The following is a 144,179-nucleotide window of genomic DNA, read 5'->3' as shown; positions in this document are numbered from 1 at the left end:
TGTTTGTCTCATTGTTTATTTTTTTAATAAAACTGTTACTGCCTTCATTGTCTACCACTTTTTTCCCACCCTTGCCTGAAAAAACAGTAATGAGTTTGTACACTGTTCAGACAATTGTGCTCTGTTGAAATTTAACCAAACACAAGTTTACCTGCATAAACAGAAAGCATGATATGTCACCATGCGCGGATCCAGAAGGGGGGGGGGGGGGGGGGGGGGGCGGTCCGGGGGTCCGGAAATTCTTTAAAAAAGGAAAGAAGACAAGAAAGAAAAAATGTTTTTCGAAAAAGGCAACATTAGGACTGCATGTAAAGTATATGCGGCTGCTGCTACATACGACCCCGACATAATTCATATTATTTATCTAAAAGAAACTAAGAATTTTACCTTCAAGAAAGCTTGATTTTATCATTTTCCCAAATTTAACAGGTTAGATCATAAAACTTTCCCAGAATGCAAAAAATGAAGTGCTAAATTTCAAAATTTCCAGGGGGGGGGGGGGGGGGGGGGGGCGCCGAGGGGGATCGGACCCCCTTTGAGAAAATTGGCTGTGTCCGTGCATGGTCACTATACCTGTCCAGTACTGGACATTATGGTAAATGCTTCTTTCCTGCACAAATGACAATTTCGCAACTTCTGTCCGGTTTCTACAAATTTCTGGCCGCGATAAACCATTTGACTTGTTTACTTCCTGGTATACGGCCGTAGATGGCACAAGACCACAGTTATTTGCCCTTGGTTGACCGAAGGCCTTCCAGTCACACAGAAGATCCTGGTTCGGTCACACGAAGGGTCACTTCCTTTGGTATTAGTCACAGGAACAATTAGGAGCACCAGTTGTAGTTTCTCAGGTTGATATTTATTAAGGTTTTTGCTGAAATTAAGCCAGTTTGGAACATTCAGCAGGCAGTGATGTACATTAAAATCATTCTTTATAGAGATAGGGGCTGTTTTGCCAGAATGCTCAGCTGTGATACACAGTGTAAGATTTTGTGCAGTGTAAATGGTCATGGTGTGCATGTTTCATTTACAGAGTGCACTGAATGCCTATAAACTGTAAGATTTGAGTGAAATATTCATTCCAGAAAGACTCATAAGCTTTTTAGTAAGCTCATATATTGGATTTTTCAGAGCTGTTTGGCTCATTTTACCTAGGGTAGCCATAAATGAATGATGACAGAAAAGTATATGACACATATATGTACAAAAGCTATTCATTCTCATATTTGCCACATACTGGGCTGCTTAAAAAGGGCAAATTTGACAGCTACAGGATTTTTCTTAATTCACATTTTACTTTTTCGTGTGAGTAGACTCCGCGTTTTGACGTGCTTTTTGTAATATGAATAGTTTTCCTTAAAATTGGAACAGTGATATTGTAATCAGACTTGAAGTGGCTCTTAATTTGGATAGATGTATATTAAGGAAACATGCTGTTTTTTAGTTTGGGTGAAAATCTCATCAAACAAAAAAGTTATAGAATTTTGCGTTTTTTTCATCTGAAAAGTACGCGAACTTTTTTTTTGCTCAGATTTGACCGATACCATGTGTAACATTGGAAGCTCTCAAATTTTAGTGCATAGTTCAGCAAAGGTGTAACTTTCAGATTTAATTTGCTATACATCTGAGATTATACTGGTAAAATATTTTTTAGTTTGGAGAGAAAAATAGGTCTAAATAGGCACAAGACCACAGTTATTTGCCCTTGGTTGACCACAATACGGAAGTGGTTACGCGGAAAATAGTTCCTCTGTTTGATGGTGAATATTGGTGAATTTTTGACTGAAAGACCTGCAATAAATGGCATGATTTAATAGAGGAGATATGAAATAGTAGGTACATGTACAATTTGACAGAATGAAAATGTCAGAATATGCATAACATGACTTTTTGATAGGGCCTGTTTTGCCTGTTTGCGGCCATCTAGAGAGTATTCTTCATACGCATGTGATTTGGTTGAAAATGGTGGAAAAAAGAGCCGGTCAACCCAATGTTTACTGTGGCTGGAATTTTTTCTCTTGGATAGTTCTGTTGAGTTCAGGTATTTTTATAGGGGTTGGAATGCATGCAAAATTGCTATAGTGTCCAGTGCCTATATAGAACATATAGTAAAAATAACTGTGGTCTTAGGCCAGATAACATACACACTCAATGTAGTGTAAAGTACATGGAAAACGAAACTGCCTGATCGTTAAGGGGATTATTAAACATGGCGGAAGGTTACAAGTCAGTGTTTAATACTTCAGAGGAAATTTACGATTTTTATTGCTCACCCTGTTTAGAAGAAAAGAGAAACAATGAAGCTGAAAAGTATTGCACCAGTTGTAAATTGTATTATTGCAAGAGTTGTCTAAGAGACCACAATAAGTTTCCAGCGCTCAAGTTTCACAAGATCAAGGATGTTTTGTCTATCACGGCAGGAAATGTACCACAGGTTGATAGCCGAGCGACTTCCCTCACTGAGCCATGTGAGCACCATCCTGATGAAATCGTGAAGATGTACTGCGGCAAACATGATGTTGTCTGCTGTACCGTTTGTATTGCACTGGATCACAGGTTTGTTCCTTTCACTGATTTACAGTTACGCTGGTTTACAAAATAAATGATTCAGTGTTCCGGTTTTTGACAAGTAGATCAGGAACAATACTTTAAACTTGCGTAGTGGCGCTTTTCCTTTCGATCATTTCTCTTCGTTAACACAGATGAGAAACAGGGTGCAGGGCATTTCTGTATAGCTCTAGTGGAAAAACTGAAACTCTTGCTAGATTTCAAAATAACCACAGTCTTTTAGATAATTTCATTTTATAAAGAACATTAAAACTCCACTTGTGAGAAAGCTCTTCATGTCAGAATTATAACTATCTACCAAAAGAGTTCAAAAACACATCTTCATTAGAGTGGTATGTCAAATTTTTTGTCAAAATGCCATATTCAACTACATGTTTATCTTCATGATATTTTAACAGAATGTCGTAAAAGTCTAGTTTGATTATGAGCTAGACTACACCAGGTGAATTAGAGTTTTCTGCACTTGTGACACATGTATAAGAAATGATGTATTTCACTATGATAACAAACTGGCATTTTCATTTCTTTATGAGTCCTACTCTTATTAGGATAGAGCTGAAAAAAATCTTCCTCGGGTTTTAATATGAGACAGATAGGACATATTTATATATAGTAATATGCGAATGATTTAAAATGCTTCTTTAATATATTCAAAATTTGCCAATGATATTTTAAAAAGGACAAGGTAACCAACCCTGACGCCATTTTTTCAACCACCTGAAAAGGATTGAGCCCTGCTTGGCTGTGAGGACGCCTGTGTACGCCGGGAATCTCGCTGTTTATCTGTTATTTTTTGCGGATTTTGTCGTATTCTTTGCTAACCTGGGCTCAATCTACTTCCGTTGGTAGAAATTTAATTGAAATCTGTGGGGTATTTGATAACTATAAATGTAAATAATTTCAAATATGAGAAATAACGGTCAAATCACGGCGGGTAATAAACACGACGGCTAATGTATATGTCTTTTTTGTCAATATCATCGGCAAATTCTGAATATTTTAAAGAAGCTGTTAAATCGAAATATGTGGGGTATTTTGTAACTATAAATGTAAACAATTTCAAATACGAGAAACAACCGTCAAATCACGGCGGGTAGTAAACACGCGTGCGACGGCTATATGTCCGGCCGCAGGGTACCTGTGTGAAAACTTACTAAAGTTAAAATTGTTCTAAAGTAGCATAAATTGTGGGTTATGTTGCAGAATTCCACTGTATATAAATGAATCGGTAAAAAGACATAACATTTTATTAAAACATCCTTATATGAGACAGTATACCAACAATACATTTTCTAATAACATCCCTTTTATAAACAGTCAACTAGATATTTAAGCGGATGTACCGCAAGAACATAGGCAAGTTATCTTTTTTCTCCAATTTATAATTATTCTCTGCTAAAAGTACATTAGTAAGTGATCGGAAAAGCATTGTTTAACGTTTTTTTCTTAGATCTTTATAGTGCGTTGGATATAGAACAAGATATGACAAAGATCTTAAAATAAAAAAGCGACATTATCCGTCGCGGAACTAGGAAGTAATTTTAATTGAGGAGGTTATTTAAAACAGCAATGTTGAACAAGATCAAAATTTGGATAACATATCACTAAAATAGACTGACAACCACTTGGTATTGACAGAATACAAATTTAGACATAAATACTCACAATTCTCAATATTCGTACTGAAAAGATATTAATAAGCAGTCAGAATTGTAAACATGCGGAATCAAATCAGCTAGCTTTTATTTATATGAACCACACAAACTCAGTTAAAAAATATATAATTATATATAAAAAAAAATAAAAAATAAAAAACCTGACACTTTAAAATTTATCATATGTTTCTTTTGTTTTTGGATTATATTTGAACCATTATCTCACACACAAATGATTAATCGATACAAAACATGTGTTTAATTTCTGGATTGCATGATATTCGGCTTATCTCAAAGTTACCCTGTTTTCATGTGGATCTCGTGCACAGTGGTGGTGGCCAATAAAAGTTTACCAAAAACGCTATATATTACCTCAGCGACTACACATTTCAATTCACAACTGATATCATAAGGTTTCATAATGCCACGTTTGTCAGATACCGAGAGAAACCGAGCAATCGGGATGTTGCAAACAGGTGTATGTGCCGTTAACGTCAGTACCTGACGTTTAACTTCAGTCGAAACACGTGCATGAACCTTTTAGACGCTTTAGGCTGACAGGTGATGTGCATGATCGTCCTAGGTCAGGTAGACCAAGAGCAACTAGACAACAGGACTATCATGCCGTCGGCGTGACGCACATGCAAAACAGGCCTTAGTTCCACGAAAAACTTAAGCAATTGCTTAGCTAAGTCTGTTCTTTCAAATGCTTTTTTTCCCTTTACGTATCTTCAGTGGTGACTTTTTCATCTATATCAGAACCGTATATTATTTTTTCATAGATCAAAACACAACAATTCTGAATTTTACAGAAAACGAGGTCCGGAAATAAGAAATGTAATTTAAGAAATACTTAAGTTCGCTATATCGTGCTTTTAAACAGAAATATCATATTTGTGTTACTGAAATAGGTACTGCACACAAATGCTAACTAACTTAAGGTATTAATACCTTGTTATAGAAAAAATCAACATAAGTAACAGTAACTTAAGCAATATCACGCTTTTAAAATAACAGACTTAACTAAGTAGTTACTCAATTTTTTGTGAAATTGTTATTCTGACCTCAACGTTGACGGCACCAGCGTATAATGTTTGTTCACAAACTACACAATTAAGTCATAATCCATTGCGTGCACAAAATCGCCCGAATAAAGCGCGTCTTCCATACACCGGTGGCATAATGACTCCACGGCCAGTCACGTTAACGCAAGGCAGGTGCGCACAGTTACTGGCGTCACCGAGACTGGAACAGTTTTGTTTCCAGACGAGTCTAGGTTCTATCTCTGCGACGCCTATGGTTGTCATCGCGTTTACCGTCGTCAAGTTGAACAATTTGCCTCTGTCTGTGTTAGGCCGCATTGTAATTTCGGAGGCGGTGTTGTTATGGGGGTTAAAGAACCAGAATCATTATCTTTCGAGGCAAATTGAATACTCAGTGGTATATCAGCGATGTCTTAAATGCTGCTGCAATTCAATTTATGCTGCAATGTCCGTCCGCATGTTTCCGGGGTCACTCGTGCTTACTTAGCCGCTGCCAACGTTATCGTAATGCAGTGGCCAGCAATGTTCTTGGACATGAATTCACTGGTGCTCATCTGGGACCACCTTGGAATGTACGCGTCCGTCGTCATTATGTTCCGCGTAACATCAATCAGCTGACTAATGTCCATGCGAGGGAATGTAACAACTTGCCCAATCAAAATCAATTTAACACTCACCTTAAAAATTACGTCATTTAACAATGAGAAAGATTAAAATACACATAGGTGTTATGAAAACGTTAGACTTTAGAAACACTAGTATTTTCTACAGAATGTCAGTTTGCTGGTTTATATCTTTAGCTTCATCGGTTATTCAAAAAAAAATTCTGGTGAAACGCAGATTGCAACGTCATAAAAAAATAGCACAAATGAATTGTCCGCACATAAATTAACACCGCTTCAGGTAGAAAGGTCTTTTAACGTTTTTTTTTATACTGCACCTTTCAACTCGTGATAGAGTGCACCGTACCCGCCCATAAGTATACTACTATGAGTATTTAGCGGTACTGATCCATATTGTATGTATAGATGTTTTTTCTCTCCAAAAACGCGAGCAGTTGACACAAAGGGTATGAGCTGTACCTCACCTATAGCCAAGAAAATGAGTTCTTGCCTTATTTTGTGAAATGAAGACAGTTTTGACTTTAAATTAATGTTAGTGACTAGCATAATACTCAACCATTGTTTTAGTTTTTTAAGGATGTCCAATGATATTTCATTTAGAAGAGAAAACATTATTAAAGTTCCACTACAAATGCCCGAACGAGTATAATATGAAAACCATAGTTTGTAGCTGTAAATTCATATTTACTGAAAATCTGACCCACTGCATTGGACCTGTCCAAATAGTTATGGGTATGTTCAAGAATAACCAACAAATAAACAAATACCTTTTGAAAGTATGTCTTCCGATTGCTTACGGACCCGTTGCGCATCTTCGGTTTTTTTTTTGCTCAAATATCACAGTCATTCTAATTTAGAGTGTGGATGTTCTCCATCAAAATTGTAAGTGTTCTCATTTTTATAATGTTTTCAGTTTTGACTGAATATAGTTAGACATCCTTAAAACACCAAACTGTAACAACAGTTGAGTATTATGTTAGTCACTAATATCAGTTTAATGTCAAATCTGTCTACATTTCACGAATATTAGGCAAAAGCTCACTTTCTTTGACAAAAGTGTAGTACAGCTCATGCCCTTTTTGGTCAACTGTTCGCGTTTTCGGGAAAACCTAAGCTATACGTACAAAGTGGAACACTTTCGCTAAAATGTATACTCCTGGGCAAATACGGTGTACTGTATCCTTAGATAAAAGTTGCAGTAATAAAAAAGTTACAAGGTCTTTTTTATCTGAAATGGCGTGTGTGGACACCTCATTTGCGCTGGGTTTTCCCAATGTGAAATGGGAATACATGTAAAAGCAAATGGACACTAAAGCTTTTGTGTAATGTATAATACTAACAATGAAAGTTTATGCAACAATGACTTTTCTGATGTCATATGAAAATAAAAAAAAACAAACCTTCCTATCATTTCAACTCATTTGGGGAAGTTTCCCTTAACAAATAATCATTCTAGACCGTATAATGGCACTGCTGAGTGGTATTCATAACACGTTGTGTGAAAAGCTGCAACATCAGCTAACACTATAACTAGGATATCCTTTCATAATCATTTTATCCATGTGTTGAAACAGTTCCATCAGCTCAACACAGATACAGAGATAAAAACGGAGGAACTATTTCCCACAAGTACAATGCTCTGCACGATCATTTGGAAGCCTATAATAGAATTATAAGATAAGTATTAAGGCTGATTCGAAACTTGAAGATAAAAATACATTGCTTCATTATTTGTACCAAGAGCTTTTGTGTGTAGCTCAGTCCTTTTCAGAAGACTTTAAATTTGTGTAAATCTTACCAAGGGAAGTATAAGTACTGTCAAAACAATTTGCACATGATGAAAATTGTACAGAACATGAATTCAGTTTATTATTGTTAACTTAATGATTTTATAACTACACTATATGAACCTCAAAAGAAAGAGTTTCTAATTAATATCTTGGTATCACTAAATGCCAATATACATTTAAATGAGTTTTGTTTACTTATGTGATATTATATTTATGTTTAAAATAGATTCATCCTGTAAATGATGTTTTTTTTTCCATTTCCCCACTTTTTGTGACAGTCATTTGTCTGTGTGTCCTATATAAATTATGTATAAAGTGTATCTGAATACACGATGAGTCAAAAATAAATACTGATTAAGGTCATAAAGCAATTTTTCAGAATTTTAGATATAAAATGAATAAAACTTAGGTACCCTTTAGCGGCCTCATTTTAGGTTTAGTAAGGTCCCTTTTCTTTGGATTCAGCGTACTTCAAATCTTACATTTTGTACATCTTTCTTCGCAAAAGGGAATATCTTTTCCCTGTAACCTACACACTATGTAGAAATATTGGAATTTCAAATGGGGAAGTTTTACAGTTTGAAAAATACCCAAAATACATTTTTAATACTGAACACGAGCAAGTCAAATGCTAAATTTGGTATAAATCGATTTGAGAATGCCTACTTAATCCTAAATAACTCTGTTACACTCACTTGATGCATATGGTTGCAATAAATGTATGTATCTGTACTGTATTTTGTTTGTTTCGAGGGCGAAACATTTAAAAATTAGTCACACTGGTAAAGTTTTACACAGATTGTAGAGCGGTCTGTACCTGAAATATTGTTACATTTCTTTTATACCAGGAATACCTGATAGAATACTTCGGTAAATATACTTGAGGTAGTGACCAGGTAGAACTTTTGCGAATGTGAATTTAGATACAGATATTTAAGTGTAGTGAAATTAATTGGGTCTATGTGATCTTGACCTTGAACTTGTCCGTAACAGTAATGGTACGCAGACGAGATATAGAAGGCCGTCACGACCGTTTTGTGATACTATTGTCTCTTTGTCTTTGTAATTTCTTCAAATAATTTCAGGGGTCATGTTGTCGATTTGTTTTAAAAAGTACTTTTCGCATATTTAAGTTATAAAATGAATTGTCTTGCAGAAGAAAATTCATCTGTATCAAACTTACGGTTATCAATCAGATTTGATATAACACTTTTTTTTTTACAGAGAATGCAAAGCTGTCGATTACATCCCTAAGCTTGCCAAAGACATAGGAAAAAGCACAGCGTATACAGACTTCATGAAAGACATGAGAAAAGTGAAATTGGAATACGAGAGAACAAAACAAGCTATCGAAGAAGAAATACAAAACATGACTGATGTAAAGGAAGATATAATAAAAGACATAAAACGTTACAAATTAGAAGTAGTAGCAAAACTAGGGGAATTGGAGAGAAAATCAATCGATCGCGTGAATGAGAGATACAAGCTTATTACTGAGAAAATGAATGCGATAGCTACTAAGGTAGCTGAATGTTTGGGTAAAGTAACAACACATTTGCAAGAGTCAGAAAGCAAAAGTGAGGCAGAAAAATTTGTGCGTATGAAAAAAATGAAAGAGCGAAAGATGGCGGAAATGGATATAAGTCTTCAAAACGTCGAAGCTCTTAGCTTTTCTTTAGACAGGCGATTTCAGTCGGTCTTAGACGAAACTGACACACTTGTTAAAGTTGATACACCTGTTGAAGTAACATTAAAGAGAAAATACAATATTTCATTCAAAAATGACACAAGTACATGCAGTGTAAGTGATATTTGTATTTTGAACGATGATACAGTAGTTTTAGCTGACATAGACAGCTTGAAGAGACTTGACCGGTCATTTTCCAAACTGGAGAAACTAGATATTACTGGACAGCCATTTGGCATTTGCCGAACTTCGTACAATGAATTTGCAGTTACCTTGCGTGTGTCACAAAAGGTTCAGTTTGTTTCTTAAACTGATAAGGTCATGATTCTGACAAATGCTTTCCATGCGGGAGCTCCATGCAAAGGCATTTGTCTTGTTGACGGTATTTTTTTCATTTCATGTGGGGGAGGAGATGAAGACGACGTTTCTGGACATATTAGAAAGTTTGATATGTCCGGAAAATTGTTATGCACTATTGACACTGACAGAAGTGGTGAAAAAATGTTAACTTCACCGAGACACATACATTTTAATGTTGACAAGAATAAGATATTTGTAGCAGACAGAGACAACGGACTGATTGTTCTTGACAAAACTGGACAGAGACTTTCCAGGAACAGGCACATAACTCTGAACGGAGCATTTACAGTGATTAGTTCGAAGTATGGCCTTTTCCTGACTGGTTTGGACTCTCACAATATTGTACAGTATGGTGAAAAGGGAAGGTGCATAGGGACTGTGTTAAACGAAGAAAATGCTTTGGCCCTTTATGTCGATGATTTAAAAGGTCAAATGATTCTTAGCATGGACGACAGCGATAAAATATTTCTTTTTAACATTTCCACTTAATCGAAAAATTAACTGGACTAAATTTAAATCTTCAAAGGTACACAAATTAAGAATAAGGCGACAATGGGTTTAAGTGCTGTCTCTGTAGTGTATGAAAGAATAGCTATGAGTTCGTGTGTGCACAATTTTAAACAGTTTAGTTAATGATGTATATTGATGATGAAATTTGTTTTCGCTTGTTTTCAGTACCACAAATTATATACATGTACTATTACATTGTAAGGTACACCATGATGTAAATTTTATTGTATGGCTAGGTTATAACACTTCCCCGCTCTTCACTAATAATTTTCAGCTTTAATCAGACTCTGTTTTTAAATTTCAGTTACACATATATTACTTGTAACCTAATTCCGGGATTAAAAAAAAACAAAAAAAAAAAAAACACGGAGAATACGGTCGATATGAATTTAAGTAATTTTTTTAAACTCCAATATTGTGCAGGCCCGGATCACCCCCACCCCGTTGGCTGAGAAGTGACCTATACTCATCAAAGGTGCTCCCTTCTATTTTGGCAAAGGAATATTTTTTCCTCAAATTTAGACCCAAAAACGCACCAGAGGCCACCTTTCCATACCTGTATTTCAAAGTTTTCCAGTGGGAGAGCCCCCTGACCCCGCCTCCCATCAAGAGGGGAATAACCCCTCCATTACCTCAAAATTTAGTCCTAAAAGTGCAACAGAGGCCACCATTTCATGCCTGTATTTCAAACATTTCTAGGGGAGAGCCCCCTGAACCCCTAATATGAGGGGAGTACCCCCACCAATAAATGCACCAGAGGACACCATTTCATACCTGTATTTCAAACAAATTTTCAGGGGAAGATCCCCCCCCCCCCACAACATGGGCAAAGGCACCCCCTCCAATACCTTGCTATGCACCTCGGCGGTGACATCTTCGTTCTAGACTGGTGCCCCGCCAGTCCCCAGTCAAAAAATTCTGGATTCGGGCCTGATTGTGTAAATATTTACTTATCCACTAATTCGCGCATTGTCATTCATTATCCCTTTAAATTAATCGTCAAATTACTGTTTAGAAGTTTCCTTTCTCCACGAACTTTTATGTTTACAAATGGCGTGTTGATACAAAGGGCGATAAATAATCAGTTATTATCCCCCGCCGATGAAATCGGGAGGGGGTATTGAAATGGCGTTGTCCGTCCGTCAGTCCGTCCGTCCGCAGCCATTTCTCAGAAACTACCTGGTAGAATTTCATGAAACTTGAAATAAACATGAACCAACATACTGCGATGATGCCCGTTAAGTTTGTTTTTGGATTGGTCAATTTCCCTTAGAGTTATTGCCCTTGATTTAATGAAAAATGTCCATCCGCAGCCATTTCTCAGTAACTAGCAGGTAGAATTTCATCAAACTTGAAACAGACATGAACCAAGATACTGCGATGATGCCCTTCAAGTTTGTTTTAGATTGGTCAATTTCCCTTGGAGTTATTGCCCTTGATTTAATGAAAAATGCACAAAAATGTCCGTCCGCAGCCATTTCTCAGTAACAAGCAGGTAGAATTTCATCAAACTTGAAATAAACATGAGCCAACATACTGCAATATGATGTCCGTCAATTTTTTTTTTTTTTTTTTTTTGATTGGTCAATTTCCCTTAAAGTTATTGCCCTTGATTTAATGAAAAATACACGTCTGCAGCCATTTCTCAGTAACAAGTTTATAGAATTTCATGAAACTTGAAATAAATATGAACCAACATACTTTGATGATGCCCGTCATTTTCTTTTATTGGTCAATTTTCCATACAGTTATTGCCCTTTAATTGTTTAAAAAATCCACAGATTTGTACATTACAAACCAACCAACTGGAAGAATTTCATTAAACTTCTTTCATTCTTTTCCATGAACATTTATTATAAACATGTGAAGTTGTTAACCGACACCTGGTCGCCACCTTGCCTTGGTCACATACCTCCCCCTCCCATAACCCCCTCTCCCCACCAAAAAAAAAACTTTTTTTAATTTTCCATCAATATTTATAATCAACATGTAAAGTTTTGTACCCTCCCCCCCCCCCCCCCCCCCCCCCAAAAAAAAATAAAGAAATAAAAAAAAGACATTCATTTTCTGTTAATTTGATTTTGACTAATGAAATTATTTGTTTCTTTGTAACATTCTTAACTTTTTGCTGGATATATTTTTTTGCCTTTCGGCGGGGGATACCAATTAATCGAATTTGCTTGTTTGATAATGAAACGAAATGGCAAAACACGGAAATGTTACAATACATGTTTGATAAATGACGTTTGTCTCTTCATTCATTTATTGTGCCAATACTATAGTATTAATTGACAAAATGTATTAATTGGCGCGAAAACGTGTGACGTAACTTTAATCGAGTTTTTCTCGAATGACGTAACGCCGCATTTGGGCCAAAAATCTCATGGCGCGACACATATTATTAAATAGCAAGAAAGGAAAATATAAGTAGCACAGTATAACAATGTAAAAGTTAAGTCTCAACATATAACGCATTTAAGAAATATGACAGTCAAACGCTAGTTAACCCTGATAAGGCAGTGTCTGGGGAACTTGGAAGGTAATCTCTCAATACTTTGTTGTTGTTTTTTGTTGGGTTTAAAGTGAAGCCGACAAAATTTAGGTCATATGGTGACTTTTCTGCCTTTTGATGGTAGAATACCCCAGGTGCCTCTCTGAAAATTATATAATCACGGGCGAGTACCTGGGTAGAACCACCAACCTCTCAATACTTTGTTGTTGTTTTTTGTTGGGTTTAAAGTGAAGCCGACAAAATTTAGGTCATATGGTGACTTTTCTGCCTTTTGATGGTAGAATACCCCAGGTGCCTCTCCGGAAATTATATAATCACGGGCGAGTACCTGGGTATAACCATCAACCTCTCAATACTTTGTAAAGAGAGTAAAACAGTTGAACCTTATAAACTATGTTGATCCATTGTAAAGAAAAATGTCAGATCGCAAAGATGTGCAAGTTGGTTCCTACGGGTAAGAATTCTTTGAGGACAAGTTGTATATGGGTATCTATTGAACCATGTAGCGTAGAATATAACTATTTCCAAACCTTTAAAAATGTTAAGAGATCCGTGAATACAGGAATAGAATGGTAGTATAACAAATATGCCAAACCTAGAATACTGTTCAAGATTTCAATTGCTGTTTATGTTTAAACCATATATCTGAAATGACTACTTTATTTGTTTAAGAATGTTGTGCCGTTGTTTAGCTATTGCGACCTGAAGATGTATTGTTATAGCTTGGAATAAAAAAACTACCATAATTGTAATGTATATTTAGTCATTTATGAGCATCATTCATGCAATAAATATAAAAACTAGCGTGTAATGTTTTGACCAAATTTGAGAATGTTTGTAGTAATTTGTTTTGAAGTATTAAGCAATTTGTGAGTTTGAATTGTGTGGGGAATATGTATATATATTCGTATGTTCAACAACAGTTTTAATGTTATTGTAGTGTGTTCATCAGCCAAAGGCATGCATATGCTGATTTTGCTAAAAGACTATTTTGCTTTAATTGTATCTATAATAACGGTTTTGCACATATATTATTAAGATATGTAAAGTATTTTGATCCTTATGTACCAGTAATAACATGTCCATATTTTGATCGGATCATTTTTATGTTTTGATTTTACGACATTTAGTAACAACGTTCGAAGTCAAATGATATTGTTCTTATGTCATATAATTTTGGTATTTTAACCAAATGAAAATATACATATCATAAAATTTCGTTCTAAGGGTTTCCTTCAGCTTTTTCAGAATATCAATATGATATCTAATATGATAATCTTTCGTTGGCACATTCATTTTACATGTTTTGGCAATGGCGTATGCAAGATTTGCATTTTCAAAAACAACATCGTCCAACCGGATCGTTGGAAACAATGCAATTTTTCTGCCATCTGTTATCTGCCAAGTTTGTTCACTTTATCCCCCGAGGGTCAAATATTGCTCCGCCCAAGCCTTGGCCACATGGTTTAAAAGACTTGCATAGGAAAAAACTTTAAAAATCTTCTGGCCTGAAACCACAAGACCATGGCTTTTGATGTTTTGTATGTAGCATCGCCTTATAGTCCTCTACCAATATTGTTCAAATTATTACCCTTGGGTGAAAAGAGGCCCTTCCCTGGGGTCCATAGTTTAACATATACTTCTATAGGAAAAACTTTAAAAATCTTCTTGTCTGAAACTAGAAGGCCTCGGCTTTTGATATTTGGCATGTTGCATTGCCTAGTCGTCATCTATACCAAGATTATTCAAATTATGCCCTTAGTTGGAAAGAGGCCCAACCCAGGATGTCCCAAGTTTTACATAGACTTAAAAAGGAAAAAAAATATTGTCTGAAAGTCCAAGGCCTAGCCCTTTGATATTTGGTATGTATCATTGCCTAGTTGGTTTCTAACAAGATTGTTTAAGTTATGCCCCTGGGGTGAAAAGAGGCCCCGCCCCGACCTAATTTATTGTTTTTTAAGATACAGCCTTGAAATTTGGTTTACATGTACAGTTTTGCACATTGATCAAGGTGATCAAGAGCATTTTGACATTGCTCGCTCGCCGAGCGTAAACGGTTTGCAACAGGGCTTTGAAGTAAGATTTTTCTGAAAGAGTATTCACTTGCCCAAAAGACGGCAAACGATTTGTAAAGAAATATCTTTTTGAAAAAAATTACGGACCTGGAAGAAAGGTACATGCCAAAATGCTCTTGATATCACCATTCTAATGGCTCATTGTCACAGGGGCAAAAATAATCAAAATGACTTTTCGGCATTTGTATCCTTAGAAAACATAATGGTTGTAATATATCCAAGTGTATATGGCTCATGGACCCATACTATATCCTAGGTACGCTACTGCCACCTGTGTTCATTTACGGGACTTTGTATGTTTGTGATATTACAAGGAAAAGTGCCCCACTCCTTAAATTTTCATATTTTCTAAGAAGACCATTTCAACAAATGAGTACCATATGACAGTTGCTAATAGCTGGAAACTTTTAAAGCTCATTTTGTTTACTTGTGAGAATTATACTTAATTTCCCTTTACGACACAAGACTTTAGATAAAAAAGATAAAGACACTTCGTATTTTTGCACCTCTCATCTTGATAGTTTATAGATTATATTGCATAGTTTTAAACATTTTGTTTTGTCTGATATGCACCTTAAGTATCTCTTAACTGTTGCAAAAGATCTATTTCTACAATTCCTAATCTATAAACAGGTACCATTTCAATTCGATCCAAATTTATTCAGGCATAATATAATAAAACATTATATGTAATATATACAGTAAAAATACATGCACACAATAATCGATCTGTTTAAAATGTTTTGATTTAATAAAACATTATGATTTTTTTTTTATATAAACATGCATTAATATATGAAAGATTTAGTCAAGTAAATATTTTATGACATAGAAAAATAATATGATCTTAAAGACACATCTAACAGTTTCCTATATGTATATAGGCAAACAATTTCCTACAGACATAATTTCTTTAAACTTTGTGTACTGACTGAGAATCAAGTTTAAAACGGAAATATGTTTTAATGTTTCATTGTCTTGTTAAAACAATACACACTTCTTGTAAACAGGAAGTTGGAATTTGTAACAATATATTGTATACTTGTGAAAATGACACATCTTTAATCTTTCAGTTTTTATAGGATTTTATTGTAAAGAGCAGTATGACACAAACTGATAACTTAAAACTTATAAAAAAACTCGGATTTTCTCTCTAATTTACTTGAGATCATGGTAAAGTCACTTTACGGGCACTGTCAGTGGTAATGAATGCAGTTTTATCAAATGTTAAAAAAAATTAAATTAACGTTTCACTACACATAGGCTAATAAAACAAATATGACACGTCTATAATGGAAAATACAATTCGTGTATTTAATGTGGGGATTTTCTTTTCTCTCTTTTTGAAAATGTAAATAGTAAGTTCACCGCTAAAACACATTTTTGACTGCTTCTGCAGTATTCGTATTCCAGACAATACAATTGACTCATTTTATCAATATCTTCAAAGAATGAAATAAGGAGCTAAATAAATCTTTAGTAATTAACCTTCTGTTGTAATAAATTATGGCTACTGTACAGGGTTTCCCTTGATACACAAGATGTTAGTACTAAACTAGAATTATACACAATATACCAAAAGTGTATGTATTGTTTTCTGTTTCTCTAATGCCTCCGTATAACTCCTATTTTCGCTCCACACCTGCCCGTATTTTCACGTGTATCTCATTTTCAGCACATTGTTTCAGGTTTCAGTTACATGTCATGAAACAATGTATCTTCATTACGATAGCTTTAAATAAAGCACAGCACCATATATCACGAATAAACTGAAGAGGAGCGTGTCTATGGAACGTCTGAGCGGACTTATAATATGAATACAAGAAATCTTTTTTTAGTTAGAGTAGTATTCTCACAAGATCTGTTATGTCCTGTTAATTAATGTGTTATCATGTTGACTTGAAATGCTTTCATGTCTAGCGTATGTACTATTTTGTAAAAATGACGTATTGCAAAACACAATTTATAAATTGTGATCTGGCTGTTTAGAATATTTGAGCAAACTTACTGTTTGAACGTTCAGATAATTACCCTTTTTCACAAACATTCTACGTACGTTGAAAATTGGAATTTAACTGAAAATGAAAAAAATCTATAAATCGGAATAGTGTATAAAAATAAGCAACAAAATTAAAAGTAACGTAAACAATTCATCTGAAAATGCTTGCCAGAATATTATTATCAAGTTTAAAACTATGCTAAGCATAAAAAACCGACATGAAATTCAAATTATTATGGGCAGGTGTACTTGATTCAGCCGTAATATACATGGTTTCATCTGAATAAAGATGGAAGTCGAAGGAAGAGTTGACTACATTAACCGGTGTAATGTAGAATAATGCACTGATGAGAAAAAGAAGAGCCTCACTCAAATTCATTGTTAAATATTTTGTTAATAGAAAAAGAACAATTCCATTTGCTAATCTGATAAAAAAATGATCGTTAATTATGTAGAAGATTGTACGATGTAATGCTGAAATACAAAGCCTTGACGCTGACGGAAAATAGGGGCAGCCACAGGTCATAATGTAACGCCGGGCTGTGAGATTACTGTGGCACGCGACGACTTGGAACTTACTAGTAATGTGGTTGATGGCAGCCTCCTGTTAATGTACACAATGTACACTTGATCTAATCTTAGGTCCAAAAAGGGCCATAACCCTTGAACAAAAGTAAAACATGACAGTCCTTACAACAAGTGAATATTTTGTTCTTACAAAACTTGCTTGCAGGTGCATCGAACTTTTGACATGTACTTCTTGACAATATTTCAGTTTCATGTTGAATTTGAGCTATATTCCCTTGACATTTTTATTTCAAAAGAATAATGATGAATATATTCATTTGTAAAGAAGAAACCTGAGTCATGCGCTAGAAGCATATAGTCTCAAGAAGCAATGGATTATAAGTTTAGGAAATTCCTGTCAGTGACTAAGAAAGTATGAAACGGACGCAAATTGAGGTATTTGCCCTTTGATTTGCAAATAAGACCTTCGACTTGGAGCCGGTGACCTTGGTCATATGTGATTTTATGATCGTGCAGATTAATGTGTAGTTACAGTGCGACCCTCACTATAGAAATTATAGTTACCTAGGCTGTACATTCTTCAAGTCAACATGTGAAGTAAACAATTGATGTTAATTTACTAGTAAGTAAATTTAATCACTAATAGTAATGTTTACAAAATGGCCTTTGCTTGGTATATTCTGAAAGGTAACCGTGTTTTGCACTATTTTGCAATTTTTAAACAACTTTTACCGTGCCATTTTTTATAAATTTCGTATAACTTATGGTATCTCCTTAAGCTCAAGTAGAGACAAATTCAAAGTGATAGCCAATATCCAAAACTTTTGCAGAGAACTCATTTTACAATTAATTTTAATAAAAGAAACATCAAACTATTGGTAAACAATTATAAAACACAAAATAAAAATGTCAATATCATTTTTTATATGGTGCCTCAAGTAAACGGATTTAATGAGACAGAATTCATACTTCAACATTGGAAAAATAAGGTCGAATGCTGTGTTTCTGTTTTGAATTTGGCTTACTTCATTTAAAGATAACCTTAGGGCAGACGTAAAACCTACCTAAATTTCTTCCACAATATATAATCTAAGACTGAAAGCAAAATCGAGAACTTTCACCGCGGTTAACTCAATATTTTTAAAGATGTGCAACTCTATCCCTTCTGTTTAAGTAGTTAATTCATTTTAAACACCAAGAAATCGCTTATAATTATTCATCTTTTTCCATTTTTGTACAAGAAATCAATAATAAGTCTTAAAAGAAGTAATAACTTACTAGAAAAAAGGAAAATAAGGAAAAAAAATTTGGTCCCAGTAGGGCTTGAACCTACGCCCCCCTAAGAATTGCAGTAAAAGTAGGTTTATGGTAGGAATTGAATACTCTTCAAAAAGGAGGTTCTCTATTATTGATCTAATACCTTGTGGACTTTCTTCAAGCGGTGTAGAAGGTATTGAGTGGACATGAGTTTATGTTATTTGACATTCGACCTTCTAGTGGACGTAATGAGGTGGGTCATGCATCGTTCTCGTTGTATTAAGACGAGGAATCTTTAAGTCAACTCCCTCAGACAAAAAGTACCAACCCCTTCGACAGATACAATATACTGGTTTGGTTTTATACTTTAATAGTGTCCGCCCGAAAGGTTGATTCTTGGTAATCGGACCTAACGTAGACACAAAGAAAAACTCTACTTGTTATTTTGTTTATAAACACAAATTATTTATATATACCTCCAAAGAAATAAATCATAAAGTAAAACAGCAGAGGGTTTTTAAAGATTAATATGAAAAGTCGATTATGGGTAATGATATGATAAAAGTTTTAATACGGAAGTTTCAGCCATTTTCGACTGTATAAAATCAGTGTCTGAAAGTGTGATGATAAAGTGTTTGAACGAGGGATGTACAATAAATACCCAGAAAATTGCTCTCATTTCTTCATGTATCATCAAAAATCAATGAAATTGTTTTATAACGTAGATGAAGGCATACACAGTTGATACGTTAAATGTATATTTCCTTTAGACAACTTATAAGAATATGCTACGTCATGTGACGTCATCCTGTCCAAATTTGTCTCTTTTTCCATTTTGCATTCGCTGAAACATTTCTTGCTTTTTGCCTTATATTCAAGCTACCATTTCTAAAACCGCCAGAACATTAACTGGAAATATAAGCATTGCGCAAGCAACATCAAATTATAAATATGACATCATAAAGATGTCGAGCAGAGATGGAGTATTAATCTTTGCTCGAAAATCGGTGTGGAACGGAAAAATGAGTTAACATTTTGAGTTTTGATTTTAAAAAAATATACAAGAATTAAGCAAGAATTGTTTCAGCGAATGCAAAATGGAAAAAGAGACAAAATTGATATGGGAAAGAGACAATGCGATCCTGCATAAGCTTGAAGGGACAATACACTGAAAACATATTTTATAAGGGGTACGGGGTTAAGATAGGAATCCATTGTACTGAAATCATCATTTACTTTTATTAATACTTCGTTTTGTAGTTTATCAGTGTAGTAAAGCCAATATATTAAATATAACACAAAAATAAACAAATTTTTAAAAATGTCAATGTTTCAATCAATATGATATTTCCAAAATGTTAACCTTTATTCGTTTTTGGAAAAGGTTTTTTGATTAAATTTTTGATAAATAAATAATCTTCTTGCTTCCCTAAGTGTTTGAAATAAGTAACTAATTTTGATCTAGAGTCTCATTGATTTCCGTAGGAAATAACTGATCTTAAGCTTTACATGGTCTTTTTAAATGATATATTCTCATATTTATATCACATCATTTATTAAGCTATTGAATTCAATTGGTTTATTTTTAAGTTATTTTTATGTCTTCTTGCTTCCCTATGCGTTTGAATATCACAGATTTTACTGACTTTGATATTTTTGTCCGTTAGTACACTTGTACTACTGACACCCGGTAATCTCTGTGTCGATCTAATCCCGTGTTTCATATCATTACTTTGTCAGGTTAAATAGAAAAACGTTATTCTAAATGATATGTTTTTTTAAACTTTTTAAACTTTATTAATTTTCTTCTAAAATCATTTATTGCATTAAAACATGACATAACATAAAGTTGATTAACTTATAGAAATACATGTTCATAGTTAAATCTAATTATTTTACATGTATATAACACAAGGACAATGAAAGTAATATTAACATTATAACATACATTTGCAGTTTACCCTTTCATCACATACTTAACACAAAAGTAATGAACATATTATTGGACATCAATTTTTATTATTATTGCATTCCTGTATATGAAAACCACTATCACATTGTCATACAAGATGTTAACTGAATGCGGACATTTCTGTATATTATTGTGGTAATTTATTGCATTAAGTGTCTATATGTTTGACATGCCACGCGGCTAGAGACAACTATTACGATTCTTGCCTAAACACACTCACAGCTATACCCACAATAACAACTTTTAAATTAAAATCTAAATTACGGATTAAAAAGTTATATTTTGATAATTTACATTACCGTTCGAAATAAAAATTTACATTATTATAAAGTAAAATGTTTTTATAGGATCCATAATATTTAAAAAAAGTGTATTTCGAATTTCTACACCAAACTTTTTAAAACAACAAGACTCTTTTTTCATGAAGTGTACTTGACCTAGAGTCATAAAAGATTTCAAGGCCTCGATCTTGGCAGTGGGCCAAGGGGCTTTTGTCTTCACCGGCACTGTTGGGGCCAATGACTATATTACAGTATGGTTCCAATAAACAAAGGTCTTTGTTTACCGGAGAGTCAGTGTTACTGTATCAATTAGTGAGAAGGAGACACTTAAAGTTATATCTATTTTTTGCATTTTATGTAAAGAAAATATTTGTTGATTAAACACTATAATAAATAAGAACCTTATTTTAGGAAAAAAGCAAAGTTTTTATTTTATTCTGTCTGGAGACTAGTGATATTTCAGAAAAAATGTGACTTCCACTCATCTAAAGTTGAATGTACAGAAATAGAAACATGGAGAGTTCTATTTTCATAACCGACGGCGGTAGTATTTACCGTCTTCCATTTCTGTATCTCAAGAACATCAAAGAGTCACAAAAATGCTTCATTCCCCTTGGAAAATTCGCCGTAAAAATGGTAAAATGTCTGTACCCCACCCATCTGATTTATTATATACAAATTTTGTTTCGGTCACCCGTAAAACACGTTCATTTACCGCTTCCGACCCTGCACTTCAAGGAGTGTGAAGCCAGAACAAGTGAAAGAATCGTCATTACATGCCAGTTAGTGTCTAAACGTTAACAGCCTTTATTTTTGAAAGTTGGACACATAAATTTAAAATTAAGAACTTGAATGAAAAAAGTTCAGACATTTCAGAGCCTGTCACGGACGTACAGACACAATATAAATTCAACTTCTGAAGCATACATTTTTCATTTGGTTGTAGAGCATTTTGTTTACAATTACATGAAAGTTTCAACACAGTAACGTTTCTGCTGAGGCGAAAATATAACGCCAATACGTAGCTTTCCATAAGCACACGGTCATTTCCGTAGGAGCATCATGGGAGGCACTTGTAGTTTTTCCGCCAAAATACGAAGAAGCGTCTGCTTTCGGTTCTATCGAGAAATTAATTATGACGTATACGACCGCTCGATATTTATGCATATGTAGCTGGATTTTCATTCTCTTATTATATACGTTTCCATCTTAACAGTTACATCTGTAGGTGTGTTCAACATCTGTCGAACAATGTTCGAAAATGTATATAAATACATGTATATCGATCTAGCAAAGTTGAAATACAGTTTCGGAAGAATCGTGTTGAGTCATTTAAATATGCTAGTATCATTCCCTGACGCCGACAAGGCTTGCCATTTCTTTACACATGATTTGTGGAAATTTAGTCATCCGTTTTCAGAATAATGATATCAAGCAGTACATGTTTTAGTAAATTTGTTTTAAAGGCACTGATCCCCAGATAGAAACACATAAGAATTAGTTGTTTTTGCGATTTTTTCCATTCAAAATACTGAAAATACTGGGATATTGGAGGTAAACTGCTTTAAATCATAAAGCTTTGTATTTATTTAAATATTCCTCCGTGGTGTATTGCTCAAGACCGCAGAGAAATCAGTTTATGTCCGCGGCGGCCCGGGTTTGATTCCAGACAAAACAAAAAACAGACACGCGAAAGGTAAGAAATCGTCTTCAAATTCATTATTCTGCATTACACGGTATGTGTATTTAAGTTTAACAGGTAAGTCTAACATAAATATGTGTATATGGTGATGTAATAGATGAAACTGACAAGTAATGTTTACAAAATGCTGCCAAAATGTTGACTGATCACTCTTATTGCATAAAAATCACTCGACCAAGTTACGAAACTGATGAATAACACGTTAAATTGATTTGTAATCCAATAACCCATGATGTGTTCTGAAATAATTATGCATACTCCATAAATATACGTAAACAAGATGTTTCATATCTGTTGCGTTTTTGAATGAAATTAAGTTTTATCTAGTCGGTGAAAGAACATTCACTGTATTCCGAGTTGCCAATATTGGTATTTGATCTGAACGCGTATTTGCGAGTGACACTGTATTCCATCTTGCGAGTATAGTAGGCGATTTATGTCCTTTAAAGGCGTAAATGTAATAAAAAATGCATACAAAATTGTCGCTTTTGATGAGTCGTCATGTACTAGTATATAATGTCATTTAATATCGAACCCCTCTTGCTATGCTTGTACTAATCCATTGGGTACGGGGGAGGAGTGTCTGTGACTCGCTATCCTACTTAATTATATAATGAATTGAATGCGTCAGCATCGTTTAAATGCAAGTATTCAGTGTTAGTTTTACACACATATACTATCATAAAATTTTATCGGAAGCTGAACATGATTTGTTTCTGTATATAATGTGTTAGTCTGTTTACAGGTAGAATTTTAGCAAAATCAAACTCGATTAAAAACTGATTTTGTCCATAAATTGTACATTGTCGGCGTCAAAGGTACATATTTTCATGCTTGAAGAATGACCTACATTTAAATTCCACTGCTTAATGGATAAAGAAACAATAATAGTCTGGTAAAGTTAAATAATATAATTGATAAATTCTCCAGTTTGTTTATAACCGTCAATGAAAGAAGATTCGGTGTTATTTCCTGACTGTATGCATGCTTGCTAAAGTACTGTACAAGTGCTTGCGAGTTTCGTAAAAAGACTGTATGCCTGTTTGAGAGTGACATATCTACAAAATATCGGCGTTTCTTATGCTCCTATAGTGTTTCTTAATAATTATAACCCGCCAACAAAGTTAAGTCTGGAGGAGGGTCGTATATAGCAGTCACCATGCAGTCTGTCTTTTCGATCTGTTTGTATACGTGCCATCATAATTTTGGTCGTGCAATTTCTTCAATACTATTACATCCACCTCTAAAAGTTTACACACAAACATCGGCAATATGTAGTTAATTCCCATCTTTTTATTTCCTTTCCTTATTAGAGTGGCACTTAAAGGTGAAATATGGTTTGTTTTTCATGTCTGTGCCATAACTTTTTTATTCATCAAGGGATTTTGAAATCATTTGGCAACAATGTTCACCATCATGAGACACAACGAGACGATTTGTCGCACACAAGACTATATTTTCTAGAATTTTAATCCATTGAAACCGATATATCGACGCAACTACATTTAATAAGGTGTGAAAGTATGAACAGTTCATGGGGTGATTTTTAGTGAAACGGCGCCAGACTGAATCCGCTAATCCTTTGTGGATCGCTTTCTTCACAGCGTTGCACAGTAAATAGCTCTTTTTTAGGCTTGTCTTTGTATTTGTCATAAACACATGAAATTTAACATGAAACTTGTTTTACTTTACTTAAAATACAATCTGCGAATGAAATAAGTCCCCATTTTATAATCAGAAGTGTCATAAGAGGAAAAATGAAGGTTTATTAACTCACCTGAGCAAGAGGTGCTCAAGGCGAGCTTTTGTGATCACTCTGTGTCCGTCGCCCGTCGTCATTATTTTGACTGTTAACACTGTAGAGGTCGCACTTTTGGTCCAATCTAAAATGAAACTTGGTCAGAATGCTAATCTCAATTGAATCTTAGACGAGTTCGATATTGGGTCACCTGGGCTTAAAAACTAGGTCACCAGGTCAAGTGAAAGGAAAATGTTGTGAACAGTCTAGAGATCACAATTTGGCCCAATCTTAATGAAACTTGGTTAGAATATTACCCTCAATAAAATCTTGGACAAGTTCGTTATTGGGTCATCTTGGTTCAAAAACTAAGTCACCAGGTCAAATCAAAGGAAAAGCAAGTTAATACTCTAGAGGCCACATTTGCGACAATTTATTAGTGAAATTTTTTTCAGAATGTTACTTTTGATGATATTTAGGTCGAGTTCAAATCTAGGTCAGATGGGTTAAAAACTTGGTCACAATGTCAAGTCAAAGGAAAAGCCAGTTAACACCTGGAGGCCACATCTATGACCACATCTTAATGATTTTTTTTCAGAATATTAATCTTGATAATCTATAGGCGACGTTTAAATCTGGCTGTAGTGGGGTCAAAAACTAGGTCACCAGATAAAAATAAAGGAAAGCCTGTTAACTCTCTAGAGGCCACAATTTGGAAATATCTCTATTGCCTACCCACGACTACCTACCGTGATTTGATAATCATTTCTCCCATATTTATACTTACCAAATAACACACAGCTTTCGATTTAAATGTCGGAATTTGCCAATGATATTAAAACAAAGACGAAGTACAACTCACGCCATTTTTAAAACAACCGATGTGGATTGAGCCAGGCTTAGCAATGAAAACGACTAAATCCGCAAAGACAGATTCCCGGCGTGTGCAAGCGTTATCACTGTCAAATGTAAATTATTTCAAACATGAGAAATAACGGTTAAATTACTACTCGCGTACGGTATTTGTAACGATAACATGTTTATGTTACTATTGAGAAAGGGGGAATCGGGTACTGAAACCATTAGACACTTCGTGACAAAATGGTTGTACTACTTTTGAATCTTGTTGACTGATTTACCATGAAGTAAACCCTGAATGACGGATTATTAAGGCTTAACCGACTTTTCCGATGATGTTTTCGTTATCGTTTTCTATTTATACGTCCATTTGCAGGATACATGCGGGTGCAATTGTTTTATTTTATGAAATCAGAGGATCATTTTGTTGGCAGACGGACAAACAGACGGGAGTCAACCTATAGTACCGTCCTGTCTCATCTCGCCGATATTTTAAAATCGTTAGGTAATATTTCTTCGCGTGATTTCCATAGATGGTTTATTTCTTGTATAACATAGTAAGGACCCTGTATATTCTTTCAGTTTCTAGTTCTGTATTATTAATATACATACCTCCAAAGCAAAACAGTCACTTTAAAATGCTGTTTTTTCAAGTTTCAGCTGTCAATTTATTGTTTTGATCACTCGCAAGAGGAAGAGGGGGAGTACAGTCGTTTATAGGATGTGATTTTTACATCGTATTGTAATGTTCAAAATAAGACCAAACTTTAAGCGAAAATCTGGAGGTCAGTGCCTTTAAATGGCTAAAAGCGAAAGTAACAACTTCTGATCTTTTTGGCCACGTACTGTTTAAAGTTGCACTATGCGCATCTTACTGCACTTATTGTGTTTTGGGTGAATGTTTTATAAAAGCCATTTTCAATTAGCTGTGCATCTGAATGTGTTAATTAACGATAATGCCGCATAAGTATTTGAAGCTGAAGATTTGGAGATTGGAATAATAGAATAATAATTCTTTTCTTCAACCTTCTACGCAGTGATCTGCCTTACATATTGGTAAAGATTTCTGTAGTTGGAGGGAAGCAACTCCTGCGTACAGTTTGACTTTTCTTTAAGAGACTGCCCCAGTCAAAATAAGAAAACTCCCATTTGGAATCTTATCATTTCGTAATTGTAACAGGAAGAGATTGGAATATTGGGTTAAAAGTTATAGTTATCTCCGCCCTTTTTACACACATGTCTATTTCAGCTGAATTTTTACTTTAAAAATGCAGATTTTCCCACTTTTACGTATAACGGAAACAATAAAGACAGGTAATATTTCGGAAAAGATATGAAATATTTCGCACATCATTTTTTTTTACTTCAATGTAAATTAAGTTACGATGCTGGCTTTGTCATTAATACTTGTACTTTAATAAAAGTAAAAAAAGCAGTTATTTATGATTGGTCTATCTAACATTTGCTTTAATCTGGGGACAAAATATGATTTGTAAGTTCAGCTTGCAAATCAAATGAACACGTGGCTTTTGTTTTTATCATGCTCAACATAAATCATGCAAGTATTTTAAAGAAATTAATGTTCACGATTCTTTACAGTTTAACTTTGCACTGATACATAAGCAATTTAACTGAACAATACGACAGAAACATAGACAAACCGCGTGCGCAACAGTTTAAAAAGTTCAAATACATGTTAGGCCACGTATTAGCAAGGAAAACATTTGCATATAGTCCATTTCAATTGACCTGGCGGGGCGTGGTTTCGCGACGGTCCACTGCATTATTGTGCAGGATATGTAGTATATTCGGCAACCTGATTTCTTTTTCAGTGGCCATCTATCTAACACTGTAACCACTGTAGCTCTACCTATTTTGCTCGTTTTTTGAGATTACCGTTATTTGCATAAGCCAGAGATTAACTCCTCCCCGCCAGGTCAAATAAAACGCACTATAATACTGTAGTAAATATGATTGTGTTCGACATAAGTGACTTCCAACAATTAATAATAGACCTTTTTTACAAAAGCTACGGTTATTATGCTATTCCACGAATATTTTGATTTTAACGCGCATGCGCTCTTCACGTGTGGCAAAAGAACTCTCCACAATAAGAAAACCTACGTAAAATTATCATTATGTTACGAATTGTTTTGCCACTATCAAGATGATTTCAGTCAAGTAATTTATTATACAGCATACAGTATGCTTTGATTAAATATCTTACCCGAAAAGCCTGCTTCATCCATATTTTCGTCAGAAAAGAACAAACAGTTCCAGTCTATCCCCACATATCACACACACATAAAAATGTTCCTTACATTTAAAAACGTCATCTTTTTCATTATATCTATTTTTCCCCACAACTTCAAATAGCTGTTGTATATATTTTTCTCCGACTTGAATGACATCTACATACTCTGCGGAAATCATTACTGTGGGTTTGCAAAGATCTACATATTTTTTCCTTTTTCTTTCAGAGGCTATTTACTATAAAACAAACTCATTACTGATCAAATAGATTAAAAACAATATAACTCCAACGTATTTTGTATTGTGTAGTCATGTCTTTTTGCCCTACATAGAGTGCGCATACGCGAAAATTGTTTCCCGTTGCTAAGGAAATAGCTCTGTGTAAAAGGTCATTAAACGAGAATGACTGTTGGGAATACTGATGTGTTTTTTTTTAGCGACTTACATATTTTCTTGTAAAAAAGATCCGAATCGGCTAGTGCTTCACAAATATATTGAAATGCTTGTGTCAGAATTGTCCTTGATATATGTGATGACGACATTATGTTTTTTACGTCGGCATCGGATAATGAAATCGGTACTATTCATTAACGTACGATTTTTTTGTTGAATTGCATGAGGATTATGTACGCCTGTTTTAAGTATTTGTGCGAGCAGAAGCCGATCATCCATGTTTTTTTAAACAGTAATGTTTTCTTAACGGTCTAAACTTTCTTTAAACACAAATTATATCAACGATTTTTTTATCAATGGAAAGGTTATAAAACATGCAATTTATTAATTACTTTTAATTGTTATTTCGAAATAAATTGGATTAATTATGAAAGCCTAACTTGCAGTGTTTTCTAAATATTTTAAACATCACTACGCCGCTTTTAAAAGTATATGTCATTTAAAACTGTTGTTCATTTGAATATAAAAATATGAAAATTGTAAGTATTTCAAATATTTTTGAATTTTGAAAATCCATAAATGAGCAAAAAAAAAAAAAACAATAAAAAAATAAAAATAAAATAAAATAAAAATTAAAAATTCTGATCCCATACGCAAACGAGGTAAAACATTCGTTTTGTCCACCACCAGGTAAACAGATGTTAACGCGTGACGTCATGGCGATCTCTCCTATAAGCATGGTCAAGGGCACTTCAATGTAGATGGAACGAGACAGAAAAACAGAAATATTTAATAAACATAATCGCTGATAACCAGCAGATAAGATGGAAGTTGTCTATTGCATTGGGGGTGAGACACTTGTAATGTAGTGAATCTAGGCCTTTAAAGGCCTAGATTCACTACTATATAAGTGTCCCCCCCCCACCCAAATCCAATATACAACTCCCATTTTATCTGCTGCTTATCAGCGATTATGTAACAGTAACTGATTAGAGGGCAATTAGCACAGCAGGGACCCCAACTAGACCATGAAGATGTGTGCAGTGGAGTTGAAAGAAAGTAATTTTTCTTCGGTGAATGTGGAATGATAATAATAAATTATTATTATTTTGATATTATATAGATTATAAAAACTATTACTTTAATGTTATAATAATAATAATCATCATCATTATTATTATTATTATTATTATATTACATATAGAATGATAAAAGACACAGTAATAATATTGAAATTAATAATGATAATAAAACACAAGTATAGTGAAAACTTCATGAGTTCTTTGTGCTGACAAAAAAATACATGTATAAAGTTATTGTGTTCCATCTATACTCAATTTTCATTTTCAGTATATTGCCAAAAGTGACCTTTTTCATGCTTTGCTTTGTAACTTTGAAATGCACATACTGTTTTCAATTTAAGATAAATGTTATCTACAGTATTCTGTCAGCTTTAGATGAGTGAAAGTCACATTTTCCTGAAATATCACAATTCTCCAGACAGAATTTGAAAAAAATAAAAACTTGCATATTTCTTTAAGAAAGTTTCTCATTATTTTATTATTGTAAAAATAAGTTTCTGATTATTTTATTATAGTGTTTGATCAAAAATATTTTTCTTTACATAGAAATGCAAAAAAACTAGTATAACTTTAAATGTTATTAATTATTCATTAATTTAAAATAAATTACTTTGTTTCCCCTTCTCACTAATTGATACACTTGAATGGTAGACTGACTCTCCAATAAACAATGACCCTTGTTTATTGGAACCATACTGTGATGGTCATTAGCGCCCAACTGTGCTGGTGAAGACAGAAATCCCTTGGCCCACTGCCAAAATCTAGGCCTTTAAGGATCATTACATAGCGGGTGAGATGCGCACCAAGCGGTTCTTTGCAAAGTGAAAAATACACATAAATTACGGAAAAGTTAGTTTGATGTTTCAACTAGAGTCATGAAACCATATAGTCTCAGGAAGCGGATGCGTTTCTGTTCTATGGACACATTTTACTTTAATATGAAAATATATCCAGTGGGGTCACGCGGAGAGGCAATCTACAAAAGTATGTTGAGGTGTGACTTACGCTGTAACGTACCTCTCCTGGAGTTCATTTTACCAATAAAAAAAAAAAAAATGTTATATCAAATATGACTAAAGATATGAATAATTGCTACTGTACAGATACTAGAATTTAATCCGTCTCTTATCATAACATTAAAGTAATCCTGTCATGTCGCTAGAAAATGAGGACAATGTACTCTGGTGATAAATCAGGGTTTAAGGCCCATTTTGTCAACATAAATGATCGTGGGTTATTAGGCTGTGTTTACTAACCGTCAGTGAAAGATTAATTTATAAAAATAAAATGCAATGAAAGTACGAGGGATATTCCAAACCTAAAACAACTCCTTTATAACTTTTTATTGAAGACGATTTCTCAAAAGCTTTAAAGTACTAGATATTTTATAGTCTATGCAAAGTTTCACACACATTTTACTTTAAACACAGTTTCAGACGATCTATCTAAGATTTTATCTCCAAGAGGTACACTATAAAGGCACTGAAAGTAGCTGAACCCTTGGCTTTCTTGGATATATACCTGCGCCCGGACATATTTTACAGTCTAAGAAATAAAATGTAGTGCTAGATTTGGTAAACAGGCTGGATATTCAAACATTACCATTTCTTTTCTTTAGAAATTGATTTACAAGTCTGTCTGATGTAGAGACGAATTCTTATGTAAAAAGTGAATGTATTTTATTCCATTGGAAGACCGGTATTTTTTATGGAAGACCCCCCACCCTTTTTGTCTCATTTCTTTTCCCCTGACTTGAAAAATTTGTCTCCCACGATGTTTTTTATTATTCTCATAAATATTACAGACCTCCTCAAAGGAAGATTTTGTGCTTATCATAATAAGCCAAGTTTATCATCCCTGTGAAATAAGCCATGAGTTCGGTCACGTATTCACGAGTTAAGGCTCGTCTACACTATTCAAGAAAATCTTGTAGGGCCCATAAATCACTAGATAATTTATATCTTGTACAAGCAATTAGTGCTTTGCAATATTTCTTGAACTTGGAAGACACATTAATTTTAAATGGAGGGAAATCATGACAGGTAAATAAAAAAGATGGCCGAAATGATACCGGTACAAAGTGTTTATAAAGATCAAATATTTGTACATTTAAAAAATGAATCATTGGTGAAAACATTGATTGAGAAAAACTCTAGTTGAAGTGATACATATCCAGTTGAAGAACAAAGCTACTTAAAAGATATTATTTCAGGAAATATGATAAAACAGTCATATTTTGTTAATATGTAACCTTGTGAGAAACATCATTGATAATGTAAAAATACTTTTTGAGAACACCGAACTTGCTGATGTTACTCTTCCACTGGAGTACTAGATATAATTTTATTATTGAATTATATAAACTTGGCTTTTGAGCATGTCATTCAATTAAAACATCTTTTTTTTTGCTGTCCACACTGCCATGTTTATTGTTAAAAATATCAAAGCCAAACATTCAGTGATGGTTTTATTAGATCTCAATACACATTTAATGAAAAAATGTAAACAAAATACCATACTGGGCAGGTGCTCCTCATCAAAAACCCTTTATCAGAGCATTTGACAGCACTACCATCCAAGAAAAATAGGATGAGTTCTAAACCCTACAAGATCTTGTAGCCGAAAATTATCTGGAAACTGCCACTCAAAAAGACACTAATGGGGGACACAATGTACTGTCTACACTATACAAGTTGCTATGATTTATATGTTGTGCAAGTTTTCTTGAATAGTGTAGACGAGCCTTTAACGAAGTGCAATGATAACAGGTATCGTCAAGGCGTCTTTAGGCGGAAGTCTGATAATTCAAGTGCGAGATATGGGAGGGCAGTTTTCTTGATCTGAGCTGCACAAACGCTAAGAATGTGCAACCAAGAACATTTAAGATGGGCGCGCCAAACATTTTGCCACAAGAAGCAATAGCAAGACATCAAATGTTAGAAGTTATCTGTAATACTAAAACTGCGGACTGTCCGGTGATTCGTTGTTGGTAACTTGTATTTTGACTTCTATAAACAACTGTACTCCCCGCCCCTTCCCCCCCCCCCCCCCCCCCCCCCCCCTTTGCTGTTGCGACCGATCAAAACAAACAACTAGCAGGCCGAAGTTAAAAAATCGTTGTTGTGACTCACTCTCCCGCAAACTTCGTTAGCGGGCTTTAAATATGAAGAAATATTACAGGAGCAAGGGAAACTCCGATATTTAATGAATAAGTTAACAAATATATGGTTAAGATGAATACATTTTTTTATAAATTAAAAGTCACTATTCCGGACATGCAAAATGTATTTATCAATTTCAAGACTTTCGGTTGATATTTAACCATAAATTACGACGAACATGATAAAAACTCATGTATACTAGGGTACCATTTAATGAGAAATACTTGAAAGAACTTTTAGTTTTTGTAATTTTCTCAAGTTTGACTACAGATTCCAAATTAAACAATCTTGATGTTTGATTACTACAAATATCTCATTTTCAAAAATAATTTCAAACCAAATTTTATGTATGACATATTTGAAAACTTTGGCCCTTAACCTACAGGTCACAATTAGCTAAATAGTCTTCCCTATATATTCTATATAAAACTGACCTTTTATTAAGAGCTACTAAACATAGCTAGACCCATTTCAGAGAACAAATCCTTACCTCATTTTAAAGAGTTATGATAACTCTGATATAAAATGAAGAGATAAGTAGGGGTCATGTTTCTTCTAAGAGAGATTTCTCTGGTCACATTTGCTTACTGTAAACTGACATCAAGATCACACTGCTGTGACCTGGAAATACTACTCTTACTAAAATTGAGCTTCAAACCTTATACAACCTGCTCTCCCAGTTTTCCTACCAACAATGTGAAAACTACATCAACAATGAAATTTAAACAGAAACTAGCTTCAATTTAGACCCCGGTTGCCATGCCAAGTGAAAAAATAGTGTTCAAATACCTGGCTGCCAATACGCGATTAGACCAGATGGCTCCTACGCTGGTTCCTTTAGTTTAGTTAGGCCTATAATACATTGTTATCGCCTCGTTTTCATTCTTATCTCGTATCCAATGACACCATAAGATGCGTATATGTAAAAAAAAACCTATAAGGTAGGCCATATAAACTGCGCATTTCACTTTGGAAAGGAAATGTACCAAGTCTTAAATGTGTTGTTGTAATATAGAGAAAGAAAAAGTGAATGTTAAATGTAGATTATATTTCAAAGCAGGTAAGAAATCTAATGTATTTTTTTTTAAAAAAAATGGCACTTTTTCGTGCAAATCAGTAGGGACACATTTTTATGATGCAGCTATATGTGGCCATTTTTTACAACTAGTAATTCAGCAATTATATATTTCTTATATCTTTCTCAGATATCCTATGTTAGTGTAATCAAGGATATTCCGCAAATCGAAATTACATTTAAAAAAATTTCAACAGCAAGGACACAAAAAATAAATAATTAAAGTAGTAACGATATATCTGTAGGTAAATTTGTGAGCATAAAATCTAAACTGAACCTTATGTCAACAGTACGGTGACAGGAATTGAATGGAAAAAATGGTTGAAGTTTCGGGTACCGAATGCAACTTTAATTGCTACAAACTATTTATTTTCAAATCAAAGAAATACCATATCACGAGGGTTACGTGTTCAAGAAAATCTTATAAAACATCCTAATGCGCAGAACGCATGCACCGTATTTTCTGAAATGTTTCGCCGCCATGTTTCATTGAAAATGACAAATAAGTAATCATTCTTTAACCACAGACATTATTTTATACATTTGTAATTATCAACGTTTAACTATAAACTGTATTACCTCCAAACACATCTAATTTCGAGTATTTGATTGTATTTTTCCTGCAAAGTATTTTCGCTGTGCATAAACATTTTAAGCGAATGTTTAATTTGTAAAAATCAAAATGGGTTACTTTACGATGCCTGCAATGTCTTGTTTTGAACCTAATTGTGTTTCCAGCTTTAATGGCGGAGGAATACCTCTGGTGCCCCTCTGTGCATTATTTCATCTCGAGCGGGTACATAGGTAGAACCAACGACCTTCCGTAAGGCAGCTGAATAGCTTCCTGACCCGAAGAATTCAACGCCCAGAGTGAGGCTCGAGCCCACTTGAGGTGCAAGTGAACTGAAGTCAGCGACCTTAACCTCTACACACTCAATTAATCTATATTTTAGTAAAGTTAAAAATGATGAGTTTCTACTACTTTAAGTAAATATCTAAAGATAAATCTTTAAATGATAGGCTATATACTGTTTAGAAAACAGAAATTAAATATCAAGTTTGTGACAATCGCTGAATGCGGTGACATGGAAATATACCAAAATACTCGTATTAAAGTTGCATGTTAAAAATCCTGCATGACCTTGAAGTTGTGTACTAGTATAAACCCAATCAATGTATCTACTAATATCGTGTGAAGAACATATATGCTTACTACATGTATAGTTTAATATGCTAGACATATAGTGTTAAAAAATAATTTATACATGTTTACAGAATTTATCAATTTTATAAAAATCGGTCGGTTTGGGTTGACAGTATTTCAGTCATACAACGGCGGGCAGTTAACCTAGCCAGTGTTCCTGGGTTCTGTACCAGTAAAAACCTGTTATTAGCAAGTAACTGCCAACTTTCACCACACGAATCAGAGATGGTGGGCGAATGATTGCAGACACAATGTCCTTTATCAAAGCGTCACGGAGAACAGACGTCCCGCCCGGTGATCGAACTAGGGACCCCGCAACCCGTAGGCCAACGCTCTCCCTACTGTGCTAAGTGGGCGGGCAAAAAAAATAAAATCGGTCGATAATGTTACTAAAAGTTGCAATCGGCGGGCTTTAAAGTAGGGCAAAGGTGATAAAGAACTCGAGTGAAATAGGTTATAATAGTTATATTGGGGGACTTCTCATTGTGTAGCTAACGAAATGTGCACATTGTTATAAGTAGGCATGAATTGAAACTATATAAGAAGCATAGCAACAACTCAAAATCATATATTGGGAGACCTTTAAGTCAATGTCATGCATATAGCTGATAGTGCAACCGAGTCTCTTATCATTTTGACTGGTTGTGTTCTATGCTTCCAAAGAATCGTCATAAACATTTTATTGGCTATCACAACAACAGTCTTTAAAAGCCGGTTTACGGCTGTAAAAGTCCCATCGAACATGGTGTTGTTTAAGCTCGTCCGCTCAGCTCAGAAGTGAGTGCGCAAATCTGTGAATCTCGGGGTCGTGAGTTTGATCCCTGGGTGAGGCGCATGTTTTCCGTGATTTGATAAAAAAGACATTGTGTCTGAAATCATTCGTCCTCCACCTCTGATTCATGCGGGGAGGTTGGCCCGTTACTTATGGAGAACACGTTTGTACTGGTACAAAATCTTAGAACACTCTATAAGTTAACTGCCTGTCGGTAAATTACTATTATAATAATACTGTTGAAAAACGGCGTTAAAACTAAAACAGTGTTGCTCCTTTTGGATCGTGGAGTGGGCTACATTCATTTTAACTATCATAGAATTCCCCCTAAGTCGTTGTAAACGATTTGTGGGTATTACACTAGTCACTTCATTACCTTTCAATAAACAGACTCTGTTTAATTATTTTGTTTGGAAATGTTTGGAAATGTTCTGTGTCTCTTCTTTTTGGCGACCTGTAGAGTTTCCTCATTTTTGTTTGTAATTTCATCCCATGTCCATCAGTATATTTAAATATCATGTGAAGAGCATGTATATTTACTAGGGGTACAATTTCAATGGGCCAGATATATAGCGACCTGTCTTTTCATCCTACACATCTAGGTTTTATCAATGCTCCCGTCCCGTATCATATCGGGTGTCCTGCTCGACAAAATAACTATTTAAGTGTTTCATATAAACTGCGCATTTCATTTTGGATAGGAAATTAATCAAATCTTACCAGTGTTATTGAAGTGATAAAAGCAAAGAAAAAAGTGAATGTTAAAAGTAGATTATATTACAGAGCAGGTAAGAAATTTATTATTTAATGTATTTTTTTTCAAACAAACGGCAAAATAGTTTTGTTAATCAGTAAGGTCATATTTTTATGCTGATAATCCAGTTGTTCTCTCGGGGTTTTCTATGGTAGGATAATCATGCGCGTGAGATTTGATTTGATCGGAGTCTGAAACCTATCTTACTTCAAGTCGATTTTCAACTGTAACTGTGACGGTGTTTTTCTATTGCATTTTTAAAACTTGGGGTACACTAGTTTTACCGCTGGCTAAATTGACTCGGAATTGAGATTTACATCTTATACAGAATGGAATGAATGGTAAAAAAGAGGGGGCCTTTGCTTGAAATAGGTGATATGAAATACGATTAGCAGCTGCTGTATCAAAATCAACGAATGTATAATAAAATATTATTTTATATGTTAAATGTATGGCGCATTAGAAATTTTCTCTGTTAGTCAAAACGTATTTAAAAAGTTGGCTACGTTCCTGTTGTAATAACTAGCAATGAACGTTCAATTTGTCTTTTAGTAAATAGCAGATCTCTTAGTAGCTGCACTTTTTATTTTTCCATTAATCTTAGCCAATAATCTTATTTAATTTATATTTTATTCATGCTTACGCATAAACAAAAGTGCCAGAAGAAAAAAAAACATTTATATATCTTCTATCTCAATTCCATCAAGTAGAAAGGATAAAAATGTAATCATGTACATTTACTGCTCTACTTAATTCAAGTACTTTAAAGATATTATATGTACTGCCTGCATAGATAAATAGCTTTTATTTAGTTAGATCGGAGTTTTCGCCGTTTGTCAAAGTTTGACCAAACCAGGTGGCAGGCCTCAAACGCGTTTAAACCCTAAGTTTCCTATATTTAGGTTACTAACTGTTCCAAGGCGGTGTCCCTACTTTCAAGTTTGGTATTATCTATGTATACTGTCTGGTATGGCGGTTGTGTTACTTTTCTTGTTTCCTCACACACTTCTCCTTTTTACTGCAAGCGGGTTAAAGGCATACTGGTTTAAAAATGTGAACAATTACTCCACAAAGTTTATGTTTAACAAAAAATGATAAGTTATGTAAATGAAGAGTACTATGCTTTAGGTACAAAATAGCACACATTGTATATATGTATAAACACTGCATAAATGTGTACTATGTGGTGGACGGATAGCTCAGTGGTTTGCACACTGGCCTTCCAATCCTGAGGTCGGGGGTTCGATCCCCGGCAGCTACTCGGGAATTTTCAGAAACGCTTTTCAGTGTTTCCCACCCAACTAGAGGTGTACTGGTCAGGAACCTAGGCAATTTCGTGTATCAGTGCTATACACTGGGCACGTTAAAGAACCAGGCTGTCTATTCGCAACGAGCTAGGCTAAGTTAGCCGGACAAGCCTGTATCTGATTTCTGATCTCTCTGTCGTGGGGGCTTTGTCTCGCTCTGTCCCTCTGGTCAGATCGCTCGCTCTGTGTCTGTACTAGTAGAGGATAAATTATGCGCCCTGTGTGGCTGCATTTGAACTATGTAAAGCGCCTTTGAACGTGAAATTGATCATGAAAAGGGCGCTATATAAATCTGGTATAATAATAATAATACTATCATTAAGTTAAAAACTGTCTGAATATTTTAACATTCAACTGTTACTACATGTCATTTGATTATGAATGTAAATCTAGTTATATATTCAAACTTATTATGTATATTAAGCAAAGTTTGAGGATTTCCTACACATTTAGAAGTAAATGTCTAAAGATAAAATACTTTAGTGAAAGATGACCATTGGTTATCTTTAAGTATCCAAAATATACTAACTGGAGCTCCTAACTTGCAATTTTGACGCCAGCTGTCTCTGAGCGGTGCCCCGCTGTGTTCTCATTTTTTTCCTTTTTGTCCTACTTGTCTGATTTTGTTTTTGAATGTCATGTGCGTGCATGCATGTGCGCGCATGTGTGTCTGTATGCATTTTTCTTCCTTTTAGGTGTTCATCCTTATTTTTGTCTACTTCGCTCTACACCCCTTTTATAACTAAAATGTACTTGTTGATGTATAATTTTAGAAGCAAACCATCTGCTACATTTTCCGGTACAGTTTCCACTTTGCAGTATAAAGCTGTGGTTGTGTTTTCAGTGATATGTGCTTCCAGGAAATCTACCTTTTTAATAAACGTGCAAAGAGTACCCTCCCTTGGCGTTCCCTGAAACAACTGACCACCTGTCCAAATAAACAATTTAATATCAATCGGAAATGTAACGTAGGACATCTGTATCAATCAATGACAGTTTTTTCGCTTACAAATCGCTTTTCTCATGCTGATTTTTATATTTATTTACATTGTATGAATATAGAGATACGCTGAAGCCGGAAAGAAACTATTGACCATGTATTACCAAAGGTGTCTTTTTATGATGTTTTGCACAAAATATTCGCACATTAAGTTTTGCAAATTCTGTCAGATAAACATTCTACTACACTTAAAAAATTCGACTTGTACATTAAAACAAGGAAGATATTCAAATCTTTCATATAAACAAAATTGATAACAAAATAGATAACCAAACCTTGCATTTATCTGTACACCACTTGTTTGACGAGTCTTAAAAGGAATACGAAATAACTGTAGGGTAAACTACGGTGGCACAGAGGTGACATATGTGTTTTTTTTATTCTTTATAGACCTTAGACCTAGGGACCTGGTTTTTGTGCATGACACTCCGTTTCATGATGACAAACATTGTACCAAGTTACATAAAAATCCCTTCATGCTTGAAGAAGATATTCTCCAGACAAAGTTTGTGGACGCCCCCCCCCCCCGACCTCCGGGGACCTTCCCATAATACGTGCTTTTAGATGGTGAAAACGCGATGGTACGGTGATGAAAACGCGATATTACATCGACATTTCACCATCGTATCATCGCACCATCACGATTTCATCATCGTGCCATCGCGTTTTCACCAGCGTACCATCGTTGTTTCATCATCGTGCCATCGCACCAACGCGTTTTCGTCATCGTACCATCGTGCATCGCGGTTTATCATTAAATAAAATGTCACGATTGTCCAAATGGAACACCGTACTGATAATATAATTTAAGAATAGACGCTTTGCTCCGTTCCGTTTATGTAAATCTCAATACTGAGACATAACAGCCAGCAATGTATCCCACTTTTGAATTAATAATAGAATTAAGGTCTTTGTGTTATCCCGCAATTATAATTGAAAAATTACATGAAAAATGTCTCTGTTTGAGATTGCGGAAAAAAACATAAATTATACAAAATTAAAAAAATACGACACGGTAAAAGTTGTTTAAAAATGCAAAACAGTGCAAAAAAACAATGTTAACTTCAAGATTGTATCAAGTTAATGCAATTATTAAACATTACCATTACGGGTCCACTATCTTAATATAATCAGAAATACAGTTGAAAACGGGCGTTTAAAAAAATTGCTTACATCTACCCTCTCCACCCACTTGAAAAGCACCTTTAGGCCACACCAAATTGATTACTTGGTCAACGGATTTCCCGCTCCATTTTTTTCCAAAATCAAAAACATTTTTTTTTTTTTGAAAATCAGCTTCCGCTCGCTTCAGTTTTTGCAGACCGATTTAAAAATTTCAGAGCAGGCGTTTTTTTACTGTTTAGGGGCTTTATTATCACTGTGAAGCGACAGTAATTCATGAAATTTAATACCCTTATCATAATTGTCCATTAAAACACCAGAAGAACATGTTTGAGGCTCTGTGTTGCCCAAAACTGACAGCCGAAATGACAGTAAGATTGTGTAAATTAATCCTTGAAAGATCATTAGAAAGAGTTTCCGCAAAACATTTTTTTCTCAAGATAAACATCAAATTCTCATCAATTAAAACAGTGTCATTTAATAATGGCTGGTGATTAAAACAATGTTTTGCTGCAATCCTTAAAATTATACACATATATCAGCAGTAATTTGGTAGTACTTAAATGATGGACAGGCGGTATAATTCAGTTTGGACTTCACATACAGTGTTACATCATAAATAATGTATTATTGAAATAACTTTGATTTTAAGGACTGGAACATTGCTTCTATCAGCTATGTAAAATGAACACAATTTTCTTGCGGAGAAGTGGTAAGCACATGGAACTTGATTAGGGCAAAGGAATCCTAAAGAGCTTACAAACTCACATTCAAAGAAAACACGCATTAAAGGCTTACTCTTTTATTTTTCAAGTAGAGTTGAAAAACGAGAATATTATATACAAGAAATACATGTATCTTTAAAAATGATGGTCGGCGAATTGTAATAAGGAAATAAGTTTATGAATTTTTCATCTAACATTCATCTTTCATCTAACATTTTTCAAATTGCAAAACTAAACACCGCACTTTACCAATTTAAATGGTTCTCTTTTAATTTTTCGCAAAGGTTTCGTAGGGTTGCAATTTTGTTTCGTTTATCCTTAGACGACTAATTACAGCAGTAGTTTGATGAAGATTCATGAAGCGGTTCATGAGAAGAGGTCATTAAACGTGTTTATATTTTTAGCTAAATTGGTCCCTATCCCCATTTGTAACAAAATAGCAGGAGACCTTACGATATTGTTACACATCGAGTTTGATAAACATCCATTTCATTTTAGTGGTTAATGCGAAGAAAGGCATATCTACTTTTAGCTATAGTGGTCCCTAATAGGGCCCAAGTTCCTATATAAATAAATTTGGAAGAGGACCTTATAATGATGCTCCAGACCAAATATGACAAAGATCCACCAAACTGTTCATGAGACGCTGTATAAAGGCATTTCTAGTTTTAGCTCAAGCAGCCCCTAAAAGGGGTCAAATGTCCCAGCTGAACAAAGTTGGCTGCGGGCCTAATAAAGATGCTACAAATCAAGTTTGATTAGAATACATGAGAAAAAATCAATTAAAGGATTTTTTTATTTATTATTTTTATTTATTTCTAAAATAGGCCAACTGATCCCGCTTTAACAAATGCATATTCGCTATTCATGAATCTTTGGACAATGACGTCACACCTATAAAAAAGTGAAGGTCAAGTAAAACATACAATTGTAATTATTTCAATATTTCTGTTTCATAAGCAAAGTTTGACCGTAGTCATATCACACAGATAAACTGTATGCAACGTACCTTTATTTCAGTGTAATGAGATCGAGTCATTATATAGCATATACATAATAAAACAGATTTCAACTGAGTTCAATATTTGCATTCCATACTAAAGAAAAATATTCATATATAATAAATCAGTTAAATAATTTATAACAAATATGTCAAAGCAAACAAGTACTCATTTTAATATGCAATCTGAATAAGTCACAAAAGCAAGAAACCTTTTCATATACAGACGACAATTGTAACAAGGAAAATCTTTTAAAAAGCACTTCTCTACATAAAAGACTCTTATCACACCCTTATTCATGTGATACGCAGACCGTATTCAGCTCTTTCTTTAATTTGATATATGTTGGTATTTGAACAGGTTTTTATCATATTTATTAAACTTACTTATCATTTTGAGATATATCAATATTCTTGCTAAATATACTGAGCCAAAGTTAGCTTTAAAACTGTGAACAGCGTCGTTTAGGATAACGTTCATTGGGCAGAAAACCATGATGTCTTAAATGACCGCGGACACGCAATTCAACCAGATGAAAGTGATATCTGTTGGGCTGATAGTCAGCACTCTATTCCATGTGAGATTTCAGTGACCCCAGTGGGGGCCTCAAATGTGACCAGTGACACAAATAACTAGTGTTGATCAATCGTGTATTCAAAACAGTCGGACTAGTGGGCACCCACCTGTGACTTTATCGTATGACTGTACTAGTGTATCTATATTGAATGGATATTACTTTTATTATCACTATAATCTGTACAACTGCCTACTACATAATTAATTCATTCATAAATTATTTCTATGCATTGTACAATGTATATAACGGGATTAACTATAATTGGACTTTACTAAATTGTTTAAATGCTGTGGCGTATTATCACAATTGTATACTTGAACTGTATAGAAATAGTATGGATTGTTCTTCGTTTAATAGCCTAAATACTGATGTTTTTTCACAATGCGTGCTTTCTAGCTATTATGGGATTTCGTTGTGGCACTTTTATTGCAGTAATTTACAATACTGGAATTTTTGTTTGGCCAGACAGTGTGAATGTCCTACTTATTACCCTACGGCATATTATACTTTTTTGAACAGTGACTTACACGTAGTAAATACGGGAAATAACTCTAATGAGCAAAACTCTTTTTCAATGCCAGTACGTAGCGGTCATGACGTTTCAAATGAATCAGAATTCGATTTATTCAATATTCTATCATTAAATGTATGCGGGTTAAAATCTAAATTAAAATGTCCCGAGTTTATTGAACTTAAATACAAATATTGTATTATAGGTTTGCAGGAAACGAAATGTGATGATCTAGATTTTATTGATATTCCAGGTTACGAGATTTTTATGAAAAATAGGAAATCTACAATGAGTCGCCGCAAAAGTGGGGGACTCGCTCTACTTGTTCGAAATGATATTTCTAAGCATATAGTTATCAAGGAAACCGATAGTAAATTGACTTTGTGGTTTATAATATCAAAATCCCTATGTAATACAGACAACGATATAGTCTGTGGAATTGTGTATATTCCCCCAGAGTACTCTGATTTTTCTATAGAAGACCCTTTTTGTGAAATTCAAAATGAATTGAACATGTTTTCAAGAAAATATGATACCATTTGCTTATTTGGAGATTTTAATTCGAGATCCAAAAATTTACAGGATTACATAATACTTGATACTGAATTTTTTGAAAGTCAAGACTTAGATGAACTCTGCTCTGAATATAATCTAGAGATGAGTATGTTCGATAGGTGTTTAAACGTAAATAGAACACGTATAAATAGCGATAAAATTTCTAACAACTAAATTACATGTATATTTTAAATGGAAGAACCACTAGGGATATTCCTGGAAAGGTCACGTGTAAAGGAACGAGTGTTGTTGATTACTATGTTTGTACATCAAGTCTCTTTAAAAATGTGTTGTCTCTTCAAGTATTGGAATTTTGTCCTTTACTCTCTGATGTTCATAACCCAGTCAAACTTAATCTACGATTCAATTTAATTGATACCACTCCTGGTCAATCTGATGAACAGCCGTCAGTTAAATTATGGGATAGAAACAAGGCAAATGAATTTATTAATAAGATTGATAGATGTAAAATACAAAATTTACAGCATACACTTGAAATTTTTGTACACGATACTAATATTAACCAACAGAGCGTAGATACAGTAGTTAACGATATATCGTCCCTATTTATAAATACCGCAAGTGAAGCCTTTGGCTATACTAAAATTAACAATGAAATGGAAACTAACAATAGTAAAACAGCCCCCTGGTTCGGGCCTAAGTGTAAAAAGGCAAGGAAAAATTTTCATTCTGCAAAATATCTTTATAAATTAAGAAAAAGTAACGAAACAAAAGAAAATCTTAAACGAAACGCATCTATTTATAAAATCACAATGAAACAGTTTTACAATAAACATAAGCACTCAAACATTAAGAAATTAAGAGATGTTAAAGGTAAAGACCCGAGAAAGTATTGGAAAATCTTAAACGGAAAAAACACGAATAAAACTGAAGCTGAATTAACGGATCTTTACAATTTTTTCAAAGAAATAAATTACAGTGAGGATAATAATTATAACACTAATAATAATAATAATACTAATGGTAATAATAATAACAATAATAATAATAATGATAATAATAATGATAATAATAATAATAATAATAATAATAATTACATTAACGCGGATATAAACAATTCTATTAGTGAAAATGAGATAGAATGGGCAGTGAAATCGTTAAAAAATAACAAAGCCGGTGGGTACGATAAAATAGTAAATGAACAAATAAAAGCATCTTTGCCTTTGATGAAAACTATATACGTTAAGTTGTTTAACTTGATTTTCGATACTGGAATCATTCCTGAACAGTGGACAATAGGAATCATTAACCCAATATATAAAAATAAGGGCGACATTACAAAACCAGAAAACTATCGACCTATTACATTGTTAAGTTGTTTAGGGAAAGTATTTACGAGTATTTTGAACAAAAGAATAACCGATTATGTTGAATCAAATGATATTTTAAATAACACACAGGCAGGATTCAGAAAAGGTTTTTCAACAACAGATAATCTTTTTATTTTGCAACATATTATTCAATATCTAAATAATAACAGAAAAAAATTGTTTTGTGCATTTATAGATTTAAAACAAGCGTTCGATACAATTTGGAGAAATGGCCTCTGGATTAAATTAATAAATGCTAATATAAATGGAAAATGTCTAAAAGTAATAAGAAATATGTATAATGGAATAAAGTCTTGTATAAAAGTAAATTCAAATTTTACAAAGTTTTTCTCGTGCAACATTGGTGTACGTCAAGGTGAAAATTTGTCACCTTTGCTATTTTCATTATATTTAAACGACCTAAGAGACTTTTTTCAGAATAACAGTAATGTACAAGGAATATTATTGCAAAATGAACAAAATACAAATGAGCTTTATAATTTGCTAAAACTTTTTATTTTGCTTTACGCAGACGATACAGTAATAATGGCAGAAACTGCAAAAGATTTACAAGAAGCATTAAATACCTATGAACAATATTGCGATACATGGAAACTTAAGGTAAATACCACAAAAACTAAAATTGTAGTTTTCTCAAAAGGTAGAAAACCGAACTATAACTTTACTTATAAAAATGAAATAATAGAAGTAGTAAACGAGTATAAATATCTTGGTATCTATTTCAGCAGAAGTGGGTCTTTCTTTAATTGTAAAAAACACATTGCAAATCAAGCAACTAGGGCAATGTACAGCCTAATAAGAAACTCTAACCGTCTAAACCTCCCAATAGATTTACAAAAAGATCTCTTTAACAAAACGATCAAACCGATTCTTCTGTATGGATCCGAAATTTGGGGATTTGGAAATATAGAGATAATAGAAAGGGTCCAACTAAAATTTTTAAAATATATACTGAAATTAAAACGGTCTACCGCAAGTTATTTTATTTATGGTGAAACAGGATGTAAGCCATTATCATTAGATATTGAAGAAAGAATGATCTCATTTTGGTCAAAAATATGTACCATTGAAGAAGGTGATACACCGAAGAAATTGTCGTATTTTGTATATAAAAATATTTTTCAATACTCCCAAAATATACCTGATGGGCTTCTCATGGTAAAATTCCCATGGCTTTATAATGTTAAATCAATTTTGATAAAATGTGGTTTCATAAATATATGGAATGAACATACTTTTCCAAATTCAAAATGGTTAAAATTAGCAGTAAAACAAAAACTAAATGATTTATTTTTGAATAACTGGTATTCTCAAGTAGATAACTCTAGTAACAGTACGTTTTACCGTGTATTCAAAAGATCATTTGGAATCGAACTGTACTTATCAAATTTACAAAACTCTTCACTATATAAAATGATTAAATTTAGAACAAGAAATCATAGGTTACCAATAGAAACGGGAAACTGGACAAGAATACCATTAAATGAACGTTTATGTAATTCATGTAGAAACAAAATCGGGGACGAATTTCACTACCTTTTCGAATGTGATCAATTTACAAATGAAAGAAGACAATATATTAAACCTATTTATTATAGACGACCAAACATGTTTAAATTGGAAAAACTTATTTGTACCAAGAATAACTCAGAATTTCAGAAATTGTGTAAGTTTGTCATAATAATATTGCGGAATATAAGAATGTAGCTAAACATATTCATTTTTTTCTGTATTTTGTATTATTTGATACATTATTTTCTTAAAATGTTGAAAATGTCCGATTTTTTATAAATGAAAACTACATATAAATGTATAAATGTGATTTTGTATTGCAGCCTCGTTTACATGTATTATTATTGTAAATACCTCATATTGCATGTTTTGTACATGTTTGAGAGAATAAAAGAGATGTTCTGTTCTGTTCTGTTCTGATAAAGAGTGAAAGAAATTGACACTCTCGTCCAATCAGGCAGAGTGTTGCATAAATCTTCCATTTTGATAAATTATCTATAATGCGTTATCTAGTAGTTTGATTTGCAAACTGAAGTCACGTGGCATAGGTAACCAATTCGTTCTTAGACGGCGTTTGCCGAATAACTGTTTGTAGATCCTTTTTCAGATTTGTTTAATGGGTACCATCAGATCTATTTATCAATAAGAAACTGTCAATGATAATGCATTTATTGTTAAGACTTGCATCATCAAAAGTAAGTATTTCTTTGTCTGCCAAAGTTAAACGTGAAATAAAAGAACAACAGAAAATGCAAAATTTGTCATTGAATTTACAAGTGAATTTGGCCATCAGCGGATGATGGATTTCCTGGTATCTTGTGAAATTGCATTGAAAGTTGACAGACACTATGATATATAGGTCATGAGTATACCTAATGTACTGGTGAGGTGATTGCAGAATTTTCCATATATAATGATTTCTGTTATACACAACATGAGAGTAACAGCTTTCTTATTCTTGTGTAGTGGCATAGAATCTAAGGCAAAACACATTATGTGGCCAGGGTACTGGCTTGCCTAGGATAAAACTCAGCAAACACATGAGTTCTATACACTAGAAATACGGTCAAATTGCAATATTTTCTTGTATCCGCCTGTTGTCCCTCCAGTTTGTTTAAATGTCTAAATGTTTGGGAACTGTTTGTAATTAAACCTTCAACATTTAAAGATCTGTGGTTCTTTTATGTATTTTCAAGCCATTTTGATATGTTTTTTTCAGTGTTTGTTGACTTTTGTGACAAGGTTTTTCATTTTTTTCTTCAAATCGCTCCTCGCCCGCTCCAAAAGTAGGTGAAATCCAAAAACAAATATTTTTATTTTTATTTCGCTCGCTCGCTCCTAAATTTTTTGGAAAAATTCCGACAAACTTGTTGAGTATAAAAACTGCCAAAATCACACAAACAAACTGCCGTAAAATCAAATAATATCATAGTTTCTATTGTAAATGCAAACGTTATTTCTGTAGCAAAATATAATATGTTCGCTGTTTCGGTATACAAATCGTAGAATGTGGCAGTTTGTTTCTTCTCACGTTACTGTGCCAATCTCACGCAGCGCTTACCTCGTCTAGAACATATAACAACTGATCTAGAAAAAATATTTTTTAAACTTATTTTTATATTTAATTTATGTGCAAAATAATGCCTAGTAAAAGTAATACTTTTATTAAACATATAATTGATAATGCGCATCGACATTATTTTGTTATAAATGAACATCATGATGCTGAGAACTATTGTTTATTTGATGAGCTAATTATAGACCGAGGTCATAAGTTATAACGAAGTAGTCGCTGGAATCCAACAATTACATAAACATTATCTAAGTGTTTCGATAAAAATTTAATTCGATATGTTGTATATTTTTGTTAACAAAGTCTTACATTTCGCATGATTTATTAGCTTTGTCTCAGCATATTACACAGTGTGTGTATTATGCCAATGAGTTTTACCTTAAGTTCCATTAGTACGGATATTTCATTCTAAGGGGCGAATTGACTTACCTTCGTTGTGTAATATTTTCTAATATTATCTGAAGGGATAACATAGAGCTACATGACATAATCATTTACAGAATCACGTAGAAATTATAGTATTCTATGTATTTTTGACAGCTACACATATTCAGATGCCATACATGTTATTACTGTTCTGCGTAAATATTAGGACTATTTTGAGGGCGATTGTTTACTGATTGCTTGGAGGACTATGGTATTAAGATAATCTGAACCGTATTGTTCATTCTAGGGCTCTAAAATCGCCCAAAAAGTTGACGAATAAATAAAATGTGATGTTGTGCAACTGGCGTTTCAAAACGTCAGAGCAGAGTAATGACCTTGCAAGTTTGTGTCGAATATGTAAGTGTTTGGCCTAGGATTACGAAACATCACAGGAATATTATTCAGCATAGGAAATTGTGCACCTGGGTTCTGGTAGAGATTTCACTAACACAAACAAAAATAATCGCCTTTGACTTAGTCAACAATTAGTGTTGCACGTATGTAAAAACAGTCATAAGTCAAAAACGTATTTGACCTAGCGTGCTGAAACAAAACAGGAATATTATTTAGAACGTGACGTTTTGCAAATTGGGTTTTGTTTGGATTTTTTTTTGGTAAGACCCTTTTTATAGCCCTTGATTGTCAAACAAATGCGTAATAGGGATACAAGTTTGTGTCTCATGTATCTAAAAAGACAGTCATATGTCTTTGGATGATTATTGTAAGCATGGTTGCACCCCTGGTGTTTTGTTTCGGATTTCACTCAATCAGACCAAAGTTAATGTCCTTGCTTTAATGAAAAATGCATATAAATGTACACATAAGTGATGCATATTTATTTGTTGCATATACCTTAAAATATTTCACATGGCGTCATGTAACCATGCATGAATACTATTCAACACTTAAATGTTTAGGCACCTGTGTCTTTCAAGATCAGAAATATGGCCCTTGACTTAGTAAAAAATAAACATTATGGCCATAAACGTTTGCTTCCCTTGTTTTTTTTACAATGTACTTGACAGAGAGTCATAAAACATTTGAGGATTATTTTATAGCGGATGAAGACGTGTACCAAGTGGTTCTTGGCTTAGTGAAATATACCGATATAAATTATCTATCTAATGTGTTGCCGTCCAGACTTTAGACTACATTTTACCAACAAAAAATGTTATATCAAAATATCACTAAATATATGAATTACAGTCAAACCTGTGTTAAAGACCACCTCTGAACAAACACCACCTGGCTCCAAAGACCACATGATTTGTTTCCCATTTTAACATTTACAGTGCATTTTAACCTGTGAATAAAGATCATCTCTCAATAAAGACCACATTTTGGCTCTCTCGAGGGTGGTCTTTATATACAACAGGGTTGACTGTATTGCTACTGTACAGATCCGTCTCTTATCGTAACATTAAAGTAATCCTGTCATGCACTAGAAAATGAGAAAAATGTACTCGAACACAATTTTAAGCTGTAAATGTCACAGGTGATAAATCAGTGTTTTGTGGCTATTGTTGTCAATATAAATGATGACAGCGGCTAGAAGACTGTTTACCGTCATTGTAAGATAAATAAAACTAAAATAATATGGATGGCAGTACGATGGTTGTTCCAAAACTCATACAACTTGAAAATATTTTTTTCATTAAAGACGACTTTGCAACAGCTTTAAAGTATTCCCCTTTATACTCTTTACACAATTTCAGACGCTGTATCCACGATTTTATCTTCACAAGGTACACTATTAAAGGTACTGAAAATAGTTAAACCAAGGGCTTTCTTAGATGTATATTTGTTTTCAATACAACATGTCTGTAGAACGTTTACTGACTTAATCCTTTGAAGAGAAATTTAAAAAGTAACACCCTGATTCATTAAAATCATATTTTACATTTTATTTCTCTGAAAGAGTGCGTTTTCCAATTACAGGACGCCTTGAATATCTAGTGATCTAACCACGATTTTTCAGCGTTGTCCTGGGTTTATAACAGTGCACAGAAGTCTCATCACGTGTTTTGAGAATATTTTAGATACATTTCCTTAGTTTTTAAATGCGACTGCATTTATGTTCTTCAGTCAATGTATGTGCTATCCACTGCGCACAAAATTTGTCAACTTTGAGCGTTTCTTTAAGATATAATAAACTCTGAATTAACTCAAACAAAATGAGCTAACTGTCGAGCTGTGGATTCAGCATCCTTTGGAAGTAGTTCTTTAATTTCGGCTACATTTTGTTTGGTTGTTGTTGGTTTTAGATGACCCTTCCCTATGTTTGTTTTCTAACTGCTCTTCTCCTGACTTGAAACATTTGTCTCCACTGAGGAGTGGTATGACATATTTATTATTGCTATAAATATCACAGACCTCCTCCCCTACCAAGTGCTCTTCTCCTAACATAAAACATTTTTGTCTCCAACAAGAAGCGGTATGACACTTTTATTTATTATTCCCATAAATATCCCATACCTCCTCATAGAAAGATTTTGTGCTAAAGCCAAGTTTATTAATCCCTGAGATAAGTCACGTTTTCACGATTTATCTATTTTGTTGGGTTTAACGCCGCGCCGACACAATTAAAGCTCGTACGGCAACTTTCCAGCTTTGATGGTGGTGGAAGACCCAAGGTACCCTCCCATGCATTATCTCATCACGAGCGGGCACCTGGTCAGAACCACCGACCTTCCGTAAGCCAGCTGTATGGCTTCCTCACATGAAGAATTCAACGCCCTGAGTGAGGCTTGAACCCACGGAGGCCTCCTCATGATTTTAAGAAGTGAACTTTGAACAGCTGTGTCAACTAAATGGACCGATTAGAATAAATGAAACAAAATGTACAACACATGTTATTCATATTCATACCAAATATGACAAGCAAGAATAATACAAGAATAATGTGGATGAGGAGATGCTTTAGATCCGGAAAAAAACAACAACAAAAAACACTGCTGTACCGTTTAGATATTAGATCATTGCGATCAATCGGTGAATGCGGTGACATGGAATTATACGATGATACATTACATGTGAAAAACTTAACTACATGAATCATGATTTTGAAATTGTAATTTGATTTTATCCCAGTCAGTGTATCCACTTTTAGCCTGAGAAAAACATGTTTATCACATGTTTGACGTCGCAGGAGTGTAGTAAAGTCATTCATTATATACGTTAGTAAAAAGCCGTATAAAACGGTCATTACGGATTCTATAGACGAATCAATTACGGCGCAGTATGTCATATGCGCCGTAATCATAATGGCCCCGGGTAAACGAAACGTCGACAGCATGCAACAACGTCATTATGGCGGGTGAAAAAGTGCTGAATCATGTTCAGATTGATTGTCAAATATTGATGGCACTGTTGATGAAAAAAATCAATACAAATGATGCTTAGGTCCTATACGTTTGTAGAAAAAAATATGTAAAATGAAAACACCATGATGAATATGAAGCTAAGGTAAGCCTATGTAATAAAGTGGTCAATAAACAGTTGGTCCTGCCTTCTAACCATATTGGTACACCTTGTTTCATATGGGTCCTAGATGTGCCATTATGGCAAGAAACCACAACCAAGCCGTATATTAACCTATTATCCATAAAAATGAAAAAAAAAACACTAGTGCAATAAAGCTTTTATAGTATAGGAGACGTTGGGCAAATTGACTTGTTTATATCGTACAAGAAAGTAGAATGTTTTGGGTTTCGACAGGAAAAACGAATATGTGATAAAAATAATATTGCATTTGTGACTTTCCACACTGAATTTATTAAACTCGTTGAATAAAATTGAAAAATTCAAATAATTTTTTTGCGCACATGATATTTTATACATGCATAAAATATATATCAATTTCATTGAAGTATGGTTTAAAAAGGCTATAATTTAGACGAATCTGATAGAAGACTCAGTTTTACGGCAACTGGTTGATATGTAACTGTTTTATGAGGCTATAAATTAGGGCGAACTTGATAAAAGGACTCAAGTGATCTAGGTTATAATAAGGAACATTTCATTTTTAGCTGGAACGAAATATGCAAAAATGCAGTAACATGAACTTTACATGTGCACCCTGGTTTATTCCCTAGTCAAACAACAAGTATAATTTCTAGGGTGTTGGATAGATTAACTTCACATCCTACACTTCTGTCTGGACTTCGTACCTTGCTATCAAGGTATTACAGACTGGCCTGCGGCCAAATTCAATAGGTACCTTAAACCAAATGTCAAAGAAACATATCCGTAGTGTTGGTAATTAACCATTACAAAAATGTATTTGATAATTGATATAGCAGGTTTATAGTTGGTTCGATCCTCGGGCGGGGCGTATGTTCTCCGTGACTATTTGATGAACGACATTGTGTCTGAAAACATTAGTTCTCCACCTCTGACTCATGTGGGGAAGTTGGCAGTTACTTGCGGAGAACAGGTTTGTACTGATACAGAACCCAGGAACACTGGTTAGGTTAACTGCCTGCCGTTACATGACTGAAATACTGTTGAAAAACGGCGTTAAACCCAAAACAAACAAACAAATAATAGTTAGCTGCATATTCATCTTTCAGAAAATGTGGAATGTCAGAACCTTTTTACAAAGAGCCACATTAATTATGATAATTGTATCGTATTTTTATATCTAAAACGGACATCAAACAAATACTAGTATTTCAATAACTTAAAAACTCTTTTGAATACATATTAGGATATAAGCTTAACATTCTTTTATCATTTTACAATCAAACATCTCTACTTCTCCCTTTAGAAATAAAAAAAAGTTGTCTTTGTTGATAAGTGATCTCACAAGTCAATTTGCAAAATTAAAGTTTAGCATTTATGATTCATCGAGACCTTAATAAAATGTTTTGCAGTAGTTGCATTAAAATGGATCTTAAGCACATATTTCATTGGATACCCCTTATAGAATTTCTTAAACACTTGGACAAGAAATTAAATTTGACCAATACAAGTGTTAGCTTTTCTTTGCATTACACGTGTAAGTATTTGGTGTTTATTTCGGTCTCATCAATGAATCAAATCTTATGTTATTATACACTTAAAACAGTATGATAATCATGAAAACATTGCTATTCAATTTATGAAGAGACTTCCACAACACATACTATGAACAGAGTAGATCGGTTTACCCTAGTAAGGCATTGTCGCGTTTCTTCTCTGATTCATGTAAGGTGATTACCGGCATGCTATGTTGTTAATATTTGCTACGAATGCCTTCGTAAATCTGCTTAATAAATCTTGGTTTAATTTTTTCACAACTGCCATTAAACGTCATTATTTTATGTAGGTAGCCTAGATTCGTATTATTTTATAATCAGACTCAGGGACATGTAGACATGTAACAACTTCTGCATAATTCGTGTCATTTGTACATTTGATACTCTTACTTGGTGCCCTTAGGTAAAGAACTTACACATAATTGGTATTCAACATAAGACACAATTAATCCAATCTTTATTCTGTCGCAAGCGGAATTTTAAAGTCTAAGCGGCCACCAAGTGACGTAAAAAGAACAGCTAAGAAAAACCTAAACACTAATGATTAAAATTGTATTAATTGATGACACTTATTGTACATTTCAACTAGCTGTGCGATATGCATTACATTGATATATAAAACTTGTAGAAATTAGATTACCAATGGAAATTAAACAGTGGTAAAATCGGCTTGACTGAGTCTATTAACGAGAGACTAAAAAGTATCATTTCTTCGACAAGTACATTTTCCTATTTACATGGATACTAGATTCAGTGTCGGGACACTTGTTAAAATAAAATATTGTTGAATAAATTCATATTCCAGTCTACAACAACGTACCACTTACCATATAACTTGCAGACATCTGAATTAATGTCAAAGACGATGGTTAAAGAGATCATTTAACTGTAAACTAAGACGTTATATTGTAGCAAAATATATTTCATATATATATATAGAAGTAATAGATCTGACAAAATACCCATACAATGCGAATTTCTTACTAATATAATACTTACTGGACAGAATTTTTTATTTTTGTTATTTTCTCAACTTTGGCCACCGATTCAAAAATCTAAACATCTTGATTTTCGATCTTTTCAAATATAATTTCATACCAAATGTACCAGGTATGTGTAATGGAACAACCGATTGAAAAATTTTGGCCCTATATCAACAATGTTCTCGTCTCATTTTAATTGTTATCTCGTATCCAATGGCACACGTTAGAGGCGTAATCGTGACAACACTTGATGTCGCAATAAAAGGTGTGCCATATAAACTGCGCATTTCATTTTGGTTAGGAAATGTACCGAGTCTTAAATGTGTTGTTGTGGTCCGGAAAAAGAAATAGTGAATGTTAAATTTAGATTATGTTACTAAGAAGGTAAGAAATTTAATGTATTATTTTTTCAAACAAACGGCATTTTTTATTTTGTTAATCAGTAAGATCACATTTTTTATGATGCAGACATATGTGGTCATTTTAACTAGTAATTCATTGTTATATATTTATAATACCTTCTCATATTAGAGTAATGGTGCGCGCACGATTAAGGCTACTCCACAATCTGAAATTAGAAATTCATGTGGAAAATTAGAATCCTCAAAACAGCCTGGGAAATGCAAGGCCACAAAAAATATTAACGTTTCATGATATATTTATTTTCAAATCAAACTAATAAGTACGACTCGTTACTTCATGAGGTTATAAAATTTCGTTAAATAACGATAAAAATACGTTTTAATTGTTTAAAATACACTTTCCTATACAAATCTATAGTAAAACTGTTTATCGATAAACGTTATCGGGACGGCGGATAGTGTATATTCAAGGGAGACTACTTTTGCCGATACTACTGGTCAATGTATTGGAATGTTGGCCATCGCTTTACTTTTTTAAGAAAATCTTGTATAACATTCTAATGCGCAGAACGCATGCATCGTTTTTATTCAAAAAAGTATCGCCATCAAGTTTGATTCAAAAATATCAAATAAATGATGGCTGTTTTATCTCGAATTTCCTGACTGAAGAATATGTTTCACCTTACAGCATGAAGTATCCGTTAAGTATAGTTTTGCATTGTCCGATCTTCTTGATTTCACATTTAAACAATAAACGCGATGTGTAATCTTAGATTTTCGCTTTACACAAAAAGGTATTTTCACTTGAAATCTGTAAGCATCCACTGTCAAATACCAATGAAAGATTTGAACTTTTTCAAACACAAAATCAAATATCCCACTTTTCCAAAAGCTCGGAACATTGCGAAACGTACTGAATGTATAACTAAAATAAAAAAAACCCCCAAACATTTTAGAGGTGTTCAGGGAACGATAGGTTTCAGTTTCAGCCGAACAAGACATTTCAGAGTATCATGAAACTGACAATGTGTCAGGTTAACCAGAATGAAATTATTATAAATGGAGAAAAGCTAATTTCATTATTTTTGCGTCCTGTAGAAGGCAATTGCTTTGCGTCTTCAAATGTATATTCCATAATTATTTGTATATAAAAAACTGAAAGATAAAACAAAGCAGTTTCAACTATTTTTTAAACACGTAAAATTAAAGACATATACTATCAAGAGACTTTAATGAGGATACGAGGTTAAAAAAATCACGGGAGTCTCAACGGTCTTAAAATTTAACCAAGAATATATGAGCCGCACCATGAGAAAACCAACATAGTGGGTTTGCGACCAGCATGGATCCAGACCAGCCTGCGCATCCGCGCAGTCTGGACAGGATCCATGCTGTTCGCTTTAAAAGCCTATAGCAATTAGAGAAACCGTTAGCGAACAGCATGGATCCTGACCAGACTGCGCATGCGCAGGCTGATCTGGATCCATGCTGGTCGCAAACCCACTATGTTGGTTTCCTCATGATGTGGCTCATATATCATTATATCTTCGTTTTGATGCATTTAATAATGCAATAATATCTCAGTGTGATTTTACGTAACTAGTTGGAACGTAGTTTTCAGCTATTATATATTTTTATTTCTTTACAAACTGAGACTATTTCAAGTATCCAGACGTACAGAATAGCACAGTTGAACATGGAATGGACAAGTAGATTGTTGATAAAGATGTTGTTTGTTTACCAAATAATAATAATATGTTTAGATGTTTTGTTCCCATACTTAAAAGAAGATTTGTATGTATATGTGTAATATTACCGAGCCCACCAGGTCGTGAGTTCAATCCTCGGGCGAGGAGTATATTCTCTATGACAATTTCATATTAGATATTGTGCCTTCCTCACTGGCCTCTAATTTTATAATTGGGGAAGTTGTCGGTTATTTGCGGTGAACAGGTATGTACTGGTACAAAGTCTAAGAACACGGTTAAGTTAACTGCCCGCCTTTACATAACTGAAATACTGTTGAAAAATCGCTTTAAACCAAAACAAACAAGTAACATTACCGAAATGAATATTTCAAAGTCTTCTCTAGATAAATGACAAGAGAGGATAAGTGCGCACTGGTGAATAGCAAGACTATTATTTTAAAAATTCACAAAAATTAGCTTGGCAGTATATTGTTTATGATTATATATGTATATATGTATACAAATCATTCATGTATAAAGTCTTGGATTCTCCTTCACATTCACCGTCTTGATTATGACGTCACATATTTGTTTGCATTAAGACTTAATTGTAAAAAAAAGATTGTTTGTTTCCGGTAACATGCTAAAAATATAAGGTACAGTAGTGAGGTCGGTAAATGTTCTTTTTCAGATTTTTTTATTAGGTTGGATATATTGGGAAATAGCTTTGTGTCACAACTTAATTCGAATAAGGAGGCTTTGCCTTTAGAGCATCGTTAAATTGATTTCAAACATCACTGACCATGTATAAAGCAAGAAAACTAAAGTTTTGCAACTTTTTGTAAAAAGTTGAAAACACCTCATCAAAGCCATAAACACATTTAGTGTCGGGCAAAAAAATAGGATAGGTCGGGATACCAGAAACAAACATGTTTTTACGCCTTATTTACATTTCTGGCTTTCATAAGAAGCAAAAAAGAAATAACTCAAAGATAAATCCAAGCCGCCCAACCCCTCCAGAATTTCAAATGGCTGGCCCCTATAGGGGTAAGGTAGGACAGATAACAACAAACTACGAACCGGATTATAAAAGGAATCAAGTAATAAATACCTATAATTTGATACTGTTCCTGTAAGTTACGTAATGCAAACGTTATCACGAATATTCTATTGAAATAAAGAAATACTACAAAGGATTCGAGCTGTATTCATAATTAGATATTTTAAATCACTTTTCAGGTTTTAATATTGCCATGTGTGTAGGACGTACAAGATAAAGTGTACATGTGTTTGGGTGAAGTTCTCAGAAACTGACAATGTCCAGTCCTAGTAAAATAAAAAGTAAGCCGTATAGAAACTGGGTGAGAGGAGCCCTTGGTTTGTTCTATCTACAAGAAGGTCTCTACCCTTTCACTGACCGTGTTGTTAAAGCAGAACAAGCAAGAATCGTTCAAAATCTGCCGCCATGCACGAATTGTGCTATAGAAAACATTCTCCCAGATCATGCTAGTAGGAAAGACTGTTTTCAGAGGAATAAAACTAAATGTAACTGTAGAAAGAAGAAAACAAACAAGAACTGTGCCACATGTAGCAAGATCTATGATGAAATAGTTCTAAAACACCGTTTTAGGGAGCCGCATTGGGTGACCGATTGTTCTACATGGTACAATAACCATTGGCAGTTTGCAAAATGTTTCTTGACAACCTCAACCAAAGGATCAAACAATACTGCTGCCGAAACTGATGCTTCTGGGTTACTCAGCATTATTATAAATGGCGAGTTCTTTCAGTCAGAACTTCAGTGCATTATTGATCCACCACATGATATATTTAGTCAGGTAGGAACACATAGAATATTATCATTTTCGACTTTTAGATAAAAATTGAGCTTTTACAAACAATTGACCGCAGTATTTTGTCGTCTAAGTGTAGACTGTGAAATAAATTCATTATTTACCACAGTATTGTTGTAGCTGTCAAATGTGGTTGACAAATCCTTAAAATCCTTTCCTTTCGCATGGCCTTCGTATGGCCAAATAGACATTATACAACATTTCTTCTTAATAATCACTTTTATAAGTGCGCTTAAGGTAGTTCTGCACGTTTGGATCAAAATTTTTTCTACAATGTAGAATTTGATTAAACACTGATTTTTCAAAACTTCCGAATATACTTAGAAAAATCAGCAAATAAAAAAGATATGGTCGTGTGCTTGATTTTTTGCTAGACTGATTTGAAAAATTAGGACATCATGCCAGTTTTCAGAATGGAAGTCTATGGACAAATCACAATTTTCATAACATTTTCGCGAATAGAATTTTTTCTACAATGTAGATTCTAATGAAACTTCTCACAGTCGTAAAAAAACATATGGCCTATAATATGGTGAAATAAAATGTATAAGTCCGTATGCTTGCTTTTGAGATATTTGCCAATAATTAAAGTGACCCACACATTTCAAGCTGGTTTTAAGCAATTACTTTGAATTATTTAACGTGTCAGATGTTTTAATATCATATTTTAACTTTAGAAAGATAGTTACGCTGCCATTGTAATGAATTTACTCACGGGTAGCCATTAAGTCATGAAATGATTTTCATTTCCGTACGCCGAATCCAGGCTTTATTCTACGTTTTCCGGATAAATGACGTTACGCCATCACTTCCGGTTTAACAAACGTGCAGAACTACCTTAAAGGAAGTTTTAAGGAGTAAATAGGATACAGCTTATTCTTTACCAATATATTACTTCTTGCACATTCATTAAACAATTGAATGAAATACAGCTGACGGAACTACCTTGTACCTGGCTTCTGTATTATTGTTGTTCTGTTATAACACTCATAATAGCCCGGCTTATAAGTCATTCGAGGTATAGAAAAGTGTTTAATTCGAATTAAGATCTACGTATGAATTGATTATTACATGAATACGAGGTTTAGTTCGTATCCACAAGAAAAAAATACACAACGTTTAGAATAAGCAAAATATGAGGCATCTCTCCCGTATGTGTGAGCAAATTTAAAATGACCCGAAAAGGCATTTATAGTCGGAAGAATTCTAAATCGATATATTCTAATTATGAACACATTCTTCCTCTTTTTATAACTCTATTTTATGGAAAAAATGTCTTTGTTTGAAAACAGGAGTTTACGAAATGTGATACGTCGTTTTAAATAATTTATGCCTGTTCATACAAATTACTCCAAAAGTAACCTTTCTTTGATATTTCTTAAAATAATGTAACTTTGAGGAGCTCTACATAGCCTAATTGTTTTGTCACCAGATTATTAGAAATTTCGAAAAGGGCGAAAAAAATTTATACGTTGTTGAACATGATCAAAATAGTTTTACGTATTTAATAGTCCTAATGATGACGTTATAAAACAGTTTGCCCAAGCTTTCATGGTTGAGGATTTGAGTGTTCCATATCCAGAATTTATCTTCTGATATTGTTCTTTAAGAATTGTATTATCTTAAGTCTCTACTAAAATGTGCAAGGTGCGGCCATATTTTAGGATTTATAAGCCGGGCTATAACCAAACTCAACCATATTTAATCTACAATTTTAACGTGGCTCGAGTATTTTGTCAGTTCAATAAAGATTTTGTGATAAATATGATTGAGGGCACGGACCGGTGATAGACCATTCTGACGTGAAACACGACGTCAAATAGCCATTTGACGTACTTTTCATACTCTCATTACTACGGGCTTGGGTGAAGTTCAGAATAATCTTATCATATAGAATGAATAGCACCATGGCCTTCTCTGATATACCATGTTTCCACGTTCAAACACTACTATCTGTGCCTACTGCGTATCTGAGCGCTGACCTGTTGCAAATAAGACGATTAGCAACGTAGAAGTAATAACCCTGCCTATTTTATAGACAAATTAAAAACGAAACTCTGTTAATATGAATGACCTTTAGTGGGTAATTATTTTGATTGATGAAAATAAAAAAGGTATAGCTATCAGAGTAGCACATATCATATGACAGAAATACAGGACACTTTTCTATCTTTGTACAGGTAAGAGAGATGCGAAACGAAATTCTCCACAACTCTACACTAGATTTGACAGATCATGACGTGACAAGATATCTAGAATCTATGGTATCAGTATTAGAAGACAAGACAACATTAAGCAATGATCCAGCGGCTCAAGCAGCAGTAAAAAAGTTAAAAGAGGTTTGTTGAAAAAAACAAAAAATAGGCTAACGTGATTATTAGTACCCTATCAGTGGAACACCGGAGGGAACTATAGGAATACCCTCCGTCTGTCCGTCTGTCACCCTGATTTTCTAGCCGCAAATCCGAATCCTTTAAATTGCTAAAAAGGTGTTAAAGATAGGTTCATAAAATTTGGTGTGTTTATAGATGGGATTATGTAGATTTTGCACAATCATGATTTATACTTGTATACTATAGGTCAAGATCACTATTGAAGGTCAAGTAAAACTTTCTGCGCCGAAAATTTTATATGCATTTGATGGGTTATCTTATTGCTACACACCTCCGACTCTGATTCGTCTGTAAAAATTGGTTGGTGGTTAGTGCCGGTACGAACGTTTCCCAATGCAGAGATATTATTTCAACACCAAAATTTATGTGTGTAAAGTCAAGTTCAAGTACGGTTAAGTAAAACAGTGTTTCCACTCCATAACGTTTATATACGCATTGACTGATTTCTAATTATTATACAGAAATGCTCATCCATGAATAGACTGTGTGTCGCGCACAAGACCCATGGTTGTCGGCCAAAGGTTAAGGTCAATATTGAAAGTCTCTATGTGCATTGGTAGATCAGTACTGCATACATATGTTCTCCATGATGAGAGCATTTGTCGCGTACATGATCTATGCTTGTAGGTCAAGGTCGCATTTGAAATTTAAGTAAAATAGTTTTCCTGTCCCAAACTCATTGAATCATTTTAGTTCTAACACTTGCCAACAACCAGAAGGGACAATCATTAACAAAGTTTTCAAATTGTAGGGGGCTTCGCCTCTGCAATACTCGGTCACTATCAAAATTCCAAATTAATTCCGAATATTTCAAACATCTTTTTATTCCTTTTAATGTTTAATTGCTAAGTTAAGTGAACGGTTCACTCGTAACCACAAGGCAGAGTCATAAAGATAGGATATTATAAATAACACCTCGCTATATGTATTAAGCATGTTTTATAGGACGCCATCACTGCCTTTTGTAGTCATAAAAATGAAAATCTATAATTATGTCTGTTTTTATTATTTGACGTTTCGCTTTTTTTGCATGTTGTGTAAATATATTTATGTCATATCACGATAAGTTGTGTTTTGGTATTTGTGACATTCTGGTGCTATTGATTCTGTCATTATTTTCAGGATGTAATCACTATAGAAATTAAATCTCGTCTTTATTTTCAGTGAATATTGTGCTACAATATTGAAACTGTTGATCTTTTAGCTTATTTTAAATATTTGAGATTCCGGACGACCGCTTTGAAATTCTGTTCTGGTCTTGTATTGCTTCATTACACATAATATTTTTTATGCATACAGAAACTGTATGATTCACATATTGATATGAAACAGTTAAGTGGACATTTTTGCAAAATTTTATGACCATCTTCTTTGACAAGGTTTAGTAAGCGTTCCAGACCAAATATTTCCTTGATCGATTTTACAGATTCTTCAGGACGACGTAATCGTAGCCTCAGCTGAAGAAGCCAAAGCAATCCAATTTGCAATAGATGCTATCACAGTGGCTAAAGAACAGGCTGAAGAGAGTATAAGCAAACTAGAAAAAGATAGTCTTACAAAAATAAATGCTGCAAAGAAAAGAGCAGTAGAAGAGGTGGCAACTACAGTGTCCGGAGAGATTGAGGAAAAATATGAACCAGCAATAAAAAAACCTAAACTAGGAAATGGAGACCATGAAAATGTAGGTATTTTTGTTTAGTGAAAACTTACGTTTTATCATGTGCATACTGAATCTAAACAATAGACTGTCACTTAGTTATTTGGTATAATTTAGCAAATTTGTTTGAAATTATTAAACCCATCTTATTTATGAGAAAAGGCATCACCTAATGTATATGCTACTGTAAAGGAAGTGTATTAATTAGTTTTGATTGCTATATAAATGTTTATAACTTTCAGAGATTAAAAGCAGTTGAAGCGGAACAACAAAATTTAAAAACAAAACAGCTTGAATTGGAACAAAATGTTGCCAATCTGAAAATTCTTAAGGAAAAGAAGGAATATCTGAAGCAAACAGAAGGTAATTTAAATTGTTTAACAATATATGAAAATATATGAAATTAATATAACTCGTGTACACTTTGTTCTAATGGGGATACATGGTCAATTTAGTGGACAATTTAGAGTCCACTAGATCTTAAAATAGCAAACCTCTTTTTTGATGAATCGCTTCATCAAACTTGGTTATCTGTAGAATCACTGAAAGGACGTCTTTTAAAGGTGGTCAATCACATTTAATCAACATTTAATGACATTTTTTACTTTTTGTATATTCTGGTAGAGAATTATTTAAGGAACAAAAAGACCAATTACATAGAATTAGATTCCTAATTGAAATGTATATTTTATTATTTTTATAAAATTTTGTAATTACTCCCCTTTAATATGAAAGTATATAAAAAGCTGGGTATTTCTTTTTATTTCGATACAATGTCTAGTTTTACATTTGCATTTGATAGACATATCAACTATTGAACAATCTGAACCAAAATGCAAGTTTTAAAGCTGTGTGTAGCTTCTGAATTCATTTACTTCCAATCTATCTTGGTTGCGCAACCAAGATAGGCAAAGGGAGGTAATAATAATTTTTCAAACTTGCGTTTCTAATGAATTCCATCTAAATACATAATTTTTAATGCAAATATTTTACAAATATATTACAATATGTCTAATATTTATACATTTCCTTAGGCAAAGTATGTTTATCAAATTCATACTTATGATAAAATAACTCTATCTTGGTTGGGCAACCAGGATAGGAAAATGAAATTTTAAAAATACCTCCATTGAAAATCTAATTTGTATTAAGTGTTAAGTGAACATAAATGAGTGTAAATGATCAGATGCTAAAGTTTCGAACAAATCCGTTACATGGCCAAAATCTGATTATCCACCTTTAAGTTTCCAAAGTTCAGATGTTGGTGTATATAGAGAAGAAGCTTGTGTATGCAACTCCAACAGTCATGAAAGGTTCTGCTTGAAAGTTTCACAAATGAAAGGCCTTGCTACAAAAATAGCCATTAATAATTTTGCTTTTTAAGATTTCCTGTTGTAATATTAGAATTATGGCTCTTTCTTACATTTACAAAAAATAAGCTATAGTCAAGAAATTTGCATGTCCAACTCCTCAATCCTCATACAAGTTTTGAAGTGGATAAATGAATTCTGAGTCTTATAGGACGGCGTAGTGTGTAGGTAATATCCGTGTTAACGATAATAGACCATTTTCAAATATTTGCAAACAAGATGCAGGAGTGATATACATTGATCAAATGCAATAGAGAGAGAAAAATGATCATGTGTTGGTTCTGTTTGCTAGAAAGGGTTTTTTACTGCCGAAGTGTCTTAGACAATACAAATCTGAGTACTGTTTCCCAGTAGTTTCCGGACCCAAGTAGTTTTTTGGACCTTTATAGACTTTAGGCCGTCGTTAAACATCTGGGTAAAAATGTCAAATCATCTAGACGTATGTTGCCTTACTTCGATGTAATTGTTTAAACAAGAGATTGTCAACTGCAGGGGAATTCCAAGCCACAGTGCGCATTTGCAGAAATTGAGCCCCCCTTGAAGGAAAACATCATTCAAATGATGCTCCTATTTGCAGACGATACAGTATAAACATTCTGGTAGTGATAAAATAAAACAATGAGAGTCAGAAAAAATCGACCTATTCAATACTACGGCATTAAATTATCGATTAAAAATATTTATTTACTTTGTTGAGTTTAACGTCGCACCGAAACCATTGTAGGTCATATGGCGACTTTCCAGCTTTAATGGTTGAGAAAGACCCCAGGTGCCCCTCCTTGCATGTGCAACACGGGCGGGCACCTTGGTAAACCACCTACCTTCCGTAAGCCAGCTGGATGGCTTCCTCACATGGAGAATTCAACGCCCCGAGTGAGGCTCAAACCTACTTCGATGAGGGGCACGTGATTTGAAGTCAGCTACCTTAACCACTCGGCCAAGGAGGGCCCCGGCCACGGCGCCCCCGATTGAAAATAGGAACCAAAATAGACGCAGATTTACCTAAGATACTGTCTGTTAATCAAATGTTAAGCAGCAGTGTCTATGTCCGAGTGGTCAGGACGTGAGACCAAAAATTTTGAGACCTGTCGTGTTCAATTTTTTAAGTTGTTAATTATCTTAAAAGTTCTTAATTTTTTTTTGTAATATTACAAGTCCGCTCAAAACGTCCCGTCATTTTTAGCGTGACGTTGCCAGCGTCATTCAAAAGTAATTTGCCGTAACTTTAATGAGCGTATTATAAATCTAGTATTTATTAAATTCTTGAAATATACTCTTCAAATAATTATCATGCTTTAGACATATGTTTAAATTTTGAATATATATAACAAAATCTTAAGTATTTCCTTTTACAGTAAGGTTATGTAACTGTTAAAATGAAAGGTCCGGAAACTACTTGGACTAAATGAGATAATAATGGAATTAATTGCCCCTTTTGAGGCCTCATCTACGTTTGTGTTATGAACGCATACTTAATATGAAAACTGCAATGTTTAACAGAAGAACCCAGCATTTTTGTCTGTAAAAATATCATGTTTCTACATTTTGTTTGGCTGTAATTGGCAAAAAATAGCGATTTCGGTCTGGAAACTACCGAGAAGCCAAAACAGGAAACAATTATAGTTGGTACAAATTTAATATAAATGTTTTCCAGGCTGACAAAGTATTTTCTGTAAATATGTATATGATCATGCGCTATATTTCGGTAGATTTATAAATTTGCCGACGTGTAGTTTGATGTAGAATTAATAAAATTGTTTTAAAAACTTCTATTTAAGAATTCGATATATTTGATACTTTTTAAGTATTTTTATTGACGTGTAAATTACAGTTTCTGTGGCAAATATTTCAGCGGTAACTTCCAGTTATATTTTTGCCCTTTTTTCAAGAAAACTGTAGCCGCAGCTTTCATTTTGATGGTAAATCAATGGAAAATGTTTTCTGACAGTTTGACTAGGATGGCTTGTTTGATGTAGATTGGAATGTGTAACTCTTTTAATTACACTGATGCATTTTAATGTCTGTTTTGTTCACTATATATACATGTAGAGTACTATTCTGTTCTTCTGTTCTCATAAAGTATCATATTTGAGGAAGCTATAAGTCGCCTGCATAATGTTTACAATACACTTTAAAATCATCACTCACTGTTCATACTATAAGTAGATCGTAAGTTTTGGTTAACATTGTTTTGATGTCAACCATTCATTCTAGACGGGTTGGTTTCACACAGAAATATTATGACTTATTAAATCACCTAATGATATAATGAAATGTGACTTTAAATCACGTATGAAATAAATGAAATGCAACTTCTGTACCCTTTGGAATATACAAAATATTGACTGCTATGTAGAGGTTGATGTTCTGGAAAGGTTTGAAAGTAGATTTCAACTAAAGATAATTTTGATGATGTTGTCATACAAAGTTTTGTTTTCTAAAGAGAGCGCCGCTCTTTAAATTAAGGATTAGTTAACGTAGTATTTAGATTCGTGCAAAACCTTCAAACCAAAGGTTGGGACTTTAATTCTGTATTAATATTAAATAATTTTCAGGTCTGAAACAACACATTGTGCATGAATATCAGAAACATTACGTTAAGACATGGATTTGTCCGCTTTTGACGCAAAAAAATGACGTCAACATCAGTGAAGTTTATGTATCGCCAAGAATGGTGGTCGAAGGAAAAAGAGATTGCAAGATCGGAAACACAACTGAAAAGGAAAAAGGCAAGGCAACAAACAACAGGCCTATAGAAAGATATCGCGATTTATTTTACACAGATGATAAAAGAAATAAGAGAATTTTTGTTGTAGGAGACGTAGGAACTGGAAAAAGCTCATTTTGCAAAATGATGATTCAGAACTGGTGCAGCTCCATGACAAAAAGAAAAAAGATTGATGAACCAGGCATCATTAACGAAGACGACGTTGTTCAAGGAGTAGAATGTAATACGAGCAATATGAATCAGTTTGATTTCTTATTCTATATACCTTTACCTGAAATGCCGAAGGACATCTATGACACTGTCGATATGATAAAAAGTCAGTACAACAATTATAGGACTGTAGTTGACGACATATTTACAAACGATTCGGAGCGTATTCTCATTCTAGCAGACGGCTTGGACGAATGGACACCATTTAAATCAAGCAGACGTTTACTTCTTCACGGGATACCGACATCTAGTTTAGCAGGTGATTCTACAATACTTATAACATCTCGGCCATCATCTCACGGTATCTTAAATCTGAAATCATCGGAATACGATTTGAAAGTAGCTCTCTTGGGTTTGGAGGGTAGCTCTGTCCAACCTATGATAGAAAAATACATGAAGTTGATAAATAAAAAGTCAGATGTCGCAGCCTTTAATCACACACTTTCAAATTTACCATTTGAAGATATATGGAAAGCCCCGATGTTGCTGCAGCAGATTATCTGGCTATACTGCAACAATCATAATATAGGTCAATCAAGAAGTTCTGTTTACTTACACATTGTCAATGCTGTACTTGGGTGGGAACATGAAAGGTCGGGAGTTTATCCGACGCTTCAAAGTAACCATTTTGAGAATCTTCCACTTCCAAATTCTTTTGATAAGTACTCCAGATGTCAAGAAAATCGAGAGCTGTTACTTCTCATAGGCAAAATCGCTAACGATGCATTAATACAAAAAGCAGACAGTGTTTCATCTCTTGTGTTTGGTCGGAACAAGCTGAAACAGTTGGGTTTATCAGCAGATGATATTTCTACAGTTATGCGGACTGGTATTCTAACTGAAATCAACTGTGCCGATCCGACATATGAGAAGTCACAACTTTCATTTATTCATACATCTTACGTGGAGTTTTTTGCTGCTTTATACATTTGTAGCTGTTACCTTTCGAAAACTTCTAATGCTCATTTCTCGGGTACACCTCTCACTATACTCGAGGATCTCATTGCAGTTACTCCAGAAACATCTGTTGACGAAATACTGCGATTAGAAAATGTACTTATTATGATGTGTGGACTAGTTCAAGGCCTTACAGAGCATGTCTGTGAATTGTTATATAAAGTAACACAAAGTGACAATTCTGAAGAAATAGCATTCGTGATACAGGATTTAATTTTTGATTGTTTATCAGAACATAATTCCGTTGATCACAAAAACGCCGTTAAATTTAAACTGCGTCATTTATTCTTTGATGAGCGTTTTCTTCATAATACGTCAAGGTTGATGAAATTGTGCTTAAGTGGTTTAGTTCTTAATAGTATAGAAATGTGTGAATTGTCCCACCTTGAGTTTTCACATAAACAATTTTTGTCATTGTTATTATCCTTGCCACAAGCAATATCATTACGGACGCTTGAATTACGCTTCATCAAATGTACAGAGAACGAATGTGAGGGTCATGCTTTTGATTTCACTCATCATAAAGAGTTGAAGGATATAAAGGTACTTTATAGTAGAATATCAGTCTCAGGAATAAACACTAGTTCCCTTCAATCCTGTGAAATCTCAGACTGTGAGTTGTCACACGAGCAATGTTCGTTGTTATTATCATGCTTGGGACAAGCTCTATCATTAAGGACTCTTAAAATAGAACAAATCAAATGTACTAAGGACAAATGTGAGGGGCATGCTATTGATCTGACTAATCATAAAGAATTGCACACTATAGAGTTATCAAGAATTAAAATATCAGTTTCCGGTATAAATCCTACTTGTCTTCAATCCTTTAAAATCTCAGACTGTGAATTGTCACACGGGGAATGTTCGTTGTTATCATTATGCTTGGCACAATCAGTATCATTGCAAACTCTTGAAATAAAAGACATCAATTGTACTAAAGGCAAATGTGAGGGGCATTCTATTGATCTGACTAATCATAAAGAATTGCAGAGTATAACGTTATCAAAAAGTAAGATATCAGTTTCCGGTATAAATCATACTTGTCTTCAATCCTGTAAAATCTCAGACTGTGGGTTGTCACACGAACAATGCTCGTTGTTATCATCATGCTTGTCACAAGCAGTATCATTACAGAATCTCAAAATACGGCACATCAGATGTACTAATTGTGACTGTGAAAGTCATATTATTGATTTAACTAACAAGAGAGAATTACAGACGATAGCGTTTGATTGTAAAACAATATTAGTTTCCGGTATAAATTTTACTATGATGAGGTCATGTAATGTTACTTGTTTTAACAATCGATCACACGAGCAGTGCGCGTCATTTTGCTCATCCTTATCAAACGCAGACTCTTTACGCGACCTAAAATTAATTGGACTCAGATGTGTTGAAGATAGTTGTGAAGGTCATTATCTTGATCTAAGGAATCACAAACAGCTAAAAAATGTACATGCATCACTCTCTAACACGATGACTATCACCGCTATAAATTCCACTTGTCTCGAGCAGTGTTACATCAACGGTTTCAATTTATTACACGATCAATGCGCGTCGTTATGCTCATCTCTATCTCACGCAGAGTCGTTATTTAGCCTTAGAATACATAAGGTCAATTGCATTGAGAATACATGTGAAGGTCATAGTGTTGATATTAAAAACCATAAACGCCTGCAGTATTTATCTATATCAAACTGTAACACGATATCTATCACCGGTATAAATCCTACCTGTCATGAAAGGTATAACATCAGTGACTGTGATCTATCACACGAGCACTGCACATCATTATGCACATCCCTATCACAAGCAGAGTCTTTACGTGATATTACATTAAGTCAGATAAAATGTATTGAGGACTCATGTGAAGGTCATTATATTGATCTTACGAATCACAAACAGCTAGATCGTTTATCTATAACGCACTGCAACACGATATCTATCATAGGTATAAAACCTACCTGTCCTGGGAGTTGCCACATCAGTAAGTGTAATCTATCTCACGAACAATGTGCGTCATTATGTACATCCCTATCACAAGCAGAGTCTTTACGTGATATTGAATTAAAACAGATCAAATGCATTGAGGAAGCATGTAAATGTCATGATATCGATCTTGCAAATCACAAACAGCTAAAGCGAGTATCTATATCATACTGTAACACGATATCTATCACCGGTATAAACCCTACCTGTCCCGTGAAGTTTGACATCAGTAATTGTAATCTTTCGCACGAACAATACACGTCATTATGCTCATTCCTTTCAGAAACAGAGTCTTTAAGTGCTATTACATTAAGTCAGATCAAATGTATTGAGGATGCATGTGAAGGTCATTTTGTTGACCTTACGAATCACAGACAGCTAAAGATATTATTTATATCAGACTGTAACAAGATATCTATCAACGGTATAAACCCTACTTGTGCTGAGAGGTGTGATATACGTAACTGTAATCTATCGCACGAGCAATGCGCATCATTATGCACGTTCTTGGCACAAGCAGAGTCTTTACGAGATATTACATTAAGTAAGATCAAATGCATTAGGGATGCATGTGAAGGTCATGATATTGATCTTTCGAATCACAAACAGCTAGAGCGTTTATCTATATCAAGCTGTTACATGAAATCTAGCACCGGCATAAATCCTGCTTGTCTCAAAAATTGTGAAATCAGTGATAAGAATCTATCACACGAGCAGTGCAAGTCATTATGCACATCACTATCACAAGCAGAGTCTTTATATGCCATTACATTGAGAGGGATCAAATGCATTGAGGATGCATGTGGAGGTCATTATATTGATCTTACGAACCACAAACAGTTAGAGAGTTTATCTATATCAGACTGTAACAAGATATCTATCATCGGTATAAATCCTGCTTGTCTCAAAAAATGTAAAATCAGTGATTTTAATCTAACGCACGTACAATACGCGTCATTATGCACATCCCTATCACAAGCAGAGTCTTTATGTGATATTACATTAAGTGAGATCAAATGCATTGGGGACTCATGTGAAGGTCATTATATTGATCTTACGGATCACAGGCAGCTAGGGTGTTTATCTATATCACACTGTAACATGATACCTGTCACAGGTATAAATCCTACCTTTTCTGAGAGGTGCGGGACGAATTACTTTTGCACAATACTTTTTGCCTGTCGTGTTAGGTATAACATCAGTGATTGTAATCTATCGCACGATCAATGCGCGTCATTATTCACATTCCTATCACAAGCAGAATTTGTACATAGAATAAGATTAAGTCAGATCAAATGCATTTGGGATGCATGTGAAGGTCATTATATTGATCTTTCGAATCACAAACATCTAAGGGAATTATATATATCAGACTGTAACATGATATCTATCACCGGTAAAACATGTACTTGTCTCAAGGATTGTGACATCAGTGGCTGTAATCTATCACACGAGCAATGCGCGGAGTTATGCACATTCCTTTCAAAAGCCATTAACATAAGAAGTATCAGGCTGTGGAGCATAAATTGCACAAGGGATAGATGTGAAGGTCATTATTTAGACCTCTCTAATCACAAGCAGTTATATTTCAGGAACATATCCTATTGTAATAATATTATATCTGTTCAAGGAAATGTTACCGATTGATCCAGATCAATAGTAATTTTGATGAATTATTAGGTCGTCTCATAAACAATTATTTTCCAGAATGGACATGTTGTTTGACAAATGGGTCTGTGACCACCTGATTTCATCGTGATTACATTCTAATTACATCTTCGTTACATTGTGACATTGCCAGTTATTATAAATGTACTAACATTTATTATACATATAGTGAATGTGTAATAATTCAGTTGCAATTGTAAATGTTTTATTTAAATTGTTTTATTTTAATGAAATGCTATTGTGTTGAGTACAGTACCACATATTTTTTGTATATGATATTGTTATGTTTTAAATATTCTGAAGCCAGTACCATGTCTTTATTAAATGTTCAATAAAACTTAATATACCTCAGGGAATGGTTATATTTAGTAAAATAATATTAGAATGTAACAATAGATTAACTTTAACTGCGTTTGCCCGTGTAACATCCCAAATATTTTTTTTTATTTTGAATAATCATATTAGACATTCCGTCAAAGTAATGAAATAACATAACGGAAACTGCTCCTCGTACAATTTGCTGCTAACCTACTATCGTACAGCTGGACTATGTACTAAATATATATAGTGCAAATTACGAATCACAAAAGAGACTGAAATGCTCAGTTATAAAAAAACACCATCATATTTTAAACCTAATCGCGGTTCGATATATTATGTCTTGAATTGCAAAATAAAAACAATCAGTTTGCAATTCGATTCGCAAAATGGAAAAATGCAAAATACATTACATTTTGTATTTCAAACTACAGAGCACAAATGTGACTAAAATATTCATTGTTTAAGCATAAAATGCCCAAAGAATTCGATCTTTTTGAGAATCTGAATCATTGTTCAATACAATGTATTTCTTGAATCAAGTTTGCAGTTCGATTTACCTTGCTGTTTGCAGAAGTGACTAAAACGTTCAACTCTTAAAGCCTGAAACGCCGAAACATCTTTTTGCGCGTGTGTGTGCGTGCGTGCGTGGTTTATACTCGCCATTCGTGTAACCATGTGGGCGTGATATACATGACAGTAGAATTTCTGCGCAGTTACTAACAAAATAGTTAGGTTTCAACGCAAAAGATTTCGACTTAATTAGATTTATACGTGATTATTCGTTCTTCTTTATGGCGATATTTAGTGCTACGACAGTCTGGTCTAAAGATGCAATTTGTTGTTGTGCCCAGCATCCTGCGTCCCTTCTAGCCACTTTCTTGTCTGGAGCGTGCCCTCTAGGGGTAATACACAGTGGCGAAAATTAGATGTTGATGCGTTGACTCTGGAAAGTGTCACTAAGATGCCCATACTACAGCTTCTTGAGTAAAGCCAGACAACATGAACACCGGCGAGATGTGCCTCCAGATGGCTGTTCCTTTTTAAAGTCACACACCCTGGTTTTAGCCGTGTACCGTTTTAAGGCTTTGATCACAGTAAGCAGGCTGTGTGCGTCCTCCACGACATGCACGTACCAGGGGGATTCAGAGAAATTAAATCGCGGTTCAGTATATGACTTTAATTTCAAAATAACAATTCAGTTTGTGGTTTGCTATTCGAACTGAAAACTGCAAACCAACGTAGAGCCTATACTAGACACTAAATCTTGTTTACAGATTTGTTCTCAACTCATTCTGAAACTTCAATAATCAGCCTTAAAATATCTCGTGCTGTGTTCGTTAAGTCATACTTCTGTCAACAGAAATTTGATACATGTATAGAAAAATGCGTCGTCATGGAATTTATGACATGTAAGACAAGAATGATATTAGGTGTACTTTGTTTTTGATATAATCTGTTCAATGTTTCAATGTAAAACGAATAACATTTTATTGTCAAATAGACGTATCAGTATGCGAAATTCTAACCAGCTTTCGTTTTGACCGACATCCCTAATCGTGATGGTACAAACTAGAAACAAATACTTTGTGATTTCGCTCAGATGAGTTGCATTTCCGATTTGTTTTCTGTACCTCCAATATTTTGTGAAAAGTTCGAAGGAAGTTTATTTTATTTTAAATATACTCAACAAGCAACTCAGTTGTGGCAGTATATCATTTGGTGCCAAATTCAATCATCCTTCTATTAAGAGTTTTCGCACTAAATCATTCTTAGTTTGTAATTCTACGTATATCTTGAACATTATAGCTCCGCCTCCCTCCGCCATTATCGTGAATCGGAAGTTTAATAGCTGAAAGATGGCGGACTGCATTTGTAATACTAAAATCTCCTCCGTAATAACTCACCAGCTACCAGAAAACCTTTCAGAGGAATAAAGTGTGCCTATAAGGCATGAGGTGGGGATATTTGTGTACATGCTGAGAAGGGTGCATCTAGATTATAAGGCACACGTATGTATATGATGAGTTGAGGACATGCAAATACATGGCTAAACACTGGTATATTAATATATTTTGGGTGTGGTACATGCAATCCAATAGTTTGTCGGGTATATTTTTGTCAATAATGGGTGTGAAGTCATGTGTATGTTTGGGCATGGCGGGTATGGTAAAATGTAAATCAAAGTTTTTACTCGGGTGTATGGTTGTAAATGATAAATAGTGTACACATATGTACATTGTCTGTCGAGAACATGTATGCACACGGTAAGTAGACTGTAAATACACGGTTAGTTAGGTATATATTTGGACATGGTTAGTAGGATACTTGTAAATACATTGTTTGTCGGGCATATGTATGTTCATGCAGAATAGAAGCCATTTATGTACATGGTGAGGAGGGTACAAAAATATACATTGTGAGTACGGAATACATAAACACATGGTGAGAAGGGTACATATATATATATATATATATAAATGGTGAGTTGGGTCTACGTATGTACATGGTGGGTAGGGTGTATACCAAGAGTAGGGTACATAATGTGCACATGATTAGTAGGGTGTGTGTATGGACATGGAGGGTAGAAATATGTACATGGCTAGTAGTGTACACATGTGTAGCATTGCCGAACAGCCAAATGACAAGTTAATATTGTCGAATGACAAATGACGAATGACAAATGAGTACAGACGAATGTTAACATAGCATTGCAAAATGACTAGTTAGCACTTTCTAATGGTAGTTTACCACAGCCAAATGGCAAGTTACCGCTGCTAAATGGCAGCATAGCATTGAACCACGCCAGAATCGATATTTTCCATATCATAATGTAAATTGACAACATTAGAATGAAGATAACACTAACGAATGATAAGTAACTACTGCCAAATGACTAGTTACCACTGCTGAATGACCAGTTACCGCTGTCAAATGACAAGTTACAGGCGAGTGGCAAGATACCACAGCCGAATGCCAAGAAAGTATTGCCGATTATAAGTTAGCACTGCCAAATGACAAGTTAGCACTTACGAATGAAAAGTTAACACTACCGAATGACAAGTTAGCACTAACAACTGACTAGTCAGCTATCACTAATGACAAGTTTCTACTGCCGAATGACACACTAGCACTTAAAATGACAAGTAGCTACATCCGAATGGCACGAAACAGCACTCAATCTTTAATTAGAAAATTCCCAATCCAAAGATCATAGGTCTGATTTAAAATTTGATAAACTGTTGTTTTCGAAATTTTTCATGCGAAGAGCAAATCATTATTTTATTTTTAAAAATCGTTAGGGTTCACACATGAATGAACATTAGAAACAAATCTAATCATATAATGTTTAAGCGTTTCGTCAAAATTGATCGTTGCCATCTTTGAATCAATGTGAAAGTTTCATGTCACACAATAGGATTTTAACTTACGGATAATATCACGAGCGTTGAAAAAGAAAATAATGATTTCTTGCTAGAGATATTAAACCACTTTTGAATATGATGTATTATTCAAGAAGTTAAACTAATGGGAAATTTGCATCAGGCATTTATGTAAGGTATAATTAAACAACTTAATTTTAAGTTTCTATTCCAGACACCAACAACATATCTCAATGTCGCTTCCAGCTGATGAAATGATAGTCCATGTTTCTTATGTTCTATTTGCCAGGAGTCGAATTTTCTAGTATCCTGACTATGTGTACCTAAACGCAACAACACTACACTTTGGTAGCCACGTTTTGTGTTGAGGGATAAAATTGATGTGTAATTATGCGCATATTAATACTGCACATAGTGTGTTTTTGGTGAATGTTTTATAAAAGCAATTTTCGGTTGCCGTGCATTTAAATGTGTTCAATTAACGACAATGCCGCATGAAAATATTTAACGTTGATGCTTTAGAAATAAAGAAATCGGACTAATAAAATAATAGTTATTTTCTTCAATTTTCTACGCAGTGATCTTCCTTACCTATAGGTAAGTTGAAGGGAAACAACTCCTGCGAGCAGTTTAACTTTTCTTAAAAAGACTGTCCCAGTCAAAATAAGAAAAGTCATAAGTGGAAAGTTATTATTTCGTACTGTGAACAAGAGGAGTTCGGTATATTGGGTTAAAAGCTATAATTTCCTCCACCCTGTTTACACACACATCCATTTCAGCTGGATTTTACTTAAAAATGCGCATAATTCCACTTTAAGGCTTCTGATTACTGTGAAATCATTAATATTCGCGGGGGACTAATTTTCGTGGATTTCGTGGTTGAGTAAATCCCCGAAATTTAATTCCAACGAACATGTAAAATTCCCATTCATTTTATGTTCAAAAGTTGAAATCCACGAATTCATATCCCCACGAAATTGCCCTTTTGAACAAAACCACGAAAATTCATGCTCACGAAATTAAATGATCTTACACTATATAATATGGATCAGAGTAAACAAGGGCTGCAATGAAGACTGATTGCTTTAATGTCTCTGCGGATGTCTCTAAACTGTACTTGTAACAAATATAAATGTTGAGTTTTGCTCAACCCGGGGCTAGAGGGCGTTGCGGCGGAGTGCATTTACACTACCGTCCGTGAACAGGATCAATCAAACGGAGCCTGTAACACTTTCATTTTTGTCGTGTTGAGCGACCTGCGGAGTTTCCACATTTTCTATTTTATTTAAATAAACTTAGAATAGTAAGGAAGAAGACCATGATTAAGTTGAGACAATCCGGCTCGGTATTGTGTAAGTGTCGTGAAGTTTTGCATCAAAATTGTAATAAAAAGTACAAACAAAATTTAAGTATCTATTTTCATTACTTTTAAAATCTTGATACACTATTGTTCTTGTTATTATCATTTGAATAAATTATTTTGGAAAACGGCTTGAAAAATAGCCTATTTTTTGATATAAGTGTCAATTTGAACAGAAGTACTACGGTGGTATGGTTAGGACATGCATTTATTTCATTTTAAGATTAAATTATCTCGAACTCATGACATCTTATCTCGAGCGCTGGACGTCTTATCTCGAGTGCACGTTATCTTATCTCGAGCGCTCGGCATCTTATCTTGTGCGCTCGACATCTTATCGCGTGCGCACGACCTCTTATCTCGAGCGTACGACATCTTATCTCGAGCGCTGGAGATGAGATGTCGTGCGCACGAAATAAGATGTCGAGCGCTCGAGATAAGATGTCGTGCTCTCGAGATAAGATGTCGTGCGCACGAGATAAAATGTCGAACGCTCGAGATAAGATATAGTGCGCACGAGATAAGATGTCAAGCACTCGAGATAAGATGTCGTGCGCACAAGATAAGATGTTTTGTGCTCGAAATAAGATGTCGTGCGCATGAGATAAGATGTCGTGTGCTCGAAATAAGATGTCGTGCGCACGAGGTAAGATGTTGTGTGCTCGAAATAAGATGCCGTGCGCACGAGATAATTTATTCTTTAAAAAACAAGTGAATGAAGTATTGCCATGCAATACAAAGTCCCCTACTGGAAGGCACCTAATTTTCTCTACTGCAGTATAACATAATGAACTGATATTTGTCAATGATGTATAAACAATATTGTACTATCTATACAATATAATATAACAAAGCACTTGGATTAAAATTTGCATATATAAAAACGTACAATTGTTTTCATTTGGAATTTTTTGGCCGATTATACAAAAAGTTATCATAAAAGTTATTTATAATAACAACAAAGTGAAATTAATCCTAAAAAAAAAAAAAAAAAAAAAATCTATAAAATGTAAGTCCACAAGGAAATCTTTACCAGGTAGAGATAGATCAAAATACACCTAAATATTGGATGTAACATGCATGTTGTACCACAGAAGTGGTCTCGATTTTTCCTTACGGCCAGTAATAAAAAAGTTACAATGTAATCTATTTATAGTAACAACTAAGGGACGTAATTCTAAAAAAGTGTGCCTCATGGTGGTGAACATTTGTGCCAAGTTACATCAAAATCTCTCCATGCATGAAGAAGAAATGCTCCGGACAAAGTCATTCTTGAATTTGACCTTTGACCTCTAAGTACGACCTTGACCTTAGACCTAGCGACCTGGTTCTGGCGCAAGACAATTTGTCTTATGGTGGTGAACATTTGTGCCAAGTTACATTAAAATCCCTCCATGCATAAAGAAGAAATGCTCCAGACAAAGTCCTTCTTGAATTAGACATTTGACCTCTAAGTATGACCTTGACCTTTGAGCAAAGGCTCCGGGATTTGCGCATGACACGTTGTCTCATCATGGAGAACATCTGTGCCAAGTAATATTGAAATCCCTTTATGAATGACAGAGTTATGGACCGGACACGAAACAGACCCTGTTCATGCCATGTTAACATTTGACTACTAAGTGTGACCTTGACATTGAGCTAGGGGTCTGAAAGTTGTGCATGACATATCATCTTATTATGACATACAATTTTGCCAATTGATATTAAAATCCCTTCATGGATGAGAGAGTTATGGACCGGACAGGACAAAAAAAAAAAGCCCTGTTGACCTTTGACCTCCAACTGTGACCTTGACCTTTGAGTTAGGGGTGCAGGTTTTGCGCATGACACGTCGTCACATCATGGGGAACATTTGTGTCAAGTAATATTAAAATCCCTTCATGGATGAAACAGTTATGGACCGGACACGAAACAGACCCTGTTCATGTCATGTTAACATTTGACTACTAAGTGTGACCTTGACCTTTGAGCTAGGGGTCTGAAAGTTGTGCATGACACATCGTCTTATTATGGGGTACAATTGTGCCAAGTGATATTAAAATCCCTTCATGGATGGGAGAGTTATGGACCGGACAGGAAAAAAGCCCCGTTGACCTTTGACCTCCAATTGTGACCTTGACCTTTAAGCTAGGGGTCCGGGTTTTGCACATGACACGTCGTCTCATCATGGGGAACATTTGTGCCAAGTAATAATAAAATCCCTTCATGGATAAAAGAGTTATGGACCGGACACGAAATTGCGGACGGACGGAATGACGGAATGACAGAATGACGGAAAGACGGAATGACGGAAAAGTGCATTCCTATAGTCCCCGAAACTGGTTTTCAACCAGTAGGGGACTAATAAATGCACGTCCTAAACATACCACCGTAATATACTAAACAATATTTGTTTTTGTTTATGTATAATCTTTTTCTGTTCTGTGTGTTTCGACAACAGTACTGGCAAAGAGACCTTACTGTTGTGAGAAGGTTTTGGTTTTATTGTATATTGTAAAAATAATAAGTTTCCAAGTGTGGTTTATCGCAGATTAACCCGTGTTTTGGGTTCTTATGCGTAAGAATATATCACGAAAGCGTAGGCCTGAGTTATATAATGTTTCGCATAAGAACTAAATACTCTGGTTATTTTACGATAAACCACAAATTTGCTGGTCGTGTTAGAATAGAGAGTGAAATATAAAATGAAAACCTGGTTAACAGTATACAAGTTGGTTACAACGAATGGATGTTAGGGGTGAATTTCTGTGAAATAGAAGAAATGTGGCGAATAGAGAGGTTATGTTATATGCTCATTTGCATGAACCGATTTACAGCATAATAAGTATGCCACTCGTCCGTCTTTCCGCCCGTCTTTCAATCCGATTTTGTGTCGTGCATATGTAAAATAATATTTGACTTAGAGTCATCAAACCTCACAAAATTGTTACTCAGCATCTGATTTGTGCACCTGGTGTTTTAATTGGAAATTCACACAGCTAGACCAGAGTTACGGCCTAGCATATAAGTTTTGTGTCGCATGAATCTCAAAAAGGATTTGACCTAGGGTTTTCAAACATTACAAGAATATTAGTTGTGCACCTGGGTTTTGTAAGATATTGCACTCATCCAGACCAGGGTTATGGCCCATGGCTTAGTATAAAGTTTGTATAAAAGTGCATAAAAGATTGTGTCGCATAACAGGAGTATTATTCACAATGTGACGTTGTGCACATGTGGTTTTGTTTGGGTTTTATTCGGTCAGACCGGAGTTATAGCTCTTGATTGTCAAAAATATGCGTTAGGGGCAAACACATGAAACAAGTGTGTGTCGCATATATTCTAAAAAATATTGACTTAGAGTCATCAAGCTTTGGAAGATTATTTTATAGCATTTTGAAGTTGCACACCTGGTGTAATGTTTCGGATTTCTCTTAATCAGACCAAAGTATTAGTTTTTAACTGTGTGAAAAATACACATAAAGTGCTCAAACGATTATGTTGCATATATCTTAAAATATTTCACCTAGAGTCATATAACCATTTTGGGAGCGATAGCCTAGTGGATAAGGTGTCGGCCATCTGTGTGAAGTTAGCAGAATAGCAGAATAACTCCAGCAGAATGGCAGAATAGCGGAATAACTCCAGCAGAATAGCAAGATAACTCCAGCAGAATAACTCCAGCAGAATAGCAGAATAACTCCAGCAGAATGGCAGAATAGCAGAATAACTCCAGCAGAATGGCAGAAAAGCAGAATGGCAGAAAAGCAGAATAGCAGAATAACTCCAGCAGAATGACAGAATAAAAGAGTAACTCCAGCAGAATAGCAGATGACTCCAGCAGAATAGCAGAATAACTCCAGCAGAATGGCAGAATACCTCCAGCAGAATGGCAGAATAGAAGAATAACTCCAGCAGAATAGCAGAATAGCTCCAGCAGAATGGCAGAATATTTAGCAGAACAGCAGAATAACTCCAGCAGAATGGCAGAATAGCAGAATAGCAGAATAACTCCAGCAGAATGGCAGAATAGCAGAATAACTCCAGCAGAATAGTAGAGCAACAGAATAGCAGAATAGCAGAATAACTCCAGCAGAATAGCAGAATAACTCCAGCAGAATAGCAGAATAACACCAGCAGAATAGCAGAATAACTCCAGCAGAATAGCAGAATAGCAGTACAACTCCAGCAGAACTGCAAAATAGCAGAATAACTCCTGGACCAGCAGAACTGCAGAAAAGCAAAATAACTCCAGCGGAACTGCAGAATAGCAGAATAACTCCAGCAGAATAGCAGAATAACTCTAGCAGAATAGCAGAATAACTCCAGCAGAATAGCATAATAGCAGAAGAGCATTAAAAAAGACAAAAAAGCTAAATGATTTTTTTTTCATTTTACCTCGCATCTGTATGACAATTAAAATTAGCCTAAGACTATTTTTGCGGTAAACATGTAACCCTAATTTGTTAAAAACCCATTTTTGTCAGTTAAAAGAACAACTTTAAGACCGACTTTAAACATTATACGTCTCGCATATGTCTCTGTGAAGTTAGCAGAATAGCAGAATAACTCTAGCGGAATAGCAGAATAACAGAATAGCAGAATAACTCCAGCAGAACAGCAGAATAGCAGAATAACTCCAGCAGAATAGCAGAATAACTCCAGCAGAATAGCAGAATGACAGAATAGCAGAATAACTCCAGCAGAACAGCAGAATAGCAGAATAACTCCAGCAGAATAGCAGAAGAGCAGAAGAGCCGGTAAAAATCCTACCTGTCCTCGGTGTCACAAGAGCAGTGTGCATTATCGTATGCAATCCTCTCAGATTATAAAGTCCAGATGTATCTGCAATCTAATGTACTATGTATAGATGTGAAGGTCATTATTTAGACAACTCGAATGACAAACACATAGAGCATAGTAGTCTTTCTAAGTGTGATGATATATAGAAATGTACTGGTTGATCCAGTTATACGCCGGGCGTAATAATTTCACGAGAGCGCAGCCCAAGTGAAATTATTTGTACGACGTGCATACATAATGTTAAAATACGGCTTTTGGAATAAATTACTTCGATTCTAATATGTCGTCAATCTAAAATGTACATCAAATACTAGCGCTTTTTGTTGGTCGCAACAAAACATTGACGTCACTGCACGTTAACGTCACGTCATTCTAGCGTAAGAGTGTTTTAAAAGAGACAAGCATATCAGAATATGTATTCTTTAACATGTGCTTTTCATTGTTTCCGTACTATACTTTTTTGATTTATTAATTAGGTTTTATATTCTAATGCAAGGGGCCGTATTCATAAAGCATCTTAAGTACAAGTTTTGACTTAAGTTGAAGATTCTACTTAAGTTTGTGGTGATTTCAGCTTAAGTCTAAGTAAAAACTTAAGTCCTATTCATAAAACAGCTTAAACTTAAGATACGTAAGAAATAAATTAGTAAAAAACAAGATGGCGACATGAGTACGATTAAAGTGTTGTTTTTCAGATAAAAGCACTTTAAACATAATTGTGCATGTTGTATCTGTCTGAAATTAATGTTGTTGTTTTTTAATGTTTTCATTCACAATAAAATCCAAGAATTACTTATTAAGTTATTTTATGAATAACAGTTGTTCCATATGATCATACAGATCATACGACACAGCTCAGAAAGTCTGCTACCAGTTTTACACGAATTATCTTTCTTGCTTCATAAAATTTCAGGTTAAAGTTTTGTTGCACTTTCACACTATTTCTGCTATAGTAGCAGAATGGATATCATTCAAACTTCAAGTTGTTTTTTCCCAAATCATCACCCATACCATATGACACAAGGGCCATAACTCCTCCAGTGCTCAAGGTGAGCGGTCATTGTCCGGCGTCTGTCGTGCGTCAACATTTGCCTTGTGAACACTCTAGAGGGCACATTTGTGACCCAATCTTCATGAAACTTGCTCAGAATATTAGTTTTGATGATCTCTAGGTCAAGTTTGAAACTGGGTCAGGTGGGGTTAAAAACTAGGTCAGTAGGTCAGATCAAAGGAAAAGCTTGTGAACACTCTAGAGACCACATTTGTAATCTTTATGAAACTAGATCAAGTTATAAACTGGCTCATGTGGGGTCAAAAACTAGATCAGTAGGTCTGATCAAAGGAAAAGCTTGTGAACACTCTAGAGACCACATTTTTGACCCAATCTTTATGAAACTTGTTCAGAATGTTTGTCTTGATTTCTAAGTCAAGTTCGAAACTGGGTTATGTGGGGTCAAAAACTAGATCTGTAGGCCAGATCAAACGAAAATCTTTTCAACACTCTAGAGACCACAATTTAAGTTTGAAACTCATGAAAATTAGTCAGAATGTTTGTTTTGATAATCTATAGGTCAAGTTCGATTCTGGGTCATGTGGGGTCAAAAACTAGGTCACTCGTCAAATCAAGGGAAAAGCTTGTGAATACTCTAGAGGCCACATTTGTAACCAAATCCACCGAGTCTCAACGTAAGCGTTGACCGGTGGTATAATTACGTGCGAGCAGGTCGCTTTTTGCGGTTGTTTTCACCAGTCAAGGTAATATTTTCCTTCGCAGTTTTTTCATTTTTAAAGCTTTGTTATTAAAAATTGGCCGAGGATGACCTACAATGGACGCGCTTTGATGGTGATGTATTGAATTTTTCATGTCATTTGTATTTTTATCCCCCGACGAAAGTCGGAGGGATATAGTTTTGGCGTTGTCCGTCCGTCCTTCCGTCCGTCTTTCCGTCCGTCCGTCTATCCGTCCTTCCGTCCGTCCGGAGCCATATCTAGGAAATGGTTGGGAATATTTATTTAAAACTTCATGTACATGTTCACCACTATGAGTTCTTGCGGCCCGTCAAGTTTCAGTCAGATTGCCCAAGTAACACCACAGTTATGGCCCTTAGAAAGTTCTAGTGTTAACTATATTGGGTACTACAAATATGGCAATTTCTGCATCATAATTTTTTATATATTTGACCTAGAACTATGAAACTTAAACAGAATTTAGATCACCATAATGTGGTTGTGTACACACAATTTCGTTCGGATTTATATGTAAATTAAGAGTTATTGCCCTTTAATTGTATAAAAATCCACATATTTGTAATAACAAACTTACCATTTGGTAGAATTTCATTAAATTTCTTTCATTCTTTTCCATGAAAATTTATTGTAAACATGTGAAGTTGTGTAGCCACACCTGGTCACCCCCTTACCTTGATTACATCCCTCCCTATCCCCCCCCCCCCCCCCCCCCCCCCCCACAAAAAAAAAAATCCTTAAATTTTTTTAAACATACTTCATATACATGTTCACCACTATGAGGTTATGGGGCCCATCAAGTTTCAGACATATTGCCCAAGTAACGCCAGAGTTATGGCCCTTAGAAGTTTCCAGTGTTAACTATATAGGGTACTATAGATCTATAGATATGGCAATTTCTGCATCATAACTTTTGATATATTTGACTTGAACTATGAAACTTTAACAGAATTTAGAGCACTATAATGTGGTTGTGCGCACACAATTTCGAACGGGTTTCTTTTGTAACTAGAGTTATTGCCCTTTAATTTTCTAAAAATCCACATATTTGTACATAACAAATATACCATTTGCCAGAATTTCATTAAATTTCTTTCATTCTTTTCTGTGAACATTTATTATAAACATGTGAAGTTGCGCACCTACACCTGGTCACCCACTTGCCTTGTCACCCCCTCCCCCTCCCAGCCCCCCTCCCCTCCCCCCATCCCCCTCCAAAAAAATAAAAAAAAAAATTCATTTCTTATTTTAGATTTTTTTCAAACCTTCCATGATTATTTATCAACATGCAAGTTGTACCATTCCCCCACCTCACTCCTCCACCCAGTCATGCCCACCACTGATCATGCATCCTCTGCCCCCCCCCCCCCCCCCCAACCACCCTTTTACCCTTTTTTTTTTCATTTTTAATTTTCCATCAATATTTATAATCAACATGTGAAATTTTGTTTCCTCTCCCGTTCCCCCGCACCCCCACCCCCTAAAAAAATAAATATATTAAGTTGTGACTGCACAAACCTTGTCCTCAGCCATGTTCAAGATATCTTACCTGTGTTCTCTTAAGAACATCTGTTCTTTTAAGTTCAAATGTACATGTTAAACAGCAACACCTGGTGCCAAACCACTCAAAGACAATATTTCGTTGCAGTTAAACTTCAAGCTCACATTTCAATTAACTGCATTTAATTTTAAAAGCTAAGCTTACTACAGTAAGCATATCCCATTCAAAATAATTTCTTTAGTCAGGATCAAAGTATCATACATTTATTATCTACTCTTTTATTAAACATTTGTTTTCTGTTAAATTGATTTTGACTAATGAAATTATTTGCTTCTTATTAACATCCTTAACTTTTTGCCGGATATATTTTTTTGCCATTCCTCACCACAAACCCTTTCGGCGGGGGATACCAATTCATCGAATTTACTTGTTTTTCTAAAATTCAGGAAATATTCACTAAAAAACACGTATTTGGATACCATACCGTAGTTTTCTCGCTTTAAATGGATAAATTACTGTTAAAATGTCCTGTAATTTAGTTATACATGTACGATATACCCACTTTAATAGATCGGTCACCGTTATATGCAGTTTAAAAAATCACATAGCCCGGCAAAACCCGATCGTCGGCGAAGGTGCTGTCTTACGTCCGAGTCGGTCGTACACCAAAATAAAAATGCATACGTATGAGCTGGTGGAATTTAAGAAAAACGATATTTTCAAGACTTCAGGATCCGACAGTGGACAAAATGCATTTTTATCGATATATAGACTAGTCTACCATTTCATGTTTCTTCGTTGTGCACAGTCATTTAACGCATCATTGTGCACAGTCATTTAGCGCATTTAGCAGGATTTTGTGACTGAATATTAATGTTTCCTTCGCGATCGCCAGACTATTATTTGCTTAATGTGTCTACGCTTACAGTACAGTTAAACCACAGTTGGCCCTATTAAAAGCGAAGTACATCTTGTTACGCAACGTTTTTTCCCTCGTTTTTCTTTCACACTTTCCTTGTACATGTATAAATATTTTGAAAACTGTTGCGTTTCTAGATGTGCTCAGTATATTAATAGGTGTTAATATTGCAAGTAACGTTTGGGAGAAAAGTAATTGAAGTATAGTGGAAGCAATTTGACCCCGGTGGTTGACCTTTGTATTATAATACATAATAAGACACAACCTATTATTGAAATGGTGTACGTAAAACACGAGCTGCACGAGAAATGGAAATATAATTAATGTATTGGAAGGTTTTAACGATCAAATGTAAGTATACATACTTTGATACAGCACTGTATACAAACTAATTCCATATAAATATACACGGCTACCCTAAGCACCCCTTATTTCTACAATGAAATAATAGATATGAATAATCAACCTAAGTTCAAGCATCGCAGTCAAGTTGCGATTACTATACTATATACAACCCAAAATTAATAAATACACTGAATTCCTAAATGGAGAAATGTGTGCAGTTTAAGTATGCACATATGCAGTCTTATTTACAGACTCTGTGAACCATCCTGACTAATATTTGATTGTGCAATTTAAATTTCAGTTACTGTTTCATGCGGTGCTCATAGAATTATGGTACTTTATCGATTTAAAGAAACCACTTGATTTAAATGACTTTGTTTCGACCAAAACCTTTCAATGAAGATAGTTAAGGTTTAGGAGTATATCACCAAAACACAGAAATATTTTATAAACGAACAACATCGTTACCAATATTTTACCTGGCCATTACATGTTCTGCCGTACTGTCCCGTACTTAAAATATTCTGAAAAAGTTGTCCCCCTTTGAAAATGAATGCAATTTGTAAAGAAATAAAAATAAACAATTGCTGAAAACTGTGTTCCACTGATTTATGTGAAATTTCAACACTCGCACGCTATTGCAAATGCATCAAAACGAACATGTGTACCAGTTCCTTGAAAATGGTGAGTTTTTAAAGGTGTTTGACTGTCTGGAAGTGGGGCCCCTTTAGGCAGTCCTTTTCCGGAATTTAATGTTTATATCAGTATACTGACACTTGTTTTGTAGAGTAATATACACGCTATCATTACAAAAACTACAAAACAAGTGTCGGTATACTGATATGAACATTCAATACCGGAAAAGGACTGCCTAAAGGGGCCCCACTTCCAGACAGTCGTTTTGATGCATTTGCAATAGCGTGCGAGTGTTGAAATTTCACATAAATCGGTGGAACACAGTTTTCAGCGATTGTTTACTTTTATTTCTTTACAAATGGCATTCATTTTCAAAGGGGGACAACTTTTTCAGAATATTTTAAGTACGGGACAGTACGGCAGAACATGTACTGGTCAGGTAAAATATTGGTAACGATGTTGTTCGTTTATTAAAAATTTCTGTGTTTTGGTGATATAATCCTAAACCTTAATAGTTAACTATCAAGCACTGACATTAGTCGAGCGGCAGCTTTTGGTCCCAGTTATACTCACTTGTTTTATATAATATATATAAATGTATACGTTTAGATGTTTTGCGATTCAATGGCACGAAAAAATCTCAAATTTTTTATTAACCAAACGCTTGATTTTGGTGAAATTGGATACAGGTTCATAATTAGGTCATACGGACACTGAAAGTAAATCAATTTTCATTTTCTACAGTTTAGAAAATTTATTTCTTTGTTCTACATAGATTTTACCCAACAGCTATCGAATAAAAACGATTGAGTAACATCAAACATTCCATTGATCATTTACTATTATATATAAGGCAATACCTACCTTTATTGCACGGGAAATTGCCACCAACATTCTATACGATTATAATTGATGATTTATCCATTTCAATTGACCTGCCGGGGTTTCGCGATGTTCCACTGCGTTATTGTGCTGGATATATACTATATTCTGCAACCAGATTTCTTATTCAGTGGCCATATTGCTCTGCGTATTTTGCTCGTTTCATGAATTTACCAGCATTCGCACAAATCAGAGTTTAACTCCGCCCCGCCAGGTCGAATAACATGGACAGTAGTGCCCTATCAAGACGAAGGCCTTTTCTTTTTATGCCCCAGCATCTTATATACCCCTTACTAGAATGACTTGATACTAATGCAGGTGTAACCTGTGACCATTCCTCATCTTCAAACATCACCTGACCTCAGTTTGACCTTGACCTCGTTTTGGACTTAGGTGCAAAATCTATCGACAAGGATGCCACTGGGGGCATCAAGCGTTTATTGAACGCAGCTCCTTGTTCTGAACAATTATTAGGAAGTTTATGTTGAAAAGAATGACTATGTTAAATAAAATGTTTTATGGCACTCTAGCCTGGCCTCAAAAGGGTATAGTACTGTCAGTTGAAGGGTCAAAAACTGGTCATGTGTTTAAAAACTGGCTGTTGTATTGAACGAAGAAAACCTTCATAACTGTGTCACACAGAATGTCAATATATTACATAGAAGTTATGAATAAAACATATTTATTACGCGTCTTTTATAAGTCTTGAATTTTTGTAGCGTTGGTATAAGGTTTTGAAAAATGTTTGCCAGATATGGTAAATTTTGTTACAAAAATCATCCAAAAATGTCATTTCGTCGTGATTTTTTTTAATCGCGAAATATCTATACTATTTTAATGTGACATTTAGTAAATACTTTCTTTTGCTGATATAGTGCTCTCTTTTTACGCATACGATTTATTTATTGCACAGCTACTGTCCCCCGCCCCCCTTTAATTCATTATTATTTAGTACAGGCTTCAAGTATGAAACCGACATATGTTAAAATGACTGTGCACAACGAAGAAACATGAAATGATAGTCTATATATCGATAAAAATGCATTTTGTCCACTGTCGGATCCTGAAAAGTCTTGAAAATATCGTTTTTCTTAAATTCCACCAGCTCGTACGTATGCATTTTTATTTTGGTTGTACCACCGACTCGGACGTAAGACAGCACCTTCGCCGACGGCCGGGTTTTGCCGGGCTATGTGATTTTTTAAACTGCATATAACGGTGACCGATCTATTAAAGTGGGTATATCGTACATGTATAACTAAATTACAGGACATTTTAACAGTAATTTATCCATTTAAAGCGAGAAAACTACGGTATGGTATCCAAATACGTGTTTTTTAGTGAATATTTCCTGAATGTTAGAAAAAAATACAAATGACATGAAAAATTCAATACATCACCATCAAAGCGCGTCCATTGTAGGTCATCCTCGGCCAATTTTTAATAACAAAGCTTTAAAAATGAAAAAACTGCGAAGGAAAATATTACCTTGACTGGTGAAAACAACCGCAAAAAGCGACCTGCTCGCACGTAATTATACCACCGGTCAACGCTTACGTTGAGACTCGGTGAAATCTTTATGAAAATTAGTCAGAATGTTTGTCTTGATGATCTTTAGGTCAAGTTCAACTCTTGGTCATGTGGGGTCAGTAAGCCAGATCAACTCTGGTAAGCGATGTGTAGGGCCATCATGGCCCTCTTGTTATTTGAATTTCTGGCTTATTTTGATGCACTTTCACTACCTCTGTTACTTCTTGATGAATTTCATTCAGACTATAAATAATTTTTCAACTTCATTGCCCCTTTCATCTGTCACAATATCCATAACTCTGGCGACTTACCGTATTTTCCCTTTTTTAATTTGAATTTCAGTATGATTTTGATGCTATTTCACCATATCTCTTCAATTACAAAATGCATAGTAACTAACCTTATTAGCCACATGAAATGACACATGCTCTTGGTGTCTGGAACCCCATTCCCCTCCAGCTCAAGGTACTGCGCACCTGTATATAGTTTTATCATCATCATTGTATATCTAGACCCAGCCACTAATCACACAATCTTAAACTTAATTATTTGAACTAATTTAAAAAATATATAATCTCTCACTAACTTAATCATACACAAGATATAAATGTTCGCCAGAAATATATCGTACACCCACCTTGAAAATCATCTCACGTTTCACTAAGGTACATGTGTGCATCGTGAGTATGGTACACATGTGTAATTGTTGAATGGGGCACACATATGTATATTATGGCGAGTATAGTGTATGCGTGTACATGGTGAGTAGGGAACACATAAGTACTTGGTGCGTACAGTATACAGGTGTACATGGTGGGTACGGTTTACCTGTAAACATGATTAGAAGGAAACAGGTGTATAAATGATGAGTACGGGACACCTCTGTACATGGTATGTACGGTACAGAAAGTACATGTATGTGGATGGTGAGTACGATACACATGTGTAATTGGTGAATGGGGCACATATGAGTATATGGTGAGTTAAGTACACACGTGTGCATGGTGATTAGGAAACACGTGTGTACTTGTTGAGCACTGTACCGTACACTTGTACATTATAAGGAAGGATCATGTATGTACATGGTGAATAGGAAATATGGTGAATAGGAAATATATGTATGATAAGTAGTTGCACATGTGCGCATAATGATTTTTATAGAATATTTACAATGATTTCATCATGAATGGGCACCAAGATAGAACCATTGGCCTTCCATAAGCCAGTTGAATGGTTTCCTCACATTAAAAATTCAACGCCCCGAATTATGCTCTAACCCACATCGATGGGAAATTATTTGATTTCGACGACCTTAACCATTAGGCCACAGAGTCCCCTGGGAGCTGGTACATATGTGTGCATGTTGAGAAGGGTACATATTGGTATGTGTACATGGCGGGTAGGGTACAAAAGTGCACATGGTCCTAAGTGTAAAGACGTGTACTTTGAAATTGTAAGTGTAGGGTATTTTTGGGGTATAGGTTACATGTTAACACATGGTTAAAATACGGTTGTGATGTAATCCTATGTTAGTTGTGTCCATTATAATATAGATTATTGTACTGATGCCGTTCTATACACACGATTATTTTCTATTGCGATTTAGTAGTACATAAAGAGGACTTCGAACAATTGAAGATTTAAACTAACATTCTGTAATTACTTTTGGTACATTGTTTGATTTTCATTTGACTGATAATTTGTCAGGCGATTTTGGTTTCCCCCTCAAGGTGTTTCCCTTTTTCTTTTTTTTTATTGCAGCTACACGTTCTGTAAAACGTTGCAATTTATATTTTGAAACCTTCGAATTTCATAGGTTGAAATACTCACACCTCTCAACGTACGAGGTTGTTACTATACCTGTCCATTTTTAAAGTATCCATTTTGTTAAGAATGGACAGTTACAGGTCAATAATGGACAGGTATAGTAACATATCGCAGATATACACCTGGTATAGCATTATGTTCAGTCGAAAATAAATGGAAAATATAGGGAACGTGATGTAAAAGCAAGAATTCTCGGTGGACAGCAACGCTTGACTATTCAACAGCCTTGTCAACTGAATGAATATTAGAGTCGAAAAGAGGGCATAATTTTGAAAATTGGCAAAGAACGATTATGAAACCTGTACAATGCATACCAGCTCACGACAATGGACAATTGTGCAAGTTTCAATCCATTCCCATTAATGGGTATTGAGATACCATCTTACATACAAACACTTTACCAACAGCTGTTTAGTCGAAAAAACGGCATAACTTTGTAAAATGCAATGTAGAGTTATGGAACCTGAACACTGCATGTCAGATTATCACAGTGAACAAGTGTGTGATGTTTCAATCCATTTCCATCAGTAGGTACTGAAATACCTGCTTACATATAAAACTTTATTTTATGTTTTCCAGTGAATTATAGAGTTTTCTCAGTGAAATAAAAGTGATAATCCGCAGTTTTGAAACAGTAGATTATCATTTTTATTTTGAATGTTTCTCATTGCAGAGCTGGTGCAGCCGTTCTGCGCATGCGCGGAATTATTATCCATTTAAGGGCACGGCAAAATTACTCATTATTTTGCATGTTCGCACGCATTTAGTGTATAAAATGCGTAATAAACTGACTAAAGGTTAGAGTTTAGTATCACCATGGTTACAAAATATATAGATTTAAGATATTTTCGTTCAAATTTAGTTAATCCGGTATATACCGGAGTCTGTAATATATCACAGGCGCACTAACTCTGTATTTAGTTACAGCCTTTTAGTTTTCACTGTTTTCTAAGACTTTTGTTAGTCAGGGCAACAAGAGTTGTAATAACAAAATTAATAAACCATGGTTTGATGATGTCTGTATTTCACATAGGAAGGATTATTTTGCATCAAAGAATAAGTTTCGTAAAAATAGATGTCAAGAAAATTTTAACAATATGTTGGATAAGAGTAAATCATATAAAAAAGAAATAAATAAGAAGATGAATGAATTTCAAAGAACCATTGTTTTGAAATTAAAAAAGCTTAAGAGTAATGATCCTATTGGAAGATGCTTAATAAATATACAGATGAGAAGAGGACTGTTGTTAACAATATTACTAGAGAAACCTTCTTGGAACACTTTAGTAAACTCAATGTAGTGTCTGATCAGGATGATGCACAGTTTTTGCCTACGGTACTGCAAAATGTTAATGATGATAATCATATTATTAATGTTCCTATTTCCGAGCCAGAGTTATGTAAAATTATTAAGTCATTGAAGAATAATAAATCCTCATCTCCTTTTGATAACATTTTGAATGAATATCTCAAGTTCATGCCTGATTGTATGTTACCTATTGTTTGTAAATTATTTAATATCATTCTTGACTCTGGTATTTTTCCAGAACAATGGAGCAAAGGTGTCATATTACCATTATATAAAAATAAGGGTGATGTAAACGATCCTGATAATTACAGAGGTATTACAATACTTAGTTGTTTTGGTAAATTGTTTACTGCCTTACTCAATGCTAGAATTAATACTTTCCTCGAATCTTCAAATATTTTATGCGAAGAACAAGCTGGATTTAGAAAAGGCTGTAGTACAGTTGATCATATATTTTCTTTAAAATGTATAATAGATTTGTATTTGAGTAAAAACAAGAAACTATTCTGTGCTTTTGTGGACTATCGAAAAGCTTTCGACTCTGTAAACAGATTAGCCCTTTGGCAAAAACTTCTTAACTCAAATATTGATGGTAAATGTTTTAAAATAATACACAGTATGTATTCCAATATCAAGTCATGTGTAAGAGTGAATAATAATTTGTCAGACTTTTTTTCAAGCTCTACCGGAGTAAGACAAGGTGAAAACTTATCACCGATTCTTTTTTCTATGTTTTTAAATGACCTTAACAATTTCTTGTCACAAAAATTTAATGGTCTTCAATATTTATGTGATAATGTTAGAGAAATGTTAAGTGATGATGTTGTTGATGTGTATTTAAAATTGTTCATGCTCTTGTATGCTGATGACACAGTAATCTTGGCGGAAAGTACCTCTGATTTACAATTAGCGTTAGATGCGATGTCTCATTATTGTGAAACCTGGTGTTTAAAAGTTAATACGAACAAGACTAAAGTTGTTGTTTTTGCAAAATCCAAAAGAGGTTTCAATAATCTACCTTCTTTTGTTTTTGAAGGTAACGAACTTGAATTTGTAGATTATTTTTCCTATCTTGGTACTAAATTTTCTTATAATGGTAGGTTTGATGTTAATAAAAAAGATATTGTTATCAAGCTCGTAAAGCAATGTTTGCTGTGATTTCAAAAAGTCGCAAGCTCAACTTACCAGTTGACATGCAGCTAAGTTTATTTGATACCATGATTGCCCCTATTCTCATGTATGGGTCTGAAGTTTGGGGCTGTGAAAATATTGATATAATTGACCGTTTTCAATTAAAGTATATAAAATTAATCCTCAATCTTAAACAATCTACTCCTACTTTTATGATTTTTGGGGAGCTGGGTATTTTACCTATATCTCTACAAATAAAAAGTCGTGCATTAAATTTTTGGTGTAAACTGTTGCATTCTAAATCTGATAAAATTTGTTATGTATTGTATTCCACAACTAGAAAATTATACGATGTCCATAACTTGAAATTTCCATGGCTAAAATATATTCATACTACTTTAGATAGTTTGGGTCTTACAAACTTTTGGAATAATTTTCCATTAGATACTGTTTCTGTTAATCAGTTCAGAAATATATGTAAAACAAGAATTAAAGACCAGTTTATGCAAAACTGGAGCTCTTTTGTACATGAATCTAGTAAATGTTTAAATTATCGGCTGTATAAGAATCAGTTTGGATTTGAATGTTATCTTAATATTTTGCCTCAGGATTTAGCTATTTCCTTTCTAAAATTTCGTTGTAACAATCATAAGATGCCTATCGAATCTGGTCGTTTTTATAACTTGCATCGGAATAATAGAATCTGTGAATTATGCGATCTTGAGCAACTAGGCGATGAGTATTATTATCTAATATGTTGTCCCTTTTTTAATAATTTTAGAAATAAATATATTGATAGTGAATATTTTTCATATCCTAATACTTATAAGTTCTCTCAGTTAATGAACATAGATGATAAGGCAAAATTGTTAAATCTGTCAATATTTTGTAAGAAAATTATTTCTTTTTTTAACCAGTAATACAGACTCTCATTCTCCAATATTCATCATTTGTTTTACTGTCATCCATTCAACTTTGTGTATTTTGTCATATTATATCATGCAAATAAGTTTTCTTCTTTTTTTTATATTGATCATTATTGTTTTGTTTTCTTGCCATTTGTATGTGATATTCTGTTTGTTGTTTATTGTCATATCACATGCCCAGTTGGGCCTTGATTTATTCAATAAACTAAAACTAAAACTAAACTGTTTTCGCCGAACTTGTTCCGGTCCTCCCTCACGATTGAAGTCAAATTGTATACCGAGCGTTATGAATACCGGAGACCATAATGACGATGACGTCGTTAAAATGACGTCATTTTTTGTTATGCTTTCTGCTGACCCTTCCCGCGATTTTCGACATTTTATAAATTACGCAACAAAAGTAGAGTTTTACACATGAGATAAAAAGAAAATTTGTTTGCGTCAGTGAAATATCAATTTTATTTCACTCATGGCCACCAAAAAAGTCATTTTCACTAGCCACTCGTGAAAATATCAGTTTTTGATACTCACTTGTGTAATAAAATTGATATTTCACTGAAACAAACAAATATCCTCTATTTAATAAAGTTAATAACAAATTTCTAAGTCGAAAAAGGAGCATAATTTTATACAAAAGCAAAATAGAGTTATAGAATGAACCTGTGCAGTGTAAGTCAATTTATCACAGTGAAAAAGTGTGTAAAGTTTCAGTCCATTCCCACAAGTGGTTCCTGAGACACCAGCTTACATACGAAAACTTAACCAATTCGGGACGCCGACGCGGACGCCGCCGCATGGATGAAATAAAATTAGATTATGTCTGTAGGACACAGGGTGTGCCCCCACTGGTACATTTGTCACAAATAAGTGGCAATAATTCACATGTTTGCAGTCTTAATGGAGTATAGCGTCAACTAACATTTTATGAAAATAATTCATTATAATTCTAAGCCATATACTTTTTAAGCTATGAGAATAAAAAAAACACTATTTTGGCTACTTCAAGGAAAAAAACTCTGTAATAAGCGCTAGGATTCTCAAGAAGAATGCCAAGTGTGCAAGGTCACATCATAATACGGACTCAAGCATGGTTTCATGAATTTACATCAAATACTTTTTGAGCTAAGCACATAATTAGGTGAACATGTGCATTTTTTACTATTTCAGGGGCCATGACTTTAAAAATAGGGGTTGCAGACAGCCAAAAAAAGAGGTGTGCAAGTTTATATCTTGATAAAGACTTTTGCAGTTTTCAACCATTTATATTAAATACTTTTTGAGCTAGATGTGTCACAAGATGAAAATGTGCATTTTTGACTATTTCAGGGGCCATAACTCTGAAAATAGTAGGCGGACCCAAATATGATATAAGAGGCGCTCAAGTTCATATCATGATAAAGACTCGTGCAAGGTTTCATCAATTTATATAAATACTTTTCGAGCTAGGCGCGTTACGAACCTCGGACGCACGCATGCATGCACGCACGGACAAGACCAAATCTATATGCCCCCGCCACTCATGGAGGCACAAAAACGGAAAACCGCAGTTCGCCCAACAAAACATAAACGTAAGTGTTGGAGGCTCAGTTTGGCCTGTTCATGGACGGTAGTTGAAGTGCAAGCTACCGTCCACGCCCTCTAGCCCCGGGTTGGGCAGAACTCAACATTTGCACATGTTTTAAGTAACATAATGTATTTAGAGACATTATTTGTTGTTGTTGTTTTTTTATGGATTGAACGTGGCACCGACACAATTATTGGTCATGGCGACTTTCAAGCTTTGATGGTGGAGCAAGATCCCAGATGCCCCCTCCGTGCATAATTTCATCCCGAGCGGGCACCTGGGTAGAACCAACGACCTTCCGTAAGTAATTTATCAATCTATCTTCCAATTAGTCAAACCCCTGCTGGGGACCTCAGGGCCAGACAATGTGGCAATGCATTCCAGTGAACAACACTTCTGGGAAAAATGAGAATTTATGATAATCTGTTTTGATCTGGATATATTGGAATACTAAGGAATGACATGAATGTGAAGATCTAGAGACAGGGACTAGGTAGTCTGAAACAGGGATGGCAACCTGGTTGTTCTGGATGTTATGGAACATGCGTCTCCACTGAAGGGAAGGTAACATGTCTGTAACACTTGACATTCTTACGTAGTCATGTTTAAACCAGCGGGCAGCTGTGCGTTGTACGGCCTCCAGATGAGAGTTTCAGTGTATGGGGCCCAGACTGAGGAGCAGTACTCCATTCGAGGTCTTACAAGTGTCCTGTATGCTGTTGACTTTAGCCAGTCTGAGTGCACTTTGATGTTTCGTCTTAAGAAATCTAGTGTTTGATCTGCTTTTTGGTGATATTTTCTATGTGATTTTCAATGTTAGATCATTTGAAAGAGTGATGCCAAGATACTTTGCTGATTATACTGTTTCGAGGGTTTGTAACGTCATGACGTACCTAATGTTTACGGACGTAAAGTTCCTACGTTTTGTTAATACGCATCTATAAGAAAATATATGAAAATAGCACTGAAAGATGGGGCGACCATACCTCAGAGGCATATTCAAGCTGGGGTTGGACTAGAGTCTGGTAAGCAATGGTCTTAATGGGTTGGGATTTGACCTTAATGTTTCTTCGTAAGAACCCTAGGGTTTGGTTAGCTTTTTTGGTTGACCTATTTATGTGATTGTCCCATGATAGGTCATTTGAGATATCCACGCCTAGGTATTTAGCTGAGCTGACCGATTCAAGTTGGACTCCATGTAGGTAATACTGGGTAGGTTTAGGATGTTTCCTTCTAGTGGCGTGGATCACTTGACACTTGGAGGGGTTGAACTCCATATCCCACTCCAACTCCCACTTTTCTAGAAGTTTTAAGTCATTTTGGAGAGTGACAGACTGGTCTGCAGATGACAACGTTAGATATATTGCCGTGTCATCTGCAAACAGACGGACTTTGGAACTGATGTTTTGTGGGAGGTCATTTATGTAAGCTAGGAAGAGCAGAGGACCGAGTACAGACCCCTGCGGGACACCTGATGATACAGGGATGGCATCAGAGGTAGTGCCATTTAGGACTACTGATTGGATCCTATTATCTAAGAAGCCTTTGACCCATCTTAGTGTGTTACCTATGACTCCATATTTATGCATTTTTAGTAGGACTTTCTCATGGTTAACCTTGTCGAAAGCCTTACTAAAATCTAGAAGTATAAGATCTACTTGTTTTTTATTGTAGACTGAGGTGACCAGATCATTTACTAACATAACTAACTGAGTAACGCATGACCTTTTTTCCCCTAAAACCATGCTGTAGGTCATACAGAATACCATGGTTGGTGAGGAAACAATGTGTTCAAGAACTTTGCATAGGACACATGTTAATGAAATTGGTCTATAATTTACTGGATTTGACCTATCACCTTTTTTAAAAATGGGGGCAACATATGCGGATTTCCACTGGGATGGAAGTGAACCTTCCTCCAGGAATTTCTGGAATATGACATCAAGGATGGGAAATAATTCTACAGAGTGTGTTTAAAGTATTATAGGCTTGATTTATGTCAGGACCACTGGCCTTATGGGGGTTCAGGTTGCTGAGAAGTTTCTCAATACCATTTGTACCTATCCTAATATCTGGCATATAGTAGGGACTGAATTACCATTTGGGGTTAGTTTCATTTTACTGAGCGAGGCGAGGTTTAGTGGTGATTTGGGGCTTCATCCAGATGAAGTTTATTTTCATACTTAAGGGGAGGGATAGAGGAAGATTCCTGTCTCGAGTGTTTAATGAGCGAGTACAGTTTCTTAGTATTTGGTTTATTTGGGAGTGAGGCATCAGTGTTATTCAGGTTTAGAATGTGTTCAAGATACTGGCTATAAGCCTCTTTGACCTTTTACCGCACTAGATGCTTTAAGTCTAGAAATTTCGTTCGATCAGAAGATGAGCTAGTGTTCTTAACCTTTTTAAAAGCTCTGTTCCTCCTTCTGATTAGTTTCTTAATGTCCTGATTGACCCATGGAAGGTGATCTCTTATACTTGCCTGTTTGGAAGGAATCCATTTTTCTGTAAGGTTGTTTAGGGTATTTGAAAAATTTTCCCATAACTCTTCTGTGTTTAGTGCGGAGTATTTACCTTCATTGGTCATAACCTGGTGGTAGTCAATTAATGACTGTTTGATTTCCTGCCAGTTTGCTTTTTTATACAAGGGAATTGTTCGAGGCTTTTGGTAACATATCCTTGCGGACGTATTGACTTTTGTTTCTACTATATTATGATCACTGATGCCCGGTATGATGTTGACCTGATATACTAGAGTTGGGTTTGTGGTAAGGAATAAGTCTAGAATATTATTTCCTCTAGTTGGTAAGTTGACCATTTGGGTTAGGTTTGAATCATTAAATGTTTCAATAACCTGACAGTAAAAGGTGAGGTGCTTACATTCAGGGGATAGGCTGCTGGTGTCCCAGTCCATTTTTGGGAGGTTGAGGTCCCCAGCCACCCAGACGTTTGAAAACTTTTTATTGACCTTTTCAAAGGACTTAGAAAATTCTGCGAAACTGTCAATGTCTTATTTATGTGGCTTGTAATAAGCCCCAATAACTAGGGACTTATTACCTACCAGGTCTAACTTTACCCAAAGGTCCTCACACTCGGACTGAAGTTCGGGCATTTCTTGGGCTGTTATACAGTTTCTAATTGCAATAAAGACCCCTCCGCCTGCCTGCTTGATACGGTCACGGCGGAAGATAGAGTAATCTAGGTCTGAGTCAAATACCTCACTAGTGCGATGCTTAGGTTTAAGCCAGGACTCTGTACCTATCACAATATCGGGCTTTGCGGAGTTTACTAAATTTTTAAATTTAAGTTTTTTGTCTACAACAGACCTACGATTAATTACTTGGACTTTAAGTGACCTTCTTATATTATTTTTCTTACCTTTTAGGGGCTTGGCTTTTGTTTGTTGGGTAGGGAGGTGACGCTTCGGGGTGGATGTGTGGGCCATTGAGAAAGACATATCGCTCACGTTTGAGTTGTCAAGGTTTTCCAATCTTTAATTCATTTGACGGTATGATTATAGTGTCGTGTATGTCTTTTTAATGTATTTTGTATAGGACGATGAAAATGCAGCAAACAATAGACATTAATTGATATGAAAATAATTTTAAATAGATACAGGCAAATTAAATATAGATCTACGAAACATAGGCTAATGTGGGCTCATCAGTCAATCCCAGAAACACACGCCCTACTAACAAATATTTGCATTTAACAGGCCTAGATATAGGAAAATTCATACTGAAAAATATAAACATTTCTTCCGATTTAATGTGTTATTTAAAAACAAAACAAATCTCATTCGAAAACATTTATTTCACAAATGATATATTTGTAGTAATTGGAATTTACGCGCACTGGCTTTCAGGAAACGCCAACAATTAAAGGCACGAGTAGTATTCATTGTAATAAAAAATTCACTTTCAGCGATAAAAAAACTCATGTATTTTAAGTATAAATTTCATTCTTCTACTACTACTACTACTACTACTACTAATAATAATAATAATAATGATACAGATGAGTAGACTGATGGACGTTATATAAAACAAATGGACAGACGGACAAACATTCAGACAGACAATAAAACGACAACTTCCGACTTGGCAAATAGATCTGCAAAAAATAACGATCAGCACTTTTGCATACATTTGATGTTGTTGTCATATGTACTGTTATAATCCTATAAATATATTGTGTACAATGATACCATTGCTTGAGTTGCCCTTCCGAAAGTTAGGACTGAGTGGGATTTATGAATATGACATTCGAACCCCACTCACACTCCCGCAAGGTCTACTCGAAGCCCACTTGAGTGATACTTACCCAAGTTTGAGTCAAGTGTGAGTTTGAGTGAATACTATGAATATGGCCCTTAATCATACTATTGAGCGTCTATCGTATTCGATATTATCCCGTGCAGACGACACGTGGTCTCCTTGATTTGATCTCTCTAGCCTTAAACTACAACGACGATTTGTATTATTATCCGGAGTTAACTAAAAATAAACGAAACAGACCGAAGCTTTCTAATCCTGCGGATACTTTTTACCTAGCTTTCTGTGAGAGCAATTGCAAATTCATTAACAGGCTGAGAGCAATATATCATAGATTTTTGGCCAGGCAGAAAAATGTTACCAGATTCGGTTTGATTTTGGGACAGTGTTAAAGACGGTGTCGTCAAAATATTCAAATTGCAATGTCAAAGGCATCAGTTTTAGCATTCTACATCCCAAAGAAATGATCAAATTACAGATAGATGCATGTTCTCGTGGCATGAGTTACAAGTGTTTGCAAGACTGTAAGCCCATTACCTTTGCATCCCATACCTTAACCACCAAAGAAAGATACTATGCTCAAACTAGCCATATTTCTGGGCCTAAGACGCTTTAACTATACTGTAAAGCAAGACATACATCTGTAAACCAAGTATCTCTGTGTCAGATACAATGTCTCGTTACTTTGTTAGAGACAGATACCCGAAATTATAAGACGGTCCGGACATACATGTTTATAGGTTGTCAACAGTTATCTTGCCTCCTACAAGATCCTTGCATTTCTATTGGTCAATAGACGTCACGTGGAGACAGGATATATTCCATATCCTGCTAGTATATTTCAGATATGAATTTTGATTAAGAACAAAATGGCTGCCGCATCGCTAGCGCAATTGAATCAAGTCAGATTATAAACTCCAGCTATAGTTATAGTTTCCGAGATAAAAAACATTTTTATTTTTTTTTGCCGTTCTATTTCTTTCCTATCAAAATTGAGTTCATGAAGTTAGTGGCAATAGAAGAACAATTACTCTTTATGGGACGGCCGCGATTGCCAAGTTGAAATGTTGTTTTAGTTAAATCATCGTAAAGCAAAGGAATTAACACATTTGTAAGACAATAGTTTGCTGTAGAATCATTTAATCTTCCTGCAAGATAAAAAATTAACAGGAAGCGGGACGAAAGCCGAAGTTTTAAGACATTTCTGACATCGTGTAATCTGATGATTTTTCGAAAGGATGGAACATAAAAGTTTTTCAAAACCAGTTCACAACCTGTATAAATGAGCTTCTGTGTTTTGTGATTCCTTCAAAATACAGTTCATTTTACATTTCATGGCTTGTGTTAATCAACTCATTCAACTATAATCAAAGCATGGTGGCCTGAGAAGATTGCAGGATTCCAGTCTGCGCTGTAACTGCAAGTAGCTTTATTAATATAAAGATTATGTCAATTACAGCGAGGATGCAAAAAGGTAGTCGGCAAGATACATTCGTTATACTGCTTGTTTGTGACAGGATACGGGATATATGCTATCGAGGAAATCCATATCAGGCTCGAGCTTCCCTTCCCTCTCGCCTGATATGGATTTCCTCGACAGCGTATATAACGTATCCTGTCAACAACAAGCAGTGTCACTAATATTTACCGGTGAATGAAGAAATTTTATATATAACCCGAGGTCAGGGTAGCTACACAGTCAATCTGACTAAAGTACATCTCCTATTACGCTACGCATAGGATCTGAGAACGACCTATTCATAGCCTCGTTCTGACGACCCTTTCGCTAGCCAATCAGAGCTTTACTTACAAAATTTAGCAAATTACCTTAAGCCTTGTCTTTTGATATTTACAATTCTTATGTCGAAATATGTCAGATAGCCGGTTAGCTCAGTCGATAGGCAACTTGCTTAGTAATCGAGGGGTCCTGAGTTCGAGCCCTGGAATAACTTCACATTTTTCTTACTCTTTGACATTCTAACAAGTCGTCTCATTGGTTAAAATAAAAATAGCAATGCTGGAAATCCAAAATATACAGAAGACGTATGTGAATGGGTCGTTCTCAGATCTTCGTTTAGAAGATCAAGTACTTCAGTCAGATTGGCTACACAGTGATACAGTCAGGTTCAAGTGCTGACACAAACTATTTCTGACGACATGCCTGAATCAAGACAAGAGCGTCCAAGTTTAATTGCAGAGTTCTGGAACTCTCGACAGCAAATGGCATTATTTCCGCGGCCACAAATTGGTGCGTGCTAAAATGACCAACGCCGTTCCTGTAGGTCATATTAGCGTTACTATTAAAACGCTCAAAAGAGCCAGAGATATGTTCTGGTCAGGCATGGTCAAACATGTCAATGACGTATTAGCATTACCTTTATGTCTAACACACAGAACATCGAATTTATAGGAACCAATGAATCACACATTTTACCCAAAATACCCTAGAGGCATATTGCCGCTTACCTATTCACGCTTGACGGTCGTGATTATCTTATTACAGCGGACATGTACAACAACTATTTTTAGCAGACGCACTACTAGACAAAAAACACAAAACTATCATTAGGAAACTTACAAATAAACATATGACCCGATAAAGTCAAGCAGAAACGCTTAATTTAAAAGTTGATAATGAGCCACAATTAAGCTCCGAAGAGTTTTAAAAATTTGTAAAAGATTAGACTTCAAACACCTTACATCTCCACCTGGGTAAAGCCAGTCAAATGTTTCATTTAGAAAATGGTTTCCATTGCTAAAAGATCAGTGAAAACACTGTCACGAAAGCAAAACAGGCCCATATTTGGCATTTTTAGATTGTGGGTACTCTCTAACGCAGTTGTTGATGGTCAGACGGTCAAAAATCTATTTTGCATAAAACAGATGAGCAATTAAAACCAGCTTTCATCCATCACAAATCTTTACGAAACTCTTTGCAAGAAAGCAGTGTTGCACAAAAATACTTTTATGATAAAAGTTCCAAGTCATTTCCCACACTTTATGAAGGTGAATCGTATAGGGTACAGTTTGGAAAAAACTTGGAAATCAGCAATAGTTCTACAAAAAGAGTGAGAAAGATCATACAAAAGGTGGACTCTAAATGGCGCAATTACCTCCTCAACCACTGTTACCTTAACAGAATATATGAAAAAAGTCCATTCGGCTCAGACTTCTGCCCAGTATTCTCCATCAAGAACCTTCCGATAATATTCGAGATAAAATTCAACAAAATGATACTGAAAACAAAGCACCATTACAATAGACACAAGGTCAGGCACAGGTTATCAGACGCGCAGTGGTCAAATAGTGAGAGAAAAAATCGCACAAGCATGGCTGAAACTCAAAATCAGAATGCACTGCAGACTGCAGAAACACCTCGCAAGTGTATATCATACTTTAATTTGAAATAAAATAAACAATATTTACTGAAGTTTAAGATTGTTTCATGTTAAAACCTTCATATTAAATCTTCATATTAGATCTCCAGAAGCAAGTACCTAATCAAATAATGGTTCACGGCTTTTTTGTTTAATTTTTTTTAAAGGAAGATATAGCATTATCATACATAATGAACCTTTACTGACCTCTTTATATAAAGATTGACCGCTTCATGTTAGGGCTTTGCAGAATAAATTTGCATCTCGTTCTGAACTCTTGTTGTGTTTTTATTATTTTTTTAAGTTTACAGAAATCTACAAAGAATACAATATAGCAGGGAGTGTTGATACTGTACAGCATTTCATGATCTTATTGCACTTATTAACAGAATAAAACATCTGCCCGAACAATATTAGAATTCTATCGGTTAAGCACAATTAAAACATTAGATTACTTGTATAAGCCAGAGTACCTTCTGTGTACATTATGTTGCTATAAAAAACATTCAGACATAGGTTTGAACTGGTCCTGGTCCGTAACCACACTGGTTAGGCAAAACGACAGTCCTCGCGTTGTTACGTCAGACCGAGCGTATTTGACCGCCAAGGCTCGAGAAAAAATGGCGAATTCAGATAAGGATATTCAGGTGAGGCATATTTCTTCCCTTGTATTTTCCATCGTATGCACAATTTACTTAAATGACCAGTCTTACGGAATATCCAAACCATCTCTCCATTCGCCGAAATATTTTATATTACTAGAAACAGAATAGTTTCGGAGTAAAACGCAACAAAGTTTAGCGAGTGACGTTCTAGTGGCGATGAAACATGTAAAATTGTTCACACTTTGTCCTCTGTTTATCAATATCAACGTAATTCAGCCATCTTCTGGTACCTGAAGACACTATATACATCTGTAATGGGTTGCTACAGAACTTATTTTGACGAATGTATTCTTTATGCCGTTTAAACGCACTTTTTAAAATGCAACGTTAGGGGATACCGATCGCAATACACCGTTGATGTTCGAGAACCACTTTTCGTAAATGATTTTTACCTAAAACAAACGTCAAATATGTACTTATCCTTTAACAATCAATTGTCATGAACATACACTCACCGGGGATCGAACTCACGATCTCGCGATCCGTACATCTTTGCTCTCCCTATTGAGCTAAGCGGGCGAGACTTTGAATTCAGTTGCCCTACGTACTAGTACGTCCTGGTTAATTCCAATAACCTTATATCAAACTGTTTATTATCAAAACACTTAGGTTAAACAACTGCCGTGTACATGAATTTGATATTCTTTTATCATATACTTGAGAAAAACATCATATCTTGAATCCAAAAATTAAATGCTTAACAAGAAAAAGACTTTCACAAATTTGACTACTTATAATTAATCTTAAGCTTAGAAAGTGAAAGTTTTCGGCGTACTGAATGATATACAAGGGTGGATACTTGCATGGAATATAAGTCGGCCATTTAAAGATTCGTGTATGAAATAATACTGAAAATATCACACTGACCCTGACCTTGGGTGAGGCTAAACGTGGAATCATCTTTAGGCTTATTAAATAAAAACTGATGTAAGATCTGGGCTGATGCACATAAATTCACTGTCCAAATTATATCAAATTACAAAGATATTACATTTTTCTAAAGATTTATATTGTAAAATTATAATTATTTATATGGCATAAAACCACAAAATATGTTTTCTTGGTAGGTGCAATTATTTCATAAGAGAAGTGAGCTAGACTAACAATTCTACTCAAATGTGAGGAAACGTGTAAACTATAATATTATATAGTAATCCACTTTTTCTTAAAGTTCACTTTTCTCCGTCAGCGGTTTATTTTCTTTCAGAGTAAGAGGTCCTTTATGCAAGAACTGCTTATCGCATACCATTCTTGTATCCAAGTCGTTCTGCATATGAATGCACACATCTGCAATGATCCCGACACCTATTTTCCATGAAATTGCGACCACAAACTGGGTACGTTTAGGTAATACCTGCATAGAACACCTGCAACACGTTGACTTGAATTGATGTAGTCCTTTCTGCCGTTCAAGTTTGTCTTTTCTTGTGAACATGTTTTCCGATTATTTTGTCAACATGGATCAAGAAATGTCTTTTCTTGTGAACGTGTGTTCCGATTATTTCGTCAACATGTATCATCAAATGTTTAACACTGTCACTAGGCTATAACATAAACGTGTGTTTTATCGTTTGTTTTACGGTAATGTGATTCGTGACACATACAGAACAGGCGATTTCGTTCCCCTGCATGGATCTGCTAAGCAATGACACAAATCTGAAAATATAAAGCAAAGCGTTTGTGACTGTCATTTCACTTTAATGACTTAAGTTTTAATGTTTTACGCCTTAAGTCACGTTCTAGCTTCCAGCTTTTTCTTGCATGAACAATTAATATGCCCATCATGGCATTTTACCTTCTTGTTAGAACTACTGTTGTTCCACTAGCTATACCTTGACAGTAGTAGCTTCCTCGACTTAAAATATCACAACAGCGAGAGCGGATGCAATGGTCAAGAGGTAACAAGAAACTAGGGAAAATGAATTCGAAACTTGGGTCTCAAACTAAAATTACTAAAATTCGGATATGAATGACATGTTGTTTTTTTTTTTTTTGGGGGGGGGGGGGGGGTTGTTGTTTTTTTTGCCCTGGCACGCTAAAGAAAAAGTCAAGCTTTTGGATTTGTGATAGAATTCTGTCAAAAGTCAGTTTTCTTTATTGATGATTAACAAAAGTATTATTTCTTATAATTAGAAGGACGACGTACGTTGTCATGATGACACGTTTTAGTTTACTATAGTTTATTAGTAAAGTATTAATAAAATCTAAAAGAAGATCATTTGCAAACCTAGTAAAATAAAAGACTTCGTTTGACTGGGCTTTTTTGCAATAGACGATGAAATGTGAAACATCTATGCCCTCTAGTACCGATAAATACATACATACAGAAACACCGCAGCAAAAGGACCGAAGTAATAAGAACAAAACTAGTAAGGTTGATGTAAAAAAAAAGAAGTTCTACGTACAGAAATGCAGTATAAGAATAAAGAATTCAGACTTCGGCGTTAAAGAATAAGTATTTGGCGTTTGTTTTAGGTAAAAATCATTTACGAAAGTGGTTCTCGAACAGCAGCGGTGTATTGCGACCGGTATCCCCTAACGTTGCATTTTAAAAAGTGCGTTTAAACGGCATAAGGAATACTTCCGTCAAAAATTATTTCGTTAGCAACATTACTCTTATATATAGAGTGTTTAGGTACCCGAAGATGGCTGGATTACGTTGATATTGATAATGCAATGATAAATTATGTCCAATTTTACATGTCTGTTTGTCATTTGAACATTACACAACAAACTTTGTTGCGTTTTACTACGAAACCATTCGCTTTCTAGCGATATAGAATATTTCGGCGTATGGACAGATGGTGTGGATATTCCGTAAGACTAGTCATTTAACTAGAATGTGCATACAAGTGAAAATAGAAGGAAGAAAATAAGCCTTACCTGACCATTGGTGTCAAAATTCGCCATTTTTTCTCGAGCCTTGGCGATCAAATACGCTCGGTCTGACGTAACAACGCGAGGGCTGTCGTTTTGCCTAACCAGTGTGGTAACTCTAGTTGATTGAAACGAAATGATAATGACAATTACGTCACGAGTTGGACTAGGTCTGAATAATTGGCTATTTTACACAACAATTTCGGAAATAATTACATAAAGAATAGGGGTGACCATTTCGTTTTAAATCATTTTCAAAAAGCAATATTTATTTTATGAAAGAGGTTTAGGGGTTTTTTTAAAAAAAAGCGATTTTAGTGATGTAGAATAAATGTCACCAACAAAACATTTTTTTTTCAACAAAGCGGAAGAGAATTAAAACATGTATCCCCAAATTCTAATAAACATATTACATATGCAAAAATCGTCGAGATACGTCACAAGATATTTTGTAATGTGAAACTGTTCAACTCGAATATGACATTGCATACATTATAAGCAATTTCACTAAAACTTTTCGAATTGATTATAAATGACAGGAGTTTTTTCTCTGTTTAGCAATAGAGTCACTATCCAAATTGTACACGTAAAATTAAAACATTTAATTTTGAAAGAAACTGATACATGTGGACATTTTTAAATGAAACAAACTTTTCAGCAAGAAAACCCTCAGTTAAACGACAGCGTCAGTTCTTATTATAGCGATACTCAAATTACATTTTTAAAACTAAGCACAACGATAACATTAATAACAAGTATGCATTATTCATGCTCACTTTCTTTAAAGTTCAACAAGTAAATTCCATGAATTTATATCCCCCGCCGAATAAATTGTTTCGTGAAAGAGGGGTCTGTATTTTGAAAGATATTTATTTTCCAGATACTCACAAGTTATGTACAGAAGAACCATGCTAAGGTTTGCTGGTTCCATCAATGGATTACTTTGTTCTGAGGATTTTTTTAATTTTAGAACAAAGTGCAATATCTGAAAAATACGCATGCACCACCGCCATTTGTGTAAAGTTCCGCGAAGATCCATCAATAGGTTACTTAGGAGCATCAAAAATCCCTATTATTTACCAAATTAAAGAAAAACTCTGCTTTTACTTGGGCAAGAATGATGATACTACATGTGACCAAAGGCCGTGTGCTAATTAGTCCATTATGCGAGGTTTAGTGTTTCTAATTGAAATCTCTTTTTGAATTATTAGCATTGTTACGTTTTTTTTTTATAAAATCAAGGGGAAAACTCTGCTTTACTTGGTTAAAGGAAATAATGCAATATGTGAGCAATGGTTATGTGCTGATCAATAAGTATGTGAGTTGGTATTGTTGAAATACTTCTTGAATTATAAGCATTTTCATTTTTTTTTCCAACAAATCAAACGGGCAAAACGCTGCTTTTACTCCCGAGCGGACAGCGTCAAAACAATATCTCTCCACCTTCGACGGGAGATGAAAGGTCTTTCATGTATTTTTCGATAAACACAAGATTAGATTAAAATGTGATTTTTTTGTAAGACTATGCATTTTCACGGATTCAAAATCTATTTTTTATTATATGTTTTTCAGTAAACAGTATATTAGAGTACAATATCCCTGGTATTTTCACAGTTAAAATGCCTAATATATTTTTCACTGGTAAGAAACTATAAAATGTTAAAACTTAGCCAAAAAAAAATTAAATAAAAAGTATAATTGTTTTACATGTGAGTTCAAAACATCATTCACTCGTTAACACCATATCTTTCACTTGCCACTTGTGAAACTATTGCATCTGGTGTTTACTCGTGAAAGATGTTTCAATCTTACGCTGATGCAAACAAATATCCCTATATCTTCTTTAGTTTTCGTGTTTGGTTTTTTTTTTTTTTGGTTTTTTTTTTTTTCGTATGAGAGGGTTCACCGTTATCCTGTGGTTATATTAAATGGTTTGTTTAAATAAAATAAACACCATAAATAAGTATATATTCAATAAGATGATCATTTAGAAGCAAAGAATGCAACCAAGCAAAATAGTAGTAGACTCGGTTTCACTAGGTCTGTTCATGAGAGGTAATGAAATATGCAACAACTCTCATGTCACTGTTCATAAAACATCATGCAATCTGTTATCCACATCGCTTTGTTATCACGTAATTTTATACAAGTATATGAAAATGATTACAATAATATTAATGATAATAACTGAGCCGCGCCATGAGAAAACCAACATAGTGGCTTTGCGACCAGCATGGATCCAGACCAGCCTGCGCATCCGCGCAGTTTGGTCAGGATCTATGCTGTTCGCTTTCAAAGCCTATAGCAATTATATAGCAGGCTGGTCTGGATCCATGCTGGTCGCAAAGCCACTATGTTGGTTTTCCCATGGCACAGCTCAATTATAGTTCTTGTTTTGATGATTTTGCAGCAAGAATGAATTCTACCACTAACATTCGTAGCCCGCTAGTATTACTTTTGACAAAGTTATCTTTGGAATCAATACTTTTCAAAATCATGATATGATAAAACTCTAAAAAGTGCTCGAAGTGTCTGAAGTGTTTCCTGAAGCGCAAGGACATCTTCCGTGTCTACACTGCTAAATTTCTATAATGAACTTTTGGACAATACTATTAATTGTTTAAAGGGGTGTTTGTTAAAAAGATATTGACTGAATATCGAACAGTGCAGATGTACGCTGGTCTCATAGGCTGAATCAGTTGTGTCCAGCATGACACGGTTTAATATTTTGCTCTGTCTATTTAGTAAACCACGTTCTGTTTAATCATATCTTGGAGGGTAGAACCTCGTTTTGACGCGTTGATCTATCTTAGAACATTGATCTTTTTTTTCAAGCTATCGCAAATTGAATTATTCAAATTTACGTTATAGTAGAACTATGGCAAACACATTTTCCTTGTATATTTAATTCTCCTGTCACGCTTTAAGTCCATATTTAGAATACAAATTAAATCAACTATTTTTAAAAGTGAACACATAGACATTTGACACCCTGTCAGTATTATGTTAAAGCGCCTCGCGACATTTTTGGCCATGATTGCTATCAAAAAATTTAACTTCCTTGTGCGTTCCTTCACAAAACACAAAAAAAAAATACACAAAGAGGATAGTAAGATGAAACTAGTTGCCAGTAATTTCAAAAGATAAGAAGAACTCTTTGTTTTTCAGTAAAGAAAACAATGATGAAATAGTGTGACTGTGAATCACACAAGATATTGTTACACTGTTTTTCCTTGACAGTCTGGGCTTTCGTTGAATGAAAAGAAATGTATGTTGTTACTTCAAAGGATACGGCATGGTCATAGCTTACGTAACACGTAAAAACAAGTGTACCACGCATTACATAGAAATTAAACAAACTTTTTTTAAACAAAATTTTGGTAGACTAATACGAGTTATTGGTCGGATATCATGAACATAAAACCGGAAAAAAATACGTTAACGTTGCACACAACGCGTGTAGGATACAAAAATATAAGATAGTACGGATAAAGAATGTTATTTGAGAACGATATTAAACTGTAGAATTGTTCCGTGTTGGTATTATATTACCAACTGCAATATTCAGCTTGGTCAAAAACTCAACAGGAAAATTCTACTGAAACTAGATTTTTTTTAGTTATCCTAAATAAATAATAACACGATTAAAGAGGTCAGTTCATTTTTCTCTTGAAACCACAAAATACTTAGCAAACAATAATTATTCTAACACGACCAGAAAATAACCTACATACATGTAGAGCAAAATCTATCTCGGGTTATTCTGCAATATACCACTCGCCTGCAATGACGTCATCCGGTCCAGGTGTGTAGCGCGGTCGTAAAAAGTAGTTACCACTTTTTTCTAACACTGTTGATACTAGTATGTCGTGTTAGAATCGAAATAATAAGTTCCCAAGTGTGATTTTTCATAGAATAACCCGAGTTTTTCGTTCTTATGCGAAACAATATATCACTCAGGCCTACGGCCTTCGTGATATTCTTACGCATAAGAACTCAAAACTCGGGTTATTCTACGATAAACCACGTTTGGGAACTTATTATTTCTTAAATATACAAACATACTACTATCAGACCAGGGATACCTGACAGTGACGTCATATTGTGTTTACTTTCCAATGTTTACCTTATATTGTACTGGATTATCATTATGTTTCTTTACATATTGCCTGCATGGATATGTAGCCCAGAGGATAACGGCGCTGTCGTAGTAACCGAAAGATACCGAGTTCGAATCCGGTCGGCGGAACTTTTTTCCCGCACGGTATTTTCTTATTCAACTATATAGTTATCTTGATTTTCTAGTGCTTCACGAATTATGCGTACAGAACAAATTGTGTAGAAAATGGCTAAAATGGCTATGAACACGTTTTTAACTGTAACGAGCCCTTTTGAGAATAACTAGAAAGCAATATATATTCTAAAACACAATGGACTGACGGTGAGACAGGCATATGTTGCATTAACATTTGGTTTACTTCATATTAAGATAACTGGCTGATAGTTAAAAAAAACTAACAAGATCAAACATATTTATTTCCAAATCAAGGAAAGCAAATGTAACTGGTCTTCCAAATAATATATATTTTGCAACAACAACAAAAATACATAAAATATACCTCGCCTACCACTGGCTTCGAACTCACATCGCCTGCGTGACAAGTAGCCAACACATCCACTGGGCCATACCTTTCGCATATGATAAGGACATATTTCTATCTATTATAAGTATACATCCGTTTGGGGATATACCGTGGTTATTTATAGTTTGTTGACAAAAAGACGTCACTGTCAAAAATTATCGGTGGATTAGTAGGATGTGGTAATAACACCGTCTCCATTGACTAATTGACTTCCTACTAAGAAACTAACCCAGTTTTATGCGGTCTGTTCGTTTCACCGACAATTATTGTTAAACGGGATATTATGAAGAAAAAGATACATTTACAAATTACATCAGAGTTTCTTAAAAGGAAGAGTTTCCGTAGACTATCAAATTTTGTTTATTTGAAAAAAAATATATAAAGAAAATAAAACGACCTAGCTCAATTTATTTTTAAAATAACATAATTTAACACACGGACAATAATATTTATAAGACATTGATATTAACACACATCAAAATTCTAATATATATATGGACCAGAGGAAAAGACTATGTTAACTAGTTGAGTTAAATAAAGACCCCACGGTACAAATGGATTGAAATACATTTTCTTAAATAGAGCAGTATATATGCGCATCCTAGTGACACTATATACTATTATGAGCAAGTAGGTTAGGTCATTTAACAGTCAACAGCAGTATCGTATGTCATGGACTTTCATATTGCAATGTTTTATCTGATTAAAACTTATTATACACCCTATCTTTCTCCTCTCGCAGTTTTTATACATCGACATAAAATAACTTAGCCACCCTTTAAGACCTGAAAAAAATATTTGTTTCCGGTAACATGCTAAAAATTAGGGTAGGTAGGTCGGTATTTTTTTCTGGATTGTTTTCTTATTAAGTAGGACTTTTCGGAAATTATTTTTGTGTTAAAAATAAATACAAATAAGGGGGTTGTGACTTTAAAGTTGAGAAAAAAATCTCCAAGGCCATAAAAACATTTAAGGTCGGATAAAAAAATTAGGGTCGGTCGGGATACCGGAAACAAACATTTTTAGGCCTAATTTATGAAGGTTATTTGGGTAATTTAACATAATTCAGTTGGTTTTAAACGGCTATGACAAGACTGATCGGAAACATAATTTATATAAACTTGTGCTTTATCGCATTTATAAATCATTCCTTTCAGGAAGTAGACTAGTCTTTATCTATACAGAGCGCCGTCTACATTGTTCAGTGGACTATAGTAAATTTAATATTTGTAGAGCGACGTTTGAATAATCAAAAGTTTCAACGCATCATTAAAAGATGTAGCAGCGCTTTTTATACAAGGTAGAAAAAACTGTGCGGATATAGGTCAGAGTTCATTTGAACACTGTGGTAATATGTGATCTTGCTATTGCTCGATGTCATTGTTCCGAAGAAGAAACTCTACATTAACATAGATCAGATAGATGTTCCAAAAATAAAATAACAAAATCTAACTGTTGATCAGATCATCGTCCCAATGGAAGAGGAGATTGTGATCATAGAAAGCCCAACCGTGGAAGGATGTAAGGATCATCTTGATGAAAAACCCACGCTTTGTTGTACAGATCATGGCATTAAATGTTGTAAAGTTTGTTCCGAAGAGGACCAGAGGTTTGTGAAAATCTTTACAGTTTAATGTATACGAAATATAACTACAGTTAAAAGTATTTCAATCTCTAAATTTATTACACTTTCAAATTATTCTCTGTTTCATTTTTACATAATTTAATATGATACATAGGAACTTTGTTTGAAGTAAACAAAATGAATTCAACTTGTCTTTTACATTTCAAATTTATTTCTCTAAAAACGAAATACATGCGAGCAGTGTAGGCTAATTATTCCTTCCAAGAAGACCGACTAACACAATATATATTCTGTGAAGCTTTAACCTTTATTAAAATCTCATTTAATAATGTATTACTTGCATCGTATATACAAATATGGTAAACTTCTGATATATCTTTTAAAAGTTATTGAGGTTCTACAATGTGCTTTTGTTAACAGCCCCCGCCTGTCGTTGAATAATCATGCTTTAAAATGATGAAAAAGACACAGATATATTTATAATTTTGTATGTTTTACCTCTTTATTGACGTGAAACTACTTTAATTGCTCTGCCTTACCATTTATATCTTCCTTGCATGGCTTATTTAATAACAAATCGGTAATAACAGTAAAGTTTACTGGTAATATCATCAAACTTGAATATAAATACCAAAAACATGCGAAAAATAAAACAAAAATCTATCTTTTGCAGTAAGTTGTGGTTAAAATCGAAACAGAAAAAGTTAATTGCTTACATAAAAAAGCAGTAAGAACACAAGCCAGAAAAGTGAAAACATTTCATTTTTACTGAGCTAAACCAATTAGGGTTGTTAGTAAAGAATACGCTTTAGCCGAAGGGTTCTTCTGAAGGGTAATCGTCACAGGTGCACTCGTTTCTTAAATTAAGTTTTGCAGTTTACTTACGTTACTAATAAGTGGATTTACGATGCGTATATGCGTAAAATTCATTATCGTAACCATCAAACTTCCTGATATGATTGAACAAAAGTGGAATGTTTGCACGCACTTTATGAATAATATTAGGTCTGTTTAGATTTTGTCTTTTATCTTTACTGAAACAAGATATTACAGGGACTTGCCTATTGAGTAGTTCATATCTTAATCAGAGAGCACCTGCATATTTCTATGTTTGTTTGATATATATTCAATGTATGTCTTTTGCTTAAAGAAAATAATTCCTGTCCCTGGTTTAAACAAGGGGAAGAAGTTTATAAAATTTCGTAACGAGTTATTGCTATTTTTAATACGGCAACTAATAAATTGTTTGAATCCTTTGCGTACTTTTTCCAAAAAATGAAGATGTACATGTCCTGTATACATTTGGTTAGTTTTAACATATTTTATTGCAAACGCGGAAATACATGTTTATAATACAAATATAAAAAATAAACCAGAAACATGTCGTTAGTAGTAACAATTGCATTCAAATCAGAAGCATTAGCGTTTTTCCAACATTAGTGACGGCTCTCCCTCCCCACCCCACCCAAGACCAGGTTAAAGTAACAGACTGGTAGATAATTTGATATAAACATTATTGTAAGAATAGGACAGTTTTAAGAAGAATAAAATGGACTTCTTTTCAGATAAGCTACATCATTTTTGTTAATCTATATTTTTGTATAGATAGAAATACCGCTGGAACGCATTTTGGTAAACGAAATAAAAATGTTACATATTAGCTATCGATGTAATCTCAATTTTTGATTCACACACCTGTTTTCTTACCTTGTTTTAGTGTACTTCTTCTTCACAGGGCGTACAAGCAGACATCCACCATTTCACAAACTATCAACGAGTCCAGATGCAGTAAAGAATTCGAGACCTTTCAAGAAGATATGAAAACTGTAAGAAGAAAGTATGAAGCTACAAGGATTTCAGTTCAAGAAGAAATAAAAAAAGTTGTAAAAACAAAAAGACACGTGATCAAAGACATTGGGCGTTACAAGAGAGAATTAGTATCCAGACTTGAAGAACTTGAAGAACAGTCTATAGATATGGTGAATGAGAGATGTAAACAAATAACTCGTAAAATGGAGGCAATAGCTGACCAGATTGATCGATATCTTTCTCAAATTGACGAAACTTTGACACAGACTGAATTTGATAGTGAGACAAAGTCAAAAGGGCGAAAGGAAAAGGTTAAGACTTTACGTGACGATCTAAGTAAAATTGTTACTAATGTTGACGGTTTTGAGGGCATCAGTATCTCTTTAAATAAAGATATCAAAACATTTTTTGACAAAACTAAAGGACTGGCAAAGGTTAATCTTCCATGTCAAACAAAACTGAAGGGAAACATTAACATACAATTTGACAGCGACTTTGAGACATGTGGTATCAGTGATATTTGTACACTGCCCGATGGAACAGTTGTTCTGACGGATCTGTCAAATGACTGTATAAAGAGACTTGACGAATCTTACGGCAACAAAGATCTTATGCAGTTAAAGGGAGGTCCATTAGGTATTTGTCCCACTAAGCCTGGTGAAATGGCTGTCACATTGAGAGAAAGCCAGACAGTTCAATTTCTGAACTATACGGAGACCAGTATGATGTTGATGAAATCTTTCCCAACCAACTGTTCATGCAATTATATTTGTTGCATGGATAATGCTTTATTCATAACATGTGAAGGGGGGAATGACGACAATGGACAAGGTCATATCAGAAAATACGATATGACCGGTAACCTACTCTGTGCCATTGAGACTGACGATATGGGCAGAAGACTGTTTACAACTCCTCTCCATATCACAGCTAACGAAGACGAAACAAAGCTTTTCGTCACAGACATGGGCAGTAAAGTTATAATTATAGACAAGACAGGGAAGAAGCTGAATCAGTACAAAAGTACTTCTCTAACAAGTGCTTTTGGGATATCAGCTTTACCAGATCAGAATATCTTGGTGTCCTCTGTTGATTCCCATAATGTACAGCAGATTGACGACAGGTGTAGGTTTGTAGGAACAGTCCTCAGCAAAGTAAATGGCTTAGAAAATCCTGTTTGTATCGCTTACAATGGATCACGTAGCCAGATAATTGTAAGCATGGACGATGCCGACGAGTTGCTCGTATTTGATGTCTCTTTTCCGTAGAGGTACAGACATACTGATTTGTTCAATCATTCCACTCCCATTACACTGCCCTTTTCCACTGACTTTGTCCTTTTTAGATATCTTTTCAAAAGTATAGATCTCCATGGATTCAGTCTGATTTCCATTAACGCTCATAATTAGTCTCAATTTACCTAGAACATAAGTGGCAGTAAATAACTATTACATTCTTGTGACCAAAATGGATTTGACCTGTGGAAGTGACGTCACGCGCGGCATGAAAGAGTTTTGTATACGAGCTGGTACTAATATACATCATTACATTTTACTTTGTTTTAAGCGTGCATATATTAATATCCTGTGTTGTACTGAAACTTTGATGCTCACAGAATGATCACAAAATACTGAGACTGTAAAATAGTGATTCAAACATGCTAAATGTGAATACTATTCTAGAGTCTTTATTTCAATAAATTATGTGAAATGAAGTGCATTTGTAGGACTGCATTATTTATGTTAGTAGAAGCTTTTTGACTACACAGTGACAGGAATTATGTGAATTATCTCAATAGTGTAAGTGTGATTGCTGTAAATAAGACTTTTTTCACAGAACACTTATATGAAACCTCTTTGCTCATTTTGAAAGCACTATATGAAATGTTGTCAGTCAAATCTTAAGCAGCATTTTATGATTGCTTCCACTCTTTGAATATTTTGTCAGCTATCTATTTAAGGAGAAATGGACACTAGACATATATCCCTATTAGAACTATAAGTTTTATTATATTTTTTACAGATTAGTTACTATCCTCTTTAATATGAAAATACTTAACCTAAATTTCAATATAATTTCATATTTTACTTTTGCATTTGAAAAATATTAGGATATCTAAACAATCTGAGCTAAAAGTCAAGTTGTTTTAAAACTATGTATAATTTCCTAATTTATTTCCAGTCTATCTGGTTGCACAGCCAAGGTAGCCGAATGGTGATAATATGTAATAAACATTTCTAATAAGTTCCGGCTATATATATGAATATTGTGCAAACATATGACAGTTTTATAAAAGATACATGGGTCAGATCCCCTCTCACTCGTACCTGCCAACTGTTACTCAGTATTTTTTAGCATTTTAAAAAGAACTTTGCATAGCTGCAGGTGGAGACCACAGACCATGTTTGTTCCCATTTTAGCATATTGAAGAGTGTCTTTAAATTACCAGCTATTCTCTTTATATTACAAGATAGGAAAGTATGGAATTGGCACTTCTTAGTGCTGCATACCCGCTCTGTACCACGGCATGCCTCGGGTACCAAAATTAGTAAACAGAGTGCCATAGTATACCATGGTAAACACTTCTCGGCTAGTTATTACCGGGCTCAATGAAGTTAAAGAAGAATAAATTTTGGTATGCGTTTCTTCCGGCCTAAAGCATATATCAAGTTAGTACCCATTCGCCATAGAAGTGTTCCACAGAAGAAAAATTGTTTGCTGATTTCTTGACGAAACAGTTTTCAGGAGCGGTGTCATTGAATGGAATGCTTACATACCCGTCTATTGATACCAAGGATTGATAGGTTATTATTTCAAAACTTTTTACTAATTTCTATCTTGTAATATAAAGAGGGGAGCGGTGGTCTAGTGGATAAGGTGTCGGCCTCTCAATCCAGGGATCGTGGGTTCGAGCCCTATTGGGGTCATGACCATGACTTCTCATATGACACCAGTACTGGTTTTTCCAGGAAGCGGACTCGAGAGTGGTTCCAATTCACAATCGAGCTAAAATAAATTAGTATAAACTAATATAAAGAGCATTGATTAAAATATGCTGAAATCGTAAAAGAAAGTGTTTTATACACTATACCTATGCTTAGTTTGTTTTAAAATGATAAAAGACACCGGGTAAGATTTTAATGGGAGCAGAGGTCAAAGGATGGGTACTTTCTCCAAGTTTCTGTGTTTTTTATGTTCACGCCATTCCTCAGGCTATATACGTTTACCATATCTTGTTTTGAGCAACCCGGATAGGAAAATCATATTTCAAAGATAAACCCAGTGAAAATCTAACATGTATCGTGCATAAATATATCTAAATGATTAGTGTTGAAGTTTCAAACAAATCATTTACTTGACCAAAGTCTGATAAACAACTTTTAAGCAGGCTACATTTTAAGATAAATATAGATCTTGTTCTGATGAAAAAAGTATGTATATACTTGATAAATATAACATGTTTGTAATAAGAAGCGTGAATAAATTTGACAATTATTTATTGGAACTGATTTTACATTGCTGACTTTGTTTTCTTCAAAAGTGTTTTGATGTTGATATGTGCTTAGAGAGTCATTTGACATATATAACTGTTAGAATTGTTCTGTATATGCCAAATATATGCTGCATATATTCTTGCATTATTTTCAGCAAACTAAGAATAGTATGAACTTTGTTTATCTGTCTATATTGTTAACTCAATATAATGTATGGTGTGTTTCTAAGACGACAAGATTTTTCATGTGAATTCAGTAAAGTTGATGATTCGATATGCTGTTTCTTTTACTTTCATGTATTTGTTTATTTCTTGTTTGTAGATTTTTAATGTATCAGACAGAAATAAATCCTCAAAAATGGCTTTTGTGTAATACCATTGTGATATACGTGCATAGTGAATACAGAACAATATGCAGCCGTGATATCAAAGCAGCGGACCCGTAAAATATGTGAACATTAAACTCTACATTAAAACGAACTTATCCAAAGCCGATCTATGAATGTTTTATGGAAAAGGTTAAAGATGTGCCAGATTTCAAGGTATATGTCTCTCTTGATTGACATCAATAACATGGAGGCCTCCTTATCCTCCCTCTACGACACATTAATTTTAACATGCACTTAAGTTATTTTAAATATGACTGGCGTTGCATGTATTTTAAAGTTATGCTTTCCACTTGGCATTCCTGATAAAAATCATTGCTGTGATAGTTGTATATGTATACAAAGTGTCAAAGATTGCAAAATCATGCCCATGAGCTAAGCGATTGATCTTCTGTACTTGAATATATCGATAGTCAATATTTACTGATAACGTTTGATACCCGGAGTAACGAAAACGTACAAATCTTTATTGTATACAAATAAAATGACTTCATTCTCTTTAAAGTTGAGTAATTTAGTGCACAACTGCACTTCAACATACTTTATTGCCAGTGTGAAGTACTTACATGCAGTTGATAACAGATGATAAAAGACACTTACTGTCATTCAATGAAGTTCTTAAATTTATTTGATTATGTATAATGTATTCGAACTGTTCCATGATTTTTAAAGATGGACAATTTAGACCTACCTTAAACAATATGTTAACGTAATGTTATCACCTACCGATTAATCATTTCATGAATTAATTACACTAATCACATCATGAATCGAACCTCCTGAATGCCAGTGTTTACTACACTAAAATATTTTTACTTATTTATTTCTTCTGCGAACGTAATGAATCATATTTCATTTGTTGTGGATCTTTAAAGCAATTGCCGTATGTGACTTTAATTAACCTGTTAATTTTGTTTCCCATCCTCAAGAAAGGAAAAGGACATTCGTTTTTAAGGGCCATTAGAAGTCTAAAAACCCGACACAGTTCAAAGGGTAAGTTGCTTAAGGATAATCATAATGTCATTGTTTGTTGGGTGTTAAGTCCCATCGGCACAATCTGGGGTCACATGGCAGATATACGTATAAAATTAAGCATCATGAATAATTACAATAAACACCTATATTTTTAAAGGTCGGCGAAAATATAAGCATTGAAAGATGATGCAATTTCAACATTTTGTCGCCAATATGGACAAAAACAAACCTTAAATAAAAGATTTAACAAAGTTAAGAACAAAAACAATTTCTACATTGCTTTATGTCTATGCATATTTTAAGACGTTTTTCCCCGTTCTTTATATGAAGATTTTTTTGCGATATCGTTCTTGCGTGCTTTCGCAGTTGTCGTTTTTCGCCTTCCTTTGTGTCGTTCTGGTGTGTTAGTGCGCCTACACGACAAGTAAAACGTCAATATAACAGGCGAAACGCCAAAACAAAACTGTTACTTAGTCTTGTTGACGCGCTTAGTGGGCGCCACAACAACAGAGCGAAAATAAGTGCGCCGTAAATGGAACGCCTAAACTGCCTCTGCGTGATAATTATTAGTTCGTCATATGCATTTTCCAATATATTCGGTACAAATCATAATTTGATATGTAGATAAAGCAGTTTGTTATGTACATTTACTAGTGTGTTCGGTACATATCTTAGTTTGTGCTATGCATTCATTAGATTGTTTTGTGTAATTAATAGTTCGTCATGTACATTTTTCAATATATTCGGTACAAATCATAATCTGTTATGTAGATAAAGCAGTTTGTTATGTACATAGACTAGTTTATCCTGTATATATCTTATGTTGTGCCGTGCATTCACTAGTTTGTGCTGTACAATTAATAGATCGTCATGTGCATTTTCCAATATATTCGGTACAAATCATGATTTGTTATGTAGATATAAGTGTACCAGACAAACTAGTAAATGTACATAACAAACTGCTTTATCTACATAACAAATTATTATTTGTACCGAATATATTGGAAATGGCACCTAACGATCTAATAATTATCACGCAAAGGCAGTTTAGGCGTTCCAATATATGGCCGTACCTCAACATAAGGTATTTGTTATACTGCTAGGCTAATTTGTCGTTCTGGTTTGTTGGTCGTCTTGAAACGAGCCGATACTTCTAAACGAAATAGCAGAATACAGCCATCATAAGTTTATGATTTTACAATTTTTTTCTTTCATAGAAACCATAGTTTTGGTGAATTTGTTTGTAAAGCTCGTACTATAGCCGTGTCTTTGTTTAGTGCAAAACGGTTAAACAATCCAAGGGGAAAAAGTTCAGTTACAAGTAATTCCTTATCGGTCAGGTCGATAAGTGCTTGATTTGTTATCATAGTCTTAAGGGTTAATCCGCACAGATACACAGTGAATGTGTTTTATTTTAAAACATGCGCTGCATTTCCTTACAAGTTAAAATGTAAATATTGAACGTATCAGTACTTACGCTTAGTTCACACGCGCTGGATTTGTACCTCGAGTGGGAAGGGGGGATGGCGGCACATTTAACACCTGCGCAAAAACCAGATGTTTCGTCATATGAACAAAACTACACCTCTCGAAAATTTTGCATTTTTTGAACATTTAATCAATTTTATTCAACGAGTTTGATAAACTGAATGTAGACAGGGCAGACACAAATGTAGTATTCATTTTTTCGCATGTTTTCCTAAATCATCTTTCTTGACCTATTATAGACCAATTCAATTCAACCAACGTCTCCTGTGCTTAAAACGACGTCAACGTCAAAGCTTTGTTACATTTGTGTACAACCAAAATTACGGAATGGCTTTATTTCACTCCCAAGACGCCAAACATGTAATACTTAATTTTGAACAAAAGGCTGCTTTCTTATTGTTGCATTTTTTTTTGTTCTAGAGAGTAAGAAATTCAGACAAGTTGGTATATAATTTATATTCAGGTGATAGAATATTTAATATTCAACAAAGATCGTCAGCTCAGCGTGCAACAATTGTAACATTGCACAGGTATAATATTTATAAAGGAAGATTTTACAATTTCTCACATACAAAGGACACAATTAAACGGATAATAAATAACATTCAATAGACACTACACTGCAAAACATCAGGTATACAATTTAGAATATAGTGCGGTAATAGATAAATAAATCACACAGAATATCACAATGAATACATTTAAATAATACGAGGCGATAACACTGTTATTACGTATATAGTCGGGATAGCTTATACATTCATTGAATGTAAGCGAAAACACTGCTATAAATTTAACATGATGCTAAAAATAAAATTTCATTGGTCTTTACAAAACTTCCGGTATTAAAATGTGTACATAACTATTAAACGTAACTATCAGCATTTTAAGAAGAATTACTTCCCTGTAATGTTTCAGGAGGCGTAACCGTCAATATTAACTCGAGTTAAAATTAAAAAAAAAACAAAAAAAAAAAAACAATCAACTGTGATTAAATCTACCTAACGGACAATTTTCTCAACATAAAACTAAATATCCACCAAAAGGGTATTTGCATTCTAAAAAGTTACACATTTACCAGACTGCACGATTTAAGGTTCTAGTTGTACATCACCAAAAATAATATTGGATAAACAAAAACATTTTTATAAACAATCTATCTTTCCAGTATATGCTTTACTGTACTGTCTCGTGCGACAGGATACATAAACTGTTCCCCTTTAAAAATGAATGCTATTTGTAAAGAAATAAAAGTAAACAATTGCTGAAAACTACGTTAAACATTGGTTTGTGAAATTTCAGTACTGGTACATTATTGCAAATGCATCAAAATGAAGATGTGTTAACAGTTCTTTGAAAAAGGTGAGTTATTAAGGCGCTGAACTGACTAAAAGCGTGACCCATTTATGCAGTCCATTTCTGGAATTGAATTTATATGCCCGTTTAATAATGTTATATGTATACGTGTTATATATGCTGCTCAATTTTCATATAACTCATTATTTCTTTCTACGATTTGGCGTTGATTAAATTTTTGTTTTCAAAATATGGACCTACCCGTAAACTATAATAATCACAGGACGATAATGAAATAGGTTAACGCTGGACAGATGATATATGAGCGGGAAAATGTAAAACTGATATACAATAGTTATAGATAAATAAAGCACACAAGTATCTCGATAAATGCATTTAAATAACAAGTGGCATAGCACTGCCAGCCACAAAATATGTTGACTGCATACTTAGGTTACGTTCTTTGAATGGACTTGAAAATACTTTCAATTTGTCATGCATTAAAACATGGGTCGAAATGTGAAAGCGAAAGAGGTTTTAGTGCATATACATTATAATAAACAAACCTATTTCGACATTAAATTAATTTTCACAGTTATTGCTTCCTGTTACTGTAGCATGCGGTAATAGAGAGTTTATCAGTGGATAAAAAGGTCTTTATTTTGTATAATAAATAACCAACAATGATAACGATTAAAATTATACATAAATCATGCAACCTTAAATAGATGAGCCGCACCATGAGAAAACCAACATAGTGCATTTGCGACCAGCATGGATCCGGACCAGCCTGCGCATTCGCGTAGTCAGGTCAGGATCAATGCTGTTCGCTAACCATTTCTCTAATTGCAATAGGCTTTGAAAGCGAACAGCATGGATCCTGGCCAAACTGCGCGGATGCGCAGGCTGGTCTGAATCCATGCTGGTCGCAAACGCACTATGTTGGCTTTTTCATGGCGCGGCTCAAATGTGTATTGAAAAAAAAATCATCCTAAGCTTTAAGTTTCCGTTGTCCGTTTGTTTTGAAGTCAGTTCTCTCCAGTCCTCTGTTATGTTTCCTCACTTCCATCACAACATCAGCATAATTGTTCTTGCCCACAGCCTTCAAACTAGTAACCAGAAAGTCAGCCATTGCTGCACGGGCCCTCCTGTAACATCAAGGGAAGAACAATAATACTCGTAAGTCATTCAAACAATGAAACTCTGGTAATTCACAAGCAAGGTAAATTCACGCTATAGTATATGTGCGTTACTTCAATTTGAAAAGGTGAAAGGCGAATGAAATCCTGACTAAATTTACATTCCCTAAGAAAGATAAAAGGTAAGAATAGATTTCTCGGAACCACAGAGAACCAGAGCAGTTTTGATGCATTCAACAACACTAATACCTTAGCACAAGAACATAACAATTACAACCACCGCCTCGGTAGCCTAGTGGTAGAGCGTCCGCTCCGAGTGCGGGAGCTCGTGGGTTCGATCCCCGGCCGCGTCATACCAAAGACGTAAAAAATGGTACTAGTAGCTTCCTCGCTTAGCGCTCAGCATTAAGAGGATAGTGCTAGGTGGGATATCATGCCACGTGTCTACGGCGTGATATTCCAGTAAGGCAGCACTATAAAGCTGGGCATTGTGCTCACTGCTACAAGTAGACACCGTCGTTTATATGACTGAAAAATTGTTGAAAATGACGTTAAACCCGAACACACATAGCAGTTTTGAACAGCTCTGTCAAAACTAGAAACCTTCTAAAATAATTAATACAACCAAAAAGCTTCTAAAATAATCAATAAAAGCAAACATCTTATATAGTTTAACAATATTCTTACGGGCCTCTCCAGTTGCACAGAATCTGAAAATTGCCAAAAACAGGTTGCTTTTCTGTCGATTCTTGAATCTGTTTTATCACTTCTGGCTTCACTCCAAGCTGTTGTCCGAGTTTAGATCCATCCTCAAAAGTCATCTCTCTTGCCAATGACATCAGACTTTCCATTTTCAAAATATGAATTGCCGCTGGAAATGTTAAAACATAAAACTTTGTGGATAAAGGAAGTAAAACTAAAGTGTCAGTCATAGTTAGATGGATGTCATTGATACTTGAAAATCACTTCATATTAGGTAGTGTATTCGCCAATGATGATAATGAAAACAAAAATTCTAAGTCCGTTCACTGAATGTTTGGATAGTTATACATAACAGTGATTCAATGTCACCTCACTCTTCCTTTGTCAATTATAAAATTATCAGTTAAGTTTTTTATGATTACTTTAACGATCTGCGAAAATACATTACCATAGTGATTCAATGAAAATCTCAGCCTCCACAATAAATGTTAACATGTATTTTCAAAATATAACAGGAAGAATCTTACAAAGGTCTAGCTCATAACAAAGAAATCAGTCAGTTGAAAGAGAGGAATGAAACATTTCTTTATTGTTTGAAAAGGTAAGACGAATAATGGTTTCTATCCGAACATTGTTTTCAAAACTTACACTCCTCTACCCGTTTTACTCTGCTGGATTCCGTAAAAGAAGTGTGCATCCCAGTACGTGCTGTGATTTGGTCTGCGATGATTAAAAAGACTTGTAGTTACATGTATTTCATGATTGTCACTAAGACGAAAAAATCATTGATTTTATGAAAGTGATGGTAATAAACTAACTTGCATATGCTGAAGTTGGATGTGTATACATTAAAAGTTAAGAAATCGAATTTCATCCGATTTCACAAAATGCTGTGAAACATTCATATATATTCCAAAATTGTTGACAAGAAATGCTTATAAATCATTATTTTCACTAAAAGACACTTTTTTTGCTTTAAACATATTGAATTTGATGCACTTATATGAGAACTTTGGTATTTTACCTGTTGGCAGTTCGGATAAATCTCTTGTCACAATAGCTACCGAATGTAATGCTGCATCCTTTGGCTTCTGTTTGTAAAATATCATTGCATCTGGCATTTTTTCCGGATCTCTTTTAATCTCGGTCGATATGGAAACCATATTAGAACAACCTTGAAGATAGCACAAAGTTTGTTCTTCTTCTGAAGATGCTTCGGAACACCTAATCTGCCCATCAACATGAAGTAGAATTTGGTCCCCTCTTCTAAGCAAAATTTCTTTGGATCTACTTTTCTTTACTTCGAATAATTTTGCTTGAAGTTTGTCCTCTGCAACTGCGTCTGCTTTGTCTTTCTCTACAACCTCCATTACAAATGTTTGCATTTCATCCGTTCGAGTTAAATCATCAATAAATGTAAGGATATAGCAGGGCTGTTTTATTCCAAATCCAACCTGAAATTCTCTCTTTATGGTCTCTCGCATGTTCAAAAATATTCTCTTTATCCGTAAAATAGCAACACTATAAAATAAGAACAAACATGTTTATGTGTCTATAGTATATACGTTCTTCCCTAGGTAAGTCCAATGTTTTGTTAAAATGTATAATGAGTGAACTTTCTATTTTATACATTTCGGTGAAATAGTAACAATTATCAGCTCGTGTAAAACCGTGTAAAGCAGGATAAAAACTGTGGTCACATATGTTCTTTATAGTTTATTTCTCGTGTCAAAGAGAGTAACTTAATGTAAAATGGAACCTTTATATCTCTGGAACGTCGGACGTCAAATATGTTTTCACGAGTCTGTTCCCGCGCTGATTTAAATTTGTTACAAAGTGAGTATAAAAATAAAATGTGTTTGTTTCGAGTGAATATGGAATATATCCCTCTTTGCGCACTCTTCTTGGCAAGTTATATTCCATATTCCCTCGAAACAAAATATACCCTCTATTTACCTCCAGAAACCTTTTATATCAACACTGTAGACATCCTCTCGGTCAGTGGCTTTAACCGCGATCTGTTTTTTGTCCAGAATCTAAATATAGAAAAAAAGAGCAACATGAACTTATATATCTTAACATTTCCAGCACAACTGTGTGTCATTTACACGAAACTTTTCATGCGCAAAGCTTGATTATTGAGGTAAATTCAAAAGTTTCTTTTTTCAGTTAAACATATACCGTGCACATGGTAACATCATCGTTTTGTATAATTTGGTATGCTACGGCGTAAGTAGGCAGTTTAAAAACATTCTTTATCGTTTCTATGAAACCTAAAGACATAAAAGTCTAGACCTTCCTGCAACAATATACATGAAGATACATGTATGTTACAACCGAATAATAACGAAAACATTATTGCCATGAAAACAAAAATCATACAGAAGCAACTGTTACTAAGTGAATTTAATGACAACTGTACCTGAACTTCAGTCTCATTACATCTAGCTACAACCAGTTCCGTGTCTTTGTCATCCTCATCATCATATAAGGGCAGATTGATGGTGACAGGCTTGCTCATCTCTGGTCCTTTACTCAGGTAGGCGAGATGTACAACATCAGAGGCATTCACAATACCAGCAAGCATATTGTCTTCTTCAGTTCTGTTAAATTGTTCAACCTGAATAATTAACATACAATATTAGCATTTTCGTGTGTGGCTTTATGCAGGTACATGTCCAGAACATAGATTTATTTGAAAATTTAAACCTGTTGATAAAAGATCACTTGTCCTCCTTAGAAATATGAGATGAACAAAGAAGTTGTTAATATTCAATGAGATGCTGAAAGTCAAATTTTGAAAGAAACCTCACTGAAATCATGAAATGGAGTGTCATGACGTCAAGGAAGAATGAGACAATGAAAGTCGTATACTGACTTAAATAAAAGTCTCAAAAATGAAACTTCTTTTCCAAATACTTCTGCTTTAAATATTCTTACCTTGATTGCTATAGTAATATCAGAGTTGAAGCAGTTTTCAGGTATTATAACTTCCAGTTTACCATTGTCTGGACAGACATAGTTAGCTCCCTTGGGAGTTACCGGGATTGAATCGGGTGGGGAGTAAGACATGGCAGTAAATGCTTCACATGACATCGTGTTGAACACGAGAAAATTCTTCTCATCGTCCTGTACCTGTAGAAATGTTTAAAAGTCGTCAAGCATTACACTTCTTTTTGGAAATATTTAAGTAACACAGCGTTTGCCATGTGGCGTGATAGTGTTCGTTTATTCCAGACCAGCACTTGTCCAGTGGTTTTCAGAAAGAAGCTTGAAATATTTTAAATACAGACAATCTAACCAACCTGTGGAATTAATGAACTCCCAACTTCTAGCCTTAAACTGTTATATCTACATAGAGAAAAAAATGATTTAACTTCAGATTTATAGGAAGTAGACAATCCTATGGACAAAAATAAAAGTACACAGATATATAATTGTATATGTGAAGACTGAATTTCCCTACATCTAATACACATGATCTCAGTTTTGGTTAGGATTTTCAGCATTAACCATAAACGGAGAAATGACTGTTTCTGGGATGTTTAGTAAAACATTTTATTATATATGTTACTGTAACAACAAATATGAACTTAGTTTTAATCGTATATCAGAAGCATGAGACCGATGTCACTAACTTATGTAACTTTTCGTGCCAAATATCAATATATGGTAAACATCCGGCGATATTTGGCACGCTTCCGGATACGCAAAAATCCCAGTTTGATGACAATAAGCATCTAGGAACATTAAATACGACTAGTACAAAAACAAATTTACGGCCATATAAAGTATAAGTAACAAATGTTTGGTAGGAAATTACGTCAAAGTCATTTAGATATTGTTGATGTTTCCTTGCGTTGTCTAAATGTTCGATGACACTGAACATCATAGTATTGTATTTTTGGATCCATCAGCCTTTTAGACGTTTTTTCACCTTAACTAACTAGTCGGTGTACACTCAATGTCTGTAACACTCGAAAGGCGAGAATATAGATATCCTATTTACAACAAAACAGTAGATTCGTACTTTTACTATATTGTGGTTATAAAACAGGATAGTCCGAGGGTCAGTTCTAGCCTAGTAGGTCAATATCACCTAAAGGCACACAATCCTGTATAATAACTTCTAATTTGGATGCACAGAATGCAACCAAGGAAAGCTACTGCAGACTAATTTTGATTTAATCTGTATATGTGAGGTAATAAAATGTGCTATACAATTCACAATTCCCAACACATAAATCATACATTAATACTGGAGTTTCGTGAACCATTCATTGAATATAAACATTTATAAATCTAGCAAATACATTTATTACACATCAACAATGATGAGTATTACGAGATTACGAAGGAACAATCAATAAGACATTACTCACAATTTCAGGATTTTTTATTTCTTGCCATTTCCCTTCAGATTTCAAGTTAAGATATATCTCCGCCCCTTCTTCAGGCTTAAAGTCTAACAGTGGCAAGTATACTGTAACTTCCTGGGTACAACCAAGTGCATCAGGACCTGAAATAGAAAATGTTGTCAACGTCTTAAAATTAGTTGAAAGTATCTTTGTTTTCAAATATGTGTTATTATTAAGTGTAAACATGCAAATTGAAATCAAAGTTATGCTCTTTAGTTCTTGAAACTGATATTTTCAAACATTTACTTAATGTTGTTGTTGTTGTTGTTGTTTTTTGTTTTTTGTGTTTTTTTTTTGTTTTTTTCATATACATCTGCACCGTCTAAATTATAACTACATTGACGTGAACCTCGAAAAAAACTGCTAACGACCCATCGGTATATTTTGTAATATCCTTTAATTAAGAATAGTATATTTATAAGAAATTCGCACAAAAACATGCATTCTAAATCATTAATGTGCAGGTCGTTTGAAGCATAAGGATTCCGCTTTTATCAGCGAACAATTCTCTTACTTATAACAAAAATATCCGAATGTAATATATAGTCGTCTGTCAGTTCGAGGCTATCAAGCTGGTCCTTTCTCTGAGTCATTGCGCATGCGTCAACTCGTAATTTCCCGATCTGACTGTAGCATTCTGTTCTATATTTAATTTGAACTCCTCCAGATCCTGTAATACTTGGCAACCTGTTAGAAAGTAATTGTAATACTTACTTAATACTAGCAGACCTCTCAAATAAACACAAGATGGCTCAAAATAAAACTTAAACGTTCACATTATATCATCTCTATTTTGCTTTCATTCCCCACCTACCAGATGGGAAGAGCTTCCGTGACTGAGTGGTTAAGTTCGTCGAATTCGAATAACTTGTCGCTCATTAATTTCGAAGGAAAAAAAAACACATGCTTGGTGCGTTGAATGTTTTATGTGAGAAAACACGCTTGGTGCGTTTTATGTGAGGAAGCCATTCAGCTGGCACACAGAGTATTGTTCGTTCTACTTGGATGATCGCCTGTGTTTGAAATAATACATGAAGGAGCCAGGGGTCTTCCTTCATCGCCAGAAACTGAGAAGTCATCATATGACTCGTGTTGGTGTGACGTTAATCCCAACAACATCAAATAAAGTGAAATACCAGTAACCTTGATGTAAATACCTATTATGAAATATCGAGAACTGCTCAATGAGAAAGAAATGTTACCAATTAACTGTTGGACACAGTTGAAAAATACCTGGTGTTTTGTCATAATTCGGAAAAACATAATCTGAAAGTGTCACTAATGTTGAAAACGTGAGACTGCATTTTAGTATAACACAATATTTAACTTTACCTTTTCGATTTCCAGGCTTCGTCGGCGAACTTGCAATAGGCTTCATTGTATTTGAGGAGAATATCCAGATATTTCTCCTTCGTCTTTTTGTCTTCAGGCGGCTCTTCTATTTTGATATCCTTACTAAGCAATTCAATTAGATAACGACATTTTGCACGGCGGTTATTTTACTCAAACAAGTATTATGTAGTACTAGTAAACGTATATATAACAAAAGTACATATCATTATTAACTTTGCATGTATCTAAATTAAGAATCTACTGGGTTGGTGAAGAAGCGGGTCCAAACAAAATAATTGTATTTTGTAGCATAAATATATATTAAAACCTAAATTTCTATCATATATGGCTCATAACTATAGAATTTAGCACCATCGAGATGGGATTTCAAGCAACGACAGCACAATAGTACTCTTTAAGACATGAGCTATGCTGAACGACTGAATGAATATTCCACAACGATTCGCTGGTTTTAATAAAACACTGACTTTACAAAAATATTGAAAGGATAAAAGAAACGCCGTATACAGCGTGATTAAATTCAACAAAATGATATTATGTATTGAACAACACTAACAAGTATGTATTCTTTCCTGTAACATATCAGCTATCGTTAGTTTATGCCATATATTATACGTTTCTAAATAATGCAGTACTTCAACAATACAATTTTGGTATAACAATACTATTATCTCTTGATTTTATTTAAAAGAACCGTATGACAGTTATGTGGTATCAGTGCCTGCGATCCTTTCAAAAAGCGCCTTTAAATAATAGCATTAAATAATATTAACAGCTTGCTAACAAAAGTAACATGATTATTTATAATAAACTGGATGCATCTATAGAATCTGGTACTATCTACAATATTAAAAGCGACCTAATGCATTACGCTAAATTCTACATGCATTCACCTTGGTGGAACATTTTTCGACCACTTTTTCTTTTTACTGCGAAAAGTAATAAATACAAGTTTCTTAGAAAATATTTCTATGTACTGGTAGAGCAAAGTTTTACAATTAACATGATAATACAACCACATAAGGCATTATATTCTGTAGAAACATGTCACATGATATCTAAACAATATAATTGTATGCACAAGAGTTGACCTCTTCATTATATATGCTAATGCAACATGACCTAGGCTAGCTGTGACAGTCAATAAGAAAAGAAAATTAAAGTGCCTTATTTTGTAAGGGAGAAAAATCTAACTCGCTTGACGCCAAAATACAGATGCGAGAATACAGTCAACAGCTGCATGAATTCTGTGCACGTTTTCCTTGCCTTTTTGTTTTGCTTGTAGCATTCTATGAATGACTTACACGATAAACTGTTCCTTACAAAAATCATATAAATAGAAAAAGAAAATATTTTAAAAAGGTGATATATCGTGACCCGGCAAGTTCAGTTGTTTAAAAAGATACGATAAAGTACATGGCTCATTATAAAATATTATCATACCTTTGCTTCTTTTCCTGCACTTGTTGTGGAGGAGGAGAGGCTTCTTCCTTGCTGTAACGGTGAAAACATGTACTTAGTGTTTGTTCATTTCAAATTTTGGGTTAGCGCTGATTGTCAACACTGTTTCAGTTATGTAAGGGTGCACAATTATCATAACCAGTGTTCCTGGATTCAGTACAAGTACTTACCTACTACCGACATCTCACTTGAATCAGAAATGGAGGGCGACTGATTTCATATCAAATTGTAACGGAGAACATACGCCTTGCCTGGTATTGAACACTGACTCTATCATTACAAGTATTGAGTATGAAATATAATTTGCAAAAGCTGAACGACACAGACACGCGTATACATTTATTTCAATTAATGAGCAAAATTGTAATGTGTTTTTAGAGTCGTGTATTCATTGATCAACAATAATTTATTGCTGCGTAAAACAAGGAGTGAGAAATAGCATAACTGGCACAATAGTGTAACCATGTGAAACGTACATTGTACACATAGCAGAATTTACTCAGCAAATCTGGCTTTAACAAAGAGGTTCCTTCTCCAATGATATTATAAACAGATCAAAACAAAACTTTGTGAAATCTTGATTGTCTATTGTTAATGTTAAACAAGAAACGATAACATAAACAGAACAAATTGAGCAAATGGACTTAATCTAAATGATTGATGAACATGTATACAGCAAACATACGGTGGATCTCCCCATTTGGTTTGTATCTGTTTTGAAAATTCAGCAATACTTCCCATGAGTGCATCATAATCGTCAAAACTACTGTCTGGTGCTCTGTAAAACACAAAACATAAATGCATAACTGTAAGTAATGAAAAGTGTTAATTCTAATTCGCATAATGCTTACAACTCGATCATGGCTTTTAGGGTAAAGAAGAAGGTTGAACAGCCGCAGTTTGTACAACCTGAAAACGTGATAGATTTACAAATCGAAAATTTCAAAAAATTTAACATGTAACAATTTTCAAATATAACATGTAATTCTTGGGATGTGTAAATTTTCAGTAAGCCCATTTAGAGAGAAGATGAAGAATTCACCTGCCTGCGTAAAAAGTTACAATTGTTATGTGGAATCTTGAAATCACAACATTGAGGAGGACACAATAAACTATGAACCTCTGCGACTTTTTATTATCTGATGTTGTAACTGGATACTTCATATAATGAGGTACTGGCCTTGTTCATAATTTGCAACAAACGAAGATAGGAAATGCTTGGGTTTGACGGTGGTATCAGATTTAAGTTTTACCTGGCTTCTACTCCAACCTTGATTACTTTATTTGATATATGATTTATTCCATAAAACATCCAGCCTAACAGCTCAGACAATTTGTCCACAGCCGAGTGTTTATCACTGAAATAAAAAGCAGAAACACTTTAAATGCAGGGAATTTTCTTAACAAAGTACACTTATATGTAGTGAAGATGCAACAAGAAAAAGAATTGTTGTGACTGACAAGAACTAGGAGGAAATCGTTGTTGTTCTTTAGATCGACAAGAATTATCAGGAAATGCACTAGCAGGGTACCCACAAACCGGACAAAGTATTTCAAAATAAAAAAGTTTAAGATCTAATAAAGAACACAAGATACTCTTATTCTGACATTAACAGTCCGACTAACCATTAACTATAAACAATCTTACCCAAGAGCATTAATGTTTGTAAAGAGTTCTTCAGTTTCTTTTGACGCAGCAAGGGTTTCTTGAATTGCTTCCTTTTGTAGATCATCAGTTTCGCTGTGTAAAAGAATGAATATAAATAGTCTAATTTGGCAAATCATTTTTGTAAACTTTTTATTGTTTTCAAATATTTAATTGTAAAATCATTCAAACATGGTTCATAGGACAATGAACCGTGATCACTATTCATTGATAGATCTATTTATAACCACATAGTACTGACTTGGACATGACAAAATACACCTAGACGTACACTGCAATACGGTTATTATAGCAGTTTCTTGATGTGCAATGTTGTATTCGGCCGGAGCTTTAATTCTAAGGGGCGCTTACACCGAGTACGATCCGACCTGTCAAAATCCACGAGAGCCGAATACACCGTTGCAGATCAAGATACTGCATAAATTACCCTTTTATTTTACCCATATACCTATATCTAGACTAATCAGCAAAACATGGTAAATAAGACAGAAAAAACAACTGAAATGATTTTTTACACATAGAACGTCGACACACATCAATATTACATCATTTCTGAAGTCATATTAGACTTCACAACTAAAGCAAGTAATCCAATAATTGTTCAAAATGTTTTTCCGTTTGCGATGAGAGTTGAATATAGATTCGTGAATTACGTGTATTTGAGACAATATCATAATTTTTTAGCATTTTTTATTTCTTGTGATATATGTTTTCTGCAGCGTTGCCACAAATTTTAGTAATAATACAAATGTTAATGACATATATAAATGCATAGGCAAGCTAGATTATTTCATTAAATATTAAAGTTATGCAAATGTAAATATTATATATAGTAAAATAATAAAGGTATAAGTATTCACTCTAGAGTATGATAGTCGTCCATGTTGACGGCCATGATGAGCAGTTTTACACTACTTGTGGCCACTTCTGTTACTGACGACAGCAGATCTCGGTGCTCAGAGGAATTCAACCATCCTCTGAAAGATAAAAGGTATTTGGTATGATTACTCTACGAGTATACGATTTTTTTTCTAACTACAGGCCATTTATCAAATGCATAACGCTAGTCATTTTTCTAGTCGCTGTCAGCAAAAACAAAACATGTAGACTTTAAAATAAATAAAAATACATATATGAGTATATGGTCGTCTTTATCTAAATGTTATAAAGAACTGTGAAGAATTTGAAAATTCTCTAAAAAAAGTCAATTTGTGCAAATATCGATAAGCCTTTGATTAGCTAGTCTTCTTGCGAAGCATATGATAGTAATTTAAAAGAAAAATCTACTAAATATCTTTAACTAGTACTTGCTTACTACATGAGTAATGGTTAGCGACGTATCTTACTAAAACTCTTACTTGGAAACAAATTTCATTGCGAAGTCTGCTGCAAATATACCGTAGCTTGTCCAAACTTTAAGTATGGTTGGGCATGTGATTTTCAAATACCTGAAAGTAAATGTAGAATCTGAGATCACTTACTCCATAAATATATGTAGTAACGGGACTACACTTTTAAGAACCTATCATTACAAACAATTTTACCAAGTGTTAATGTTTGCTTGATGGTACGTACATACTGTTTTTCTCGTTCGTCACTGTCAAATATTTCCTTTTCGTTTTCCACAAATGCCAGACGTATACAGTTTATCATTTCACAGAACTCCACCATAACTGAGTTGATGTGCTCAGCTTCGTCAGAAGAAACTCTGCAATGCAATGTATGCTGTATAGTATTAGCATGCACCTAAATCAAACCTAGCGGCCTCCGTGGCCGAGTGGATAAGGTCGCTGTCTTCAGATCATTTGCCTTCACCGATGTGGGTTCGAGCCTCACTCGGGGAGTTGAATTCTTTATGTAAGGATCCGAAGCTATCTAGCTGGCTAACAAATCGTTGGCTCTACCCAGGTGCCCGCTCACGATGAAATAATATACGGAGGGGCACCCGGGGTTTTCCTTCACCATCAAAGCTGGAATGTCGCCGTATTACCTATAACTGTGTCGGTGCCATGTTAAACCCCTCTAAATAAATAAATAATACAGCAAACTAGGTATATGTCAACATCTATGGAACGTTTACTCAGATCAGCTCATAAAAAATGCGCCGATTTTGACAAGCAAACAAAACTTTAACGTTCCTTTTTTGCCCGACTAAATACATATTTTGAATTTATTATTTTTCTTAAGTCGCTTCTACTCTGTTACATTTCATAATTTGAAAAATACAAAGACTAATACATTTGTTTAGAAATGGAGATTATGGAAAACTATAGCCAATAGGACAAAGAATGTTGACCAGAAGTGATTTTCATACCCTGATATAACACACAGTTCCGATCTGGAGGATGAAAGCTTCTTTAATGCATTGTCAAGTCCCGACTGTTCGATTCTTCTCCACAAGTCTCTGAAATGTACGTAAGTGCATCATTCTTATCTTATTGGTTTAACTGATGTTCAATTATTCATCGTTGCTATTCTTGTTCAGTTCGCTGTCAATTAATGACATAAATCCGTGGATAGAATACGAGTTTATAATTTCATATGTTTATTTACTATTAGCTAAGCATTAAGCGGTTGATAAATATTAAGAAAATGTTAGTATACAGTACCTTAAGAATCCTAGCTATAACTAAATATTTAACTGTTCATAGTTTAATTATTTTGTTATTCAGAAAAGAAGCAGCGTACTTATTAGTATTGTGTCAATATTATTCCTCGTATCATCTGTAAGTGAATATAAGCAGATGGTTTGTAACTATTGAATTAATTAGTGGGCTAGATTTAGTCAGTGGTATTCTTGTTTGAGAATAGAATAATGCTTTCTTATAAACAAACATTTTCTTCGTTCTCATCCGGAGCTAACACAAACTCTTATTGCTAGGATTTTCACACTTCGTATGTATTAAAAGATGGTGTCTCAGTTGAATACCTTTAATTACATGTATTCACTTTTGTAATGTACTCATGTCATAGATTACATACCTGAATGACATGATGTGAAAGAGTCCATTCCATCCAATGTATTTAACAAAAATGTAGGTTTACCGGAATGGGCGGTTTCATTATTCATATTTCATTTCCATCACTGTTCACACCGTGTTTATGTTTTTCTATAATGACTGGAAAGTTAAGGTCAGCATTGGGTCTGTGCACTGCGTGTTATATGTGGTGACATGCGGCATCAAAAAGATATATGATTTAATATAACGTAATTACCTTGTGTTTGTAATTGATATCATAATACTTTTTTGTATTTCCACCCATGATGTCATGTTTTATTGATACTATTATCACATTGTGTCTGTGTTATTTTCCACCCATGATGTCCATGTTTTACTGATAACATATTTACCTTGTGTCTGTATTATTTTCCACCCATGATGTCCATGTTTTATTGATAACATATTTACCTTGTGTTTGTATTATTTCCATCCATGATGTTCACGTTTTATTGATAACATATTTACCTTGTGTTTGTAATATTTTCCACCAATGATGTCCATGTTTTACTAATAGCATATTTACCTTGTATTTGTATTATTTTCCACCACGATGTCCATGTTTTGCTGGTAGTATATTTACCTTGTGTTTGTAATATTTTCCACCCATGATGTCCATGTTTTACTAATAGCATATTTACCTTGTGTTTGTATTATTTTCCACCCATGATGTCCATGTTTTATTGATATCATCTCTTAGGTGATCGTACTCGTTAGGTTGTCCTTTATCTGGAACCTGTCTCAGGCCTCTTCTGGATCTAAGTGAGGGTGGTTATACAAGAAGCAAGGAACATATACTAATAAAACTAAATAAAGACGTGATATTTACAGAAATATTGAAATAATGCTAGATTGTAATATTCAGCCAGCTAAGGTAGTTGGATAGCTTTGTAAATATCTTTAATATGATTTATGGCATAATAATTTTGCAGTACTTGTGATATAATCTCAAAATTGAATAAAATCGGCATTTTAGGTTGAAATATATTTTACTGAATGACTTGTTTGGCAATTGTTCAAATGTTATGTAATTCTTTTTCTAAAAGAGAGGACTTTTTTAGTTGGAGTCCAAAGTTGTGCATTAGTGTCTTCATACAACTACCTTCAGCATTTTTAAATCAAATGGTTTTGTTTGTAGTGCAGAGTACAGAAATTAAGCAAAGTATACTAAGATAGGGCTAACAGCTTTAAGACTATTAATAAAACGAATGTTATTAAATACTGCCGGAAACGAATATCAATGCCCCGAAAATTGTCCCTAGTGCACGTCTTGACTGACGTCTTGTGGAGACTTTAAATTTCCTGAAAGGCACTGACCTCCAGATCCTTCGAAAACAAAAAATAGATACAGATGCTATATTTCTTCAGAAGCCTTTGAAACTTAGTTACTAACTGATTATATGATATGGTAACATACAAGAATTTGTTGATTTTACTAAATATTCCTTTGTTTGTAACCGGAAGTAAACTGCCTTAATCATAGTGCTTTATATGTAACAAAGTCGTGTTCTTCTGTTCATAATATGACCAAACTTCAATTTTAAAAGAAGATCACCTTTAGTCAAACTCTGGGGGTTCAGTGCCTTTAATTTTACGTATCATACATAATATACCATTCACATTCCAATGAAAAAATAAGTATAACAAAAAAGCAAATCAAGATCAGGTAAAAAAATGTGAATTTTATACTTAACTGGTCTCCATGAAAATTACTTTATAACGTAGAAACTCTATGTAGATTTAATTATGGACATTTACAGGATTCCTTCTTCTACAAAATAATTTCCAAGGCTCACTTTCTGGAGCATCGTTGCAAATGTAACCAATATTGTATATCTTTATTATCTTTATGCATTTTTATTTCCCCTGTTTTATAAACATACTCATAGTATTCCATTAGGAGATTACAAAAACTTTGTAGATCTTTTGACAACGTTATGATTTAAAAATCGTAGTAGAAAAAAGTAATGTAAAGTGCATTTAACATCTAAACAATAAAGAAATCAAATGAGATTAAGGTTTTCTACATTATATCTCTAGTGTTTCCTAAAAGTGTTAGTGAATAAGCAATGTATGTATTTTATACCTCGCAGACTCTGTTTTCTTGCCCGTCTTCCTCCTGTCCGAGGCCATCTTCTAAAATTAGAAGAAGGGTCATTGATAGCACAGCACGCAAGCACGCTAAATAATAGCAGACTCTGTTTGATTGGGTCTGTTTGTGAGAACAAATGAAATGAAAACAGAACAGAGTAGACACTTAGTGACTTAACAGACAATCCAATGAAGATTGGTAATGATCTTACCGCGGGTCCTTCTTTCTTTGTTTGATGATATAAAAATGGCAAAGTGAATGATATGAATGAAAAGTAAGAAAATAATCCAGGGGTATTTAATAGAAAGTAGTTTGACAGCCATTTTCATATTGAAATGTTGCTGATGGATGGATGGCTAGATGGATGGATGGACACGACAATCTTCTAAACAAGTGGTTTAGGCCGCTGACTTCCAATCACTTGCCCTCGCCACTTTTGTGAGAAACCTCGCTTTCGGTGCAAAATTCTGTTATGTGAGGAAACCATCTAGCTGGTTTATGGAAGGTCGATGGTTCTACCCAGGTATCAGTCAATGCCTTAAATACTATAGTGCCTGGATGGCACTATCAAATTCCTGGATGCCACTGTCAAATGCCTGGATGCCACTATCAAAAGCTAAAATATGACACATAATTGTGTCGGTGTGACATTAAGTAATAGAAAAAGCATTGAAACTCGAGGGTAAACAATTTGTACGAGGGGGCGTAGCCCCCGAGTATAAATCGTTTACCCGAGAGTTTTAATGTTTTTTTCTGTTTTGTATCATAGCCATCCATATATGATAGTTGTAGGCGTTCCACATTGCCATATACAGCAGTTCAGTGAGTACTTAAAATCCTTGCTTTACAAATGTGTAAAGCCCAGTTAAAATAAACCAATGCTAGAGCAGAAAATCAATAAAATACACTTCGCTGTCTACTGTTCAAGACACGCTGGCATACTTTCCTGTCCAACAGTGCGGTAACTAGCGTGCGGGTATTAAATATCTGCACATTTTTAGTTACCGCACCCTGTACTCAGTGTATACGAATTACCTGCACCAAATTTGTTAAGAAAAAACACTGAGCTATGATACAAACACAACAAAACAAACATTTCTAAAATGCTTGTCTCTGTTAGAACACTCTTACGTTAGAACGACGTCACGTTAACGTGCGATGACGTCAAAGTTTTTGTTGCGACCAAAAAAGAGCGCTTCTATGTTTTATCTACTGTTTTAGATTAACGGCGTATTAGAATCGAAATAATTTATAACAAAAGCGTGTTTTAACACTATTTATACACTCGGTCGGTAATACGTCATACAAATAATTACACTCGGGCTGCGCCCTCGTGAAATTATTAAGCCCGACGTATAACCGCCCATCGTGCAATAAATAGTGTTAAAACACTCTTTTGCTATAAATTATTTCTTAAATAAGCAAACCTGACAATCGTGAAATTATTATTGCACGCCTACCTGTTTCTGCAGATAGAACATTTGCAATACTTTTATGCTTGTGGTGCATAATCGTGTTATCAAGTTTAGTTTTAAAATCATATCTTTTATTGCTATTATATATATATATGTCGTTACATTTTTTTAAAAATAACTTGTAAATAAATGAAATTTACCCCAGTCACACTACTCATTTAAGCATGCGAGTATTATATATATTGTTCTCATACATGTGTAAAATACAGGTATTTAAAACGGTGGCGCATTAAGACATATAAGCTGTAATACCTAATCGCATTTGTTATACGGTCAAAGATTATTAACACAATGTTGAATAAACTTTTTTGATCAAGTTCTAAACTAAAAAAAATCTTATTTGGTTTGTATATGCTGTTTAAAGTAATCGACGGCGGATTAAAGTCACTGCTTTTGTGAATTTACACCTGTGACCTTTTTGCGCTTGCTATTTGTATAATAACGTTAAAACACATTACTTTATAAAAGGATATTGAAGTGATCAATGGCCTTGTACTTTGCACTACTTAAGTGATATTATATTCGATGGTAGTTTTCATGAAGTCATACAAGCCTAACTAACTGACAAACGCAAATTTTATGATAAATGTACCCTAAATACAAATGTTATGATTTCTTTTTTGCTGTATGTAAATGCTATGAAATTGTGACTTGTGGTTGTCATGTTATACCGACCAATCAATTGTTGCGAGTCAATAATAAGGTAACGGTCAGTTCCTTAAAGATATATTAAAATAATTAAAAGTTTTGGAAATCGTTTCCAGAAACTGAGAAAGAGATGGGACCATATACTTACATGGCTTTTATCGTAGTGGTTATGAATTGTTTAAAAGATATAACAAAACATGTAATGGCTTTTTGTATTTTATATAATTGAATTATTCTGTAGTGGGAAAATATTTCATGAAAGAAGTGTCATAAATCCGTCATGTCAATTCAACTCTGATACTTAAATATTTATACATTACAAAATAAAATAAGTAAAAGATATAAAGAACGTACCAAATGCCTTAATAATACTTCAATGGAGTTTGTATTGATTCCATACAGAAAATCCCATCATGCGTTCCTGTGGATTTGTATAGGTTTGATTTGTTATGCATCACTTTAGTCAATATATTGTTAAATAACTAAGCCACCTACTGGTGAATGAAACTGGTTATGAAATATATCTATCGATCTCAACCTATTGATGTCTTATAATATAACATGGAAAAGTGTGTTTATTGACTGGAACTCTAATTTAAAAGTCTATTGATTTCTATTTCAACAGCTTATCAAATAAAGAATTAAAAAACTACATTTTCAATGTTGGTTGAATGAATTGAATGGGTGTTTTTTTTTATTCATAAGAACATCCACACATATGTCCTGTTTTTCATTCATCTTCACATTTATGATTAGCAAAATTTAAAATATGGTATTTGAATTTTCTTGCACCTTCGAGTTATTACTTTCTGAATGTAGGTCTGAAGTCACATCCGTCAGTAAAATTTTAGGTACTTTATATGATAACACCAGCTGACGCTACACTGCTGTTTTCAATGGACTGCAATATGACATTTTAATTTTATGAAAGAGGCTGTAAAAAATTGTCCAAATATGAAATAATACTAAGATCTAATCAAGAACGCGCTTCAATTATTGCTGTTATTTACCATGCACCGCAAATATTTATAAGACTTAGTGTGCTTCATATGTAAAAGGAAAAAAATCTGTTTGAAACTGCCTTTAAGTTGAACAAACATTATTTAAAATGGAAATGACACCCTTTCAAAACGGTTAAATCGATTGATTTAAGTATTTGAATTGAACAAATTAGAATCCCACACACTGATACTATCATGTGCTTTGTAATACAGATGAATTTATATGCACACGTGACGTAAGAGTTATTATTGAATATGCAATTTAATATTTCGTCCATGATTGACTTACCAACTGTAACCAGGAAAATATTACATACCAATTATCTTTTAGTCGATAAACCGTCTAAGCTTTCATAAACCTTCATTAAATAAAAAGCAAAAGAACATGCCTTTTTTATCAATTATTTGTTCAAAAAAAGATCATTCTAGGTCCTAGTAAACATCCCGCCAATCTAATATATCGCTTCATTTCCCGAGACAAAAAATGAACGCTGTCATTGTTTGCTTTAAAAAGTCGAATGCATGAAACGCCCTTCTGACAAAACGTGACGGCATGACATGACTCCCACTACATAGTTTCAGTTCTTTTCATTTCATCTTAGGTTATCCTGAATTTCAAATGCATGTGCAAGTTTATTTGACAGTTATTTTCGTATACACCTCTATCATGTCACTAAAGATATTTAAAAGAATCACTGCATACTAGTAGTTACATGTCGAACCGAGTTTGGTATTATTTTGTTTTTGTTGCATTCTATGTTCTTATATATTTTATTGTATTGCGAGAGTTGGGTTAATCTGACATGTTACGTAAATTTTGTAAATGAGCTAATAATATTGCGTTGGTCGACTATATGAGCCGTGCCATGAGATAACCAACATAGTGGGTTTGCGACCAGCATGAATCCAGACCAGCCTGCGCATCCGCGCAGTCTGGTCAGGATCCATGCTGTTCGCTTTTAAAGCCTACTGGAATTGGAGAAACTGTTAGCGAACAGCATGGATCCTGACCAGACTGCGCGGATGCGCAGGCTGGTCTGGACCCATGCTGGTCGCAAACCCACTATGTTGGTTTTCTCATGGCGCGGCTCATATGTGGATTTTGATCAAGTATCTTACTTAATATTTCATAAGCAAAAGGTAACATGTACTTTATTGTTGATCTTTCTTTATATTACTTTTATCTCATGAAAAGGTTATCTTCTTTGACACTCATTGTATGAAGTTTTCATTCCTTGTCTTGTTTTATAGAAACTTTAACTTTCTCTGGCCTTGTCTGCTTACACACAGAACGATGGTTGTGTCATTATTTATGCAAATAAACATAGATTGTTGCTATATATAAATTTAAGTGAATTGATAATATCAGTCTTTTAAAATAACATCGCAATTTTTACCAGTCCAATGCATGTTTTTCTGTCAGTTATCTTTAAATTTATATCATGTTGTGCTAATTTATGGTTAATGTACAAATATTTTGAATTTCAATATTTACTATAGATTATTTCACATCTCTCCAATGTTTAAAAGTCAATGTGTATCCTTGCATAATCATATTAAGTCTGTTTATTAAACATTGACCTTTTAGTGTTTGTAGGAATTAATCAAAATTAGCAATATTATTACACAACCCGTACACATTCAATATATAACAATTATAAATCTTAAATTAAACATTTATAATTCAGTTTTAAATCGCATTACACGGTTTGTCGATATACCTATAGAACTATTTGTAATTACTCCGACTATTCAGCAATAAACTTTGTATTTCATACTTATTGCTTGACTTTATTTGTGTGAAATTTAACAGTAGAATGTAATGACATCATACAGTCCGATCTATAGTTTGAGCCATATCTGTCCTCTCTCACGGTTGCCGAGTTAGCTCAGATGAGCAGTAGCTGATGCAAACACAGCAGGAATAATAGAAGTTAAGTCAAATGAAATGGGGGTCTTTTATTTTGTGCAACCTGCAAGGTGAAAGCCAACTCCTATCCCGATGTATGTAGATTATACCTAAACTATATTGTTTTATAAAATGGGATCCGCTAGTTCAAGATCCGTTTATATTGCATGTTTTCAGTGAGTTATTGAAATATTAGTGTGACATATATGAGATAATTTCAAAGTCACAGATATCAAATATATTCTTTGCCGGGTAAAAAAAAATCCGATATATAAAATTTAGTTTAAACCATTTAAAAAAACATCAAAGAAAAAGAATGATCATATATCAACATGCCAGATCAACTATCTCTCACTCGTGAATTTTCACTCGTGGCTATGCCACTCGTGTTAATATTACATATGGAGTTAAGTCAACTGAAGACATTTTAATAAACAAATCGTGTTAGCGGTGTTCTGTTGTTCTCCATTATGTCATGGAACATGACCGCGAGTCTCGTAGCAATAGGCACTTTTCGTAATTTGAGGGTGTACATGAGCTAAAAATTTTCATTTTTTATTCTTCATTTACTGTTGTTGTTGTTTTTTTCAAATCGTCGGGTCCCTAAGGAATGTAAGTGTATTTTGAATGGAATATAAGGCTCTGATATTAAAAATCTTTCAGTAAACAGATACAAAAAGCTGTATGGTTTCAAATACATAGAAACTATCGACATTAAATTTTTATAGCTGCACTTTATAACTAAATTTTCCGTAAGAACTTCAGTTTTTTCTTTAAAATAGGATGAGCATTGGAATGAATTACTTAAAATATTTAAGCCATAGTATAATCTTTCAAATAAAATGACGATCATTCGAACACATCAAATACATTTGGGAAATGGTGAGTGAAATGGACAATCATCCGGTGTTAAATTGATTTTGGGTGTTGTTTGAAAATACAAATAACTTGTGAAGTACTTGGTCATAAATGCCTCTTGAAGTTTTATATTTACACGTCTATAAATCTTGATAAACAGTAAAAAGGGAAGCTTTTAACTTTTTATTGATACATTCTACACCAGTTTACATTTGTACTATTTAATCAAGTAAAATTTTTTTTTTGTGAAAAGTTTGAGTGTTTAACAGAACAGACAACAGCATGGCATGTCAATTACTGATCATATGAATGTGCTTGTTTAACATGCAACTGTAAGCATAACCTACCTACCTATCTACCCTCCACCCCCCTCCCCCCCACCCACACACACACAAACACATACATACATACATACATACATACATACATACAAACACACATACATACATATAAAATAGCTCAGAAACGGTAAAAACAACTGATAATTATTATGAATACTTACAATATTGATGAATACTTAATAAGTTTTCTAATAAGTTTATCGAAATCTTTTAAGCTATGTCTTTTTTAAAAATAATGATGCCGTATTCGTTATTTTTCAGTGATAATGATATAAAACTTACAGTATCAGTAATATCCAAGAAAAATGTCAAAAACAAATCCTCGTACAAATATTCATTCAATCTATATCCGAATTTAAATCCACATTGTTATAGATAACTTCAAAATCGGATTTCTCTTCGAGATCGATTTTAAATAACCAGTGCGCCACAGAGCAATATAATGATATAGGAAAGTATAGCGCAATCGAATGTACACTACCACCAATATATGCCCAAACTACCTAATTACCATAATTTAATATCGACATGTTATTTTCATAATTTGATCATCTGATAGAGAATTGAGTGGTGTTTAAGTTATTTAAATTCCTTAAACTTTTTAAAGGGACTTTTTCTATTTAATGTGACAAAAAATATGACGGTTCGTTTAAAGTACCAAATTCATTTTAAAATGCTCTATAAATACTAAGCTTACTCGT

The 144,179-nt window shown here is 34.4% G+C and overlaps 4 protein-coding genes across 6 annotated transcripts; 3 read left to right on the top strand and 1 right to left on the bottom strand.

Annotated features, from left to right (window-relative positions):
• The first annotated feature begins 2,169 nt into the window (after positions 1–2,169).
• Positions 2,170–10,600, top strand: LOC123531781 (E3 ubiquitin-protein ligase TRIM71-like). The gene is made up of 2 exons (XM_045313024.2): positions 2,170–2,556; positions 8,904–10,600. Exons 1-2 carry the CDS (start codon positions 2,210–2,212, stop codon positions 9,673–9,675), a joined length of 1,119 nt encoding a protein of 372 aa, XP_045168959.2. The 5' UTR covers positions 2,170–2,209; the 3' UTR covers positions 9,676–10,600.
• A 43,145-nt stretch (positions 10,601–53,745) lies between these two features.
• On the top strand, positions 53,746–95,329 carry LOC123532488 (uncharacterized). The gene is made up of 7 exons (XM_053518179.1): positions 53,746–53,898; positions 56,804–57,402; positions 59,598–59,756; positions 61,237–61,491; positions 61,710–61,830; positions 65,393–69,586; positions 95,151–95,329. The coding sequence occupies exons 2-7, from the start codon at positions 56,881–56,883 to the stop codon at positions 95,327–95,329; spliced, it is 5,430 nt and encodes a 1,809-aa protein (XP_053374154.1). The 5' UTR covers positions 53,746–53,898; positions 56,804–56,880.
• Positions 95,330–111,510: 16,181 nt separating this feature from the next.
• On the top strand, positions 111,511–117,634 carry LOC123531383 (uncharacterized). The gene is made up of 2 exons (XM_045312260.2): positions 111,511–111,993; positions 113,705–117,634. The coding sequence occupies exons 1-2, from the start codon at positions 111,860–111,862 to the stop codon at positions 115,044–115,046; spliced, it is 1,476 nt and encodes a 491-aa protein (XP_045168195.2). The 5' UTR covers positions 111,511–111,859; the 3' UTR covers positions 115,047–117,634.
• Positions 117,635–120,559: 2,925 nt separating this feature from the next.
• On the bottom strand, positions 120,560–143,927 carry LOC123532439 (uncharacterized). 3 transcript variants are annotated; one of them, XM_045313867.2, is made up of 22 exons: positions 143,761–143,927; positions 137,241–137,290; positions 135,796–135,912; positions 134,470–134,559; positions 133,735–133,863; positions 133,514–133,603; positions 133,016–133,132; positions 132,138–132,230; positions 131,743–131,847; positions 131,175–131,267; positions 130,472–130,522; positions 129,922–129,957; positions 129,008–129,130; positions 128,190–128,362; positions 127,640–127,776; positions 126,198–126,392; positions 125,680–125,877; positions 125,214–125,293; positions 124,282–124,778; positions 123,906–123,977; positions 123,243–123,426; positions 120,560–122,564 (listed from the first exon to the last, which is right to left on the bottom strand). In XM_045313867.2, the coding sequence occupies exons 2-22, from the start codon at positions 137,285–137,287 to the stop codon at positions 122,408–122,410; spliced, it is 2,784 nt and encodes a 927-aa protein (XP_045169802.2). In that variant the 5' UTR covers positions 137,288–137,290; positions 143,761–143,927; the 3' UTR covers positions 120,560–122,407. The 3 variants fall into 3 exon arrangements, with proteins under 3 accessions (XP_045169802.2, XP_045169803.2, XP_045169804.2); XM_045313868.2 differs by lacking the exon at positions 135,796–135,912; XM_045313869.2 differs by lacking the exon at positions 129,922–129,957 and having other exon boundaries at positions 143,761–143,926.
• Positions 143,928–144,179: the final 252 nt, after the last annotated feature.

Source organism: Mercenaria mercenaria, chromosome 11 (genome assembly GCF_021730395.1).
Source record: "Mercenaria mercenaria strain notata chromosome 11, MADL_Memer_1, whole genome shotgun sequence".
NCBI classification, from domain to species: Eukaryota; Metazoa; Mollusca; class Bivalvia; order Venerida; family Veneridae; genus Mercenaria; species Mercenaria mercenaria.
The sequence above is the reverse complement of the archived record's forward strand: the minus strand, read 5'-3'. Positions and strand labels throughout refer to the sequence as shown.

Excerpts from the sequence above, each read along its gene's own strand:
- LOC123531383 (XM_045312260.2), top strand. The coding sequence starts at position 111,860 with ATGGAAGAGGAGATTGTGATCATAGAAAGCCCAACCGTGGAAGGATGT. Across the intron at positions 111,994-113,704 it reads TGTTCCGAAGAGGACCAGAG|GGCGTACAAGCAGACATCCA; the intron begins GTTTGTGAAAAT and ends TCTTCTTCACAG.
- LOC123532488 (XM_053518179.1), top strand. The coding sequence starts at position 56,881 with ATGTCCAGTCCTAGTAAAATAAAAAGTAAGCCGTATAGAAACTGGGTG. Across the intron at positions 57,403-59,597 it reads CACATGATATATTTAGTCAG|GTAAGAGAGATGCGAAACGA; the intron begins GTAGGAACACAT and ends ATCTTTGTACAG. Across the intron at positions 61,492-61,709 it reads GAAATGGAGACCATGAAAAT|AGATTAAAAGCAGTTGAAGC; the intron begins GTAGGTATTTTT and ends TATAACTTTCAG.
- LOC123531781 (XM_045313024.2), top strand. The coding sequence starts at position 2,210 with ATGGCGGAAGGTTACAAGTCAGTGTTTAATACTTCAGAGGAAATTTAC. Across the intron at positions 2,557-8,903 it reads TGTATTGCACTGGATCACAG|AGAATGCAAAGCTGTCGATT; the intron begins GTTTGTTCCTTT and ends TTTTTTTTACAG.
- LOC123532439 (XM_045313867.2), bottom strand. The coding sequence starts at position 137,287 with ATGGCCTCGGACAGGAGGAAGACGGGCAAGAAAACAGAGTCTGCGAG. Across the intron at positions 128,363-129,007 it reads GAAGCCTGGAAATCGAAAAG|GTTGCCAAGTATTACAGGAT; the intron begins GTAAAGTTAAAT and ends ACTTTCTAACAG. Across the intron at positions 123,978-124,281 it reads TTTATCCGAACTGCCAACAG|ACCAAATCACAGCACGTACT; the intron begins GTAAAATACCAA and ends TAATCATCGCAG.